Source organism: Gopherus evgoodei, chromosome 5 (assembly GCF_007399415.2).
Source record: "Gopherus evgoodei ecotype Sinaloan lineage chromosome 5, rGopEvg1_v1.p, whole genome shotgun sequence".
In the NCBI taxonomy this organism is placed as follows: domain Eukaryota; kingdom Metazoa; phylum Chordata; order Testudines; family Testudinidae; genus Gopherus; species Gopherus evgoodei.
In genome coordinates, this window is record NC_044326.1 from 18383274 (window position 1) to 18505169 (window position 121896).

Genomic DNA, 121896 nt, shown 5'->3' on the forward strand with positions numbered 1-121896 from the left:
TCAGGGTGTGGTTCATTTCCTGCTGGAGAGAGAATCCTGGACTTCTTCTGTAGTCAGGAAGTGCTGCACATCCCCAGGAAAGCTGTTTTTGCTGCATAACGGGTTTGCCTCCATGCTAGTCTTGAGTAGGTCCTTTTTTGAAGGAGTCGCCCACAAGTGTGCCCCTGGCCTAAGTCTTGCCAAGCCAAATGACAGAGATGAAAGGGTCTGTCCCACTGGGCTCGTGTAAGGGTCCACCCTCATGGAGTCAGTGACAGCTGAGCCTTGCTTTGTTTTCTCTTCAGTTCTCTGAATCAGTGGCCATCTCATGCAGGAGGTCACAAAGGGCACAGCCCCCAGGGTTGCTCCCCAGACAAGCCTGAGACCTTTCTGAACCAGGGCTTAAATTCAGCCAGAGCGGTCAGGAGCAGAACTCTGGTAAATATGTTTAAGCCTGAGGGGTAGAAGCCCCGATCTCCGGTGCCTTCCACAGAGGCTCCAGGAAATACTATGAGAATTTAAGCCCTGGTATGAACTATACACCATTCACCCTGTCAGTATTGCCAAGCCCCTGCTTTCAAAAACCAGGAGTCAGGCCCCAAAAATCGTGCAAGTTTAAACTAACCAACCATTAGGTTCTTTGTGTGTCTTCTGGTTTTCTGAGTCTTCGGCGTCCATGCTTCCAAGCTTTTCTCCTCCACACTATAGGCAAAAAATTTACCTTTTTAGAATGAAAGCTGAGATTCTCATGTAATCAGATGACTCCAAGAGCTAGGGCTTCAAAGAAAAAAACCCATCAAATAGGATGGCATTTACGATAAAATCATGAAACTTGGCACCACTGCAGCATTGAATGAAACCCTGTTACTTTATTTCCAGGCAGTAGGCCACCTCCCCATGTCACCTTTCAAATTTCATTTCATTTAATAAAATTGCTATTTTCCGATTAAATGTAAACAAAAGTGTGACTTGAATGTGGTTTTAGTGCCAAAGCCATATTCTCTTGAAACACGGAACCAATAATCATCCACTTATACTGTAATTTAGCAAAATTCTGTTGTGAAAATGGACATTTTTTTACAAAAGGCAAAAATAAGAATTTGAGGTTAATTGAATTACAAAGACACTTTGGTCTTAGTAGGCGCCTCTATCTCCCATTATGCTAGGCACTCTTCAAAACACATAGCGACATGCAGTCCTTATCCCAAAGAGCTTACAACCCGAACAGAGACAGATAGACAGATCGAAATGGAGTTGAAGCCGCTTGTCCACTTCACACAGCAAGTCAGTAACAGAGCCAGGTACAGAACCCACATTTGACTCCCAATACAGGGACCCGCTCACTAGAACCTCTTGCCTTTCAGTTCTGCAAATTTTTGCACATCCTTATGACTATTTCACGAAAACTCAACCCGAGCCTCTAAAGAATATGGATGACCAGATTAAGCTGTGTTTAAACCAGCTGTAATGCGTGTCCTGAAAGTTTACTCAATGGCAAATCTGTAGGCTAACTAGCTGTTTGCATCGGTCTTATTTTTCTTCAGGAACAAATTATTCTGCAGCCCAGAATGCCCAAGAACCAGTGATATCTAAACATGTTCCTCTTCTGAGGAAAATGTGATTGCTTAAAAGACAGGAATATACGAGCATAAACAAAACAGAAATTTTGGTTGTTAATTTTATACCCATATGCAACACAGGGTGTGCGTACTAGCATCCCTGAAGTTTTGGGACAAGATAATACTCAGGATTAAAATGTTACGGGCACGTTACTTCTTGCCAGATTCATAAACTTTGATTTCCAAGTCCCCACCCAGATATTCTGAAGTATGAAAATAAGCAGAACTGGTCTGGATAAAATAAATGCCCAGTAATATTAGAATTAAGCCATGTGGCAATTCTGAAATGTTTGGATTCATTTTTGCTTAACTTTGCATTTCCAGGTTGCAGCTAGGACCAATACTGAAGGATCAAGGAAATTGCAACTACTCTATTAGCAGCAATTCCTACCTTGTGTCTTGATATCAGGTAAATAAGATTCTCAAATAATTTGTCCGTTATTCACATAGTGCTGTATGCATGTTTTTCAAACACATAAGAAGCTACTCCCTGAGGAGCTAGAGTAACAGTATGCAGTGGGACAAAAAACATGGAAGATGGTTAAGGAAAGGAACATTAAACCAGCAGAAAGATGTGCACAAGAAAGAGCATTTTTCCCCCTTCACTAGATGTGGAAGTGGCCTTTATCTGAGCAGCAAGTGGCAGTGGAAACTGGTAAATTATGGTTTGAGGAAGAATTTAAAAGAGGAGAATCTTGTAGTCATGGTGTAGTCCATAGTCAGTTGCTACCCTGCTCATTCAGTAGACGTTCAGGGGAGCATCATAGTTAACAGCATTTTCCATCTTGTGAATGGCTCTGGTTTCATTGGTGTCTAGAGCAGAGGTGGGCAAACTATGGGAGACCCTTCTGCCCGACCGACCCTCCTGCCCAGCCCATGAGCTCCTGGCTCCTCCCCCGCTATTCCCCCTCCCACGCAGCCACGCCACCACACAGGCAGCGCTCTGGGCAGTGGGGTTGCCTGCTTCTGCTGAGCAGCGCATCTGGCTCTGGCCAGGTGGCACGGCTGCCAGACATGCTGCTCTGAGTGGCACGGTAAGGGGGCCAGATAAGGGGCAGGAGGTCCTGGGAGGCAGTCAGGGCACAGGGAGCAGGGGCGGTTGGACGGGACAGAGGTTCGGGGTGGTGGTCAGGGGACAGGGGGTTAGATAAGCAGTCCTGGGAAGAGGGGGCCTGTCGGGGGCAGGGGTGTGGGGGGTTGGATAGGGGAGGGAGTCTCGGGGCAGTTAGGGGTGGGGGGTCCCAGGAGGATGCAGGATGTGGGAGGGATCAGATAGTGGGTGGGGGCCAGGTTGTTTGGGGAGGCACAGCTTCCCCCTGGCCCTCCATACAGTTTTGCAACCACAATGTGGCCCTCGGGCCAAAAAAAGTTTGTTCATCCCTGGTATAGAATCTACTGCCAGTGGGGACAGAGATTTAAGAAACCAAACGAGATGAGTGCACAAGTTAATTATACAGTTTAATCATGTGAGGTATGGTATCCTCTCCATATGCATGTCTCACCTTCACTTGGGTGCATCAGCTCTGGCACCAAAGAGGAGACATGCTGAACTTCAACCTTTCAGCATCTCTATAGTATCTTCTCCAGAGCAACACCACCACACTGAGTGGCTGGGCAGGCAGACTAACCCTTGAGTCAGTGTTTCCTTGCGGACACCCCCAAACCATGTGAAATTATAATGACTCCCACAACTACAGCAGCTGGTTTGATTTTTCACAGTGTCACCATAACTTACCATTTACACACACATACACACTTACTGCCCAACCCGGTTCCCACTGAAGGCAACAGAAAGACTCCTGAACTTCAGTGAGAGTTGGATCAGGCCTGGAGACAGTAACTCCTCCCTTAAAGTCATGCAGGTTAACGTTGGTCCGTTGTCATATTGCTGATCAATTCGGGAATGTGCTCGTTTAAAGTTGTGCAATGCTTCCTTATAATATTGTTTGGCAGCCACCTGCTTTGTCCACTGCTTGCAGGAAGAGCAGCCCACTGCAGCTAGCTGGTGGGGGCTAGGAACCAGGGTGGACTGGCAGCCCCACTATCAGCTCCCTTAAGTTCCCTGTGCTGCAGCCACCCAGCAGGCTCTCAGTTGCCAGCAGTTCAGCTGTCCCTTCCCCCACTGCCACGCGCTGCTCCTGCCCTCTGCCTTGGAGTGGCTTTGGGGAGCCGCCTGCTTGCTGTGTGGGGGTGGGGGATAGCGGGGCTAAAGTCAGGGTATCCCTCTCCCCTCTACTTCTGCCCCCCCCCGCTTACCCCATCTCTATAGAGCGGGTGTGTGGGGGGACATGACAGGGCATATGACAGAGGGAGCTTGCTGGTCGCAGCTGCTGTCTCAACTTCCTGATCTACTTAAAAAGGCAATGAACTTAGAGTGGAGTCAGTGTACTTAAAGGGGCAGTGCACATCTCTCTCTCTCTCTCTCTCACACACACACACACACACACACACACAGTGTCTCTCTCTGTCTGCCATGCTGTCTTCCTTCCCTCCATTTGTGCTTCCTTGTAGAGTGTGAGGCTACATTAACAACAATGTGTTAACCCTTGAGGGCTCAGCTGTACTAGTTCATCATTTAGCAGCAAGGAATTCCCTGGGAAATATCCCAGCCTCTGACTTCACCATCTCAACTACGCTTCACAGTCATCGTCACTGTGTACAGTATTAAATTGTTTAAAACTTATACTGTGTGTGTGTGTGTGTATTATAAATCTATTTTTTTGTCTCGTGAAAAAAATTCCCTGGAACCTAACTTCCCGCCCCTCCCCCCCACCCCTTTACATTACTTCTTATGGGGAAATTGGATTTGCTTAACATTGTTTTGCTTAAAGTTACATTTTTCAGGAACATAACTAAAACATTAAGAGAGGAGTTACTGTATCACAATCCCTTTCACGGTTTTGAAACGGGGGGGGTTCCTTCTTCTTGAAGTCTCCTCTTGCCCACTGAAAATAAAACCAGCTTCCTTAACCATTCCTTACAGCTAAGGTTATTGAGACCAGCTTGAATTTTCTGAGTGGAGATGAATTTCTCTTGAGCAGCTCTTCCTCTGAACCCTTCAGCTTCAGTGTGCTGATCTGAGATGCAGCCCCTCATTAGATAATGGGAATGAATTGCACTTCCGCGGGAGGAATGAGAGATGGCTGCTTTTCCTACCACTCACCTTTTAATGGATAATTTGAATCATCCTAACCAGGCAGTGCCAAGTCATCAGTCCTTTGGGACTGTTTCCCTGATTCCCTCTGAATCTTCCTAACATTCTGGGGCTCAGCAAATTCTGCAATAGGATTTGAGAGAGTGTGTCAATGCTTGCCTGACTGCCATAGAGAGACACTACTACAGCCAAGTTAAACACAGTTAACCACTCCTACATGATAAGTGCCAGTGACACAAGACCTGTTTCTATTTATGGAGACTAATGGGAAGAACATATAATCTATTCAAAGGCAATGTTCTCCTGTCAGTTTCTCTGAAAATTCAAGTAGTTAACAGCTCATGACGCCTGTTGAATTTAGGGAACTGGATAGCTCAGGGGATTGGTAATGGAATAAAGGGATTTTATATGTCTAGATCATTGATTTGATGCAGCCCAGATGTCTCATAACTGTCAAGGATTATCATCTGATGGGTGTTTGGTGGCCTCATTTTGGCTCCTACCAGACAGGTGTCTATTTCCCTAGCTAGATAAATTCAGGTGCAAAATTTTTAACACCAAAGGGTAACTAGCCATTGGAGCAACTGATGTAGGGGCACAGTGGATCCTTCATCACTTGCTGCCTAAGAGATTCTATAGCTCCTACAGACATAATGGGCTTGATGTAGAAATTAATGAGCATTTAGAAAAGATGGATTAGCACAAGTCCATGGGGCCGGATATGCTGCATCCAAGGGTGCTAAAGTAGTTGGCGGATGTGATTGCAGAGTCATTGGCCAGTATCTTTGAAAACTCATGGTGATCGGGGGAGGTCCCAGATGACTGGAAAAAGGCTACTGTAGTGCCTATCTTTAAAAAAAGGAAGGAGGAGGACCCGGGGACCTACAGGCCAGTCAGCCTCACCTTAGTCCCTGGAAAAATCATGGAGCAGGTCATCAAGGAATCAATTCTGAAGCACTTACAGGAGAGGAAAGTGATCAGAAACAGTCAGCATGGATTCACCAAGAGCAAGTCATGCCTGACTAACCTAATTTCCTTCTATGTTGAGCTAACTGACTCTGCAGATGAGGGGAAAGCAGTGGATGTGTTATTCCTTGACTTGTACAAAGCTTTTGATATGGTCTCCCACAGTATTCTTGCCAGCAAGTTAAAGAAGTACGGGCTGGATGAACGGACTATAAGGTGGATAGAAAGCTGGTTAGATTGTTAGGCTCAAAAGGTAGCGATCAATGGTTCCATGTCTAATTGGCAGCCGGTATCAAGCTGAGTGACCCAAGGGTAGGTCCTGGCCGGTTTTGTTCAGTATCTTCATTAATGATCTGGAGGATGGCATGGACTGCACCCTCAGCAAGTTTGCAGATGACATGAAACTGGGAAACGCTGGAGGGTAAGGATAGCATACAGAGGAACCTAAACAAATCAGAGGATTGGACCAAAAGAAATCTGATGGAGGTTCAACACGGAAAAGTGCAGAGTCCTGCACTTAGGATGGAAAAATCCCATGCACTGCTACAGACTAGGAACCAAATGGCAAGGCAGCAGTCCTGCAGAAAAGGACATAGGGGTTACAGTGGACAAGAAGCTGGATATGAGTCGACAGTGTGCCCTTGTTGCCAAGAAAGCTAACGGCATTTTGCGCTGTCTAAGTAGGGGCATTGCCAGCAAATCGAGGGATGTGATCATTCCCCTCTATTCGACATTGGTGAGGCCTCATCTGGAGTACTGTGTCCAGTTTTGGGCCCCACACTACAAGAAGGATGTGGAAAAATTGTAAAGAGTCCAGCAGAGGGCAACAAAAATGATTAGGGGGCTGGAGCACATGACTTATGAGGAGAGGCTGAGGGAACTGGGATTGTTTTGTCTGCAGAAGAGAAGAATGAGCGGGGTTTGATAGCTGCTTTCAACTACCTGAAAGGGGGTTCCAAAGAGGATGGAGCTCAGCTGTTCTCAGTGGTGGCAGATGACAGAAAAAAGGAGTAATGGTCTCAAGTTACAGTGGGGGAGGTTTAGGTTGGATATTAGGAAAAACTTTTTCACTAGGAGGATGGTGAAGCACTGGAATGTGTTACCTAGGGAGGTGGTGGAATCTCCTTCCTCAGAGGTTTTTAAGGTCAGGCTTGACAAAGCCCTGCTGGGATGATTTAGTTGGAGATTGGTCCTGCTTTGAGCAGGGGGTTGGACTAGATGACCTCCTGAGGTCCCTTCCAATCCTGATATTATATGATTCTATGAGTAAGGTTCTTTGATCTGTGTTACACAGGCAGTCAAATTAGATGATCTAATGGTCCCTTCTAAACTTAATCTATGAATCCGAAAAAAACAATTCTGATATTCAGTGGCACCTTTCTTATCGATTTCAGCAGTCCAGCCTGACTGCAGGCATGGTGACCGAACTGCTCAGGCAATGCCAATAGCTCAGTGTTGAGTTGCATTGGTGGGGTAGAGTTTGGGAGCTTGCTGTCCCGCTGTCTATGTTCTACTGGCTCTGCAGGTCACATGGGTTAGGGCTACACTGCAGCAGGACACCTGCAGCTGGCCCGTGTCTGCTGACTCAGGCTCAGGGCTATAAAATTGCAGTGTAGACATACCCTAGGACAGTGGTTTTCAAACTGTGGGTCATGACCCAGAACTAAGGTTGGCTAGTCCCTACCTGCTCTGACACCACATTCCGCCCCGGAAGCGGCCAGTAGTAGGTCCAGTTCCTGGCCAATGGGACCTGGGGGAGCGGTGCCTGCAGGCAAGAGCCACAGGGAGCCACTTGTGCACTTCTGCCTAGGAGCAAGACCTGTGGATGGCTGCTTCCGGGGCACAGCGCAGTCTGTGGTGCCAGAACAGGCAGGAAGCCTGCTTCTACACCTCTGCTGCACCGCTGACCAGGAACTGCCCAAGGTAAGCCTGCACCCCAGTCCCATGCCCCAATCCCCTACCCTGAGCTCCCACAAATCCAGAGCCCCTTCCTGCACCCGAAACCCCTCATCACCAGCTCCACCCCAAAGCCTGCACCCCCAACCCAGAGCCCTTACCCCCTCCGGCACTCCAACCCTCTGCCACAGCCCTGAGACCCCCAAACCTAGAGGCCCTTCGTGTACCCCAAACCCCTCATCCCCAACTCCATTGGGTCGTGGGCATCAATAATTTTCTTCAACTGGGTTGCCAGAAAAAAACAAAAAAAAACAAAAACACTGATCTTTAGCCCCTTTTCACCTTTCTGTGAATGAGAATAGGGGGCATATCAGAGGCATTTCTGGAACTCAACCACATTTTGGTGATTTCAGGTTGCATAATGACTCTTAATGGTTACCAGCAGCACAGCTACCAGTAGAGGCTGGTCTAATTTATGCCAGGGACTGAACGGAGGATTGGGCAGCAGTTAGTCCCTTTTGCTCTCCCCCTTGGATTTCAGATTGCCCCAATGTGCTGGGAAGGGGGAAGTAAAGGTGATGGGAAGAGTCAAGACTCCCTTCATTCTCCACCTGCCTCCCCTGGAGGGAGAGTAGCAGCCCCACAGAGGCTACTCTGTCCCCAAATCCTGATGCAACCGACCAGGTAAGTAGCCTGCACCAGAAAGCAACTGGGCCTTTAATGCCACTTCCTTTCTGCATTCAGATGGGAGAGTAAGCCTGAATCTCCTCTGTAGGTTTTTCAAAGGCTATTAATAATGTTTACTATGGTCGTGCCTGAGGGTTATGAGGTTTCTATAGAACATTGTTTAATGCCTCTAAAACTAGGGGAAAGTTCCAACAGAAATTTCTCCTTAGTTTTAGGTCTTGTGTTTTTTTTAAAAATGAGAAGAGTTTACTTGTAATGGTTTGAGGGCTTCTGGTAAATCAAATCCTCTTCCTTGCTCATTCACAAGCCTGGAGTCTGTGGGTGTCTACAGGCAAAAGGTAAATCAAATTTAAAAAAAAAAAGTTCATTTCTCCTAACAGCCTCAAATATTTCATGCATGTTGTGCCATGTATTTCAGAAGCAAAGCCAAGCAAAATAGTGTCTTCCATACACACGAAGAAAATGTTTTCCAGAACTCAAAGCATTTCTGTCTTTGGCAGAGTAATTTTAATTACACACTATACATGCAAGAAGGAAAGCATGGAAATAAACTCCCTTGAGTGATTAAAGTAACGTTCTGGAGAAAGATGGGTCCAAACCAAAACCCAAGCTCAGGCAGGAGCTACCACAGTTATGGAGTTTGGCAGAAATACCTAGATTCGATTTAGACAGACTGTAGTTACAATCTAGGAATCTGTTTATCTAAACTTCATCCAGTACTTCCTGCACTGATCCCAGTAACTAGATTAGCTGGACAGCACGTGTCCCAATGTGGGGTTTCAAAGTTCGGAGTCAAGATTTCCCAAGATTCCGGAAGGCTGATGTTTGCTATTCAGATTCAAGCCACTGTTGAAATGGGCTCATCTGCAAACTCTGATCTGATTTGGGGTTCTGAATCCATAGTTTATATTTGAAAACCAACTCAGTGAAATTAATTTGAGAGAAAGATTTCAGCATTTAATATGAAATGAAGAACCCGTGAATATATTTCTGCTCCACGCTGTCACATCACGTTTTTCTTCCCTATAGTATGCTTGGGTCATCTTGACATCCAGCAGCAAGGTCTCAATATGAAACAAGCAGCTTTATGCTCTATGAATGATGAATGCATGACAGAAACTGAACTCCATGTGTGTACTCACTGTTCGGGAGAGTCGAACAAACAGCACGTTATGGCTCAATGCATTTATTCAAGGATCAGCCTAGCAGCCAAGAAAAGGTAACTTTATACACAGCATATCCTGAGAACAGAAGATTTCAAGAGGATAATTGCATCTGCTCATTCAGAAACACACCCAGATATTTGAAATCTAAGTCTAGGACTTAAGATAAAACCTGGAGCTGCTTATCTTTAGTTCTTTACTCATTTCACATCTGAGTGAAGTTTGCGCATCTGATGCCATGTACAATTAGGAAGACACTGTTAGAGGGGTGTGTGTGTGATGTGCACACACACACACACACACACACACACACACCCCTCTACCTCTCTCTCTCTGTTGTGATCCTTGCTTTAAGAAAAGCCTTGAAATATTTTTCCCGTTTTACCAATTTGTCTTTTATCACTTGGTAGGGTCTGGAATTCTTCCATTAACTTAGAGGTTGTAGCACAGGACTGGAAATAAGGTAGCTTGGGTTCCAATGACACCTCTGCCCAATTGTATAAATACATACTGCCAGGCAGAGTGGGTACTACAGAGAGTTGTCCTATTGACATCACTAGGACTACCTATGGTACTACTCATTTATAGGATCAAGCCCTCTGCAAGCCCAGGTAAGTCTCTTAACCAATGTATGCCTCAGTTCCCATCTGTAAAATGCGGAAAATACCTACCTTAGTAAAGTGTTTTGAAATCTTCAATAAAGTGCAACATATAAATGCAAATTACTAAGTTACTATTACAGCTGGTTCATTAAATAAAAGTCCTTCCCTGAAATGAACTTGTGAAAAATTTCATGCCTCTATTATTTTTTTATAATTTTTTTTAAAAATCAAACATATTATCAAAAATGCAATCAAAGTGGCTTTAAAAAAATTTGTTTATCAAAAACAAACAGAACTTGTCACGGGTACAGCCACTATACACATGGCAGTGAACAGCACAGGCATGTAGAAATAGAAGTAAATGAAAGGCTCAGACACAAAAAGAATTACACAGAGCAAGGGACGCACAGGTCAAGAAGAAGCAGTTCTACAAATACATTAGAGAGCAAGAGACAAAACTAAGGAAAAGGGAGGTCTGGTTCTTAACAGGGAAGAAGCGCTAGTAATGAAGGCTGAGGTGTTTAATGCCTATTTTGTTTCAGTCTTTACTAAAAAAGTTTAATTGTGACCAGATACCTAACACAATCAATATTAACAGGGAAAGGAACACAACCCAGGATAAGGAAATAGCAGGTTAAAGACTATTTAGATAAGTTTAATGTATTCAAGTCAGCAGGGCCTGATGAAATTCACTTGAACTAGCTGAAGCAATCTTGTGACTGTTAGCAATTATCTTCGAGAACTCAGGGAGGACAGGTGATCCATCCATCCCATCCCCTGTTGCCCATTCCTAGCATCTGGCAAAGTCCCAGAGGATAGGAGAAGGGCAACCATAGTACCTATCTTTAAAAAGGAAACAAGGAAGTCCCAGAAAATTATTGACCAGTCAACCTAACTTCATTATCTAGAAAGATAAATTATCAATAAATCAGTTTATAAGCACCTAGTGTACAACAGACCTGTAAAGCAATAGCCAGCATGGATGTGTCAAGAACACATTATGCCAAACTAACCAAATGTCCTTCCTTGACAGGGTTACTGGCCTAATAGATAGAGAGGAAGTAATAGATGTGATATATCTTGACTTTAGGAATGCTTTATGACAGTCCCACATGACATTCTAATAAGCAAACTAGTGAAATAAGACCTAGATGACGTTACTATACAGTAGGTGTATACGTGGTTGAAACTAACTACTCTTTGAGTGTGGTTTTATCAATGGTTCACTGTCAAACTGTGAGGAGGTATCTAGTAGGGTCCTGCAAGGGGTCCTGTACAATTCCATATTTTCATTAATTACTTGGATAGTGAAGTGGGGAGTATTAAATCTGCAGATGACACCAAACTAGGAGGGGTTGCCAGCACTTTGGAGGACGGGATTAGAATTCAAAATGATCCTGATAAATTGGAGATTTGATCTGAAATCAACAAGATCAAAAATTCAATAAAGATAAGAAATATTTTGCACTTAAGAAAGAAAAGTCAAATTCACAACTACAAAATGAGGAATAACTGGCTAGGTGGTAGGTACTGCTGAAAATGATCTGGAGGTCACAATGGATCACAAATTGAATACAAGTCAATGTGATGCGGTTTCAAACAGCCAGCAAATATTCTGGCATATATTAATAGAAGTGTCATATGTAAGACATAGGAGATAATTGTCCCACTAATGAGCACTGGTGATGCCTCAGCTGGAGAACTGTTTCCATTTCTGGGCACCACACTTAAAGAAAGATATGAACAAACTGGAGAGAGTTAAGAGGAGATCTACAAAAACAATAAAAGCTTTAGAAAACCTGGCCTATGAAGAAAGGTTAAAAAAAATGGGCATGTTTAGTCTTCAGGAAAGACAAATGAGCAGGAGCCTGATAATAGTCTTCAAATGCATCAAGGCCATTAGAAAGAGGATGGTGACAAATGGTTCTTTGTGTCCACTGAAGACAGGACAAGATGTCATCTGCTTAATCGGCAACAAGGGAGATTTAGGTTAGATATGAGGAAAAGCTTACTACACTATAAGGTTAGGTAAGCACTGGAATAGGATTCTAAGGGAGATCATGGAATCCCTGTCACTAGAGGTTTTTAAGAGCAGGTTAAAACAACCAACCAACCATCCATCAGCTATGGTTTAGATCAGTGGTTCTTAACCTGGGGTGCATGCACCCCCCTGGCAGTGTGAGATGCCCTTTCTGTGGGTCTGAGAAATGCCAGATTTTTTAGAAGGCAAAGCATCAAAAACACAAATTAAGCACAGGCACATAAAGTACAACTACTTTGTTTCATCAAACTTCTGTATTTATTAACATTATACATTTTTAAAGATTACTGTAATGTACAAACAAAATATATCTGACCTACTTCAATGATTTTTAGTAAGAGGTGTGAGTAAATATTTTGATTTTTTAGTAAGAGGGGCAAGAACATATTTTGAGAACTAAAGGGGTGCAGGCTGCAGTAAAGGTTAAGAACCACTGGTCTAGATATACTTGGTCTTGTCTCAACATAAGGGGCTGAACTAGTGAACCTCCTGTGGGTCCCTTCCAACCCTATGTTTCTATGATTCTATGGCTGCCACCTTAATTCTGCCCAGACAAGGATGCCAGTCTTTCAGCACCCCCTTTCCCAAACACCATGCCCAGATCAGCACCACCATAATCACACCATATTCCCACCCCGGTGTCTTTTCTGTGCAGTTTTGGGAACCACACTTCACATACATTTGGAAAAAAGAGATTTGAAACCAGTTTTATAGTGAGACTAATGAACGGGTCCTTTAATTAACTTCTCCATAATAAAAACTAATACATTGGACCAGAAATTACTTATCACCTTGAAAAATAATTTAACTTGTACCTCTCTCACTAAAACATATTAGATAATAGTGTAAATATCATGTAATGCTAAGTTATCTGACATCTTTATTGGTTAGAATGACAGATTCAAAACAAAGCCACTCCTTTAATTATGTTTATATAATGTAACTTTTGGCATAGAAAGTAATGCAACCCTTCAGCTATGCTTCACATTTGCTTGGGCAGCACATTATGAGATTGTTTATAATGCTTTTTCTTAAAGTTTCGAGGGAGTGACGACCTGCTACAGAGATGTGGTGTGCTATGCACAACAGCGCACAGGTGGGATTGAACCAACACTGTCCTTTTTGGAGTGGCTTTACTGCTATATGCACAATAGAAGCTTCACTGGAGGAAAAGGCCCCATAGCTGTTTAATTCTGCTGGCTCCAGAGACAGCGTTCTATATGTTGCATGAGTGTGTCTACAGGCAGAGCCCCTGGGACCATTTCATCCTGGAAGCATCACCACTGACTCCAAAAGACGGGCGAATGTGGCCCAGAACCAAAGAGAGGTATGAACTCCTCCCGCTAGTTGCAGTAAGGTTCTGAAGCCAAGCGATGACATTTTGATGCCATTACATAGGATCAGTTTACTCTTGAAACATTTACCAGAAACTTCCAAGTATTTAGGGCCTGTGGGCAGAGACTGGGATCGTAGCAGGAACTAGGGTAGAGTAGTATTTAAATCATTACATTCATGTAGCACACAGATCCCAAAACCAGGACTGGTGGCCTATTATGGTAGTAGCTGTACAAACACGTCTTCTGTCCCCAAAAGTTTACAAACATTCTAATTCTGACTCTGGCATCCCTGGGACCTGTAGCAGGGAATCTGGTGCAGAGTTTTCAATATAAGTGATCTGCACTGCAGCTAGGAAACCCATGATGTGGTTTTCGGAGCAGGATGACCATCTTTTCTCTTTCCATTGGCCAACACATGAGGCTGAGCAGTGGCTCAGGATGCTAGCCTTTGGAATATTGCACACTTGAATCAAACTAATTTAAGTTCTAGAAACAGCAGTAGGTTGAAATAAAGAAATCCTACATCATGAGATATTATAGCAAACACACCCATCTCCCCGCCTGAGGGAAGGGTGTTGATGCTTCAAGAAAATTGGCCTTCTGAAAATTAGAAAAAGAAAATAAGGAGTGGTTGTTTTGGGCTTTGTTTTTTGGGAGGATTTTTAAGACAATTCATTCTATTAACCCACTTAGAGCCTCAACCTACTCTACCAAGCTAGGTTTCCCTTAGGGTCTATAGTTGGTATTGCATCATGGCCAAACCAGTGGTTTAAAAAAAAAATGGGTAAACTTACATAACATCCATATTCCTTAACTGAAGTGAATAAACTTTGTTCATTCACGTTTACCCTTGATTACACTACTGATCTATGTACAAAGATGGAATCCCATAACTATACTCCACAGCCATGCCTGAGTTGCTTTACTGAAGCTATGAGTGAGCTTTTAAAAGCCATTGCCATTGTGTTACTTATAATTACTGTATCTAATGCTCAAGATAAGAACTGTCTATCCACAGCAAATTTTTAAAAAATGAACATGTATAAACCCTCATACTACAGCTAATGGAGATTCTTCTTTATCTCAGCAAGGGCCTGATCTTTGGAACCAAGGTCTTGAATCTATCAGGCAGCAGACACGCAGTTTCAACAGTGATGGTCTGTATGGAGCTATAGATTTGTTACATCACAAATGGGCACACACAGGCAGCTACACTTGTGTCTTTACAAGACAAGCAGAGTCCTCAAAACACAGCTTCTCTTTTCCCACAGTTCCTGGCTTTTATCCCCTCTTCCACTTTAGAATACAGAAAACAATTTTGAACATAATATATCCAGTGAAAGAAGATAAATCAATAGCTAACTACGCTTACAAAAGATACCAAGATATAGAAGCATAAAGGCTTTGGGTTTCAAAACCCTATTGACATTCTGTTGACCACACATCCTGCAAGTTACAATAGAAGCAAACACAAAAGGCTTTTCCTATTATTTATAGTAACATTTTGGAAAGGATATATATAATGCAGCACAGCAAACTACCTTTCATTCCTTCTACGCTAATAAAACAGCAAGTTTTCCTATCAGTTTCCTTAGTCCTAAAGAGTCCTTTCAGATTAAAACTTGTGTGTTATACCCCTAGCAAAACCAATGACAAACATTTTCATTGCAGATTGTTAAAGCATGTGGGCGTTTGATTTCAGCTATGAAAATACTTACCAGTTATTCAGAATGTTATTGGTTTAATTAGTGATTTAAGAAAGTGACATGTAATGATGAACGATACAAGAGCCCTAGAAAAGTCTCTCTGTCATTAGTCAGTCAAGTTAAGTCTATCTATAGAGTGAGACTGACCTTATGAAAACAGAACACAAGCTAGATTTACACTAAGCTATAGTCTGGACCTGTAATATATGCAATAAATTTAGAGAAACAAAAAAATTACTTATAGATTATTTTTACTACATGGCAACTGTTACCCCTGCTGCCTGAGAAGTTTTGGCTAATTACATGAGTAATATCGGACAAAGGTCTTGGTGTCTCTTACATTTAGAGCTGGGGAAAGTGTCCTTTAATGCAAACCTTAAATGAGGCACTTCATAAACATAGACCCAGAATCGACATCAGTCACATGAGAGGGGGGAAAAGGTCTTAGAAAACTGCCAGCTCAATGAGCCTCAAATCAGAACTTCGTGAAAGTCTGCATTTGCAACATGAGTTCCTCATGTTAGGCACTTACATCCATATCTGAGGCACCTTATTGGGTCTGCAAAAACCAAGGGACCTGACTCTTCCCCGCTATTCTCACAGCATTGGCTTATTTATGAGAAGTAACCTGCTTCACAAGCTTAAGTGATCAGACTGATTGGATTTTGCAGTTCAGAAGCCTAAGTGACCCTCACAAAGGCTGGCTTTTCAATAGCGGCTGAGAATCGTCTGTGGTAGTGATAGGTCTGAGGAGCTCTATCAGAGATGGTCTTATTGTCCTCCCCAGGCCAGTGCATCTCCCTGAGCTCTTTTCCCTCACTCTGGCACCCTTTCACATCTTTAGACTAGTGCAGTGGTTTGCGGACTAGCTGTGTGCTAAAGGCCCCTGGGCCACACGGCAGAGTCCAGGTTCCTGGCTGCCCCGCTGCCCGGCATGACAGGGGTCTGGGGTCCAGGGTTGCCTCCCAGCCCTGCAGGGTCAGGGGTTGGCAGCGGGCCCAGTGGGTTGGCTCCGCTTCTGGCCCCACTCTGTGGAGGGGTCTTTGGGTGGGAGGTGGTGAGGTGTCTTTGGGTGGGAGGTGTCTGTGGGGAAGAGGTTGGGGGGGCACATTGTGGGTCTTTACCTGTGGCCCAAGTAACACATTGTGGGCTGCATAAAATAGGTTGAGAACCCCTGGACTAGCCCATTGACACATTTTGAGCTGACAAGCATTTGTGGACTTTTGCATTCTGCCATGTACTCCAGGGTTGGGATTGAGCACACACACGCTGCTTGTCCCACAGCCCAAGAGAGGCAGCAGCCTCCAATCAGGTCCAGGCAGGTAGGCCCAAAAGAGGGACCTAAACCTGGGGTGAATCCTGAGCAGCAAGTGCAGAAAGGTAAGTCAATTCCACAGCAGCCAATGCAGTGAGGAACAGCAGCGGGAGGACAACTTGCACCAGTCTAGCTATAATCAGAAATGGAACACGTCCACACTGCCATGAATTGAATCTAGCTCTAACCAAAAATAGAGCTGCCCAAGTTAAACACCAGAGCAAATATATAGATTTAACTACAGCCATCTAACGTACACAAATGTTACATGTCCTCCTGTAATGGGATGTGTACCTAACACCGGCCCTAATGTGGGCCTTAGAGGCTGATTAATATACCTGGCAGCACTTAGAGAGAGAGTGAGAGAAAGCAGTCAGGCTTAACTGATGATGAAGCCCAGCTGGGGAGGGGCTGGGTTGTGATTATAAAGCCAGGAAGTTTGTGCCAGAAAAGGGCTGCAGGTAGAAAATTTGCAGTTGCTCTGGAAGATAGAAGGGGCAGGAAGCAGTCCAGACAGGCAACAAGGAGCCTGAGGGAGCAGACCTTGGCTGCCAGCTACAGGGTCTCTGGACTGGAACCTGGAATAGAGGGAGGGTCTGGTTTCTCCTACCAGCCATTAAGAAAAGTGGTGTGAATCCCGCTGAGATAAGGGGTGTAAGGACCACAGAGCCCAAAGACAGATGGAAACCTAGAGTAAGGTCATTACCTGGAATAAGGTCATTGAATTCAGATACCCTGGAAGGGGTGAACTAATACATAATCTGGCCAGAGGGCCAAGCTGCAGGGACAGAGACCACCACAGTGACGGAGCGACTGTCTGCAGGGAATGCCATGGGGGAAGATAGCTACTATACCATGTCTGGCCACAGAGAGGTGGAGCTCCTGCAGTGAGTGAATCCCATTATCCCACCTTTGCCCGATTCGCAGAGAATGAGGGTCTGTTACATCTCTCAATAGGAGAGGTGCCTCTTTAGCTGAAGCTGCAAGCACTCCTGCTCTTGTTTCTGAAGACTGGGCCAGTTCTAGGGGCAAGCGAGTAGGGCACTCACCCTGATCAGCAACTTCCAGAGGATGCTTTTTTTCCCTCTACTCAGATTGATCAGCTATTTTTACCCTTCTCTACTGATTGGGCAGCTGTGGTTTTGGGTGGGGGACAGAGGCTTTGGGGTTTGTGTCCAGCTGCTGGGAGGGGCAATGGTGGGCAAAAACAGTTTTTGTGCTCACTAGCAAAACAGCTAGGGCTGCTTCCTGTCTCAGGGTCCCCCGTTTACTCCATGGTGCCAGCCAAGATGGCAACTGCTGAAGACAAGCCAACTCCCACTAAAATAAGAATACTTCGTGCAACTTATGTGGGGATGGGCCACACTGAGTATAAAACACAGAGTTAAACACTCTTCTCCATATCAGTTGTTAGTATTTACCTCCTGGGCGGCCTGATTCGCAGTCTTGCATCCCATGCAGTTTGCAGATGTGTGTGTAACAGATCTTGGAAGCAAAGGGAAAACGTAATGCAGTTTTTAAAGTCAGCATAACTCTGAGCCAAGGAGAAGGAAGTGGAAACAAAAAATATGCAGGAGCATCAGATCATGGATTAAGCCCTCACTCCATGGCAAATCCAGCTCCAGCCCTACAGCAGGAGACTCACCCGGCAGCCAAATACATAGGCAAGAGAAGGGTGTGGAGAGGCCAAGCAGAGAGCACACCTATATGGGGTGGCGCGATGTGTGACTTGAAGATTCTTCCTACAACATCTCTCTGCAGCATCGGACAACTACGTGGGCCCAGTATGATGCTGGTGGAGAACAGCATTCAGTTTGGGACACTTCATTAAAGTGACCAATGAGCAAGTTGCCAGGAGTTCATAAAACCCTAATTAACTCTGTTTCAAGGTGCTAATAGAGCTGCACATTGGGAACAGCTGTTCTGCCACAGGGCTGCCGTGCTGGAGTATCACTGGAAACCTTTCTATCCCTCCAGTCTCTTTGGAAGCTCCTATTCCCCAGCACTCCCACTGCTATCCCCACAATACACTGAATATTTCGTTTAAATAGAAATGCAAAGAGGCTGGCGGGCTTGACATCCTGTCAAAAGAAAACGCAGAGAGGCACAGAAGGGTAACCTGGCTAAGAAGCAGCCACAAGCTACAGTTCTACAAACAGTAGCTGAGCGTAAACCCTAAGGCAGGGAGGACTCAGGTAGAGCAGTACAAGGGGTGTAACAAGCCTTCTGCCAGGTTGCCTCTTATACCTGGAATGGCCTTGCCAAACCCTTTCACAAAGTGCCCCACCCAGCATCTATTGAAGTAAAAAGGGACTCTCCATTACTCAGCAGGCTTTGGACTAGGAGCCAAGCTGCTCTTGCTTCATTAAAATCCCTCTTAAAAATCTCACCCATGAGAAAGAGGTGAACAGGAAGGGAATAACATGGGTCAGATACTCAGCTGGTGTAAACGGACATTGGTATCAATGAATCTCTCTCATCCACTGCCAGCAAGAACTCACTGATGTTAATGGAGCTATGCTTATTTACACTAGAGAGGATCAGGGTCAATCATCTTGTTGTAATCACTGAGATTAGATGCCTGCAAGTCACCAGGGCCTGATGAAATGCATCCTAGAATACTCAAGGAGTTAATAGAGGAGGTATCTGAGCCTCTAGCTATTATCTTTGGGAAATCATGGGAGACGGGGGAGATTCCAGAAGACTGGAAGGGGGCAAATATAGTGCCCATCTATAAAAAGGGAAATAAAAACAACCCAGGAAACTACAGACCAGTTAGTTTAACTTCTGTGCCAGGGAAGATAATGGAGCAGTTAATTAAAGAAATCATCTGCAAACATTTGGAAGGTGATAGGGAATAGCCAGCATGGATTTGTAAAGAACAAAATCATGTCAAACTAATCTGATAGCTTTCTTTGATAGGATAACGAGCTTTGTGGATAAGGGAGAAGCGGTGGATGTGATATACCTAGACTTTAGTAAGGCATTTGATACGGTCTCGCATGATATTCTTATAGATAAACTAGGAAAGTACAATTTAGATGGGGCTACTATAAGGTGGGTGCATAACTGGCTGGATAACCGTACTCAGAGAGTAGTTATTAATGGCTCCCAATCCTGCTGGAAAGGTATAACAAGTGGGGTTCCGCAGGGGTCTGTTTTGGGACCGGCTCTGTTCAATATCTTAATCAACGATTTAGATGTTGGCATAGAAAGTACGCTTATAAAGTTTGCAGACGATACCAAACTGGGAGGGATTGCAACTGCTTTGGAGGACAGGGTCAAAATTCAAAATGATCTGGACAAATTGGAGAAATGGTCTGAGGTAAACAGGATGAAGTTCAATAAAGATAAATGCAAAGTGCTCCACTTAGGAAGGAACAATCAGTTTCACACATACAGAATGGGAAGAGACTGTCTAGGAAGGAGTATGGCAGAAAGAGATCTAGGGGTCATAGTAGACCACAAGCTTAATATGAGTCAACGGTGTGATACTGTTGCAAAAAAAAGCAAATGTGATTCTGGGATGCATTAACAGGTGTGTTGTAAACAAGACACGAGAAGTCATTCTTCTGCTTTACTCTGCGCTGGTTAGGCCTCAACTGGAGTATTATGTCCAGTTCTGGGCACCGCATTTCAAGAAAGATGTGGAGAAATTGGAGAGGGTCCAGAGAAGAGCAACAAGAATGATTAAAGGTCTTGAGAACATGACCTATAAAGGAAGGCTGAAGGAATTGGGTTTGTTTAGTTTGGAAAAGAGAAGACTGAGGGGGGACCTGATAGCAGTTTTCAGGTATCTAAAAGGGTGTCATCAGGAGGAGGGAGAAAACTTGTTCTCCTTAGCCTCCAATGATAGAACAAGAAGCAATGGGCTTAAACTGCAGCAAGGGAGATTTAGGTTGGACATTAGGAAAAAGTTCCTAACTCTCAGGGTAGTTAAACACTGGAATAGATTGCCTAGGGAAGTTGTAGAATCTCCATCTCTGGAGATATTTAAGAGTAGGTTAGATAAATGTCTATCAGGGACAGTCTAGACAGTATTTGGTCCTGCCATGAGGGCAGGGGACTGGACTCTATGACCTTTCGAGGTCCCTTCCAGTCCTAGAGTCTATGAGATGCAGCTATGCCTTTGAGTCACTAGGTGACCTTATTAATGTCACCCTCCTCCCACTTTATGACTCTCATTTGTTGTGCCAAGTCTAATTTAGATGATGTGTTCAGCAGTAGAGACTGTCTTCACTTATGTTTGTGCCTGGCCACACCTTCAGCCCCTAGGAGAGAAGCGAGTAAACACAAGACGACAATGCTGGTGAAAAGAAATCAGACCGACAGCCATGTAGCGAGAAGCACAGGCTGTTGGGACAATCTCCCACCAATGTAAGCCCCATTAAAAGTCTGCAACTGGCATGAGCTCACACTGTGAGAGAGACAGTTTGCGGAGTTGTGTTTAGTGATGCAACAACAAATCCTGATATTAAAAATCTGTTGACTAGTGCATTCATCTAGTCTGAACTCCTGCCCAACCGAGGCCCCAGATCTTCACCCAGCCCTTCCTGCAGCAGAAAGAGCTCTTTGTCCTGTGAGGCAGCTGGTAACCGTATTTGGATATTTATCTACTGACAGGGTTGTGCACTAAATGCCTCTGTTATAGGATTGTGCAGAAATAAATACTTTGCAAATAAAAGTTGTTGGGCTTAGCCCCTATTTTCACCGCTGTTTTCCTTCCCGGCAACTCAAATTCATGTCTGTTTTCTCTCACTGTTCCTGGCTCACATGCCCTGAGGGTATGTCTACATCTACAATTTTGCAGCGCTGGTTGTTACAGCTGTATTAGTACAGCTGTATAGGGCCAGCGCTGCAGAGTGGTCACACTTACAGCAACCAGCGCTGCAAGTGGTGTTAGATGTGGCCACACTGCAGCACTGTTGGGCGGCTTCAAGGGGGGTTAGGGGAACACGAGAGCAAACCGCGGGGAAGGAGATCTGCTTCCCCGCGGTTTGCTCTCGCGTTCCCCTGAACCCCCCTGCAAACCGCGGGGAAGGAGACCTGCTTGATTACCAGAGAGGCTTCCTCTGGTATGCTGGGATACCTGTTTATTACACGTTGGTCAAGAAAAACGCTAGTGAGTGTTTACACCTGATGACCAGCACTGGATCACCAGCGCTGGATCCTCTACACCCGAGTGTCAACGGGTGTACGGCCAGCGCTGCAAACAGGGAGTTGCAGCGCTGGTGATGCCCTGCAGATGTGTACACCTTCAAAGTTGCAGCACTATAACTCTCTCACCCGCACTGCAACTTTGTGGTGTAGACAAGGCCTGAGATTCTGATGCACCCATCTCCTGGTAGTAATCACCTTGTAGCTGAAGCAGCTGCATTCACACCTGTGCTGGAAGCACTTTGAATTGCAGGCTTGCTGGTATGCATGCTAGGCGTGCTCAGCTTGATGAGCGTAGCAGCTATCAATGAGCCTGCAAACTAAACCTCTGAACTTCAGGGTCCAGCTTTCTGGAGAGAGGAGTTCTGGCATGCACCTGCCCGCAGCTGGAGTTAAAAATGGAGCACATCTCAATTGTTTCCATGTCTTCTCTTCTCATGGCTCCGTTCAGTCATTAAGATTATTTCCTACCAGTCTCGCTGAAACCTTGGCATAGGTGCCTCCTCTAGTATCCAAAATATCTGACTCAAAAAGGAGTATAGAATAGAGATACTGATAGTAAGCATGGTTTTCAGTCTCATTTATAATGTCACTGTTTTAATTTGCATCAGGGTAAAATTAAACAAAATTCATTAACTCAGCTGTACTCTGAGTTACTCAGCAGTATTATTATAACCCCTCCCCTCCTTCTCCCACATTTGGTCATAACACTCACCTGTGTCGTGGATGAAGCTGTGAGCTGATGCTTGCTAGTAAAGTATTTGCAAGATCAGATTCTATGAAAGAGTAGTAAGTGCTTGCAGGATCAAACTCTTATGCCCTGATCCCTCAAAAAAAATTGAATTTAAGTTCAAGCACAGCGGTAGTTTAATTGACTCGTGTGCACAAAGTTAAGCTTGTTTATAATTGCTTGTAACAGAGTTTTAATTGTAAACACTGGGGCAGGAATTATAGGCCAATTCTTTATTCTTCTCCCAGTGTCACTCCATTGATTCCGTTACACAGGCATACATTCTGTGCAGCCACATGAAAATGTTAGGCCCTGTATCTTTTTTTTGCTTTGAGATGGGTCTAGCTCACTGTTGGCCCAAGGAGTAATGAAGAACTGTAATTAAATTCCAGTTTTGTTCTTATTTTTGATCAGAAGAATCTTTCAACAAATATATTAAGACTGGGAGTAAAAGTATAAAGTAAAGGCGGCTGGAAAAGGTTTCCCCTCAGAAAATTTTAACTTTTAGGTGAAAAAACTGGAGTTGTTTAGTGGAGTTTGATACAAAGTCAAGAGTTTCCACTGGAAGCAGACATTTTCTGGGAAAGTTTTCATTTAGTCAAAAACACAGATCCTCCACCGAAACCCAGCTTTCCAACAGAAATTTTCAGTAGGGCTGCCAGAAGACAGTTTGTATGCATGTATTTACATGCCAAAATTGATGTTCTCAGCTCTGCTGAGAAGAATCTACCAGCTGACAACAAAATTTTACTATCTTCACCAGCTTTTTATGGCAAAAAAATGCAGTGATTGTTTTGATATTTCAGGAATGTCAGGACAAGAACTTGACCTCTTTCTGAATAATAAGGGCAGCTGCAGTTATACCAGCCAGGATAAATGTATAAGGGACAAAGATTTCAGGGCCTAAGCCAACCACAGGCTGCTTGGAGTTAAGAAGAAAATTCCTGGATAGCTTGCTAATTCCACAAGTGTGCTAGGCGGCAAGGTGTCCCACCTCTCCTTCCATCATCTGGTACTAACCACTGCTAGTGATAGAATACTGGAATTGATAGACCCCTAATCTATCACCCTCTCTATGGGTGTTTGGTCAAAACTGAGTCCTATCTTTTCTCTTATGAATCTCCAAATCTCAACAGGCTACTGAGTTGCCCTGTAGCAGTTTGTGGCAATGGTCTTCCTGGAAGAAAATTTTTTCTACAACTGCTAGTTCCCATATATTGAATTCTCAGTGAGCTTTAACTTCCAACCAAAGGTCCTCTAGCCTCCTTACCCCCAACTTCTTGTTCTGCAGGTCAGCAATTCTACCATGATGGTTTAACGCTATCATCACATTGCAACGTGAAGTCAATTCATGATGATGTTGCACCATCACTAGATACAAGCCCAAAATATAAAAATTCAGGTCAGGATCCAAGTCTGGGGAAAGTTTGAGTATTTTAAATAATTTCTTGTTCAGATACATTTCCAGATATCGGTAATGCCATTCTTTATGATAAAAGAGAGACCTAGTATTGTCTGAAATGAACATGAGCCTATAACCACTTTGCATAACTATGAAAATCAAGACTGTTCCCATGAATTTCAGCACAATGGTCTAGGCCTCGCATTTCCCACCTGGAAGAAAAGTCAGTTTTCACTGAGTAGAGAATACAGCTTTGTGGCTTCAACTCCAACTTTCAGATCAAATGGCAAAAATGTGGAAATATTAATTTTATTAATAGTTTCAGTGAAAATAAGAGTGCTTGTTCACACCATAGGCATTTCCTTTAACTTTTTCCTTCATTTCTTCAGTGGAAAGATAAGATACAGGCTGTTTCCTCTCCACTTCCCACCTTTAGAAGACTATCTTTAAATGATTATTCCAAATACCAGTTTTCCCATGAAGATAATACCCTTTATTGAATGTAAATTTTGAGTTAGGATGACCTTTCAGACAGATTTCAAGAGTATAAATGCCCTCTGAAAATAAAGTTTCCTCTAATAATGTGTGCATTGTTGTAGGAGTGGATGTATTGAAGGCTATCATGTATTGCAAAACCAGTAAAATTATTCATGACCTTTTACTGCAAACACTTGTGTGTGGGGACAAGAGTGTCTGTTGCACAAACAAGAAACTATGAAACACTGAAGTTGGGATATAAACCAACAAGGAAGTTTAACATTATTTCATTTAGAACATCACTTGTGCAGTTAAGTGCTGGAGGACAGACTGTACTTCACGTTATACATTGTTTCTAAATCTTACTGGATATAACAGGTGAGTTAAGGACAAACTCAGTGGTAGTATGAAAAGGCAGCCAGGCAATTCAATCTTCATTAATTTTATTTAGAGACATTTCAAGGGTGCACACCGCCATAGCATCTGGGCAACTTCACAGTTCCTTTTCCACACTATTCCTTTTATTTTTTTTTAAATTCACTTAATAGGTAGATTTAATTTTAAAAACAATTGAGAGACTAGATTTGTTGAATTTAGAGGATTAAGCAAAACACGTATTGAAGCAGCAACAATTTTTTTGAAAAGCTGGGGAGAACCGAGCAAGTTAGAAAGGCACACCTGGTTTCAATTTTTAACAAAAGGAAAGAAGAACGATCTTGGAAATATCGTAAGGTAACAACTTCGGTCATTAGTAAAATAATGGAACAAATACTAAGGTTGTGGTTGGGGGGTGGGGAAGAGAGAGAGAGAGAGAGAATGGGAATGGTTGCCCAGCCATTCTTATCTGTATTACAGTAAAGCTTAGAGACCCCACCCCAGACAAAACATCAATTGTGCTAGGTGTTGTGCTTTCATATAGAAAGATAGATCACCACCAAACTGGTAGCTTATATTCAGCTGATTATCCAATAAGTATGGCCTACATGTATACATCTAACATATACATATTGCTTACCTGCACCAGTTCAGAGCAACTTGAATCACTTGGTAAAGCAGTGACCTGTTCTCTTTATTATTCACCACTCCCTCAATTCATGTCATTCAAAAACTTTATTGGTGATTAATATTTTTATCTATGACCTGGAAGAAAACAAAATAAATAGCGTAGGACCAAGAATCCATCCCTGCAGGACCTCACTAGAAATTAACTCACTAAGTGACGATTCCCTAATAGCAATTACATTTTGAGATATATCAGCTAGCCAGCTTTAAATCCATTTAATGTGTTCCATGTTAATTTTATAGTGTTCAAGATTTTTGAATCAAGATGTTGTGGAGGCACCAAAACTCGAATGCCTTCCAGCAGTGGTTTTCAAACCTTTTTCCTGGCGACCCAGTTGAAGAAGATTCAGAGCTAGGGATGAGGGGTTCAAAGGGTGGGATGGGGGGGAAGAGATGGTCCAGGCAATGGAAAGACACAATGTGCAAAAATGTTCTCTCTATTGTGGTTTAGTCTACAGTATGAAAGCACTCAAGAAACCCTAATCTACAGGATAATGGAAGCAGATTTTCCAAGCAGCCACTTATGCCAGGCAAACTTGATTTAAAGAAGCATTGATCAAGTATCTCATGAGATTGTACTCACAGAAGTTGGTCATACAAATTGTTGGTAAAACAGAGAGCCAAAACAGAAATACCATTCTCTCCAGTTAGTAAAAATACTAAAGTAAGGGCAACAAAGAGGAAAATATATATAAAAATCCATTAAAATCTTTGCTCTGTAGTTCTAAAAAACCAACCAGATTTACTGTTTTAGGAACATATCCAGAACATGCATGCTCTATTTTAAATAGAGTGGATAAAGCAGTCAAATTTAAACCCTAAATACAAGGGGGTAATGCCAATCAAATAAAAAACAACAGTAAGTACTTTTCCACATTAATGCACTGCATAATTTATTAAATCTGGAATCAGCAGAAATCATGAACTTCTGTGTTGAGCATTAACTATGTGGGGCAACTGTTTTGAACTAGAATTTGAACTGAGGCAAAAGGAGAGGGAGTGAACCTGAAACTGAACTGTTGCTTTCATTTTGCACTATTAATTCTCTTTACAGCACACACCAGCATGCCAGATGCTCTGCAGTACAAATACGAGGACAAGGACCCTGTCACCAAGAGGTAACAGTGTAATTTTAGATGCGACACTGTACGTGGGTGTAACACAATAGGGAGGCAATGAGCAGAGGAAGAACAAGAGGTACCAGCAGGGTCTCACAATTACTTGTGGGACAGATCCTCAGACGGTGCAATGACAGACTCAGTGGAGCTATGCTGGTTTACACCAGTTGATGATGTGGTTCTAAAATTTAATTTACTTTATATGAATTATCCAAATTTCACAGTTAGGAAAAGCGAGACAGGTTAAGGTTGGAATTTTCAAAGGAGCTTAAGAGTTAAGCACATAAGGCCCATTGAATTAAATGGCTTGTCTAAAGTCACACAGCAAGTTAGTGCCAGAGCTAGAATTCCCATTCTAAGCCTTAAGCATAAGACCTTCCCTGTCTCCCACACTATTCAAATATATTAATAATACCTTTGTATAAAAAAATTGCAAGAGTCTTTAAAAATGCATTCTATAGACCCAAAGAGATCATATACTTGAATGTCTTGAAAATGGCATAAAACTACTCTTTATTAGAAAATATTTATGCATGCTAATGAGTAGGAATCAGTTACTTTTAGAACTATGGACTGGTGGTGGGAAGCCAACTTATAAACAGGAGATCTATTGTAAAAACTTGAGTTCCATGAAGTTTTGGTTGCTGGCTGTATCTGACAGCAATTAAAAGAGGGTAAAAAAACATTTAAGAAAAGATGTGAGCAACCAAACAAGTTTAAGTGAGATGTTAAGGGTTGGGAAGATAGCAGAATAAATGCAATTTTTGGGAATTTTTGCAAGATGTGTTGGCTTCTATGGTCTTATCTTTGATTTTTTTTTCCATATTTTGATACAGGTTATATGGGAAAAACCTGAGATCAGCAATGCACCTTGTGGGAGGCTGAAGTATTTACCCAGAGATTGGCCCAGCTCTGCAGAAATGATAGCAAATGCATAATTTCCCAACAGGAGTATGAAGAGCACTCCTGGCTTTATTACATTTTTACTGCAACTCAGCCAGAGACACTAGGTGGAAATATCTCCTCTGTGTTGCACATTCCTATGATAGAGAAAACTAAACTTGTAAGAGCTTAAGTTGTCAGTTTCTCTGATGTCCTTTATTCTGAAAGGCCATCCTCATTGTAGACCTGATTCAGGAAGGCAGTTGAACAATGAGTAGCTAAGCACTGGAGTAAGACTCCTCACCTGCTTAGAGTTATGCATGTGCTTAAGCAGCTTGATGAACTGAGGCTTTTTCCATGAGATTCTTTTACTCTCTGATAGGACTCACATTTACTTGTTTTAACCTTTACCTCTCCCTTTCCTACCCCTTCCTGTGTGTCAGTTATCAGCCCCTGGTTGTGTGCACTTCACATAGGCCCCAATCCTGCAAGTTAATCTGTGCAGGTGAGCTAGCAGTGACTTGCTGATCACTCCAATAGCACCACAGTATTTGGGGTTCCCTGGACTGTATTTTTTCACTCTAAGACCACCCTTCATTTTAGCAGGGAAGGACAATGCAGCCAGCCAGCCAATTAGATCTATCAGCCCTGACTCTCCTCCAGCTGCAGCCTAGAAGGTTAATTGATCCTTTAGAACCTACTCATGCTTTGTGGGGGTTGGACACCCCTGTCACAAATACATTTAAAACTAATAAAAAATCTACATTTTCCACAAAGTGCTCATTTAGTTTGTGTAACTCATTGCCACAGATTATCATTGAGGTTAAAAGGATCAGACATTGATGAAGATAATGAGAACATCCAGAATTAGTAAGGATTGGGGAAGGAAAAAATAAAAATCAAAAGGAAAATTTGGCTTAGGTAAGAAAAAGGAATTTCCCCTTTTCTGAAGTTGTTCAGATTATATTTCCCCAGGTTATTAAGGGAATTAGCTAACAAACACTGTACCACTTTAAAAAAAAAGAATCCATGAACTCAACACACTAGGAGACTGGAAAATTACAGATGTAAAAACAATAGTTTCCCATCTTTATGTGGCCTAGTAAAACAATGAATACATCACTTGGCAGATAGAAGGTAGCAGAACCTGGAACAACATCGCATTCAATGAAACTGAAAAGCAACATTGACCAATTTCACTCACCACTGGGGCCTGAGGATTAGCTCTTGCCTGGTCTGGCACCCCCTTCTGCTGGTTCCTCGCCCTGTGGCCCCTCTCTCACTCTGGGACTCAGGCTGTTCCCTCTTCATGACTCCAGCCAGATTGCTGTTTGGTCCTCCCCTCCCAGGAGTTCAGAGTCACCTGGGCAAGGTGTCCATATGTTGTAACAGGCACTTGTCTGATCCAAGTCCAGTGCCACTTTCCCAATGACTGGCAGGGGAACCCTGGCCCACCCACTACTCTGAGTTCCAGCCCAGGGACCCTATGCCTAGCAACCACAGCCCTCTCAATCTCATACCATGTTGCTTTTTCCTTGGACTCCTTCCTACCTCACATATCTATCTCCTGGAACACTGCTAATTTTACCAGCTAGAGCCTCCTCCACTCTCAGAAGCTACTTCACTCCTCTCAGCTTCTTGCCAGACTCTTGTAACCCAGGGCATACTCCCGAATGCCTCCTTATCCCTATCTAAACCCCCACTTCTCTCCAGGGAGTGACTGCTGAGCTTCTGCCTACAGACCCCTCTTGCACTCACCTTGCTAGCTTGATACAAGCATAGCCTGCCTCTGCCCAGCTGGGCACCATCAGTTAGATCTAGCAGCCCAGACTCTCCTCCAGCTGCAGCCTAGAAGGTTAATTGATCCTTTTTAACCTGCTCAGGCTTTGTGGGGGATGGACACCCCTATCACAAATATATTTAAAACTAATAAAAGAAATCCACAACATTTAGTGTGTGTAACTCATTGCCACAGAACATCATTGAGGTTAAAAGAATCAGACATTTATGTCAGTAATGAGAACATCCAGAACTAGTAAGGACTGGGGAAGGAAAAAATAAAAATCAAAGGCAACATTTCCAGAAGTGGTTAAGTGATGTAGGCCCCTAAGTCACTTTGAAAATGTTATGCCCAATGTTTCAGAAAGGGTATAAACCTTCCTGCTTCAGGATGTAAGCCAAGGGGGAGGGGCGGGGAGGGAGCTCGGAAGAAGCTGTCCCTATAAGCAGGTTATTTCATCACTGCCAGGTTTCTTGCACCTTCCTCTGAAATATTTGGTACTGGAGACTGTCAAACTATTAGACTAGTTGGACCACTAGTCCGATCCAGTATGGCATTCCTACATTACTAGTAAGTAGCACGATTTTGTAGAGAACAAATCCTGCCAGACAAACTAGACAGTTTGGGGCGGGGATGGGAGTGGGATGACAGAATTACAAAACTGTGGGGTGAGTGGCATGTACAGCAGCTGTAATAGATTTGGAACTTAGTAAAGGATTTGATACTGTCTCCTGAAATCTTACGCTCAAAAATAATTCAGTTTGGTTTGGGTAGGAAAACACTGTCAGGCAGATTGAAAATTGTCCCTGAAGACAGGGTAAAGCTAAATGGTAATGTGTCTCACTGAGGAAAGTGCCTAGTGGGGTACCGCAAGGATCTGGATTCAGTCTGCTTTTATTTAACTTCTTCATTGGTGATCTGGAAGAGGGAGCAAAGCCAGCTTTAATTATCAGAGGGGTAGCCGTGTTAGTCTGGATCTGTAAAAGCAGCAAAGAGTCCTGTGGCACCTAATAAACTAACAGACGTTTTGGAGCATGAGCTTTCGTGGGTGAATACAAAATTCACCCACGAAAGCTCATGCTCCAAAACGTCTGTTAGTCTATAAGGTGCCACAAGGCTCTTTGCTGCCAGCTTTAATGAAATTCACAGAGGAGGCTAAAGAGAAGGGAGTTGCAGATACCAGCTGCAACAGAAAATAATCCCAAAGGATTTGAAGAGATTAGAAACATTGGTAAAAAAAATATAAGATTCATCTTGGGAAAAAATGCAACCTAATATACTTGGAGGAAATAATCCAAGAGGGTGGACACAATGGAAAGGAGAACTCTAGAAGGCAGTAATGTTAAGAGAGGCCCTGGGGTGATTCCCATTCTGTCTCACTCAAACACAAGCCCAATAATAGCATTATTGGATCATGGCCACATACTAGCACAGAAAACCACTTGATCGTGCCAGTGGCTGCATTGGCTGGGTGTGTCTCCACATGTGCCAGCACAAGAGTTTTAAGGCTTGACTGAAATAGCGGTTGCATGAGAAGTTATTCCATAGTGCCTATTCCAGGATAAAACAACGAGGCGTCCTTGTGGCACTTTAGAGACTAACAAATTTATTTAGGCATAAGCTTTCGTGGGCTAGAACCCACTTCACTGGATTCATGAAGTGAAAAATACAGCAGCAGGTATAAATACATGAAAGGATGGGGGTTGCTTTACCAAGTGTGAGGTCAGTCTAACGAGATAAATCAATTAACAGCAGGATACCAAGGGAGAAAAAATAACTTTTGAAGTGGTAAGAGAGTGGCCCATTACAGACAGTGGACATCTTCTGTTCCAGGATCATGCCTTGTGTTGGAACTCTATTCCAAAACAAAAAGTCACTTTATTCTGGAAATATTCAGGCACTTCCAAAGAGGGGCATTATTCTTGAGCAAAGTCACTTTGATTCCGGAATAGAGTGTCCATAGCAGGAAGCTATTCCAGGATAGCTAATCCAGTCTGTTTCCCCATGTAGACACATTCTTAAATCAGGCCACTCTTGGTCCATCAGGTTAGCCAGTCCAGTAGGTCTGCTAACCTTATCGCAGCTGAAAATTGCTGAGCCACCAATTCCTGGTCCCATTTAAGTCCATGGGAATTTTGCCTTTTATTTCAGTGAACTACAATGTGAGTAGGGCTGGTTGAAAAGATTCTTCCTGAAAATGGCTTTAAAAAAAAATTAACTGAACATTTTCACTCTGGTTCAGATTTACTGTTACAGTTGAGAGGTTTTTATAAACCAAAAAACATTTTTTTGGTAAAAGTTTTTGATGTTTTTTTAAAGCTTTTAGTTTAGTTCAAGTGGGTAGGAGGTGGAGGAATAATTTTGGGAGGAAATATAGGGGGAAATGGGAAGTTTTTCAGAAAGTTTCCTTTGGAAAAGACAATTGTCAGCCAGCTCCAGCTTTAGTCCTCCTTTGCATCACGTAAGCCCATTTGTTGAAACAAAAGCCTTCTAAAGGTTGAGACAGCCACATCTCACAGAGAGAAGTAGTGAGGTTTCTCCGTAACTTCTGACTAATGCACTTAGTGTCAGAATGTATGTTTACACTGCTATCAGAGGTTCAAATTGCAGTTCGGGTAGGCATACCCATACCAGCTAGCATGGCTAAAACCAGCAGTGCAGCCACAGCACTGCAGGCTACACAAACCTATCCTGAACTCAGGTTACATACCTGCATTGCTAGCCTATACCATGGTTCACTGCTGTAACTGTATAAACACAGTTCTACCTGCATGCACACTATGGCTTTTACTAGCATAGCTAAGCAGGTTAAAAAGAAGGTGACAAAATATCATACCCCTAACTGACATAGTTCTGCCTATAAAAGCTTAGAGCAGGCCTCAGCTCTTGCAAAATGGAGATAGCACTTTGTTACCTCACAGAGGCGCTGTGAGGATAGATACATTAAATAAGTGTAAGGTGCTCACATAGCAAGGGGATGGGACATACATGTATCACAGATAGACTGACATCATCTGCTGGGAGCTGTATTGAATCAATCTCTGTATTCAGGGTGAACAGAGAGTACAAGTAATTGCCCCAGGAGCCTGATCTTAAGGCCTGTTCAACACTTAAACGTTTAACCAGCATAACTATGTTGATTTGGGGATAGTGTCTCTTAGCTATGCCAGTAAAAAGACCTAGTGTGGATAAACTATAACTGTGCTTGTACTGGGGTTGTGGGAACCAGAAGAAGATACACAGGTATAAGCACTTTTATAGTGATATATAGCCACGTCTACACTACAGGGTTTTTCAGGGATAGCTATACCAGTGTAACCCTTCTGCCCCTCTGAGTTGGCAGCAACAAGGGCCGGGTTCAGTATCCAGGGGTTCTGTTTCAATAACCCAATGCCAAACCAGCTCGAGCCCCCACCCAGTGACCTGGGAAAATCTTACACACACCCCTAGGCGCCTCAAAGAGGCAATGCTTCCCCTCTCGCAAGCACAGAGTCTCGGTGTAGCAGAAAAGGTTTAATACATGAGATAAACAACAAACACTAAATTGGGAAAAACACCTCAACTAGAGTTCATAGACCCAACCGTGAGCAAAGACCCACCCCAGGAAATTGGGCTGTGTCCTCTTTCCTGGGCTCTTGAGTCCAGCAACCCCCCAAATCACCCACAGTCCCAAAAGTCCCACAATCCCAAAAGTCTCTGTCCTGGGTCAGTGCAGCCCCCAAAGTTCGAGAGTTTAGCTGCAGAGGTCCCTCCCCCCAGCCTGGGTAGAAAGGGGCACCTTACGTGGTCCGGGGCCAACTGCCCTGCCTCTCCGTGGGTTCTGCTCCCACCTTCTCCACGAACTGCTCCGCTTTACCGGCCGCTCCACTCTGCTCCTCCAGCCGTCCTTACAAACTGCTCTGCTCCACCAGCTGTACTGTGAGCTGCTCCAGTTGTCCCTGCAAACTGCTCGGCTCAGTGCGCTCTGTGGGCCGCTCCACCCGTCTCACAGCTACTCCGCTCTGCCAGCCGCTCTGCTCCACCAGCTGTCCCGTGATCCGCTCCAGCCATCCACACAAACTGCTCCACTCCAGCCGTCCACACAAACTGCTCCACTCCACCAGCAGCTCTGTTCCACAGTATATCTTCAGGCTCCCCACTAGTTAGCACAGTACTCAGTGCTCTCAGCTCAATAATTTCAGCTCTTTAGTGATTCCAGCTCATAGTAGGGGAGCCCCCGTGCTAGTGCACCATTAGCCAAAGTGATTTCAGCTCAGTAACCTGTATCTAGATTCTTGAGGGAATAAAAAAAATCAACTCTGATATTCCACAGTGGAGAGAGGAGGGGGTGCAACTGGTGCTTCTGGCTCCACAAGGAGACTGCACCACCAGGCACAGATATCTGTCCCCAGCCTCTCTCAATTCTCTGGGTTTTGGAACCCATGTCCCTTGTCTAGCAAGTACCAGCCAACTGAGGGTGAGTCATTTGTCACCAAGCAGTCCCACCGCTCAGCAGTCTGGGATAGGGTAGGCGTACCTATGCAAATATACTCTCTGAAATTCTTTCCATCAGATGTCAGTGTAGAGCTTATCCTGACACTGCTTACACCAGTAAACGCTCCTAATGTAGACTGACAGGGCTGGTCTACACTATGGTGGGAAATCGATCTAAGATACGCAACTTCAGCTACGTGAATAACGTAGCTGAAGTCGAAGTATCTTAGATCGAATTACCTACCGTCCTCATGGAGCGGGATCGATGTCCGCAGCTCCCCATGTCAACTCCGCTACTGCCATTTGGGTTGGTGGAGTTCTGGGATCGATAGGAGCTTGTCCAGGGATCGATATATCGCGTCTAGATGAGACACGATATATCGATCCCTGAGAAATCGATTGCTACCCGCCAATACGGCCGGTAGTGAAGACGTAGCCAGAGATTTAGCATTACATCCCTCTCCCCTTCACTCCCCAAAGAAACAGAACCAATCCTATGACTTAGGTCAAATTTCAGATAGCAAGTACTCACAACAGGCTACTCACAAACAGTCTAGAGGCCAAGAATCAGTCACAAAAAAATAACCAGCAAGTTAGTTGAAGGGAAAAAAAATAAACTGGACAAGGACAATTCCCAGAACAAGAGGCTAAATTCATCAAATCTGTTCTTTGCTGCAGCTTATTCACTCAGTTCTAACCAGGTGTAGTGCCAGCTGGTACTCTGCTAACACCTGGAAAGCAGATCCTTAGAGTATCTCTTAAGCTTGTGTCCCTTGGAACTCTGGAATTTTAATCCACAATGTTACTTTTCAGTTTAGGAAGGAGAGATTACTTCCTCCTGGGCTTGGCATTTGAAAAGCATAATGCTTATGCATTATTCATAGAAAAGGGGGACGTTCAAATTCTATCTGGGGCCCAGCCACGAGATTACATCTTTTTTAGTGGTTTCCCCAACAGAAAGAGAATGCCATTCTGGCTGACAGTCTAGGAGAGGTTTTTCCCTCCCCCATCTGATACTAAGAAGCAATTTATTTTTAAAAGGAAATAATTATATATCTGCACTAGGTCTATAATACATTTGAACTCTCCTTCTGCATTTTCCTACAGGGAGATGACTTACTCTTACTTGGTTCCTGGAAAGAAATTTCCTCCCCTCATAAAACACCCCAAACTGTAAACCTTTCAGTGAACTCTATATTAAGGGTTTTTAAAGTTTTATTTTAGCAATCATAACAACAAACAACTTCCATTTTTATAGTGCCTTTCATCCCAAGGATTCCAAAGTGATTTACAAGCTTAAACTGATACACACAAGCTACATAGATGGATCATTTCCTCCTCCACATAAATGCGGCTGTCTCTAGGGTGAGACAGCAGCTTTCTAACAGCACACAGCAACTCTACACAAGACAGCTAGTGAGAGAAAGGGAAGAATACTATATTCTGCCCTTTAACTGAATAATCAGGTTGGCAGAATGCAACTACCAAAGTTAGAACTTGGCCAAAACACTGGTGCTTTAATTCCTCTAATCTTGCAGAATGGGCCACACAATTAATGACCAAAAGATGGTATCTGCAGCACCACCCTATCCTGTAATATTAGTCTGGGGCATTGGTTTACTACTGATCACCCGCACTCATTTCCTTCAGTACCTAGATGTTCCTTAGGGGTCTCCCACTGCATGCTGTAGGAAACGTTGTCAAGTGACTGAGGCAGTGGCATTATTCCCTCCAAGCCATAAATGAACTAGTGTTCTAGCCTGTTTTGCTGGGGAAGGAGATGATGTAAAATGGCGGTGTTGATCTCCTGTGAGAATTTAATACCTTGCTCAAGTGGAGGGGGAAGTGGTTACGGTGCAGGATTGGAACTTCGGGGGCTGGTTTCAGTGCCTGGCCTTGCCCCAGACTTCCTCTGTGACCTTAGGCAAGTCACTGCCTCTCCGTTTGCCTCACAGAGACCTGAGTAAGATGGAAAGTCCTGTTATATCTTTCTCCACTTTGTCTGTGTATAGGTTTCAACCTTGGTTGGCTGGGACCTCTGGGCATGAACGTAACACAAGTAATAAATATTAAGAGTAGAGATATTTACTCAGGTTGTAGTTTGAGCAGGACCCTGGCTTTGTCCACCCAAGTTTCCTTTGCAGTTTCAATTAAAAAAAGGTACTTTTTGGTTCCTACCTGTGGTGATGGCTAATGTTACTATGGGTGGGTATGACCACACTTGCAGCTGTACAGTGCTCCCGCGGCAGTGCTTTGAAGTGCAAGTGTGGTCACGGCACCAGCGCTGGGAGAGAGCTCTCCCAGCGCTGCAGGTACTCCACCTCCCCGTGGGGATTAGCTTGCAGCTCCCAGCGCTGGGGCACTGTTTACACTGGCACTTTGCAGTGCTGTAACTTGCTGTGCTCAGGAGGAGGGATAGCTCAGTGGTTTGAGCATTGGCCTGCTCAACCCAGGGTTGTGAGCTCAATCATCAAGAGGGCCACTTAGGGATCTGAGGCAAAAATCAGTACTTGGTCCTGCTAGTGAAGGCAGCAGGCTGGACTCAATGACCTTTCAAGGTCTCTTCCAGTTCTAGGAGATTGGTATTGTCATAAACAGATAGTTAAGGGTTAACAAACAGGGACCCCAAACACCTGACCAGAAGACAAGCTACTTTCAAATCTCTCAGGGAGGGAAGCCTTTGTTTGTGGGTTTTGGGTTTGGCTTTGTTCTCTCTGAGTCCTGGACAGGGCTAGAGGTGTAACCAGGTTTCTGCCAATCTCCCTGCTACAGTCTCTTATCTGTTCAGAATTGTAAGTAGAAAAGGCAGTCATAGTCTTTTAATTTGTTTTCTTTTTCATTTGCATATGTGTACTTGCTGGAAGTAGCTTAAATTGTGTTTCTGCTGGAGAAAGTTTCCTTCTATTGTTTATAAGTTGAAGGACCCTGTAACTTTTTACCATCTAAGTGCAGAGACAAGTTTTTATGTTTTTCTTCTTTTATTAAAGTTTCCTCTTTTTTAGAATCTAATTGATTTTTCTGGTTATCTTTTGTAAAACTCGAGAAGGGAGTCTGCACTCACCAGGGAATTGGTGGGAGAAAGGAACGGGGAGGAGGGAAGGGAAACCTGCTCTCAGCATTTATCTGTGTATCTCTCTCCGGGGAAGAAGGGAGAGGGGAGTGGTGATTCAAGGCGTTGAATCAGGCGATCTCCTAGTGTTCCCAGGGCTGGAAAAAGCTGGGAGGAAGAAAAGAGGGGGGAAGGGAAATGGTTTATTCCCCTTTGTTGTGAGACTCAGGGAATCTGAGTCTTGGGGGTCCCCAGGGAAGGGTTTGGGGAGACCAGAGTTTATCAGGTGCTCTAAATAAGTCCTGATTGGTGGCAGCCTAGCAAATCTAAGCTGGTAATTAAGCTTAGGGAATTTCATGCTAATACCCATATTTTGGATGCTAAGGTCCAGAATTGGGAATTATATTATGACAGGTATATCTCCAATTATTATTTACCCCTGAGCGAGAAAGTTGCAGTATTGTAAAGCACCAGTGTAGCCAAGGTCTATGTGCTGCTAAACAGCTATTATGTTTAACCCCCAGAGGGGGCAGCAGTTCAATGGTAGATGAAGTGAACTCTGAGTGTAGATTGTACACAAGTTTGTGACAGTTGTGCAGCTCTTTGCAACATTACAGAGAGAAATGTTTTATGCACATGTAAGATAATTCTCAGATTCAGAGAGTTTAGAGCCAGGAGGAGGAGTCCGCTCATCTAGTCTGATGTATAGATCACAGGCCATTAAATTTCTCCCAGTTAGCCCTGTACTGAACCTATCAGCTTGAGTCTGGCTAAAGCATAAACTTCCAGAAAGGCAGCTAGTCTTGATCTGAAGACATCAAAAGATGGAGAATCTACTACTTCCCTTGGTACTCTGCCCCAGTGGTTAGTCACCCTTCATTTCCATTTCCTTCACTGCATTTTACATATACATTCCAGAAGCGTATTCTGTAAATGAGCAACTGAGAATGAACTGTGATGTAATTCAGAGACTCTGTATTCTAAAGTTTGGCAGATATACCCAAAGTAACACTCCATAATCAAGGCCTTCATGGACTAGAAGCCTGAGGAGTTTGGATATGGACAACATAATTAATTATATGAGCCCATGCGGTAGATTTACCACCAGTTGTAGTCACTCCATTCTATATCAGTGTCCATATTAATGAGGGAATGTGTTTGTGAACCTAGAATAGCAGCTACACAAATAGGGAAGAACATAAAAATTAACCACGGATTGTTCCCTTGAGATCAGAGTTCTCCACCTGGTATGTTGAATTCCAAGCCTGCCTCTGCTCTCTCTTACTTCTGTAGTGTAAACACCCCATTAAGTGGATCCCAAACCACCTGCCTGAGCGAATCACATTCATCTCTCTCTAGGCCCAAACCCTTCATTTCCCCATTACAGCTGTTGAGGAGGCAGGAATTTACCCCCGAAGTAGAAACTGCACACGGATATAAACCAGTACTTATCTGGGGGAAGACGTACCCTCAGTTAGTACAAGGGATCATTGAGCTGTCACACAACTTCCTCTCTCTCCCGCAATAGCACAACCACCACCTAGATACGCAGGTTACACCCTCCAATCCAACCAAGAGCACCTTCTGTCCCATGCACAGACCACTAGTTCCCATCTCTGCTCACACTGCCCCAGCAAGTCCCAGTCTCTACTGAATCATCTGCCATCTGCCATCACCAGGAAGGTCAGGACTCCTGTGCAGAATCTGGATTCCTCCTTCAGCCTGGCCAGAGCTATGCCCCTGACAGGAGTCCCCAGGACAGTCCCTTGGCCCTGTGTTAAGGCTGTTGTTGAGCCTGCTACCTTCAGTGGCAGCAGCTACTACAGCAGTAAGGCCTGAGTACACCTGCCTTCCCTCTCCAGCCACACCCTACGTACACTGATTGGGCCAGAATCATTCCCATCCCCATCTGGGCAGATCTGAGCTTCTGGTCAGAGTAGCATCCTTCCCCTGCAATGGGGAGCAGGCTGGCAGCAGGGATTTGTGGTGGGATTTCCTCCCCTGAGCTCTAGGGCCAGCTCCCCACACTGATCATCCTCAAACCGGGGTTGGGCAGACCCTTTCATGCTGCTGCTAATTTGTGGAGTGGGGGCACTATGCTGCTAAAGGGCAAAGAAACAGCAGTTTTGGCTTACTGGAGCATGAGCAGATGACAGGAAGGAGATGGCAGCCTCCAGGGAAACACATGATATTATACAACAAAGGTTAGTCAGCTGGTATGCTGTGATGATGGAGTCTCATGGTGAGAAGTATTGTCTCATTGTTACATCAAGCTCCCTTGTCTGTTTACTGCATCCACCCATCATCTTTTCTCTTAGATTGTAAGCACTTCAGGGCAGGCACCACGTGTGTGTTCAGTGTTTATACCAGGACTAGCCCAACGGGGCCAATCCCATGGCTGGGGCCCTTAAGCACTACTGCAATACAAATCGTGACTAACTGCAGGCATGTGCAGTTTTATAGCATTTCTTAGCCCAAAGGCCATACAATCTATGTAAAGATCACTTCCCCCATCACTGAACTGCACCCGCCTCTGGAGTGGAACATGGCAGCAGTTTATCAGCCTATTGTAAAGCCCACATACATCAACAGAAAGATTCCCACTGACTTCACTGGGATTTGGATCAAGGCCTACTGCCACACAGCAATACTACATCAACATCTTTGTCTAGCAAATAAAAATTCCAAATATATAGTACAAAATATTGCAAAATGCTACTTTCTACCATTACAAAATTTAAGTATAGAAAACAAAAGTCATCTTTTATTCTTATAAGTTCAAGAACCACTGTTTCCTGCCACCCAAGTAGTTTAAATAAAATCCCTTAATAAGAAAGGTCATTTATAACTCACAAGACTAGGGTGACCAGATAGCAGTGTGAAAAATTGAGACAGGGGATGGGGAGTATTAGACACCTATATAAGAAAAAGCCCCGAATATTAGGACAATCCCTATAAAATCAGGACATCTGGTCACCCTACATAGGACCAATATGTACAGCGTCACATAACGTTGTCAATTCATAATGCTTTCATTCTGATATGAGTTTCATTATTCTATCAGTCATAGAATGAGCATAATTGTTTGAAGAAAAAAAAAAGTGAACTGCCCCCACAAAAGTGATGAGAACAGAGTCAATTACAGCACTTAAAAATAAATTTGTACTTGGTCATCGGTCAGAAAACATTCTGTTTGGACTTGATTAAGTCTTCCCAAGGGAAGAATTACTTTTTTGACGTGTGGTTCAATTCTCTATTTCTAATCAACTAGTTTAGCACCTTCGCATTTGACCCAACAGTCTATTAATTTTTTTTAAAGCCTTCCTCAATGGTACTTGGTAGTGGCTGTTTGCTATACAACAACAGCTTAAGTTGTCACCAATTCCATAGCAGTAGTTAAATTGGCTTTGCCCCTAAATAGCCTTTGAGATTGGGCATGCTAGGTTTATTACTCTACATTTTGTTTTAGCCAAGTGACCTCCCTCTTGTCATTTAAATCCTTCCGTAACATACTTCCTCTGCAAGCCCTTTCACCACCACCACCAGACTAAATTTTAAAAATATACATGACTCACTTAAAAGTCCAGTGAATTATATGTTTGACTGGACCCCTCGCGTCAGATTAAGGGTCCAATCCTGAAAATCCTGCCAAGAGAAGTACAGTGATGAACACTATACTGAGTAGTCAGGCTCTGATCCCTCAGAGTTATTTAGGGTCCGAACTCTCATTGAAATTCAGATCCTTTGAGGATCCAGTCCTAAATGAGTAATACATTTGTAAACGCCCTAAGGCTAGGACTGTATATAAACAGAGGAAGATATAGAGTTTCAAAGGCCAGAAGGGACCACTAGATCACCTAGTCTGACCACCTGTCTACCAGGACATGATTTCACCCAGTTACCCCTGTGCAGTGCCCAACAGCTTGGGTTAGACTAAAAGTATTTCAGTTCTTAAGAGACAGAACTGTGTGCCACAGGAAAAGAACTAGAGTAACCAATGTGCCACCAATGCCAGAGACTCCCGTGATGGCAGGGAAATGATTAGGTGGGATATGCCCACATGAGCCTAACAGGCAATCTATACTCCATACTAGGGTAACCCACGTTCCTCCCACAAAACCCCAGCCAAACCAACCTGGGGAAAAATTCCTGTGCCACCCCATATCTGGCAATCCATTAGATCCCAAGCATGCGAGCTGCACATCTAAGACAAAGGATTCTCTGTGCCATCTCAGAGTACTGGTCCACCCTGTCCAGTGCCTCATTTCCAACTCTGGCCAATCATGGATGGAAAAAATATATACAAAAGCCAGAATACATCTGGTCAGTGGTGGTGGGGACTCCTGCAGGCGAGCCCTGAAGTATGAGATTTGATTATAGTCATTGCCTTAATGCAGAGCTGCAAGCCTTAGGAGCATGTTGATAGCAATGCAGAGCTTCTTGTTCTTGCCACAGTCCGGGAGGGAAAAGAATGAACACAGAAATTCCCAAACTCCAACCATCCAGACAGATCACACCATATATACGAAGGCTGTAGAATATCTCCCAGAAGCTAGATTAAGGTATATCTTATAGAAAGACATCTAATCTCACTTTTAAAGATACCAAGCAACAGTCAATCCCACAACCTCCTTGGTAAACTGTTCCAATGTATAGTTACCTGTACCCCTAGGAAACTGCATCCTAGTTCAAAGCTGAATTTGTCTAACATCAACTTTCAGCCATTGGATCTTTGGGCTTTGGGCTTGGCTACACTCAAAACTCCAAAGCGCTGACACGGGAGCGCTCCCGAGGCAGCGCTTTGAAGTGCAAGTGTGGTCGCAGCAGCAGCGCTGGGAGAGAGCTCTCCCAGTGCCGCAGGTACTCCACTTCCCTGTGGGGATTAGCTTGCAGTGCTGGGAGCCACGCTCCCCACACTGGAGCAGTGTTTACACTGGCGCTTTGCGGCGCTGTAACTTGCTGCGCTCAGGGGTGTGTTTTTTTTCCCATGCCCCTGAGCGAGAAAGTTGCAGCGCTGTAAAGCGTCAGTGTAGCCAAGGCCTTTGTCAGCAAGACTGAAAAGCCCCTGTAAGCAGTTCCACTCGCTGCCACAACATCCTCTGGCATCAGGTCAGGGCTTCTTCTCCTTTAGTGCCCCCCTTTGTCCATCCTTCTGGAGTCTGCACCTTCCATGGCCCAGCCCTTTGGCTGTCACATCTAGTCCAGACCCCACTTGGAGTAACAGTCCAAATACCCCAACAAGAGATCCTTTCACCCTATCAGGAGACCCTCAACCCAACCCTGAGTTCTACCGTCCTTGTATTAGGGCTTTTACAACCCTTCCTTGGGGCTGGTCGGGGAACCCAGAGCAACCCTCTGCTCTGGATTCCAGCCCAGGGAGCCAGTCTTAAGCAGGTAGATCTGCTCCTCTGCACATGCTGCTGCTGCTGCTGCTGCTGCTGCTGCTGCTTCCCTCAGCCACCTCCAACCTCTAAGCCCTTGGGCTGTTTCCCAGTAGCCTATAACTAGTACAGCCTCTCCTCCTGGTCTCAAGCCTCTTAACTCCTTGTTCCTCCCATAGACAACCAATCAATCCACAGGAATGCCTCACAAGGCCTTAGCCCTTTTCCAAAGATTGTTCAGGGATTAACTCCATCCCAGCATTCCCTCACTCACACACTGACCCTCTCTCTGGATACACAGCCAGTTACTAATGATAATTGAGCCACTGGATCAGGATCAGCTGGGGGATAGCTACCACCTCACAGGCAAGGCTGAGGCCAACTCCCCTTAAAGGGCCAATCAGACTTACTACAGCCCCCAATATGACAGGTTTTCAATGTGTAAGCAGGGGCAATGGCTTCTTCCCAAAAGGGGCGGGGGCGGGGGGAGGGATGGCAGGTATGAGGCCCTAACTCCCTGGCCAAGCCAGAAGCCATAGCAAGGCAGCCTGGGCCCTTCCACTTTAGGTGGGGTGGCCTGAGAGCAGCCCCCAGCCTGTGTCCACACCCTCAGAACCCCTGGCCCAGGGCAGGTGAAGTGTCCACAGCTACCTGGGCTCCCAGGGCCACTCTTACCTGGTCTAGGCTCCAGCTTATGGCCTGGCTAGGGGGGCTGGGGCTTCAGGGGGAAGAGGAGAGGCAGGGGACCAAACCCATGGCAAAAAGTGGATGGGCCAGGCCACTTTCAAACATGGGAGGGCCATTGGCCCTTGATCCCCCCTGTTCCAACACCCTGTAAGTACCAATACCCAGTGATCAAGTCACCTCTCACTTTTCTCTTTGAGAAGGTGACTACGTTTAGCTCCTTAAGTTTCACATCACTAGGTTTGTTTTCCAACCCCTAGATGATTTTTCTGACTCTTCTTCACATTCTCTCCAGTATTTCTACACCCTTTTGGAAGTGTGGACACCAGAATGGGACCCAGCATTCTAGCAATGGTCTTAACAATGCTGTATACAGAAGCAAGATCACTCTGTACTTTCAGTACAACCAAGGATTACATCAGTCTTTTTTGCCACAGCACCGTGCTGAGAGAGTTACCTATAAAGACCTGAGTCCTTCTATAAGTCACTGGTTTTCCAAGGCAGTCTCCCATCCTGTTGATATAGCCTGCATTCTTGGTTTCCAGGTGTTTTACCTTGCATTGGCTGTATTAAAAAGCATTTTGTTGGACTGTGACTATTTAACCAGGTGACTCAGATCACTCTAACAGGAAACTACTCTTCTCCTTACTTACTGCCCTGCCAATCAATCTCATCAGCAACCTTTACCAGCAAAGATTTTATATCATCGTTGATAAAAATGTTAAACACTGGATTGGGATCCCATCAGAAACAGCCCCACTAATTTCTATCTCCCCATTAATAACTACATGTTGAGATCTGTCAGTGAGCCAGTTTTTAATCCATCTAATATGTGCCTTGTTAATTCTATGTAATGCAAGTTTTTAAATCAAAATGTCCTGTGGTACTATGTCAAATGCCTTGGAGAAATCCAAATATACTAATGTACATAGTTGGCTTTAGCAATCAGTGAAGTAATCGTTTAAAAAAAAACAACAGGATTGTTTGACGAGACCTACCTACCGTGAAACTATGCTGAGTGGCATTAACTATATTTTTAGCCTTTCTGGCTAAAAAATTACCTGTACCTTTATTTTGCCCACAATCAACATCAGGCTAAGAGGCTGATAATTCCCAGGGCCATCCTTTTTATAATTTTAAAATATGGGAACTACACTGGCAGTCTGCCAATCCTTTGGAATTTCCAAAGTTTTCCCAGATTTGCTACAACTAACAGTGGTTTAGAGAGTTCCTCAGCTAGCTCCTTTATGACTCTTCTGTGTAAGTTCTCCAGGCCTGTTGATCTGAAAATGTTTAATTTAAGCAGATGCTGCCTCACATTCTCCTGTGTTACGAATGGCAAAACTTTCTATTCCATCCACGTGGGAGGAGGATACAGCACCCTGCTTCGTTCCAAATGCAGAACAGAAATATCTATTGAACGTTTCTGCCTTTTCAGCATCACTACTTCCAATTTATGCAGGGCTGAGCAGTCAGCTCAAGTATTATTTGCACGCAATCGTGTGGCAGGCACTGCCGAGACTGGAAAGACATGGCCTAAAATTTTCATAAGTGTTTAATAATTTGTGAGTATCTAATTTAAGCAACCTTACAGGGGCTTGATTTTTTCAAAAAGGGCTGAGCACCCACCCACTGAAAATCAGAACCCTTTAAAGGGGTCAAACTGGGTGCCTAAAATTGAGGCATCCAAAAATCACTAGTCACTTTGGAAAATCTTGGCCATGAACCCTGCTCTGAAGAGTATATAAGATGTGACAAACAAAAGGGAGGAACTTAAAGTGAAGCTGGGTTACCCCACTAAGGTCAGATGGGATAGTGTAGCTCAGGCCTGCACAATTGGAAAGTAGTGATGGCCATATTACTGCAAAGAAAATAGCTGAGGGCCAAACGCCCCCAGCATTGGCTAGCCCCCCAAAATACTCCCCCACAGCATGACCTGCCCCGTGGAAACAAACCCTCCTTCCCCAGTGCTGCCCCACCGAAACAGCAGTATTGAACCTTGGTAATATGTTATAGCGGGCCCCTAAGGTAGTATAATTAAGATAAAAGAAAAATGTCTGTTTGCTAGAAGTAGAATAAGATCTTCCCCTAACTTTGTAATCAATTGCTCTGTTGAATGAATGAGGAAGGCATAGAAGGCAGGCACCGCCAGACAGCTGCAACCCTTGGAGAGGGAATGGGAGCCAGACCAGATCAGTAGAACAGGTCAGCCACTGACTCCTTGCTCACCTCCTCAGCCCTCCACCCCCCCAGCTCACCTCCTCAACCCCCACCGCCTGCCCACCTCTTCAGCCCCCTTCCCTCACCTGCCGCTTGCCTACTCACCCCCCAGGGGCCGCAGTGAGCCCACCTATTCACCCCCCCACGGGCTGCACAGTGAGCCCACGTGGGCCGCATGTTGTGTAGGCCTAGTACAGCTCTTGATGGCTACATTAAACAGTAAGTGAACACTTCTCACAGGCACTATGGAAGTAAGTACATCTTAGGAAGAATCATGTTGGTGAGCAGGGAATGGGAGGGAGTTCTACACATAGGGGGAAATATGGAAAAAGAGTTATCGAAATGGGAGGAGGACGACACCAATGGGACATTGAGCCAGTAGCATCCTTGATGGAACAGAAAGGGAGATGGGAAACATGAGAGGAGCCAGGGAGGCATGGGACACTGAACACAAAGCTACATGTTTGGACTGGATATGTGTGGTGAAGGGAAGATAGGGGTGGCATCAAATGAGGGGAACATACTCCAACTGGGCAGGTGGGGAAGATGACTTCAGCAGCTGTGTTTTAGGTAGACTGAAGGATGGCAAATACAAGTAAAGGGGATGTTTAGAGAGCATGCGGTAGCAATAATGAAGGCAAGCACTGAGAAGGGCCTGGGCAAGTAGGTGGGCAGTTAGACAGGTCAGAAGGATCAGATTTCTGGTGATGTGGAGGAAGAAATAGCAGGAAGGGAGTAAATATCAAAGTGTAGTAGCAGCCTAGGGGTTTTGTGCTTTGAGCACATTTAACTTCTTGATGTCTTTATTCTTTGCAGTGACTGTTCCGAGAGTCTATTTTCAGTGGAGTAATATGATGTTATGCCCACTTACACTTCATTTGCATTACACTCCTGGCACTAGAGCACAAATAGGCAGATACTAAGTGGTCATGGAGCGCCATCTAGTGAAAATACACGTTTTATCTGACTTTACACACTCACTAGTGGGTAGTACTCATAGGTTGAGGACGGGACACAGAATCTATATTTTAAATCTAGACAGAGCAATTTTTCTGATCATTCTTGGGTCACAGCTGGTCATGGGTTTTTAAGCAGATTCCCTCTTGACACGAATGAGTTCTGCTTAAGAGCTGACAGCAAACATGCACCCTTGCATGGATGGATTTATACAGCACTGGCAGTGCTCCATTTTCACGTGGCCCAGCATTTAGGGCAGGGGAGTGAGTTCCATTCCTGGCTCTGCTCAGACTCACTGTGTAAGCCACGATGTGTCACTTCACCTTAGCTTATTCTTCTGTAAAAGGCAGATAATGACTCTCACCTGCCTACGGGGGAAAGCTCTGTTAATTGATTGCTTTAAAAAGGCTTTAAGGGCTTGATCCTACTCTACTGAAGTCAAAGGAACTTTCACTATTGACTGCAATGGGAACAGGTCAAGCTTCTGATAAAACAGGCTGCGTTCATTTACCTCCCTCAATATAGTTCTCTTTGTACACACAAAACAAACCAGCATAGTACTTTGATTACAGTGCTATGCAATATAAAGTCAAATTAGGGGAAGAAAGATGGTCATGTGGTAAAGCCACTGACTTAGGACTCAAGGACAAAACCCAGCTCTCCTGTCTCTGCCACCGATTCCTTCTGACCATGGACCATTCAACCTCTGTGCATCAGTTCCCCATCTATACAATGGGGACTATACTTGCTTAGCTCACAGGGAGGTTTGAGGATTAATGGAGGGGAAGTGCTCAGATTATTTATTTAGATTTCATGCCAAAATAAAAAAAAAGTTCCCATTGCAGAGCATTCAGTCAAAGCTCTAGCAATCCTTGATAAGAGATTTAGGTCGTGATTTTTAAAACTGACCACCAATTTTGGGTACCAAAATTGAGACATCTTAAAAGGTCGGATTTTCAGAATGGGTCCTCTGCACGTGCTGGAAAAAAATGTCAGGAGCCTTTAAAATGTCTCAAGTTAAGCACCCAAAATTAAGCACCATGTCACTAGGGACTCTTTAAAAAATCCTGGCCTTCAAAAACACTCCTATTGGAGTTACAAAATTTGGGATAACAATTTCAAAAGCACCTAAGTGACTTAGGAGTCAACATCTCAGTGAAAGTCAATGGAATTTAAGCATGTAGGAAGCTATGGGACTTAGGCCTTTAGGAGTTACAAGCCTAAGTCATTTAGCACTTCTGAAAGTTTTACTCATAAATAATAAGAATAATCCCATTCAAATTCTTGATTTGTGTAACAAATGTCACTAGGTATTTGCCCAGTGGCAGACACTGAATTATGCTGACCTTTGATATTGGACCCCACCACTTACATCAATTATAACACAGAACCCCTTCCTTGTTTCCTTACATCAAAAGTGCAAAACTCTCCGATTTCTTTAGGCTTCTTGGGCATGTGTCCAACAGCTGCTGTGCCCAATCTTTGAAACAAAATATGTTCTGGGGTTCTGTTCAATCTATTGGCGCTAGAGTTTAGGATGAGTGCTCATCCTTAACTTCCCAGGCCAGGATCCAACTTCAATAGAGCTGTGCATCTTACAACCCCAACGGAGTCAGCCTTGAAAGCACTGTGAAGTCAGCATGCTGAGACCTGGCATGAAATGGAATGTAGTTTTGATGGGGTTCTGAGGAAACCACTCCTTAAGGGATTTACTGCAACATAATCTTTGCTGGTGGGATTGGAGCTGGTAACTAAGTCAGGACAAAAAGGGCAGGTAGCACACAGACCCACTACCAACAAATTCTGATAAGTAAGAAAGTAAAGGGAATTATCTTGCTCCCTGGCTATTTACGGACAATACAAGCCTGACCAAGCAAAGGTCCTGAATTCCAGGCTCTCCAGGCTAGTATATGCCCCTGAAATACATAGTGAAGCCAACCTAAGCCCCAGCGTAGACAGCGTTAGGTCAACAAAAATATTCTTCTATCACCTCCCAGAGAGGTGGATTTACTACAGCAAAGGAAGAACCCCCTTCTATAGCTGTAGTATGTTTCTACACTACAGTGGCACACCTGCAGCACTGTGGATGAACCACTGTAGAGTTTCTAGTGTGGATGTACTTAGAGTTCATGCCCAGAGGCTGAAACTGGTTCCAAGGCAGCAGTGTGCCTCTCCCTCTTTGGCTAGTGCACAGAGAAGCACTGAAACATTCTGCAGGCAAGAGCATCCAGCCTATTCAGCCTTTGAGGACAGTGGGAAGAAGTATCAAAACAAGGAGAGCAAAAAAAAAAAAAAAAAAAAAATCAACCCCCAAAAAATAAAATAGGGATCTTAGAAAAATTCTCCCTTTCTCCAAAAAGAGGAAATCTCTACTGTCTAGGACAAAGAACAGATTACCTCCTAATATTTCATTGTGCCTTACCTTTGTTTTGGGTGTAATACAGTGATCTAAGCATACAACTGGGAGCCAGGAGCTCTTGAGCTCTATATTCAGCTATGAACCATGACTCCCTTCCATTACATTGGACAGACAGAATTACATCACGTTAGAGCGAGGTTAGGAATGAAGTATTTCAGAGGCCAGTCTGAACGGCCCTTGCAATGTACATTCAGATACAGAAGTATTTTTGCAGCTGAACACAATCTTTTTGTGGGATATTTTCTTTACTATTTTCAAATGTCATTGGGGGGTACGAAAATAGAACATAGTTGTTTGTTTCAACAGCAAGTGTAAACATCCTCCTCCATACTATGTTGCTATCCAGTTATCTATATCTATGTAGGCAGCTAATATAATTACTTGATACCTTTTTTGATGAGATTTAGTTTGGTTGATAAAGGTAGTAGTGTTGACACAATATACTTAGAATTATTTAAGGCATTTGACTTGGTACCATGTGAATTTTGATTTAAAATATACTAGATCAATTTTTAAATGAACATGGTACACATTAAATGGATTAAAAACCAGCTAATTGATAGGTCTCAAAATGTAATGGTAAACAGGGAATCATCGTCAAGCAGTTGCGTTTCCAGTGCGGACCCACAAGAATCGGTTCTTGACCCTATGCCATTTAACATCATCATCAATGTCTGGGAGAAAACATAAAATCACCACTGACAAAGTTAGCAGATGACACAAATAGGTGGAGTGGTAAATAAAGAAGAGAATACAGTATTTGGCACTAGTGCAACTGCTGCTGGAATACTGTGTCCAGGACTGGTGCTCACAAGTCAAGAAATTGACTTATTTCTCTGCACCTCAGCTTCCCATCTGTAAAACTGGGATACTTCCTTTGTCTTGTCTACTTGAATTAAAGATTCTCCAAAGAAGATATTCCATCTGTCTGTACGGTGCCTCGTACAACATTTCAGTGATTTTGGCTGGGGCCTCTAGTTGCTACTGAGATACAAAGGACAAGGAACAGTACTTAATGATTTCTATGGTTAGGAAATCCTGGTTTACACTTCCTATACACTATATATCACACACGTGTGAGAGTGATCTCAGTTTTTTTTTTATGTTTTTCTAAACTGAAAGGAGTAGGAGGATGTTTGTAGTAGGTTTCTAATCCTCGTGTACTCTATATTCATTTTTGCGTATTCCTGATATAAAGATTTCTCTGAAGTTTAAATATCCTTCACAGGCAAAATTCTTCTGTGACTAATTATCATGTAAAAGTTTACATGCACCAAATCTACCGTGGTTTTCAAGTATTGATTTCTCTCTTCTTGCTGGCACAAAAGACTTCTGCTATGCAAGAGAGGGGAAGAGGCAAAACTGATTTAGACCCATCTAGTACTTCTCTTCACGTATATTGGCTGACCAACCCCTTCATGAATTGTTGACTTGTATCTTAGTAAAGGCTCCCAGCAATTCAAGACGTAAGGTCACTTGCTCAGGTTGGTACAATCTGTGTGGTTTTTCTCTTTTGTCTTAATCCAGCGTGGCAGCATTCAAAGAGATGTCCTAATTTTTATTACTCAGATTTTCAGACTGTTGCTTAGTCAGGACCATCCCTCAAAATCTCTGACTTGAGAAGACCTTCTGTGAGGAGTTAAGTCAACCCTTGAGAACAATCTTTTCAAATATTTTGCTGGTACTTCAATATCGAAATAAGAACTGAGTATTTGCAGCCAGTTGAGGCAGAGAAAGTCTGTGCTGCTTTTCAACTCAGACTTTGAAATGTTGAAGTTTCCACATTTAATCAGGTGATATATCCTGGAGAGGTATGAAAAACAACAACACCTCTTCCCCTCCCTCATCCAAATATATTTGATTAAGTAATAGAAGTAAGTTTCACTTTGACTTCTCAGTAACATGCCTTTACACGGTAGCATTAGACTTGAGACACCATCTGAGATCACTTAGGGACTATTAAATCCTTTCTAATCAATGCCTCCTGGTTCCTTGAGGGTTTTCAGCACTTTGTCTATGTGAAGTCCATAATCATTAGTCAATGTGAAGCTGGGCCCAGTCTCATTGTGACTATATGGAAGAAGGAACTTACTTCCTGAAGTAAAATTGCAGTGGGATCTTCACAAAGAGTTACTTTTGACTACTGAAGCTAGTTTGTGTTTCACTATTGTATATTAACACACAACATAAAAAATTCCCTCCAATAAAAACTAACAGGAGACTCCAGAACCAGCATTACCTTCCAGCTATATACACAAGTGAGCTAACAGAATGCACACACAAAAATTAGGCCAATTACATCCCTTGATGTATGGAAAAACACAAAGGTGTATCCAGAAAACACTTTACATTTCTCTTATATCTGTAAATGAGATTTGTTTTAAATATAAAGTACTATCTCATTTAAGTTGTATTTCCTACAGATGAGTGCATATCTTTCAGTAAAGACACTGATGGATCCAGAGTTCAATGTATTTTGAGGGTATTAAAAACACTTATTGTTATAATTAAGTCCTCCTCCACAAACTAAATTATAATTAAATGAAACGTTACAAAAAAAGCCAAAGGTGTAACTGATAATTTGGCTCAAGAACTGTTTCATTAAAGATAAAAGCTAATCCTTAACCCACCTCATCTTATGTATTTAGGTATTTTAAAACTATCTGCTGTCTGGAGACTCCTTTATCTGTCATCTGTTGTAATACTTTGACACTTAGGCCCCAGTTCAGCAAGGCACTTTTACATTGTAAGATCTTTAGGGAAAGGTCCATCTCTCTGTTGTATTCAGTGGTGCCTTGCAGAATGGGGGCCTGGTGCATTACTGGAGGTCCGATGTGCTACTTCAATACAAATAACAAACGTTAAGAGGAATACAAGAAGTCCCACTGATTTGAATGAGGCTACTAATATGCTTAAAATTAAGGATGTACTTAAGTACCATTCTGAATTGGGGCTCTAACTGCCCTCCCCCGCCTCAATGTTTGCAAACTACCAGAAGAGTTGGTAAATTGACAATAAATCATAACAGCTCTTTCATACAAAAAAAGCATTTATTCTGTTATTTATTGGATATACTGTAGACTTCACAAGTTTGCCATGCTAAGTCTTTATTACACTCATAGTATTAAAGAGATTACACACAATATTTCATATTACTGCTCTCTCTTCTCTTTTTTTCAAATAATACTTCCTGCCCACCTAACATTGCCAAGGAGATTCATTTCAATTTGGAACAATTTTTGACAGTCAAGTCATCAGTGTTTGGTGACAGTCATTTAGCTTTTAACTACTGAATAGTGGAGCTAGAAAAGAATGGCTGAATCCTGCTCACCTTACTTAGGCAATTAGTCCCCCTCAAAATCCATGGGACTTTTGCATGAGTAAGGAAAAACCAGTTACTTATCTTTTGTAACTGATGTTCTTCAAGACGTGTTGCTCATGTCCATTCCATGTTGGGTGTGCGCGCGCCATCTGCACTGTTGCTGGAGATTTTCCCCTCCCAGTAGTATCTGTAGGACCGGCTCTAGCACTCTCTGGAGGCCTGTACTCATGTGCCAGTATAAAGGGGCGCTGCCGGCCCTGTGCCCCTCTAGTTCCTTCTTGCTGTCAACTCTGATGGTGGGACAGAAGGGCGGGTCTTGGAATAGACATGAGCAACACATCTCAAAAAACAGTTATGAAAGATAGGTAGTTGTTTTTTGAGTGCTTGCTCATGTCCATTCCATTTTAGGTGACTCGCAAGCAGTGTCCTTCGCAGTGGTCTAGGAATTCACTGGTGCATGGATTGCAGCACAGCTCTCCTGAAACTGGCGTTGAGGCCTGAGGTGTTTTCTCAAGGCTGCCAGTGTACAGAGGCCCAGGGACTATAACATAGCTCTGGAGTCTTTAAGGCCATACAGCTTTACATCCATCTGGTCCGAGAACAGTGAGGACCCTTTTAATGGAAGGTCCTGCTCCAACTGCTGCACCTCCTGCAACAGCCCCAAAGACTGCAGCCATGAACCGCGCCTCATAGTGACTGCCAACGCCATCAACTTGGCTGCCGAGTCTGCTGCATCTAAGGCAGCTTGGAGGGAGGTTCTGGCCACCATCTTTCTTTCCAAGATGGTTGCGAATTCCTGCCACATGTCTTGGGCCAGGGAGTCTTTAAATCGGGGCAAGGAGTCCCAACACCAAAATCATATCGCCCAGCAGTACCTGCTGGTTCGTGATGTGGAGTTGGAGGCTTACAGTAGAATAAACCTTTCTACCAAAATGGTCTAAGCGCTTTGCCTCTTTATTCTTTGGGGTAGCACTGGTCTGGCCTGGCCCTGCCTATCTCCCTCATTGGCTGTGGCGACCACCAGAGAGCCCGTGGGTGGGTGGGAGGGAGTACATGTATTCAAACCATTTTGCCGGCACGTAATAATTCTTTTCTGTCCTTGTAGATGTTAGGGGCAGAGATGAGGGAGTCTGCCAAAGCACCTTTACCAGTTTAAGTACCCCTGATGCATAGGCAGCACCATCTTGGCAGGAGTTGTAGACACCAGAACATCAAAAATGGGGTCTGTTGATTGAGCTCTTCTGCCTTCCAGGCCCAGGTTGGCAGCCATCCTCTTGAGGAGCCCCTGGTGGGCTCAAAGGTCATCAGGAAGCATGGAGAAGGGGCCAGGTCTTCAGCCTCCCCTGGGTCCTTCTCAACTGTGGCTGCCGTGGGGGTTTTGGTACCATAGTCTGATTCTGGTACCAACTGAGACAGGGTTGTAGCCCATTGCTCAGAGGTCACCACAGATGAGATGGGTGAAAACTGTCCCAGTACCGCCGGGATTCTAGTACTGCCACTGGACTGGCCACTGCCCTGGAGGCCATGGGCCCGTCAATGGACCGGCACCAACATCGGCCTGGTGTGCTGGGTGATGGTGCCTCTTCCGTGAGGGTGCTGACTCCCTCTCTGAGTCAGTCAAGGATTCCTCATACAAAGACCAGAAGGGCAAGGACTCAGTACTGATGAACGACTATGGGTCGCTGGTGTCTGGTGCCAGGACTCCTGTGTCCAGTGCTGGACCTCAGATGACCAGTGCCAACTAGCCAGAGACCGGTGTCGGATCTCTGGTGACCAATGCCTGGGATCAGGCAATTGGCACCTTTACTGGGGCAACTGGCATCTAGGCAATGGCAACTGGTGACAGCCTGCTGGAGACCAGCATCTTGATGCCAGCGACCTGCTGGGAAATGAGATCAGTGATGGGCTGGGGACCACCATCGGGGGCCAGCACAGGCTTCCCCCACGATGCAGCTGTCTTAAGTGGCTCCTCAATGGCAGGCTGATGGTCCTTCGGTGTGGGAGAAACCGGTAGGGCCATTAGATCCCTGGCAGCCTGAAAGACTTCCGCATGGAAGGTTCCTCAGGTGTGCTGTGCCTCTGCTAGTCCCAGGAGTATGGGGTATGTCCTTGGTGGGAATGGGTAACATGGGCAATGTAGCCTCCATAACCATACACCCGTAAGTGGATGGTGAGTGGCCTGAAGCAGGTCACATCTCACTCCCCAGGTTCTCCTTGGATCACGGAGGAGTACCCTCTTTTGGCACACTTCCTGCGCCACTTTCCCAGTACCGGAGATGTACATCAGTGCCAAGAGGGTCCCTCTGCTCGATACAGAGTCCAATTGACTTAGCTCAGAGGCTGGTGTAAGCATGTCTTCCACAAGCAGGGCTTTCAACCTGATACCCCTGTCTTTTTGAGTGCAGGATCTGAAACTCTGACAGACCCTACACTTATCTTTCACATGAGACTCCCCCAGGCACTTTTAAACAGCTGGAGTGGGGATCACTCATGGGCATGGGTTTAGTGCATGCAGCACATGGCTTGAAACCTGGGGACTGGGCATGCTCTGTCTTGGGAACAACATCCCTTAAGGGGACTAACAACTATTTACAATAACGTAACAAAAGAAAAACAAAACCAAAACCAAACAAACAAAACCCACCACACCACCAAACACCCACTGGTAGAGAGGACTTGCTAAAGCAAGAGAGAAGACTGTTCCAGCAACTGTTATGGGAGCAAGAGGGAACTGGATGGGTGCAGGGCCAGCAGCACCCCTTATACCGGCGAATGAGCGTGGGCCTCCAACAGGTGCTCGAGCCGGCCCTATGGATACCACCGGGGGAAAAAATCTCCGGCAGCAGTGCATGCAGCGCGCACACACTTAATATGGAATGGACATGAGCAAGCACTCGAAAAACCCAGTATTTTAGACCTTAGTACTTTATCTGCCCTCTTTCATCCTGTATTTGTAATCCTGGATCCGCCATTTATTAGACCTGCGGCTGATAAGTCATCTAAGCAGCAATAAATAAAAGAGTCAAGTCATATAAAAAGAAAAAACATCTCTGGTGTAAAAATATTACAAGTTTATTAAAACTGAAGACATTACACATTTTAATAAACTTCCCCCAAAAACCTTTATATTGTACTATGGCAAATATAGGACCAGTACACTCAGAGCACAGATAGCAAGTAACCTTTTAGACAGTGTTATAACATGGGCTGAGCTCCTTAAACTGCAACAACAAATCTCAAAAAGTAGAACTAACTATGGACTTCTTTAAAATTAAAAATATACTGAATAATTTGAAATAAATCTCAAGTTCAAAGTAAACAAATTCTTTAAAAATACATACTAAAATATCTAAAAGCTTAAGCCACTAGCAGCACATATGTTTAGATATATATAAATTACATGCAGTATTCCAAACTGCATAAATCAGAAGAGCCAGTCCCGTTCACAAAGTCTACCATTTAAGGCAAAGAGATCCATGCCTGCACACAGCCCCAATGAAATCGGCACAGCTCTGTACTGAGGCATGGGTCTGCCCACACATTTCTCTTTGCAGGATGGAAGGCCCTAGCTATACATTCTGAGCAAAGATATTTGAAAAGCATTTATATATCAAGACCCAAGTTTAATGTTCTGTGTTTCTCCTACATGAATGCAGCTTCCTGCACACTTCAGGAATTAGTGATGTCGTCATTTATTCTTACATGAAAAACAACGAATCTCAAACTCAGGTCTTGGGAAACAAAAAGCTTTCAGACCACTGGTCTGTAAATGAAGGTTATTCATGTATCCTGTTAGCATTTAAGATCTTGGTTGTTTTTTTCCCAAATCCTTTTTTAAGATATTAGTTCAAGTTTATAGAGCTTTATGAATTTCTTTATTGTATTTTGGTAGGGTGTAATGTACACATCAAACAAATGAGGTAAAAAAAAAAAAAACCCTGCCTTTTTCAGGTCTGATCCAATTCCTACTGAACTCAATGGAAAAACTCCCATTACCTTCACTAAAATTTGGATGTGGCACTCAAACAGAAAAACAGTTAATATTAGTATCTTTTAAAGATGACAAGTGCTCCATAAAATTAACCTTCTGGTACCTAGCTGGCAGACAGATTTACTTATACAGCACAAACAACAGCATGTGATTGCTGATGAAGAGCTGAGTGAAAGTGGGCATCTGAAAAAACATGAGCTGGAAAGAACTGTTTAATTGATGAAATATGACTAAGTTACAAAAGTAGCTAATTATGTCATAGGCAGAAGGTAAAGGGACACACTACTTTGCTCTATTTCAGTAACTCTGTTGCCAAACTGGAATTTTTTTGGTAAGCCACAAGTAAAGATTCATATGTAATTTTTTCCCTAAATTGTTTATCATATCAGATCTTTACCTGAACTTGAAACAATGTGATAATGTTATTGCTTGCCTAACTATAATTCTGAAGAATCAGCTTGTGTAACTCATAAGCTCATTCAAATATCATACAACCTTTCAATAAATTTAAACAAAATATTTAAATTTTTATTTAAAATATTTAGACCTACTGATTAAATAGTTCTATGAGTAAGTTCTATGATCAGCTACTGTACATCTGAAAACCATCCATCCCTCCTGAAGTATTTTAACTTTGATTTATTTATTCTTTTGGTCTAGATAAAAAGCAGTAAAGCTCTTGATTTGAAGCCCAATACTGCCAAACCCCCACGCCCATTAACCTGTGCAGTTTTAAAAACTTCCATAAAACTAATCAAGGAAGGGTTTTGGATTTGGGGCCCTTGGTGATTAACAGAAGCCTGCCAAATATTTTTGAGACCCACAGAACATGCAATAAGTCTAGCTAGTCATGGGTTTGCCCACTTACTATATAAAATGGCAGAAAACGTGTGCTATTATGAATTCTAGGCCACATATCTTGGATTTGCAATATTTTTCAAAATAAATTAACACATTTAGCTATTGCTGATTTATACATGATTTATTTAAAACTCTTTAGATGACAGGGGAAACTAACGCTGGTTATTGAAAGCAGTGCTTTTAAATTAACTGATTCAAGTATCTCAATATATCATTTTTCAGGTGAGTCCAAGAGCAAAAACTTTTAGCCATAAATGTATCAGAATGCATTTAATAAGGATGGTGTTTAAAAAACATCCATCACTACTTTAGATCTCCTTTCTCGTTCACTCTACCTAATATTTCAAATCAACAAAAGACACAACAAAAAACTTACCAGGGACAAATGTGTCTCAATGCCTTGACAAATACAGCCCATGGTATGAAATACTGAGCAAGTTTTTGCCTTAAAGCTTATAGTCAAATTATAAATACACATCTTGAAAATGACTTCATGCCAGAATCTATACCTTACCCTTACTTTCAGGAAAGCAGATATGCCCATCCATTTAAAAAATACAGTAAAAGAATCGCAAAGATCATATTACTTTGTAATTTCAACCTGTCCACAGGTGGAAATCAGTTTACTCAATAAGATGCAATTATAGTGCTTCTCAGGAGGATCAGTCACATTACCCATTGTAGGCATCTTTCTTTACAAACTGTATAGTTTACAAACTGTAAAGTGTTCTACTGCTGTGAACTGAACATTTTTACTCTGCTTCTAAAATTAGCTAACAAACTGTACATTACCATAGCAAAATGTACAAGAAACAATTCAATAAATATAATGGTCCACCATGCAAGCCATGAGAATGCCCAAACTATATGTTGTTCCACTAACTTGAAGGAATTTCTATTAACATTTTGGTTTTCAGTGCAGTTGTAGCCATATCAGTCCCATCTCTCTATAAATATTTTTGTCATTCTAATTCAGATTTAACACAAAAAACCCCAAAGAATTACAATGAAATGTGTTTGGGAGTCAGAACTTTTGAGACAGTACATAATTTTTACTATAGCAAAAAACGTATAGACTCCATTCTCTTCCATGTACAGCATTCTACAGCATGTTTAACATGCATTAATCTGATAATTACAAAAATTTGAGACTATGAACTACTGGATGCAAAATGAAAAGAATACTGGTGAAAGTCATAATATTAGTATTCATTGGCAAATGAAATCTGAAATTTAAGAAACAAGGGGAAATTCAGACTGCTCAGAAAATAAATTAATATACTAAAATTGTCAGTATTTGTGTTTTACATCTTCATTTAAAAAAAAAAGACATGGTATAGTAAATCCAGATCCATTAGTTGCTAATATTTAATTTATTACTTAATTAGAGAAGAAACTAAATAAAAGAACCAGTTAACCAGAAAGCAAACCATGTACTTAAAACGTTGTTTATACCAGATATTTGGTAACACTGCAGTAAGCAAGGCCATGAGATGAACAGATTTACTAACGTTTTCTGACTGTCACGTGGTTAGTGATTTCATACCTGAGATGAAAAATCCAGAGGTAAAAACGCCTGTTATGTTGTATACAGGATTCAGGTAGATAAGAACAAACATTTTTTTATAACTGCAAGTTTTAAAAATATATGTAAAAATACCAGCATTGACATTTTCCCCTTCTAATTACTTTAGCTATTTCAATATGCACTCTCCCACTTATGTGTCAGAACACATTTTGGAAGTATGTTAAAGGTTCCTATTTCCCCAATACTTTAATAATTCATATGGAATTATGAGAACTGTCTTAGAAGTAACCACTCCCACTTTTCAATCACAATAAGCTTAAGGCACCCATAAAAATCATTCTTCATTGGAGGTTTCAGTTCCACTGAATTTTCCCTTCATAAAAAAGCGACAGATAAAACAGTTGATTTAACACATGAGATCAGAGTATGTGACATTCTGTATTAGCAAAGCAACAGTTTAGTGGATATGAAGCTCAGAAAAATTAAATAATCTAAACACTTATTATTGATGCCACAGCCCCTTCAGTAGTGTTTCAAGTGATAATGAAATATTTTGAAGAAAGGAAACATTTATAAGAAACTATGCAAAAAGCTCAAGGAGGAAGCAGAACAACAATGTTGGACCTTGTTTAACGGTTGCTGATCAGATGTTTACATGATGCAAGGAAATAAATGACATTCACACACATTATTCCATGATAGATATACTATTTATACAAATGTTTTGGAAACTAGCAAGTTTAGTGATTCTCTACACCATAGTGATGACTGCAAATACGTGATTCCACAGCAAAGAACACGTTCTTAAAGAATCATATTGTTTTCATCTGCATGAATGATGGTAAAAATCGCTTGATAATAGAAATTATTTGATTCCATATTCCACAAAACATATCTTTGATTTGCCACTGGCAAACTCATTTAGCACATAAAGTGCTAACATTTTTCATCATCACAGAAGCTCAACTGAGATAGATAGCTATATATACACACACACACGCTTTAGTACACAGGAAGGTAAGCTGTATTGGTTACACTGGACTTTACTTCAGATTCTGAAGTTTAATTCTTCACTTCCACAGCTTCCTTCTCAACCTTTTCTTTCACCTTCTCTTTTTCTTCCAGTTTCTCTTCTTTTTGAAGCAGTGCCATAATCTCAGCAACCTGACTTGTTGAGATATCAATGTCTTCTTTGTCAATTAATTCTACCACCTAAATAAGGAAATCCACAAAAACATTAATTTTCACATAGGTAAAGTATTCTGACACCCTTAATCTAATTAGGAGAGAAATAGCTATCTCTCATAGGTCTAAGCAAAATAGAGTTAATATACAGAGATATACCTATCTTGCAGAACTGGAAGGGACCCTGAAAGATCATTGAGTCCAGCCTCCTGCCTTCACGAGCAGGACCAAGTACTGATTTTGCCCCAGATCTTTAAGTAGCCTCCTCAAGGACCAAACTCACAACCCTGGGTTTAGCAGGCCAATGCTTAAACCACTGAGCTATCCCTCCCCCATTATTCTGTTGGTTGTTTGTGATCATATACTATAATCCAGTTTCGCAATATTATTAAAAATTATTAAAATCCTGTGGCTTTTTGATGACACATTTAAAGTGGCTGAAGATTTAAGCTCAGTTCCTAATGAACTGTCCTCATCAAGTTCTTTTTGCTATGGACATGCACGCAAACATTAAGGGCCAGAGTCACAAAAACTTGTCCCTCAGGTGTTTAAGCTACAACTAATTGCCCTCTCTACATTACGTAAACCTAGAGTGAATCTGACCCTTTGAGCAGCGGTGTCAAGCATCTAGGCTGCTTTGTATAACTATGTGGCCAGGACATATGACATACATATTCTGAATTTTCCTTTTTTTAAAATATTAGTAGGCCTTCCTGATTGTGAAGAAAGCCTTCCAAACATGAACTGAGTGTAAACCTCATGCAGTGGTGTCTTCCTTAGGCTACAGGCAGCCTAAAAAGATGATTCAGGTTTGAAATCTTCCGTCACCCGTTATCTTATTGAGATATTAGCTCAAATTCCAATAATGACAACATTTAAAATCTGCATGAAATATTTCACTGCTGTTCATTTTAGTGGCTGGAACTGAAGGACACAGGGAAATGGGAACTGAAAGTTGCTGGAGAAAAGGAAATTAAGATAGAAGAACAGGAGGAAGGGGCAGGAAGAGAAACAAAAAGCAGAAACACTGGTTTATCTAAAGCTGACATTTCCCCCCCCTGCCCCCTCCACACTGAATGATGCTCGATGCAGCAAAAAAGTATTAAGCAAATAATACAAAACGTTCATAACTAAGGACCTGATTTACAATTGTGTTATTAGCTGTAAACCAGTGGAATCAAACTGGTGTGAACCTGTAATGCAGTGATAAAGCAGACGCAATATTCATTAGTACAAAAGGCCACTTTCTGCACTTGTTCTTAGTGCAAACCTCCAAATGAAGGAAAGTGGGAAATCTGCCGTGGACTGAAGATAATACATACTCCTACATTTATACCCTGGCCCACAGACCGTAAGTTAAAGTCAGCTTTTGTCTGCTAAATGAGTTTAATACCTCTGCTTTATGTGAAAGGCTTTTACCAAAATTTAAAAACAGGTTATATTCTACATGAGTTGAGAGTGATCACCACTGTAAAATCAACATTTACCAACAGCTAAAATACAGTTGTCTCAAACAGACTCAAATAATGATGGTGTCTCAAATACTAACATATCTGTCACAAATGTGTTTTAAGACACTTAACATCTTCCTCGAGTAAAATCAAAGAGCATTACCAAGTTTAAAAGAATATTAGGTTTTAAAATAAATTACTAATTAAAAAAATTTTAATCACCTGAAAGCATGAGGAAAATAATGTGACAACAGCACTTTAAAAAACTCACTAGTTTGATTTTTAAAAGAAAAACCAAACAGAAAAATAGCTCATTCTAGGATCTGTAGTTTTTCTGAAGTAGATTTTTAAAAAATAAAATTCGACATATTAAAAAAAAAAAATCACTATTATCATAGATAAACACTATTAATAAACATACAATCCTAAAGCCTGGGCAAACCAAATGCAGAGCAAAAAAACAAATTCAATTAAAAAAAATAAAAGAAGTTTCAATCTTTTTGAAGACAAAGGAAGAAAGTTAATTATCCTTGTATAAAATACTATAAAACTCCATAATGATTATTTTAGTCCAGAGATTTAAGGACAACTTCATCTCTTCTATAACTACCAAAGTCTGTGAAGGAAATGGAATTACATCAGGAAAGGATTCAGCTTTTAGTTTTATTTGACTTGATAAATATAGCTCAATGCAATAACAGCTCAGAGCCACCGTGAAGGAATTAAAAAAAAATAATAATAAAATACAAGGCCTTTTACTAAAGAGGAAAAATGAAAAAATGTGATTCAGTAGGACAAATATTGTATTTTCCAGTCTGCTCTTACTCTATTCACTGTTATTGTCACTTGTGTAAAGGAGAAAAATGACTTTCAAATTAACCAATCTAAAAGTTTAACATGGGTTTCAGTACATCCCCAGAGCTGCTTCCACTTCACTGAAGTAACAAAAGGAGAACAGCAGGGGAGAGCCTGGAAAACTGTGGGAAGGGAGAAAAAAAATGGAACATGACAGCTAGAAGGAGAGGAAATGGATAGTATTTACAGTGCAACCCAGAATATCCAAAGTGCACTAACCAGGAAGCAGGCATGATGCACATCTAAAAGAAAACGGGGAGGGGGGGGGAGGAGGGTGTTTAGATTATCGGGGTCCCTGAAATTCTGTTACTACACAACTCCTAAACTCCACAGAATTAAAGCTTCAAAACTGACGAGATTCTGTAGCTCAGAGACCAACAGCTCCCTTCTCAGGACGACTGATGGCCTGGTGTACTTTAGGCTTAAGAATGCAGAGCACAATGAAACATCTCTCTTACATGTTTGTATGGTTTAGTATTCTAGATACAGTAGGGAAGAATTTTGGCTAATACCAGTCTTACTGTTTGTAGTCATTAAAAATCCCACTGCACTTTTCTTCAGAGAAGGGAACAAATTCTGCCCCCTCTCCCAGCTGCCTCCTCAAATACTATTTTAAACCGCATTTTCATATGCAAAAGCATGGTGCATAAACTCAGTTAGTTAATTTATAAATATCTAGCATAAAGGCTTTAATTTAAAACAAACAAACAAACAAACAAAAAGCTGTCCAGTTGGCTGGATAGTAGGATAGATGGGGAGTGCCACCAAAAGGCATCCCAGATTATATGCTCATCTGTGGAGGGAAGGGTAAGAGCTACAGATGTGGTTTTTACTAGGAAAGAGAACCTTTTGGTTTAGGGATGAAGAGGTGAATGTTGGATATGGGAGCAAATCATGAATACATCCCCCAAACTAGTGGTAAAAAAAGTCTCCATTAATTTAGCAATGGGTAGTATGTATTAAAAACACAAAACATAAAAGACTGATCTATCAGTTAGATATTCTAAATCAAAATAAAGATTTGGGCAAAGAAAACAATATGAAATTAAGTGAAAATTGCAAAATGTAGCCTAACTCAACATTTCTGTAAGTGTGTAATACCTGTTTTATTTTATTAAACTGCTCTGCAGACTCACCTTGGCAACATCATCTATATCAATCTTGCCATCCTGGTTTTCATCTAATGCCTCAGCAATCCTATTCAGTTTGTTCTCTGGAAACTTCTGGATTTGTTTCATCACACTAATAAGCTCGTTGATACTGATGAGATTCTCCCTAAAGGGGAAACACAATCTGTATACAGCAAACAGTTACTACAAAGAAGTAAAGAAGGAAGAGAAAAGGATATTAAAGACATGTAATGGTATTTTATATTGAACAAAAGGTTTATAGCCTGATCAAGAACTGAAAACAAAAAAGCAAAAGTGAATTATTTATCACTTATGAGTTCTTTAGGTAGGTCTTTATCCTCCAGACATACTCACTCTTATGATTTCCACAAATACAAGAAGCCACTGATAACTGAAATATAATTTGGTAAAGTTTGTGTGCTCCTCAGCACCTAAAGACCTTTGTCCTATTCATATAGGGGACACTACCCTGCCTCAGCCATCCTGCTGGACTAAAGAGGTTGGTCTACAGAAAATAGAGAGCGGAAAGCATGCAAGAGAACCCACTTGAACAAATCCTGGGAAGACAAGAATTGAGGAATCTGTTCTTGAAACAGCATACACATACATGCCCTGTTGGATTTAATTTCCTCACACATGGAAGGAACAAACCCTTCCACAAAATGTAAAGACTGAACTCCACACTACTCCTAAGCAGATTTCAGAAACTGTCTCACTGCTTCTGAAGTCTGCCTAGTGGTAACATGTTGCTTTGATATCTACCCTTTGTAGGTTAAAGCCTCTGCTTGCCCTCATGAAGTGGTCTACACTAGGGCTGTCAAACAATTAAAAAAATTAATCGCATGATTAAAAAAATTGCACAATTAACCGCACTGTTAAACAATAATAGTATATACCATTTATATAAATATTTTGGATGTTTTCTACATTTTCAAATATATTGATTTCAATTAAACATACAAAGTGTACAGTGCTCACTTTATATTTTATTTTTGTACTGTAAAAACAAAAGAAATAGTATTTTTCAATTCACCTAATACAAGTACTATAGTGCAATCTCTTTATCATGGATGTTGAACTTACAAATGTAGAATTATGTACAAAAAAAACTTGCATTCAAAAATAAAACAAATGGTAAACAGTAGAGCCTGCAAGTCCATTCAGTCCTGTTTCTTTTTCAGCCAATTGCCCAGACAAACAAGTTTGTTTACATTTGCAGGCGATAATGCTGCCTGCTTCTTGTTCACAGTGTCACCTGAAAGTGAGAACAGGCATTCACATGGCACTGTTGTAGCTGGCATTGCAAGGTATTTATATGCCAGATGCACTAAAGATTCATGTGTCCCTTCATGCTTCAACCACCATTCCAGAGGTCATCCATGCTAATGACGGGTTCTGCTCAATAACAATCCAAAGCAGTGTGGACCGACGTATGTATTTTCATCATCTGAGTCAGATGCCACCGGCAGGAGGAGGATTTTCTTTTTTGGTAGTTCGGGTTTTGTAGTTTCTGCATCGGAGTGTTGCTCTTTTAAGACTTGTGAAGCATGCTTCATACATCTTCCCTCTTAGATTTTGGAAGGCACTTCAGATTCTTAAAATCCTTGTGTCAGGTGCTGTAGTTATCTTTAGAAATCTCACACTGGTATCTTCTTTATGTTTTGTCAAATCTGCAGCAAAAGTTTTCTTAAAATGAACAACATGTGCTGAGTCATCATCCGAGACTGCTATAACATGAAATATATGGCAGATTGCATGTAAAACAGAGTCAAGAGACATACAATTCTCCCTCAAGGAGGTCAGTCAGAAATTTAATAAACGTATTATTTTTTTAACGAGCATCATCAGCATGGAAGCATGTCCTCTGAAATGGTGGCTGAAGCATGAAGGGACATATGAATGTCTAGCATATCTGCCACATAAATACCTTGCAAAGCCGGCTACCAAATTCCCATGTGAACGCCTGTTCTAACTTTCTGGTGACATTGTAAATAAGAAGTGGGCAGCATTATCTCCCGTAAATGTAAACAAACTTGTTTGTCTTAGCGATTGGCTGAACAAGAAGTAGGACTGAGTGGACTTGTAGGTTCTAAAGTTTTGCAGTGTTTTGTTTTTAAATGCAGTTATGTAACAAACAAAACATCTACATTTGTAAGTTATACTTTCACAATAAAGAGATTTCACTACAGTACTTGTATGAGGTGAATTGAAAAAAATACTGTTTCTTTTGTTTCTCATTTTTACAATGCAAGTATTTGTAAGCAAAAATAATGTGAGCACTGTACACTTAATATTCTGTGTTGTAATTGAAATCAACACATTTGAAAATATAGAAAAACATCCAAAAATATTTAATAAATTTAAATTGGTATTCTATTGTTTAACAGTGAGATTAAAACTATTATTAATCGTGATTTTTTTTTAGTTAAATCGCATGAATTAACTGTGATTAATTGACAGCCCTAGTTTACACCTTCCAACCCAGGTCACACAGAGAAACAGAAGATGATAAAACCAACAATCCTTTTAATAAGGGTTATTTATTAGTATGGTTTTAACTCCATATCCCTAACGTCAGGTTTTTGGACACAGACTGATTTTTCAGAAGGGGGAGGATGTTTCTCTGGACCATCCTTAAAAATTCCTGGACTTTTGCTGATGCCATGACAATCCTGAGGCTATGGAGGTCATTGCAGTGAACAGACTCAAATGGTAAAAGTCACTTGAATTGAAAGGAACGGGAGGCCACAAACATTTATCCATGTATAAAGCTTCATCAGTTTTCCTTAAGCCACTTTTAAACACGATGCATCTGGCAATCATTATGTGAGGCATAAAACCCATAAGTAAACAAACATTTCCTTCCAATAACTTGGAAATTCAGCTAAGACAAAAAACAGAATATTAACCCAAGAACCAGAAAAAGGGAGACTGACTATTCCAAAGCCTGACCAACAGTAAGGAAATATATACACTTATACACTGCATAAATTAAGGCACGAGTAGGGGGGGGTCTCGCTTGGAAGTTTAAAGATATACTGGGTTACCGAGCTTACATTAAAACTCAAATACACAGTGGTAATTGCCCACGGTAATGGTCATAAATGACGGTAAACCCATTTACACACAAAGAGCATATATACAGTGCTCCAACATTTATCCAAGTAATCACTTAATTTCCACTGACAAAGGAGCAAGAATGTTGTAGGTTTACCAGGTTCAGAAATACCTCAAGGACCATTCTTGCCTCCTGCCAAGCCTGTTAAGTACTGCCAATACAATTCATGTCAACACATAGAAATTTCATCCCATCTGAGCCAATATTCGCTCCTTTTTATTGATGGCTATCATTCTATTATCTCACATCCAGTGTAGGAAGCCTTTTCCCAATGGAGCCAACACTCGCTTCTTGTAAACCAACCAGCAAGGGGAATGCTGAAGAGCAACCATTCAAAATATCAGGTTAAGAAAAGATATACAAATCTTCCAAGAACATGCAAAAGAATCCTTTACACATAGGGCCCCGATCCAATTCCCACTGAAGTCAACAGTGATCTTCCATCCATTTCGGCTGAATCTGGATCAAGCCGATAATGGGTAATAATTCCAAGCAATATGTCTGTAACAAAAACTAGCACAATGGGACTTCTGCGCTCCTGTAACAAAGCTGACTATATAGTAAAAACAGTTTAATTGTTTAGACTACACATTTTTATAAGAAATATTAGATGAACCACAAAGTTTGGCAAACTATTCACTGATTTCCTACATTCCTCCAAGATAAGAAACCTTTGCATATAATGAATGGTTTTATAGAAGTGTACAATTACACAGCAAGCCCTGATTAAAATATATAGGCCATACTTTGTCAGCTAAGACTGGTCACCAGCTGGTTTTCCCCTACAACTACCTTTAATCATGTTTGTCTTAATCTTACAATAGAACTTGAAATAATTTACATTAAGCTATGAATTGAGTGAAGACTTAATAAAAAGGGGAATACTCATCCCTATTTAGGCTATAAACTGTTTGAGGGCACAGACTCTCTTTTATATTTCTACACCAAGCAGCAGAATGAGGCCCCAATTTTGATTTTGCAGCCTGGCTGCAATAGTAATCTGAGAGAGCTGTGATGCTCCTTAGTTTTGAAGGTGGGGGAGGGGCAGGAAGCAAGACTCCCACTGAAATCAGAACTGCATGAGGTTTGAATTTTGTAGCATACCTGCATGTAGCGAGGTGATCACCCCGCTCCTGCCCAGAGGGGTAAAAGCAGTCTTGGAGAGGGCTTGGGCTGAGAGAAAAACCTAGGCTGACTGGGAAAGTAGCCTCAGCTGGGGCCACGCCCCAAATCAGGCCACAGCTGGCCCTATAAAGGGGCTGCTAGGCTGGCGCTAAGTAAGTCTTTCTCTAGCTGTTGAGAGGGAAGGGCCTGGCTGCAAGGTTCAGAGAAGGCTAGAGGAGCTGGGAGCTCCAGCCTGGAAAACCTCCAGGCTGCAAGCCTTGCTAAAGGCCAGAAAAGGTACTGGGGTTGTAGAGAGTAGCCCAGAAGTAAGCAAAGGCAGCAGGTCCAAACCCTCCTTGCTGATGACAAGTGGCAATTATACTGCAGTCCACCCCAGTGAGTGGGGGCTAGATAGTGATGAGCAGTAGCCCAAGACTGAGACAACGTGGGGATAGGGGAGTGGAGGGTTCCCCAGAGAGGGGAGACCCAGCAAGACTGTGGGGTAGTGCAGGGGGCAGAACCCTGAGAGAAAGGGCACTGGGGTCCAGGAGCGACATGGGGCCAGTGGCAAGGCGAGACACCGGCCTGCAGAGGGCGCTCTGGAGGCTGGCGAACTAATTCCCAGGACGACTAGCAGGAGGCGCCGCTGGGAGAGTCGCTGCCCTGCTACACTGCATAAACAAACCTTTATGGAATTTATTTGGAAATCAGAAAGTGTGCCAAGATAAAAATGTTGTGTATTCTGCTCAAATGTAACTAAGGCCTGCAGAACCTTTACTACTAGTGTCAAGCACAGGAAGGCAAGGTCCCAAAGAACCCATCCTGACTCTCAAAGCTCAGACTAAATTTGCAGGACTGGGAGTTTGGAGATCAACCCATCTTTTTATTGGGTATTAACCAGATTTGAGATGGAGATCACTGAGACACTGAGATTGAAGCGGACAATGTCATTTTTGCAGTCACTACCATGCAGACTGATGGCGGTGAATGAGTGTTTTGAAAAGGAAGTGTGGTGCCATCACTCACTTACCCAATAGGTGGACTAGCACCACTGTCCAACTGTCCATCCACCACCTTTTGGTCTGTCTCTAATTCATTAATAATTTTGCCAATTCGTCCAATCATTCGGTTCACCCTTTTGGTCAACTGCTTGCTTGCTTTAGACTCTTCCACTACATCCTCTTGTCCTGTTTTAGATAGCTCCTTAATCTCTTGCAAATCCTAGAGGAGATGTTCAAGCAAAAAGCATTCATGAGAAGATAAATTTGCAACAACAATTATAGCAATGTCTAACAGAAAAGCCGGAGTCATATGCAAATCAAAAAGGTTGCAGCAGGAGAGGAAGCAGTTATTGCTATTGTCAGACACATGGGAACAGTGAAATTTAGAGGCTAAAAATGAAGGTTAATTTTAGACATTAAATTAATGTTGTGGCTAGTTCTACATGTCTCTTACATAGTCCTAAATCCTCAACCGTTCCCCTCCTCCCAATTAAAAGCCTTTTCATCCATCCTAGGATTTCAACCTCACATCCTTCCAGTGTCGTACAATTGGATCAAGACTTCTTTCAGATAGCACCACCACCACTTTACAGATTGGAGAAATTGTTCCCTATTGATTCTAAGAGACACTCCATTCCCCTCCCATATCATACTGCCTCTCCAGCACAGTCAGCCCAGTGAGCATGGAGTAAAGACCAGAGGCCAGATCCTCAGCTGATGTAAACTATCATCATTCCAATGACTTCAGCTGAACTTTAACAACTTACTCAAGCTGAGGATCTGACAGTCCTGCATGACAACATACCACACAATAACTGAGCAAGTAGGCCTCTCCAACAATTTCCAATTTGGGTTATCTCAGCACACAAAAATTATAATCGTTTAAGGTTAGTTTTTCTAAGAATATGTATGGACAGAGCAATCATATAAAAACAGTCCTTCTCCACCCCATTCTTTACCTCACTATATTCCTGAACATCATCCTTTAGCTCCTCAAGCTCCTCCTTTTCTTTTGTTAACAATTTCTTCTTTTCCTTCAGTTTGGTGCAAGCATCACTCAGCATGTCAATCTCCTCCTTGGTTATTTCCTCACCCTAAAAAGTGAAATATCCAAATGAGCATAGGACACATTTGTGGTTTCTTCCAGGAAAAAAAATTGATTCAATGCGAGTTTGTATTCTTTTAGGTTTCAGAGAAGGTGGCTTGATATTTTGAGATTGGTGCATGGATGTTTTTGAAAAGTGAATTAAAGATAGTTTTTGTTACTATAATTGTCTCTTCACCCCTCTGGCAATTTCTGTGATTTTCACAGCCATATTTTCCTACCGTTTAAAAGAAGTATTTCTCCCCTACCTGTTGTTGTGTGAAAGAACAAAAACAGAGGAAATGACTGACAAAAGAAATAATGAAACTGGCTGTATGAAAAGTTCAGAAATGCACATATCAATTGAAAAAAAGTTAAATTTATAGTAATCTTTGGTAATACTTGTAAAATTAGCAGGTAACACATTTCAAGACAGTTGTCTGACTTATAAACTGGTGTCTTTTTAAACACATAACACTCAAAAGTAAAAAAACTTAGTTTTCAACTATCCCAAAACGAGAACACCAGAAGCTAGACTCAAAAAATGGCTCATCACAAACAAACAGAACTAAGAAAGGCTAGTAATCTCTTTAGCTGGAGCCAGGAAATTAAAATAAAGACAAAGACATAAGCAAACATATTTGCATTAATCCATAACAAAAAAAACTGTATAAATACATTTTAGCCTACAAACATAGCACAGACTGTAAAATGCTATTTGTGACATTTAGCTCTAATTCCTGTTCCACTTCATCACCTATCCTTCCCCAGATCAATGATAAATGAACACTGAACACAGACCATAATGTACTCTTCCAATAATTAAATGATAACTCTGACCCTTCTTGGTGAATATATATGCTGAACAGTGGCATGAGGAATTGACATTTTCTCCACAAAATCTCCAAGAAGATCAGGCTAGAAGCTTTGCTTTTTTGTCAGATCACCATAGCTGCAATTCCCAACTTAACAAACAGTACTTAAAGAAAAAAGAAAAAAAAAAAAGCCAACCATCATCCATTAATATATCAAAGTCTCTTTTACTGGTCCATTTAACATCTTATTCCATTTCTGACAGTGAAATATGCTTCTTTATTAACTGTGTGTGTTTATTTTGGAAAAGTCATGTTTGCACAAGGTATTGAAAATTTTCAGTATTCCACAAATCAAGTATGCTAGTGTACATTCACATTGTTTAGACATCAACCAGCACCAGGTTTTCAATGCTTGTGTAACTGATTTTACACCTCATTTACTGCATGAATCACATCAAAGAGTGTTTCTCTCTCTCACACACACACACTCTCTCTCTCTCTCTCTACAAATAACCAGAGATCAGTTCACGAACAGTGAGAACCTTCTTCGTGTCAGACTCTTAATTTATAGGTACCGTCAATCTCCCTACACATTTTCAATGTAGTTTCTAAAATTTATAACATCATAAAAAAAAAGTTTCAGACCTAAGACAAAAAGACAGTTGATTAGCACAAACTCATCCATATATGTTCTATTTTATAGGTTAAAGCAGTCAGCTTAAAAGAAGCCACTAAGTTGTTTCAGAAAGTATCTAACACACTACTTTTTTTCCCCTACCAAAAAATTGTCTGGAAAGGGCTTTGACCAAATGTGCCAACTCTTTTTGGGTTTCTACACCAGATTTAGTTCTCAAATTATTTTCATCATCATCTTCACGATCTTTTCCCACTCCAGAAACGAATCTTGGTCTCCCTTGGACAGATAATTCGTTTCTGCCACAAATTTACTGATACTTACATGTAATATTTTTGCACAATTTCTTCTTTGCTTCCATTTCAGAAAGATATCTCAGAGCATTTAAACTCTTCACACGTGGGGAAAAAAGGGTATCATTTAAAATATATGGGTTACCTTGAAGCCTCTTCTAAGGAAAAAAAAACCCTTCTTCATATCACAGACAAGATTGTTGGAACCGGGCATTATATTAGTTGCCCAGTATCACCCCTTTCCAAGGTCACAGTGACCTTCTATGGTATAGTAAGCAGTATTGTTCAGAGTATTCCAGATGAGGTTGAATCAGTACCTTTTAACTGACTATATAATTTCTTCGTATTAATAGCAGGATAACTCCAACAATCTTACTTATTTTCATTTAACTAAGGCAGTGATGATTACCTAACAAGGCAATCTGATATTTAAAATATTAAAGTTAGCAGTGATGCTGATCTGTAGGAGCACTAGTGTTCAGAGAAATCTGATCACCACATCTCCTGAACAACAGTAAATTTTAAAATAAATTAACAAAAAAGAACTAAGAGAAATTCAAATATAAGTTAAACTTAAGGTGCGTGACTAAGTGGGAAAAGCCCATATACATTTTACTCCAGAAAACACTTCCACAAACAGTAGAAAACCCAAACTGAGCATTATAAAATATTTGATTTTCTACAGCAACACACAAACTATTAAATTTTGAACATTAGAAATGTAAAGCATGTTCCTAACCTTAATACATAGGTACCACTGCCACTTTTCAAACTTTGCAGCATGGAAAAAAACAGTAACTAGTAATGTAAGTTGTTTGAATGAACACTAATTTAATGCAAATAATATATGAAGCAGATGCTCTATGCTAGTCTAAACTGAATTACAAAAAGCACACAAACATGCACAAAAACCTACTACTGTGAATAATTTAGTTCTCAAAATGTTAATCATCAGACAAGCTAAAAAATGTAAAACATTATTCAGAGAACTGCTCATGAAGAATTCCTCAAAACAACAAGTATTGGGGGGGGGACAGGAAGAGTAAGAGTACAAACTATAGAGAATACATAGTCTAGAAAGTGACATTTGTATTGCTTTTAGGGAAAAAGTTTATAGAATGAAGCAAAGAGCAATGTCACATTTTCAAACAAGATTTTCTACAGGGCAAATCTGACAAACACTGAACAAGATAAAAAAAGGATAAACTAGTCACGTGTCTGTTCTGGGTGCCATTTTCCCTACAACTCCTTTAAAAAAATTATAAATAAAATAACTATTACAACCCCCAAAACCTAGAATGTAATCTTTTTAGAGAGTTCTCTGAAATGAAAGTACCGTGTTCGCCATTTTGTTCTAGGATAGTGAGATTAGTCTAGTGTGCTGAATCAGTGTCCTAGCATGTCAGTTTTCAAGATCACAGTACAGCTGACACTGATGGGGTCCACAAAAAACCCTCTGTAGTATATTTCCAATATTTTCAGATTATAATAAATGTAATAAACAACATATAGCATTGTTATTCATGATGGAGAAGGTCCTATTTTCCTCTTTATGAATTCAGTTCTGTCCACAAACAGTTTGGGTTTTCTGAAGCTTGTAAAATTCTTCTCTTAACATAATATATGTATATTAGGCCCAAGATCCAGCAAAGCACTTCTACCTATGCTTGTGTCCTGTGCATGTTTGCGGACAGTGAACCAACCATCATCTAACTCCCACATCCGTCATTTTATATCACTATACTTCAGCTATTCAAATCCTGTGTTAAGTAGCTAAACAATAAAATGGACATCCTGAAAATCTTTTCCCTTCACCTTGACAATTCCTTTGACACAAACAGGCGAACTGATCACAAGTAGCATCAGGAGGGCACACTTACTCAAGTTAAAAGATTTTGCTATAATTGATTCTTTGTCAAGGAATGCAATGATGAGACTCATCTCTTTGGAAAACTGAGCTGTTAAAGTAAAAAGGAAAAGCTTATAAAAATGGGAAAATACCAAGTATGGTCAAACAATGTTGGACACACACCACACACACCTCACATTCAGTTCTCCAGGGACATTTTTTAAATTAAGGGATCCACAAATGGAGTCCAAAGTAGCAATTTAGAAGAAGCTAAGCTAGACACCAAGATTTAAGAGCGGAGAGAGGGACACTTCGAAAAGATTCTGGCAAATTCCAATAAGTCTTGGGTGAATTTCAATAGAGTTGATTTGGACAAGCTCCCTAAATCACTAGACCATCACCTAAATGAAAAGTGGTAAGTTCAATAATCGCACTGAATCCTGCCAACAGAAGCTGCTTGCCCCACCTGAAAGCAGAAGTGAGTTTATAATGATTCCAGTATTCTTCCTTTTAGCTTACAACACTGTTTGACAGCTGTGTAAAGCTAGTAACATTTTAAAGTGCTCTATTTTTCCTGCAGGCTGTAAGGAAACCTGACTGGGTCAAAACTTAGCTCACAGATAATTCCTGTATTAATGAGTTTGTTGTACATGTAAAAGATTCCAGCACAAAATATTAGAATAATTACACCATGATAGAGACAAGGGGCCATATTCTTGCTCTCAGCTACTCAGTCTACACAGAAAACACACCAAAAACATAATTGAGTTCCTCAAGATATACATACATCACTGTAACAAAGACGTCTCCTAAACCACCATCCTAATTCTAGAAGTTAGGCCTTCCATCTTCTGACTATGTTCTTCAAGAAAGAAACCCATTTTTATCTTGTTTTGTAAACTGCCATACATACACTCCTGCCCAATGGTATTATATAAACAATAAGCAGTAAAAATGGAAGTGCAGTGGTCTAAAACTCCTAAAGCCACTGCAAACAACCTCAGAACTAGGTTTATCAGCTGCACAAAACGGAAACGTTTTAAGATTGTGGACAGGCTTAGCAGTTCTCTTTGTCCTAGGCCTTGCATGCAGGCAATCTAAGGGTTTGGGGCTAGAAGGATTTCTTTTCAGGAGGTAAGACAGCTAAAATAAGCAAGTCTGCTAAGATTTTCCTCAAACACTGAACTGTGTTGAGGAAATTCAGTTGCCTCTAAAGACAGTGGTATTTTTATACTGGATCAGCTTACACTTTTCAAACATTGTGTTTAAAACCGGCCTTTAATACCAAAATTTACCTTAATGCCTTCTAAAACTGGTGCTGTATCTTTGAAGGTCTCTGAATGCAGTGTCAAATCCACACTAGCCAGTTCATGTTCGGAATCCACTGCTATCTGGCTTTTCTTTACATGTACAGCAGCTGCTTCAAGATCCACTGCAGACTCCATCTCTTTCTGAATTTCAAAACCACATTCAAAAAGACATTCATTAATATAAAACAGCATCATGTTTCTCTGTTTTCACAATCATCTGCTCAATTAAATACAGGTTCCAAGACACTACAAAAGCAGTATGAACATCTCTGACAGTTACAAATTGACCAACTTCAATTACAATGTCTACGCCCATTTCATGAAAATATTAATAAAATTATACTTAAGATATGGCTTGATTCAACAATAACATTCAGTTTCCATAGACAAGTAGGCCAAACGGTGTTATATCAAGTATATTCAAATTTTTTAATGTTAAATATTAGCAAATCCAACTGCAAAGAATATTTTAGGTAGAAAAATTTGGAAACTCTTTAAAGAAACAAAAATATCTCCTGTTGCCTCTAAGTAACAGAGCCAAACATAACAGATGGAAATGACATTTTAGGTCATCTAGTCAATCCCCTGAATTGCAGGATTGTTCTCTATATTTCTTCTCCCTCTGCCTCCCAAAGATGCCTCACATCTTTCAAATGTGCATTTTGACGACTTTTTGATTACAGATAAAACCCAGAATAGATGCACTGTAAATCCCAAAAGAAATTTCTCAACAGCTGGAAGTTGCACTTACGCTTGCTGCAACCTGAAGGATTTCTTTGGCTTTCTCAGCAGCTTCAGACATTCTTTCCATCTCTTTTTCTTGATTTTCTTTTCTAATGGCTGCTTCTTCCTGAAGGGTTGCTTCCAGCTTAGCTTTATTATCTACTTTTTCGCCCTCGACTTCTGCTGCTTTGACTTGAGCCTCTTTGGCCTAAACAGATTTGGAAGGATGACACATGAACAAACTTCTACATTTTGAATTATGTAGCTCAGAGGTCTTAACAGTTCAGTGAACACACTGTCAAACAAATAAAAAAAAAATATACTACTAGTGCAGTCCACAGAGAGAATTCTGTTTATTTTGAGAAACCTAAAGAGCCTTTCTACTTTGATATTGTTAAAGCTTTTCATTCTCATTGTGCAAGTCATTCCTTTCTCCAGTCCCCTATATGAAACTTTTTCAGAACAAAATTGTAAACAAGTTTTGAAAACCCACTTCCTCAAAACAGACAAGTTTGGCAGAGCATATTTTTAGGTTAACTTTTATCCCAGTAACCTCCTGCAACATGGTAGACCATACACAAAGGAAGATGCAGTCCCTGCACTGAAGAACTTACAATCCAAGTCAAAAGCAACATCAGAAGGGTGAGGAAGAGGGATTACACTCTGAATAGACACAATAGGAATATAAATTAAAGCTAATTTTGACTATTAACTACACTGGTCTGCCCCTCGCCCCTATCCATCTGAAATTTTGCCTATTTCTTGTGGTATCATGGAACAAAGGAGTCTTTTAGAAGGGATTGAAAGGACATCCTGGTAAAATCGGGACTGTCCCGATATTTAGGTGTTTGTTCCGCATCCCGACTGATCTTTGGTTCAGACGCAATTTGTCCTGATATTTCATTCTGCCAGCAGCACTCTGCTTCCCCCCCTCACCCTCGCTGCTCCGCCCATTGTGTCCCGATGTTTTCTCCCTCTTATCTGGTCACCCTAGGAGGAAGGCAGTTCCATGCGCAGGGGACAGTGCAGAAGCAACACAAAGATGGTTGTGGGACACACCGATGGTTAAGACTAGCATTGCTAAAACAGTGGGAACAAAGTAGTAAAAGCTGCAACTGAACAAATATTTCTGTAATCACATCGTTGAAACAGCACCGACAAGTCTGTTAAAAAGAAATACGTAGTCTTTAAATAAATACTGTATCATTCTTTACCAATTGACTTAAAACCTTTAATAGGTTAATTTTATAAAAATTAAGCTATCAATCAGGGAAAAAAGGTAGATGAATGTGAATTTGTACAAGAACTATGCGGTGTTTAGGTAATTGTGTTTGGAAAGATATGGCTGCCTTAAAGATGTAATAGTCAGCTGACAGAATGATAGCTACCATTGTCAGCATACCCTGGAAATGAAATGGCTTTAATATTACAGGCAGTCCTCGGACTTATGACACAATTGGTTCCTGAAAATTGCGTCGCAAGTTGAAATGTTGTAACTTGGAACCGCAATCCACTCTATTGCGGGACTGAGCGTCGTAAAGTCAAAACCAATGGTCGTAAGTCGAATCAGGGCATCAATTCAGAAATGTCGCAAGTGCCATTCATCTTAAGGTGAACGTGGTAAAGTCAAGGACAGCCTGTACTTTCAAATGAGAACTCTTCTACTGAAAGAGACAGTATGAGACAGATATGGCTTTCAATATCTGTGACCCCCCCCAGGCAACTGAATTGAAAATTGTGACTGGAGCAATTACTATAGTGGGGACAGGGACACTGTAGAACAGCTGATGAAGGATTGTTAAGGTTCACACAGGTCTACACTAGCACTACAGTGACAAAGTAGGTTGACTTTGGTCCTATGTCATTTGGGGAGGCGATATTATTGTGTCAATGTAATGGGGTGCCTATGGCAGTGGGTGACAAATTGAGGTGTGGATATATGCAAAACTAAGTTCATAACAGGACTTAGGTCAACACAACTTGGTAGTGTAGATCAGACTTTAGTAAATACCTATCTCAAAGCCTGGGGACTTTTAAGATCTTGTTTATGGAACAAACAGTCACCATGAGGAGTATAGAGCAAGAGAAAATACTGAGAAGATAATTAAAATGAAACCAAAACACAACTTTCAGGGATTTGGGATAAGGTTACTTTATTCTCCAAATCTGGTGAAGATTAAAACTTTGTGTCTCAAGAAGTCTGTGAGAAAAAGCTACTCCCAAGATACTTGTCAGAAAGCTTAATTATAACTGAGCCAAGTAATGATGATTCCAAAGAGAAATTAGTGTGTTTTGAGAATCATGCTGATCTCCCATGACTAATTGTTAATGTAAGATTTCAGATACAGCATGCTCTTAAAATGCTTCACTAATAAAGAGTTGGCCAGACTCCCTCCCGCTCTACAAAGCAGAAGAACAGTCAAATTTTAGTTTCTCCTGCTTACTCCAGGACTTTGGACATCAGAGATATTTCAGTTTGGCTCACCCAATACGTTGCTCTTAATGGAAGAAGAAAGAGGAGACAGCCAGGCTGCCTCTTATTTATTTTCAACTGGTGACCAGCAGAGAAACTTGAAATTTGCAGACAGAGAAATTTATACTTTGCCCAACTGTGTGTTGCACAGAAGCTTGCAGGAGTCAGAGGGTCACAATCTGCATAACTCAGACTGCAGCCACCCTCACTGTAACCATCTTTAACACGGCAGTGGAGCCTGCAAAGGCTACATACCTTAAGATCTTTATCTTGCTCACTATGTTCTTTACCTCATACTACAATGTAGTACTGCAAGCTTAGACCTATGGTTTTTTGCCTGCCATGTCTGTGGATTAAAGATGAATGTGCAGTAGGATACATTTGACTTGAGGGTTATTCTTTGGTCAGCCCTTCAGTACATGCCACCTTTTTCTGTGTGCTTTTAAGGTGCCTCAGAGCCTCCAGTTAAGGACAGTTAGGCCTTCCCCAGCACTATGCATAATAAAAAAGTCTTCCAACTGCTGCCTAGTCACTCCGACCTCCAGTAGTGCATACAAAATTTTCAAATGCTGTAGCTGTTTTTGATCAGCCAGTCATCCAGGTAAGCAAACTAATACATTGTTCATCGAAGTACGTCACAGTGGCTACACTTTTTACACAGGGACAATACAAAGCTAACACTAATAATATGATCAGTACTTAAATATACTCACAGAATGCCAGTTTTCAGAAAAACTAGTTTTTGTTGAAAGATAGTGTACTGGTTATATAAAGTAATACATACCACACTCTCTGGTAGTGTCTGGAGTGTTGTTTTGAGCTGATCAGCTGGTGAAAGTGTATCTGGAAGATACATGGCTCTGGATAAAATAAGCAATGAAGTGGGGATTTGTTGGTCCAGGTGCAGCTCTAGCCACTGTAATTCAACACAGATATAGATATATAGTTACATTTTAATCACACAGAAAAATAGGAATTCCATAGCAAACTCAAAGTTACCACTTATTTTCTAGATACAGTATAAAATAACACACACAAAAAAGTGTAAATTATATTTTAATTTTTACTAATGTTACTAATGTATTCCAAACAGAACTGAGATCTTAAGATGAAAGCAGCTATGTACAATAAATGCCAGAGCTGCGTTCTCTTAAACAAAAGGTACACACGGGATCAAAAAGCGACACAAGGTGGATCAGGTGTACATCAACTTTAGAACTATTTGTCTTAGACCCAAGTCACAATATATGAAAGCTCTATAATTTGAGTCTGATTAATGTATATAAACTTTATACCTCAGAAAATAGTAACAGGTTCAGTAAAGGCCAATACCCATATTGCTCATTTATATAATATGCCTACACAGAATAGTATTACTATTTTATGATTAAACAAGTCCAGTAAGATCACTTCAGTACATGTACCTGTTTAAGTTGTTCCTTTAGTCGTTCTTCTGTTACGCCAAGAGCTCTCATACCTCTTGCTCTACATGCTGCCTGCAGTTCTTTAACAGTCAGACTGTCAACTCCTTCCTCTGCAATCAGCTATACAAGATGTAAAATAAACACCTCTCATGTAATGAAAATGTAAAAATGTTAACAGGAAAACAATAAGCACATAGATGTTTAGAATGACCACTAGGGGCTGCTGTGATGATAAAAAATAGAGAGCCGCAATGTTTGGAACAAGAGATAGACAACAACATAAATGTTGCACGTTTCAAGCAGAATTAATTATTTTAAAAGTTCCAGAACTGCAGTGGGTTTTGGGGTTTTCTTGCTAAATATTTTAAATCACTTCTATGACATGAAGTTTACACTTAAACAAAAATATTTTCCCTTTCATTCTAACTGAGCTATTCCTGTTGTCATGAATGGTTCATGACAACAGTTCAGTTACAAGCACAGAACAATGGGGGAAACGTACATAACGTACATAAATCAAAATATTAAAATGGTATTGTGAATGTAAAGGAAATAATCTAGTGTTAATTTACATATAACTGAACTTTCCAGATGGGTAGTTCTATCAAATCCATGCTTACCCCTTACCTTCATGGATCCCTATTGGACAGATTTTAAGAACTGGAGAGGTAGGTTAATGAGCCGTAGTTATAGGAGATGATTCAGAACTGTACTGCCTGTATCAGTGAATTTATTAATCAGAAAACTGTACTATTTTTCACTGCCTAATATTTATCTGTCTCTAGAAGTCCTCCATAAAGCAGGACTTGCCTTCCCAAAACTTCCATAATTGAAAAGTAAGTTTTCCTTCAAAACACGAGTGGCTTTTCAGAACAAATCAAAGCTACTGGATTTTGGCACTTATGAAAAGTGTTCAATTAACAACATTGTTTGTGCAGGTATACACTATGCAAGCTTCTCCAAAACAGATTTGTCAATGTAATCAGACCTAATATATTCATAATTAACATGAAACATTTCAGTTCTAGCCCTCCTGAACAGAGAGATTACCAGTCATGGTAAAGCGTGTAGTGAGGACGATGAGTGCAAATGGCCAGCAAAAGACAACAAAATCATCAAGTCTATCTTTCTGTGACCACATCAAAAAATTTAAGGTTAGTGCACTAACCAAATGTTTCCAGCCCCAGTGCTATACTTTTTTTGCCTTATTTTTTAAAGGGCCAGCAGTTCTTTCCTAAACTGAGGAAGCTCACCTAATTTTAAGGCTTCATTCTTTTTGTTGAAGTATACAATTAGCATTAATAAAACTTTGAGACAAAAATAAGTAGATGCTTAGAAACAAAACATTTGCATATTTCAGCAACACTTGATAAGATTAGATTTTTATTCATAAATGTTGGTAAATGTCGATTTCACCACACACACAAACCAATATTTCCATCAATAATAATTTTTTTAATGTACCGATAGGCAAAGAAAGAAATATACTGCTTACAACTTATTAAAGTTTCATTAAGGATATTTACTATGTATGTTTTGACATGATGTTGACATTTTATGTTTACGATTATTAAAGTTATTACTTTTTGAATCTCAAAAGTCATTAAATAATGACTGTCTTCCTCTCCTATAATTTCCTATAACTGTGAAATTTTAGATCTACAAAAAAATTTTAAAAAGCTTTAAAATAAAATTTTTATATTCATATTTTTGATGGATATTATCAATCAAATTCTGCCAAGCTTAATTATAGCATTGGAATTATTTATTTATTTTTTTTAAATCAAAGCATGACTAAAATGACTTACTTTGTCATCTGCTTTCATGGACCTCAACCTCATGATCAGCTGGAAGCGCAGAAAGTTATTTGTCCCGATTGACTGAAGTTCCAACAGTTTACAGAGAGCCACCAGCTGAGGCCTAGTAAGATTGTCCAGCGTAAGCTCATCTTCAAACAGTTTAGAGAACCGTAAGATCTCCTCATTACTAGGTCTTTCACCAGTCTCTCGGATCTAAGAAAATGCAAAAAAATTATCTCAAAACAAGTTTAATGGATAAATATAGCTTTCAGCAATAAGTACTGTACAGTTCTTAACTAAAAATTTTGTTCCAATTCCAATTATTCATAATGTTTTCACATTAGTGTAATTAGTGTGTATTCAGACACAGGGTCTTTTGTCTTTCACAGCAAATAAAAGGTTGTCAACAGAACAGTCTGCATTGTGTAATCTGAATGGGTTGGTATACAAATAAATCAGTGTTCTGATACAGTACTGCACTGATTATCTAGGAATACATAAGCATATTTACTAGTTTTACTAGATGTAGCTATATCATCTTGAGTGGTGACCTAAACAGATCCAAGCCTAATCAGGACTTGAACATGACATCTTTGAGAAAAACCCTGTGCTATAGGAAGTGGTGATAACAGCTTCTCTCTTCCATTAGGTATGCAGCCAATATAAAAGAATGCTAAGGAGCGCTGAGCTGTTGGAGGTACAACAGAAATCTTCAGCTGTGATTATTAAAGAGACAACAGCATTTTCTGCTCGCCGGTATCCTTGTCAAATGCTAATTTCAGTAAATTAATCTAAAATTCTTCTTACAGTTGCAAATGGATATATTACATTTCACTTCCTGTCCTTACCTAGTCTGTAATATTGCTATATACTGTTACCATGTTCTATAGCAGAAGAGTCTGTACTTCCAAGTGACACTATTCCTGTGTACTAACAGTAATTTGAAAACCACATGGAATCCTTCTGGATGAAAATGCACTGTCTATTAAATGATTAACATCACACTTACAACTATATACTATAATGCCTATTGGCAGCTGAAAGCCATTAATTTGGAAACTGGAATAGTTAGTTATTCAGAGAAACAAGAGAATTTCTCTTTTTTTTTTGTTTTTCCTCAAACTTGCTCCAAGATCACAACATGCCATGGCTGGAAGATTCATCTTCATACAAGTTGCACTTTTTTTAAAATTTAAAAAAGTTATACATCATCCATTGTTTAATGCACTACCAGTGATATGGAATTCAAAGACCCTTACGGGTTAATGATTCCATTTTATTTAGAACCCTGAGCATTCCATCAGAGTACTTAATTAAGTCTGAACAAAAATAGCTAAATCTTTAGAGGTTTCTGAAATGTATTTTTTTCTGACACTGATTTTTAAATTTCTCTTAGACATTAAAAGCTGGTAAGCCTGAAATTAGCTGTGCAAGCTTGACTTAGAGCAGGGGCGGGAAAGCTTTTTGGCCCGAGGACTGCATCAGCTTTCGTAAATTGTATGGAGGGCCGGCCTCCACCTCTTATCTACACCTCCCCCGAACTCCTGCCCCATCCAACTTTGCCCCCCCATTCCCTAACGGCCCCCCGGGACCCCTACCCCATCCACACACACCCCTACTCCCTGTCCCGACTGCCCCCAGACCCCTACCGCCCCATTCAACCCCTCCTCTCATTCCTGACGGCCCCCCAGGACCCCTGCCCCTTCTCCCTGTCCCCTGAACCCCTTCCCGACTGCCCCCTGCCGCCCCATCCAAGTCCCGCTCCTTTCTGACTGTCCCCTGGGACCCCTGCCCCCATTCAACCCCGTTTCCCCACCCCCTGACCACCACCCCAAACTCCCTCTGCCCCCTTACCACGCTGCCTGGAGCATCGGTGGCTGGCGATGCTACAGCCGCACCGCCCGGCTGGAGCCAGGCCACTCTGCTGCTATCGCTGCCGCCGCCACTATGCAGCACAGAGTACTGGGTCAGGCTGGGCTCTGCAGATGCGCTGCCCCAGCAGCTCACAGCCCTGCCACCCAGAGCATTGCGCTGGCGGCAGAGCGAGCGAGCTGAGGCTGCTGGGGAGGGGCCGGGGGCTAGCCTCCTGGGCCAGGAACTCGGGGGCAGGGCAGGACGGTCCTGCAGGCTGGATGTGACCCACAGGCTATAGTTTGCCCACTCCTGACTTAGAGTATTGGGAATTCTACTCTGCCTGATGACTATTATTTGAGCTAGCATCTCCTGTATATTCAGACACCTAAACAAAACCTGCACTATGAAGTTTTGTCACTGGATCATCCAGATGGAAATCTGGGAATGTGTTCATCCTCTGAGAGGCTGATAGTTTTACAATCATCAGATGAACTTTTATTAACTAGAGAACACAGAAATTTGGGAGGTAAGAAAGGTTATGACTGCATCAACCTCGAGTGTCCCTACGTTGAAGAGGCTACAAATTGGAGAGAGGGAGGTAAAAGAAGATGCATTTTACAATTTAAGAGTGCCCTTCTGCTCTGCTACATTAGCTTCAGAAGAAATTAGGAACACTGATCCACTACAGTAGCCTGCAAAAAGGGATCTTTATAAGAGGAGTATTTTCTCTTCTGTTTTAGTTTGAATTTCACCAGTTTTTATGATCATCATATCTGTCACAGGCAAAGAAAAAAAAACTATAGCCTGATGCTTCCAAAATCTGTTGAGGGTGCAAAACTAGCTTTCTCAGTTCACAAATGCATTAAAAGATTTAGGAACTCCCAAACCCACATCATGTCGGGCTTTAATCAATGGCACTGAGAAAGATAAGTATATCACTAACAAAGCACCTAAAATATCTGGATTAAAAAATAAAAAAAGAAGAAGAAAAAGGGAAGCAGTCTAGACTTTTATTATTCTGGTATCTGCACTGTATGATGTAAGGAAAGTGAATGTGATATAAAGTTTGTCTCATATTGCAAATGATTAAACTGTAGTTGTGACAACACGTGTGTACACGCACACGCACACACACACACACACACACACACACACACACACACAGAGAAGGCAAACCTTGAAAAATTCTCTTACCCATCATCATAGGGAAGTAAGAAAATATCCTTAGTGAATATGGGGACCTATGTCATCAACTTCTGAATAAGTTAACCATATTTTAAATTGCTATTAGCTTTTTCGGTTGCAACATTAACCTTCTCACTATGAATCAATGCAATGGTATTCTTCCTGTATCTGCAGACAAAATTCCAGTACCTCTGCTGCTAATGCTCACTTAATGTCCAAGGTGTGTAGTGTCGCTTCATGTTGATTGGTATGTGGCTTTGGGAAGAAGCAGGGAAGGTGGCTAGGTTGATTCAAATGGAACGAGGACAGCACCTTGGGTAAGAGCTTTGGGTGGATGCATAATGTGACCTTGTTCTTATGAAAAATTGTGTATGGGGGGGTATGCCATGAGAGCCCCTATTTCTCCTACTTGTCAGGCAGAAATACTACGAGAAATACTGTTTTCATGGCCTCAAACAGTGGTCTGGTGAGACAGCGCAAGGTGAGGTTGGGATCCTGTACATGAGGGTAAAAGTGCAAAAGGCCTTTAAAGGACTCTCTTCACAAGCAGATGGGTGAATATGGAACAGCCATCTATTTTGGGCTGGAATGCTGGGATGGCAGAGAAGTGTGTACGAACGGAGCTTGAAGACAGTCTAGAGCTTAAAAAGGTCAGGCCTCTAATCTAGAATGAGTGGTAACAGGGTGTTCATTGCTGAGACATGATTGGCTGTGTACAAGGATCTCAATTTTTCCCATTTTTGGAAGTAAGTACGGCAAGTTATGCCACATCTGCTATTTAAGAGAACCTCTCTCTTGCTGCCTCTCAACAGGTCATTTCTGAATCCCAAAACCAGGAAGGAGCTATGCCTTCAGATAAAAGGATGATTCGGCCCGCATCCTGAGAGAAGAGGTACGGAATCAATTGCAGGGTACTCAGAGAACATACTGTCATTTACAGGAATTAAGAATACCAAATTCGTCGTGGCCATGTTGGGACTACGAGGATGAGTCTGGCTCATTCCACCTGTACTTTATGAAGTACCTTGAACAATAGTGGAGCATCCCATATAATAAGAAAAGCATCTTCCAGAGACCCATGACCTAGACCCACTCATGAGAAGACTTGAGAGCATTTGGCATTCTCTGCTGTGACAAAAATATATTTATGTGGGGAAATCCCCAGTGGCTGTATATGTGCTGAAGGACTCATCTCTAGTTCCCACTCGTGGTCTGGTGAGAATCGTCTGCTAGAGGAGTCCACCATGGTGTTCTGGTGTCCAGGAAGATATGCGGCCGAAATTTTGATGTCCTATTGAATACACCAGTTCCACTATTTCAGAGCTTCCAAGCATAGGGAGTGGGATCATATTCCGCCTTGTCTGTTGATGTAGAACATGCAGGCGATATTGCTGGTCATTACTGTTATGGTCCGATGTCTAATCTGGGGTAGGAAATGTTGGCACCCATTGCAAACCACTCGCAGTTCTAAAAGGTTGATGTGCACGGAGGATTCTGTGGGAGACTACATTCCCTGCATTGTGTTGGTCTTAAGGCATGCTCCTCAACCACTTAGGGAGGCGCTGGTTGTTAGAATCAGGGACTGTGCTGATTGGAGAAAAGGGACCCCATACAGACATTTTGGAGTTGTGTCCACCAGTGCAGTGAGTCCTTGATCTTGACAGGCATGGATAAGAGTTTGTGAAGACCGTTTCTGTGAGGTAGATACACCACACACAGTCATGCCGGCAGACAGTGTGTGTGCAACCTGGCCACAAACGTGGCTGCTACCATATGATCAACTAGTTGGAAGTACATCCTGGTTCTCACAGTGGCTACAAAGTTGACTGTTGTAGAAAATCCATGAGCTGGAAAGCAGGCTCTGGCCTGTATCACATTCAGATGTTCCCCAATAAACTCCAGATGTTGTACCAGTGAGTGTCAATTTTTGTATGTTTACTTGAAGGCCGATGTTCAGGAAAAGATGCATCAACTTTTATATGGTGTGAACTGCAAAAGAGCCTTGAGGAGACAGTAGTCCAAGTATAGGAATATTGCCATGCCTTGTTTGCATAAGTAGGCTGCCACAAGGACTCTGGAGAATATTCGAGGGGCTGTAGAGAGGTCAAAGGGTAGTACCCTGTATTGGTAATGATGGGTACCCAGGATGAATCTGAGGAATTGTCTGTGAGCAGGGTATATAGTGCTGTGAAAAGATGCATCTTGGATGTTGAGGACCGAGAACCAGTACCCCTGTTCCAGCACTGGGATAATGATTGATAGTGTGATCATTTTAAAGCATTGCAGTTCGATAAACTTGTTGAGGTTTCGTAAGTCTAGATTGGTCCCCACCTGCTGAATTTCTGTTAGATCACAAAATAGTGGGAATAAAAACCTCTCTCTCTATGTTGGGATGGGACCAGTTCTATGGCTCCCAGTTGCAGAAGGTGATTCATTTCTTCTCACAGAAGGCGTTTGTGAGTAGGGTCCCTGAAGAGCGACTTGGAGAGGGCTGGGAGGGAGGTACAGGAATGAAATGGAGTATCCTTTGTTGATTATTTCTTTGTTGATGGTTTGCCGCCATGATGGAAAAAGAGGGCTAAACGATGGCCAAACCAGCAAGGTGTTAAAGATGGTTGCAGCAACTGGAAGTGGGGAGGGGGAAGGCTTCTTGGGGCCTCAATCAAACCTTCAAAATTGTTGTTTAGATGAAGATGCATGAGAAGTAGCCCCCTGAAGCAGCGTTTGTCTGCACTTTGGAGGGGATCTCTGCCATCTTTGTTGTGTGCCATACTGACAATGAGGAGTGAAAGGTGGAGGTTGGGATCTTGGGGTATGCCGATATTTCCCCGATGTCTCATCGGCACTGATGTATATGTGCTGAGAGAGTGGAGTCACTCTATAATCCTTTGGAGAATGTAGGGATTCATCAGTACGCTCAGCAAATACACCTCTACCTTGATACAACACTGTTCTTGGGAGCCAAAAAAATCTTACCACGTTATAGATGAAACCATGTTATACTGAACTTGCTTTGATCCACCAGAGTGCGCAGCCCCGCCACGCCGCAGCACTGCTTTACCATGTTATATCCAAATTTTTGTTATATCAGGTGGCATTATATCAAGGTAGCGATGTAGTTTGGAACTCTCAAAGGGTAGATCCTCAACCATGGTCTGTACCTCTTTAGGGAATCCGGACAGGTGAAGCCATGATTCTTGTCTCATTACCACGGCTGTTGCAAATGGAGTAGGCAGCCGTATCTGTGGAATCCAGGGAGGCTTGTAGCGCTATATAGGTGAGAAGGTGTCCTCCAGGCACAAGTGCCTGGAACTGCTCTTTCTTTTCATCTGATCTGGCAAATGTTGACAGAATTCCTGTATTTTAGAATACAGTAGAACCTCAAAAGATACTAACACCAGAGTTACGGACTGATCGGTCAACCAGATACCACGTGAAACTGGAAATAACCAATCAGGCAGCAGCAGGGATCAAATATATATATAAAAAAGAGCAAATACTGTACTGTGCCTGCATTGCATCTTAAAGGTAGGCACATCTGGGCTGCCTGTCCCCACCGCACCCCCATATGTGGAGTAGCCACTTTTAGCTAAAAGTGGAAGATGCTGGAGCTGCCAGCCCAAAGCAGCCAGAGCCAGCAGAGCAGGAGCAGTACTGGGGTCTGTGCCACTTTCACCCCACCCCAGCTGGGCGTGAGACAAGCTTGCAAACTCAGTCCAAGACAGGGAAAGAAGCTGCCTGGAAGGAAACTTCCAGAGCTGAGGAGGGAGCTCAGCTGCTGCTGAAGCCTGGCCTGGCATGTCAGCTGCTGGATCTGGAGCCTGAACTATGCTTTGTTCAGAGTTACGAACATTTCAGTGTTACGGACAACCTCCATTCCCAAGGTGTTCATAACTCTGAGGTTCTACTGTAGTTCATATGATTGTATTTGGCCATAAGAGCCTCATAATTGGCGATATGGAACTGGAGTGCCGCAGAATAATATACTTGTGACCGAACAAGTCTACTCGCTTCCAGTCCCAGGGGTGGTATTGGTGTCCCTTCTGATGTACTGCACTGATGACCAGGGAGTTTGGAGTAGGATGGGAAAAAAGAAATTTTAAAATCCTTAGTGGGAACATAGCATTTTTTGTCAATTCGCCTGCGGCTGGCGGGATGGATGTTGGGGTCTGCCAGAGCACCTTGGTAGTACTCAAGAGGGCCTCATTAATAGGGAGGACTATCTTTGTCCATGTGGAGGCGTGTAGGATATTGAGCACCTTGTGTTGTTGCTCTTTGACTTCTCCAGCAGGATCGAGAGAGATGCTGTGATTCTGTGGAATAGTTCTTGAAAGTGTCGGAAACTGTCTGCAGACATAGGAGGTGGTAGCATGATGGCCTCATCAGGGAAGAGGAGGAGAAGCGGAGCTTCCTTCTGCTGTTCTTACATCATTACTGAGTTAACATCAGGTGGTTGAGAGATGGATGAGGATGGCGATCATGCGTGTTTCTGGCTCTGCTCTTTGGGCAGTTTGGCTGTGCCCTGTACATAGCCCCTGGGACCCAGTAGAGCCAATGTGAAAGAACTGGCATGTGGGTTGCATCTACGGACATCCGTACCAGGGTCTTGGTTCGGTTCTAGGTTCCAGATAATACAAATGAGCAGCCAGTTGTCTGTGGTGTGTTCTGGATATGTGGGTAGAACAGAGTATTCTTCATTCTCTTCCTTGCTGGGAACTGCACCATCCTCTTTCTCAGTGGTGAAGTGGAGTAGTGTTGTGACTACAGGGAAGATCATGGGCTATAGAGAGCTCTCTAAAGAAAAGTAGAGACTCAGGCATATTAAAGATGACCAGGTCCATTGGATATCTGAACAGCTGTGGAGCAGACAGAAGCATCATCAGCACCAGTGGTTGTTTGGAAAGTGAAGGAGCTATTGGTGCTGAGGGCAGAGTGCATTCCCTCGAGCGGCCAATAGATGGTGTAGATGGCTTATTTGGTGCCAAGATCTTGCCTGGTGCGGAGGATTTGGTTAGTACCAAAACAGTTGCCTGGGACAAAACACCTGAAGTTGTCTTGGATGAGGCACTCGGTACCGTTCTGGAAACTCTTGCACTGTGCTGCTCAGTCCTGAGAGACAGGATCTCTGCCTGTGGTGCTGCCCAATTAGGGTTCTTGGACTTCTGTTTAGCTCCAATGCCAGAGATGCCTAGATGGTCACGGAAGCTAAGTCTCACCCCTGATGATGTTGAGGCTACTGTCCTTGCAAAGGAATGGCTTCTCACAGGTGGTTCCTCAGCAGGCGATGTAGTTGTCTGTTTCTTCCTGTTAAGAATGTTTTCCTGTCTTCGATGGCCATGGCAAGCAGGGGTCCGATGATGACTAAGTCAAGGGTAAGAGCGATGCCAGAAAGGCATCAGGGTGAGGGTCCGAAGCTGGCCATAGAGAATTCTGCATGAGGAGAATATTTAGTCTGAGTTCATAGTCCTTCTGGGCCCAAGTGGTCAAGCTGGTGCAGTGGGTGCACTTCTGTGCGATGTGGACCTCACTGAGGCAGCAGATACACTGTGAGTCACTGTCACTCTTGGGAAAGGCCTCTTGACAAGAGAGGAACCTCCTGTACCTGGGGGATCCCAGAATAGTCCTGAGGGGAAGAGCTCCCAATTGGGGAGGACAGAAAACAGGGAAAGCATAAGGTAATGGGAAGGGCGGAGTAAATTAAAAGATTTTCTTGGGGGAGGTGCAGGGGGAATTAACAGAAAATGGTTAATCACTACTAATGTAAGGTAAGTTAAGGAGAGAGTCTCTGAAGGTTGAGGTAGAAGGGCTCTGCTCTGGATTCTGTCCCAGACCAAAGGTGGTTGGACCGGACAGAACATATATACACCTGGTCTACACTACGCGTTTAAACTGATTTTAGCAGCGTTAAACTGATTTAACCCTGCACCCGTCCACACAACGAGGCCCTTTATATCGATATAAAGGGCTCTTTAAACCGGTTTCTGTACTCCTCCTCGATGAGAGGAGAAGCGCTGAAATCGGTATTACCATATCAGATTAGGGTTAGTGTGGGTGCAAACTGACGGTATTGGCCTCTGGGCGGTATCCCACAGTGCACCATTGTGACTGCTCTGGACAGCAATCTGAACTTGAATGCACTGGCCAGGTAAACAGGAAAAGCCCCGCGAACTTTTGAATTTCGTTTCCTGTTTGCCCAGCCTGGAGCTCTGATCAGCACGGGTGGCCATGCAGTCCCAAATCCAAAAAGAGCTCCAGCATGGGCCGTATGGGAGATACTGGATCTGATCGCTGTATGGGGAGACAAATCTGTTCTATCACAGCTCCGTTACAGAAGACAAAATGAGAAAGCATTTGAAAAAAATCTCCAGGCTATGATAGACAGAGGCCACAGCATAGTGCTGTGTGACAAGCGTAACGGAAAGCAAAGAATCAGATGGATTCTCATGGAGGGAGGGAGTGGGGACTGAGGACTCCAGCTATCCCACAGTCCCCGCAGTCTCTGAAAAGCGTTTGCATTCTTGGCTGAGCTCCCAATGCCTGTAGGGTCAAACACATTGTCCAGGGTGGTTCAGGGTATATGTCATCAATTTACGCCCCCTTCCCCCCCGTGAAAGAAAAGGGAAAAAAATCATTTCTTGACTTTTTTATATGTCACCCTATGTCTACTGCATGCTGCTGGTAGACGCGGTGCTGCGGCAATGAACAGCAGCATCCTCTCCCCTCCCCTCCCCGGTGGCAGACGGTACAATATGACTGCTATTCATGGTCATCATCAGCCCGTGAGTGCTCCTGGCTTGCCTCAGGTGAGGTCGGCCGGGGGCGCCTGGGTAAAAATAGGAATGATTCCCGGTAGATGGTACAGAACGGCTGGTAACAGTCCTCATCATAGCAACTGGGGGCTGAGTTCCATCAGCCCCCACCCCCCACTTTCATGTCTAAAGAAAAGATTCTGTACTGCCTGGACTATCATAGCAGCGGGATCCTGGGCTCCTCTCCTCCGCACCGTTTAATGTCCTGCCTGGACTATCACAGCAGCTGGAGGCTGCCTCTCCCTCATTTTATCTCACTAATAAGTCAGTGTTTCTTATTCCTGCATTCTTTATTACTTCATCACACAAACGGGGGACACTGCCACGGTAGCCCAGAAAGGTTGGGGGAGAAGGGAATCAACGGGTGGGGTTGTTGCAGGGACACCCCCGTGAATGGCATGCAGCTCATCATTTCTGCAGGATCTGACATGGAGCAGCTGTGCTCTCTGGTTCTCTGATACACTGGTTCTTTAGTACACTTGCCCCATATTCTAGGCAGGACCGACTATTTTCAGATAAACCATAAAGGAGGGATTGACTCAGGGAGTCATTCCCATTTTTGTCTTTGCGCCCCCGACCGACCTCAGCTAAGGCCAGCCAGGAGCACCCATGACAGCAGCAGATGGTACAGAATGACTGATAACCGTCATCTCATCGCCAATTTACAATGGCACAGCAGATGGTACAGAACGACTAGTAACCGTCTCTGCTACCTTGCAATAGCAAATGAATGCTGCTGTGTAGCACTGTTAGCGGCATCCAGTACACATATGGTGACAGTGACAAAGGCAAAACGGGCTCCATGGTTGCCATGCTATGGCATCTGTCAGGGCAATCCAGGGGAAAAAGGGCGCGAAATGATTGTCTGCCATTGCTTTCATGGAGGAAGGAATGAGTGACGACATTTACCCAGAATCACCTGCGACACTCTTTTTGCACCATTATGCATTGGGATCTCAATCCAGAATTCCAATGGGCGGATGAGACTGTGGGAACTATAAGATAGCTACTCAGTGCAACGCTCCGGAAATCAACGCTAGCCTCGGTACGTGGACGCACACCACCGAATTAATGTGCTTAGTGTGGCCACGTGCACTGGACTTTATACAATCTGTTTTACAAAACCAGTTTATGTAAAATCGGAATAATCCCGTAGTGTAGACATACCCATAGATGCCACCCATGGATTGAGACAGGAAGGAGCACATGTGGAGCCTAATGAGCACTGCTATGGAAGATCTCCGATCCCAGGCGCAGAAGGCACTGCGCACCTACAGTGGAGCGCTCATAGGGATACTACTCAAAGAAGTAGCAGCCCTTCTGTTCTATCCTCTAATTTTTTTCCTTCCTGATCTCTCACCCCACTCTATGACAGTCAGAATGCTCTGGCAGAAGCAAAGAGTATCAGACTTTCACCCTTGCAGCAGTCAAGAGGCTGTGGTTGAGAAAGGAAAGGAAAAAAGGCAAAGCTCCTCCCTCCTTGCAGCTAAAGGATCTACAAATTTAACATAAACCTTCATCCCAGAGGCTGTGGACGATAGAGCACCCAAGCAAGGTCTAGGGACAGAATCCCAGAAGAAATTGCTGCATGTACATATACCCTCAACCAAAGTTAGCATGACAGAGGAGCTGAAGTTTCTCAGAATGCAGCCCCTAGACTTCACTGGTGGGAGCTCCCCTTCACCCCCTATCTTTCACACCTACAGGTTTAGTCTTTCACTTTCAGCCAGGGCCCAAAACATTCCTAGGTGAAAGGAATTGATGAAACATCCTAGGCTACAGAGAGCATTAGAACCAAAATAATTTTAAGTATAGGTTTGTTTGTTTGTTTAATTTTTGCATTTCTCTGAGATAGGATAACAGAAAAAAAGTCACTTTCGCTTTTGTTTATACTCCATTTCTAATCAGTGTCCCTGGAAGCCTCTTGTAGGTTGCAAACATTAAGGGGAATGATAATCCAAGACAGTTCCTGCCCCCTTTTTTTTTAAATCAAAGAAACATTTCTATTGACATTAGGTATTATAAAGCTTTAAATTCCAAGGCAAATTTGATCAGACAATGTCCCTTTAGAATGATGTGGCACATCATAAACGAACCAAGTAGTGCCAAAAAATATATAGCATGTTTTATCCTTAAAAATGCAAGTGCCGCACCTCTGCTTCCAATTATAACCTGAGTGTTCCATTAGTACAGAGGTGTGTATAGGTGCAAGATATTGTGTTATTAATTTTAATTGGAATACCAACAGGAAGAGAAAAGTTTAAAATTTATAGAACCAATCTAAAATATCTTTGCTATGCATTTATCTTTTACTAGCACTTCATTAAATTACTTTAATAATACTGTTAAATAATGCTTCCCTTCCCCGCATTAATCCTCCTACAAATCAATAATGTACATGAAAATGGTAAGATCTGTTAGATAAAAGTGCATGTGTTTCCTTAAATCACAGAGGCAGTGCAGTTTAGCACACAGAGCTTGGAGATGGAAACCAGTAACTCCAGAGATCTAATTGCAGCTCTGCATTCAATCTTTTGCAGGGCCTTAACAAGTCACTTAATCTTTCTGAGTCTTGTATCCCCCCTGCACCCTGATGTGCAAAGCAGGAATTCTTCCTTAACTCATGGGTGTTGCAATGATAGTGCTTGTACAGTAGTTTTATAGTGTAAAACACATATGCCTGGTCTATACTGGGGAGAGGAAGCAAGGGAAGAATCGACCTAAGATACGCAACTTCAGCTACAAGAATAGCGTAGCTGAAGTTGACGTATCTTAGGTCAACTTACCTTGCATCCTCATGGTGCGGGGTCGACTGCCACCGCTCCCCTGTCGACTCCGCTTCCGCCTCTTGCTGCGGTGGAGTACAGGACTCAACAGCTGAGCGATTGGGGATCAATTTATCGCATCTACATTAAATGTGACAAATCGATCCCCGATAGATTGACCACTACCTGCCGATCCGGTGTATTTTCTACACCGGCAAGACCCCAAGTAGGCAGTTATGCTGGCAAAAAAAAAATAAATAAAATAAAATAAAAATAAGCTATACTAGCAAAAGCATTTTTATTTCATTCAGGGAATCAGCATAAGCTATACTAGCAAAAGCACTTACGCCAGCATATAGCTATACTGACAAACCTTTTCTAGAGTTGACTACAACTAAGTAGGTCTGCACTGATTTCTCTGCTACCTCAAACTTTACAAGTCTATCTGGCTACAATTATGTAATTTCTAGCTAGTTGACTAGAACAGAATTTACATTTTTCTCTCACTTTTCATATTCCACGTTCCAGTGCTAGCTACTGTGTATAGCAATATGGAAGCTACTATGCATTCAACATTAGAATCAGTTTCATTAACACAGGGAATAAACCATAAGGTAGAGGAGATGTTTTTGAGAATTAAAACGGAAATGCATTGGATAAAGTGAAAGTGCCACCTAGAATACCAAAGTGAGATCTCAGCACAATAAATTGTAATTAAAAGAGCAAATCTTATGCGCACCTTTTGTTCAGCATACGTCACACGCTATTCACTTAAGCCCAACATAAAGAGTAAAGATAGGTGACCATGGTATAAGCAGCAACAGATTATGCCACAAGCTTAGTTTTCTTCTTCACCACTGTCTATTGCTTAGTAAGATAAAAATATCAAGATATTTACCTTTTTATGTGAACGGAGTATAAGGTTATATTTTTACCTTTTGAAAGAAGGTAGAAAAATCTTTAGTAACATTTCCTTTGGCTGCTTTATTTTTCAAGGCCATCTCCTCAATAGTGTCTTGAAGAAATTTTGCCACTTCAAGTTTCACTCTCAATTCTTTCTTCAATCTCTCCTCCTATAAAAATACAAGAGCATGTTTGCTTTAAGATGTCCTTTCCAGAATTATACGCACCGAGATTCCCTTCCCTCTACTTGTAAACCTCTCTCTGTATGAGGCTCCAGAGGTTTTTCCAATACCAGAGTATGTTAGATGTAATTACATCACAGCATTTGATCAGTTGCCATTTATTTTCCATTTATAACCTGTTTACGAAGGACTGACTAGACAAAAGGGAGTGGGGAAGAGTGGCACAGTCAAAAATGGCATTACCTGTTTCTGAGTCACTAACTAGGAAATAATTATCTTGAATTCTATGGATTGATGATCTAACAGATAATCACAAGATGGAGTACTAGTTGGTGTCTGCCACAGACCATCAAATTACAAGAGCGAACAGGATGACCAGCTCCTTAAGTATTTATGTTATCCGGGGGATCTTTTATCTGAATGACAAACTGGACATCTCAGGCTGCCTATACTAAAATGTTCTTGACATTTCTAAAAGTTATAGATGACTCAAAGAGGGTTGCATCCAACACAGAGGAATCTGAATTTTATATTAGCCCTCATCTTGGCAGATAAAGATGAATTGTTCACAGAATTAAAAGTTAGCAGTTGTTTAGCAAAAAAAGTGCTCTTAACTTGATTATTTTGTTTGCACATAACAAAAGTAAAGTCCCAACCAGTAAAATGTATACTTGGCATTTTCAAAGCAACAATTTCACAAAGCTGAAAATTATGAGTCAGATCAACTGGGAGAAAATTTGAACAGAAAAATGTGAATGATAATTGGAATATCCATTTAAGAGACTTACAATGCTCAATTTATTTAGCTATCAAAGAGATGGTTAAGAAGTGACTTCATCATAATGTGTAAGTACCTACATAGAGAACAGGAATCTGATAGAGGGGTCTTCCGTCTAGCAGAAAAAGGTAGAGCAAGAGCCACCTGCTAGAAACTGAAGCTAAACACTCCAGCTAGAAATAAAAGGCATTTTATTTTTTTAATAGTGAGGTTAATTAACCACTGGAACAACCTATGGAGGGGTGGATTCTCAATCACTGGACATTTTAAAATCAAGATTGGATGTTTTTAAAAGATATACTTTAGTTTAATTACAGATGTTAGGCCTGAAACAGGAATTAGTTCAGGGAAGTCTGTGACCTGGATTATGTAGGAGGTCAGACTAGACCACAAAGATCTCTTTCTGGCCTTAAAATCTCTCAATTTTATGTCATGTTAGTGCTATGTAAGTTATGTGCATAATTCAGTCTGAATTTAATAAAGTGAAGATTTATTCAGTGGAACAAGCCAACCTACTCTCCTCTGCATATGATACTTAGGTAAGAGCCACCACTCCTTAGTGTTGCAACTCTTTCCATTAAAAAATGATTTTTCTCCTACATCCTGAAAAAAAAGGAAAGATCCACATCTTTCCTTCACCATCGTGGAGGTATGCAGAAGAGGAGGTGGCCTTTAACCATGAATTTCAATACAGTTCAAGGCTGCATTTTCTTACAAGTTAAATTTTAATTTTGATTGCCTGGCTTTTAAGTGGATAGTTATTAAAAAAAATAAGAATTTTCACCCTTATATTACTGATATTTACTCTTAAGCTTACCTACATCTTTAAATAGGGTTGTCTATGAATACGATTTTATCAACTTCTGACATAACAAAAAGTTTTGTAAATTGTTAAAACCGAATCCAATGCCTAAGGCACTGAGCACACTTTCACTAGAACTATGTTAGAACTTTAAAAGTATGATTCTGGCTAACAATATCCCAGCCAGGTTAAATAGGAATAAACTATGAAAAACTGTTTTGTTAAACAGTTAGCAATTTGTAACCCAGGAAAACGATAGCACCCTGCTATCAAGAAACAAAACATGGCTTTTGCTTATGAAGTTGCAACAAGGAGCAAGTTAAAATTTCAAGTATAGTTTAGTTCTTGTTAAATATTTGACTGACTGTAAATCTACGCTGTGGTTACCTTCTTAGATTTTGTCTCAAATGTTGAAGGAAGCATACTAGGGAACAGCTTAAGGGCTACTGGAAGCAGAAACTCCATGAACGGAACAACAACGAAGACTAGGAAAGGAACCAGGCGAAAGAGATCAGCACATATCCGAAGGAACTGGAAGAAAAATGAGAGGCATTAATAGACAAGAACAAAAATTTTACACAGCAACATTAAAAACAAAACAATGCTTAATATAGACATCTATATTACAATTTAAACCAGCAAATACATGTGTTCTATGAAGATATTTCCAATTCTCAGGAATTAAAGGATATGATGAGTTGAGTTGCTCCAAATCACGACCCGCACAAGGTTCTAGCGATCTCCCCACAGAAATCAGGGTGAGGCTGTAACCGACAGAACGGGGGCAAGGCAAATGCTCTGGCCCCAACAGCAGAAGGTGTGGGGCCCAGGAGGTGAGCAGATGTGAGATGGAGGAGCGGGACAGAGTTCTGACTGCAGCACACACTCACCCAAACAGAGCGGCTATCACCCAGCCCTCGGGCTCCAGCTCAGCTCTTTATTCACGCAGCAGTGGGCTGCAATATATGGCAATAGGCTGCCTGGGATTCTGGGAATTGTACTCCCCAGCTTGCTCAGACAGAGGAGGCAAACTATAACTCCCAGAAAGGAATACAACAGTTTGCTCCTCCATAGTGAATGAAGTGCCTTTGTACCAAGGGGCGTTGTACTTTAACTAGTGGGCGGCAACAACGAGCACTGAGAGGAGCATAGCTGTCGCTGCAGTCTGCATTAGAGCTGTGGCGGCTGCGCAGGTGTGTTTGAGTTCCCCACTTGGAGGGCGGCGCTGCACACAAGGGCCCAGGATTGTAGCCTCCTTCCCCAGAGCGAGGATGGAGATATGGCAGAGCAGGCGGTCTCTGTAGCGCGTGGGTGGGGTGTGGGGCGGAGATTTTTGTGTGCGATGCACGGTGACCTGTGGAGCTAGTGTTGAGCCCTGCAAATCCACCAATATCCACTTTATATCAGCAGATGCAGATATTTGCAGACCATTTTGCGGATCGTGGAATGGATACAAATATTTTATCTGCACAGGGCTCTAACTATGTGAAATAACTGGTACCATGAGAGTAACCAACTTGACCTAGCTGCCAGTCCTGTCCAACATTGCCCTGACATCAGACAACAAGCCTTAAGGTGCAAGACAAGCTACAACTACTCCAGTTTAAAGATCTGTTTATTCCACCAGTATATTGTCTTATTTCAAGGCACCCTGTTTGAACAATTCCTTTAAAAACAACCTCAGTGTCACCTCCAGATTGCATACTAGATCCAAGAACACGCTCCCAGCACAGCCAATGCCTATCTTTGGATAGATCCAACAGTATGGCATCTGTGGGCAAAGCTCAAATGCTTCAACACAGTGGCATCAGATGTGTTGCAAATAAGTGACACTCTTTGATCAATGGACATGCTCAATGCCCTTCTGTCAGCTGCTGAATGGTTAAGACATTTAGACTAACGTGCTTGACTTAAATATCTATATAAATGCAATCACAATAAAAGGTTTCTTTTTTTTCCTGTAAGTTACCACACACTTGAGTTCAGTGCCAGTGTTTCCACAAGACTGAAAATGGGTGAAAGTATTTCCAAAGCACATAATGAGTCTCACTGTGTCTCAACAGGATTGTTAAATCTCTCACTTAAACCCTAGAAAGCACCTAAACACAGGAGATGGTGATTGTTGGTCCTCAAAGCAGCTTAAATGTCCCTTTTTATTCATTTCTATTTCTGCTCCTGCTCCTCTGCTTAGACGTATGATGTACTGGAGACTAAATAACCAAGAGCAAATGAAGTTGTTTTTCCTCACCTCGTAATAATTTTGATATATATTTAATTTAATTGTAATGTGCACAACTGTTCTAAACAAAATCACAGCTTTTCTGGAGCGGAAAGAAATGAAGTGTAATCCTCCAGATCAGGCAGATGCCTTCATGCCCGAATCTTGAACTACCCGAAAAGAGTATGCCCCCCCAACTTATTACTTTCAGAGCATTACATAGTATATGTACATACAAGTCCTTTGAGCACTAGTTGCATACTTGTTAATTTAAATTACATTAGCGAGTGAAAGCTTTTGCTTTGGCCCTTATGTTGATAGGCTTGTACCTGTTTTATCACGTAAGCCAAGGGTAGTCAATAGGTGGACCGCAGGCCAAATCTGGACCACCAGGATCTGCAAAATCTTTGTATTTACTTATTATTGTTACTGCAGTGTGAAAAATGTTTCTCTGGACTCTGGAACTTAACTAGACCTTGAGCAAGAAATATACCTTGATGACAAATAACTGACTACCGCCGATGCAAGCAATCCAGGTACTTGGCAATGTAGGTCAGTTTCTAAATCTACAATTAAAGATCAAAGGCCAGCTCTACACCACGGACTTCACTGATAACTACAGCTATGCTGGTCAGTGTGACAAGGTATGATCTCTGACCAGAATAGCTGTGCTAGCAAATGTCCCCAATGCAGATACTGGGAAAACCTACACCAGCTGTTTTGCTGGGGATGGAGGAGTAGGGTGTCTTGGAACAAGCTATAGAGCTACAGTGCAGTTTTGCTGGTATAATCTGCATCCACACTAGGAGTGCTTTGCTGATGTAGTATACCATTATACTATACTTGAAAAATTTCTCCTAGACCTGACTGAAATTTCAACTGTAAGATACTTTTGGAAGCAGCACGTGCTCAGCAACACTTACAAGTTAGGCTATTTTTATTCAGGAGCCAGAACATTTTAAACATCCAAATTTGAAAGTTTGGATCCACTGTTTGCAGGCTCAAAAGAGACTTATTCATTCCAAAAATGGAAAGTTAATGAACACTGCAGAGATTTAAAAGTTCAGTGTAAGTAAATGAAAACACTAGAGAGAACTGAAATTCAGATAAGGTACATATGGAATTATTTCCTTCATTCTCTTAAAAAGAACGCAAAACTCAAATTTTATGCTTATAAATCATTAAAATTTCTATGTACATATACAAATACAGTACCAGAGGGATAGCTGTGTTAGTCTGGATCTGCAAAAGCCACAAAGAGTCCTGTGGCACCATATAGACTAACAGACGTATTGGAGCATGAGCTTTCGTGGGTAAATATCCTCTTCGTCGGATGAATCTATGTTTCTTTAAGGTGAAATCCAAAACTTCCTATCATAAGTCCAAGTATAATGGAGAATTACAGCCTAACTACACCTCTACCCCAATATAACGTCATCCGATATAACACGGTAAATCAGCGCTTCGGGGAAGCGGGGCTGCGCGATCTAGCAGATCAAATCAAGTAAGATATAACGCGGTTTCACCTATAACATGATAAGATTTTTTGGCTCCCAAGGACAGTGTTATATCGAGGTTGAAGTGTATGTGGCATCAGAACACAAGAACCCCTTACAGCCACTCTGTAGCCCCTCCTGTAACCTACACACAGCTATAGCCACCAACATTTACTCTCTCTCCAATCCAACAAGGTTTCTGGCCAGCAGATTCATGCCACTAATTAATACATGGCTGGAGACTCAATGGCTCTGACCCCAATCTACACTCTCTGCAAAGAACAGCACCAGAGAGCTTGGTTTCATGACACCCAGCACTACAATCGCTGTGCAGCTTCTCTGCTTCTCCCACACAGCAGAACTTGTGCCAGCTATACTGTGGTTTGGCCCAACTGATCTCCATACGATTAAGTTCCCTAGCCTCTACAAAAGCAGGATTCTGACAGTGATTTTTTTGGTTGTACACAAGCAACAATTTGATTTCCCGAGCCGTGTTACTATTGCTCTTAATGTGGTCAGGTTACTTGGATATCTGTTCATAATTGCTTCCAGAGAGGAAGGAAAGGGGAGGCAGAAATATAACTCATTTGTCAGTTGGTGTGAAGATAAGATTTCACCAGAGATTATCAAAAGATTTAAGATTTTAGGTTTCAAAAAATGTTTACTTTAAAAATAAATAAAAAAATTAATCCAACAGTGAGTTTTGTATGATCTAGCAGCGAGGATTTTGAAACCTGTTTGACCAATCTGAAATTTTATACTATTCAGAATCACACTAGATTAAGATAAATGCATTAAAGGGGTTGAATAAATTTTAAAGAAAGGATGTGAAAAAAAAGAGTTGATTGTCCTTTGGTTCTAATCTTATGATAACTGGTCATCCAGAAATTAACTATTTTGCTGAAATGTGGTAATCTAACCATCTAATGTACCACAAAGCCTATTTCTAGTTGACATTCCTTCATTGTCTCTAGCTCCATATAATGAAAAAACAAAGTTGTATTTTAAAACTGCAATAAGTGCCTTTTTGTAAATCAAGCCTTTTCTACACTGAAGGTTTTTACACCGTGTTGCTATCCAACTACTCCTCCTGGGGGAATTCTGTGTCACTTGCACATGCACAGAATTTGTGGCCCCCGCAGATTCCTTTGCTTCCCTGCAGAAAAAGGACTTCTGACGGGGAAGCAAACGGAAGCCACAAGAACGGTCATGCACCTCCCTCCCTGGTCAGTTTGGGCACCCAGAGCAGCTGGTAGAAACGTAAATCAGTACTGGGGAGAGGAGGGGGGGTGGGGAGTCATGTGAGAGAGAGAGAGAGAGACACACACACACACACACACACACACACACACACACACACACACTGAGCCTCTTGCTTGCTATTGCAGCACACTCAGTGTGGAGGGGAAGGGCTTTGGGGGTGTTTCTGAAGAGGTAGTGTGGGACAGGCTCTGTTCCTTTAGGCAGAGCAGAATGTAGCAGCCTGCCTGCTTGGTGAATTGTTCCACTGTTCTTCGTGAATTCCCCAACGAGTATAAAACAGGTGTAAACATTTTAAGGCTCCTTTACATTGTTAGAGTGGTGTAAAGGAGTCTTCTTGTAAAGGACAGTATAACCTTATAAATGCTTATGGTATTTTAGTGATTAGAACTGGTCTAAATTTTTGGAATGAAAAAAAAATTTCCTATCAAAATGTGCTCCATGAACTCTTTGCTACTGACCTTTTTGGAGATGGCCAGTATTCAGTATAAGTTACAAGTGAGTCCCCAGCCCTCACTTGCTCTTCAATTGCCTATGATGTAACACTGACCATATGGCTGCATATACTTGTTGACTAATAACTAGAAGTAAAGGGTCAATACTAGCTACATTACTATTGGAGGGGGATTGGTGATTTCCTCCAACGCTCCCCGCTCCCATTCTCCATCCACTGTATTGTAGTTTTAATTATTTTGGTAATTTATTTAAACCAGCTTGATTATCTTGCCTTATTTTGACTTAAAATTCTGCATATTTTCTAATACTGTGCACAGAATTTTTTTGTTTTGGTACAGTTCCCCCAGGAATAAACTACAAACACACTGTGCCAGTGTGAAAAAGTAACTTAGAACAGTACCAAAAAAAACTGTGTGAAACAAGGCCTTTTATGTTAGAGAAGTACACTTTAGATCAGGGGTAGGTAACCTATGGCATGCGTGCCGCCTAATGGCGCTCACACTGCCCGGGTCCTGGCCACCAGTTGGGGGGCTCTGCATTTTAATTTAATTTTAAAATGAAGCTTCTTAAACATTTTTAAAAACTTAGTTATTTTACATACAATAGTTTAGTTACATATTACAGACTTACAGAACGAGACCTTCTAAAAATGTTAAAAAAAAGTTTTACTGACACGCAAAACCTTAAAATACAGTGAATAAATGAAGACTTGGCACACCACTTCTGAAAGGTTGCCGACCCCTGCTTTAGTTGAAAGCTTAGACAAGGAAAAAACCTAGCAATGCAGCAAATCACCAACCCATGGCAAGCAGCACAGTTCAATCACTGCTAGACAACAGCACTTAGGAACAACATATCCTCAGTCAGATCCTGTGCAAGCTACCTAAAGACAAGACCAGTCTTTCAACAGCAGTGCTTCCAGCTTTCTGTCCCAGTTTGCACATTTTAACACGTTAGAAGCAGTGTGGTGTTGTGAATAGAATACAGAATTTAAGATTGCTGAGTTCTAGCTCTGCCATGTTAACTGAAGTTACAACTTTTGTCACTCAGTATCTGTGAAACAGAGATAATGACAATACCCAACTTTGTGAAGTTTTAGATATACAGATAGAAACAGTGTGTGTGCACCAACATTATGCATATGCAAACTATCACAATATAGAATTTATTTTTATTAATCTAGCAAAGATGGATTATACCATGGATTTAAAACATTTTAGTATACTCATCAAGAGCCTGATTTTTAGAGCTCTGAGTGGATACAAAATGTGTATCCGCATCTGATCTATGATCCAAACATGGTCCGCAGATATTAAGTGGATATCTGCAGATCTGCAGGGCTCTACTGATTTTTTTAAAACTAGCTACAAAAAAGCATGTAATTACGGCAGCTACATGTGAAAATGAGCATATTTTCATATTTTGCACAAGATTACCAAACGTGCAATGTGGTCATGACAGTGTGTGCAGTTTAGACAAACAAAACTCTGAATATAGCCAGCTGTGTTTTATTCTTGCTTTAAGAATAAACTAATTTCCCCCCCCCAAGACTTATTAGTATTTTCTCAAGCCCCCTCTGCCTTCCTCCTTTGCCCAAAAACTCCTCAACTATTTGCTGTCAACTAAACTGCTATAAGAAGTGTTCCACTCACTAACTCTGTCAATGCAGGCTGATAAAGGGAAAATTAATAGAAGTTAATTAGTAACTTTAGGCAGCTTACTCTGGGCATGCTAAAGAATATGTCTGTATCACTCAACAGGGGTCTTTTAATTATGCCAGTTTTCAAACAGTTAATTTTGTTTTTACAGCTTTTCAACCTTTGCATGTGAAAGTAACTGAAGCCCTACTTTCTTCCCCAACAGTCTTAATATATTGAATTTTTAAAAAGGCTTTTAATTTTCTTTCTGAAAGGTTTCCTTTTTCCAGGAATTGAAAGCCACTATCAAGACAGTTTTATTTCATTTGATTTTTTTTTTAAAAGACTAAAAAATACTGCTATCCTGATAGCAGAGCATTCCAAGTTCTCCTTCAGGAGTAATACACTCCTCCGCTGTTCATTATTTTTATACAATGCTAGCCATAAGCCACCAATGTGAGAACCAGTATAAAAGTTAGGAAGATCTATTTCTAGAGTTCTTTCACTTTTTGGACTCAGTGCTAGTGTGTCACGGTTTTTAATAAATGTAATACCTCTATTTTGCAATCTTAGTTAAAACATCAATGTATCACATTAATCAAAATCAGTACCAACATTTTAATCTGCTTTTTCTTTGTATAGCAATAAATACAAAAAGCTTGTGTGAACAGCTTTTCTAGAGGTGCTTCACCTTTGCTACTCCTGGAGAGATAAGAAAATGAGAGCCTGTAGGAAGTAATGGCATGCGCACACTTGCAAGGGGAAAGGGAAAGAGGAAAAAAAGACATTGAAAGCAGATTGCAATTATTTGCCACCTGCTAAAAGAAAAAAGGACACCCCAGCCTACCTCTGTGGCAGCCAAGTGACATAAAATAAATTTCTCTTAAAAAAAAAAAAAAATTTTAGTTCCACGGGGGAGCAAAATCACGAGGAAGATGGTACATAATGACTAATTACATACAAAACATTATAACCCGCCAACCAGAATGTGCAATTATTTTTGCTTGACACCTGCTTGGACCATTACTGGGCAACAAAATGTTACAACAGACGTCTTGGGGTCAGCCTGAGGTCTGAAAAGCCGGATTCTATAACCTAGACAGTCAATGTACAATGTGCAGGTCCATAATTTCATGTAATTATGGTACCAAATTCAGCAATTTGTATATTTTTAATACCTTTGTTCTCCAATGTTGCCACAAAGAACATCTCTTTCTCAAACATAACTCCAGCTACCAAGATAATTCTCTATTTTTACCTCCATTCAAGCCCTCCTCATATATTCTCCTATTTGTTTTGGGGGAAAACATCTCGCTAAAGATTCAGAAGCACCAACATAAATTGAAATCCAATTTATTGATATGAAAATAAAAGCAGTGTTCAAATTAAAATGATAGCTTAGAAGTTTTCAAAATGCGCTTTCAATTAAAATGTATGATTTATTTTCTTTGAAGATTTAGCATCACAAGTGATTAATGCTTGCCTCTGTAGACCATCCATCCCCTCATTTAAACATTTCTGAAATACTAATAGAAAATTACAGTTAAAGTATAAAATAAATTTCTACTTCAAAGCAAGTTGTGTAATTCATTACTGGATGAAAGTTACAACCTTGCAGAAGGTCCCTTAAAAGGTGCTGCATAATTGGAGCATGGACCCACCATTTGTGCAGGCACTCTGCACTATAGTGAATTTCACTCTAGTAGGCATTTAAGGGCTAACCTTAAGAAGTACCGAGCAGCTTCAGAGCTGTGCCCTTAATTCTCTACGAAAAATTTGTATGCAATTCAACAGTGTGGTAAATCATGCAAACTAGGTAACCGTTTAAATTACAAAACTTCAGAGGCATCATCTCCTCAATCTAGTTGATTTCAAAAAATGAGTTAAAGTAGTAGATATCAGATGTACCCGGAGCTGCAGCCCCTTTCTGCCTACCAATTTTTATTATTTACACTTACCTATTTTAAAAAAAGCTTTTCACTCTTGTTGTAGGAAAGACTCACATACAAATAGACAAAACTGACTAACTAGACTATGCAAAGGAGATAATGACAGAACATTCACAATGTGGCCTAGCAGACAGGGCAGTAGACTGGGACTCAGGAGACTTGGGTTCCATCTCTGTTTCTGACCCAGGTTTCTGGGTGACCTTGGGCAAGTCACCTCCCCTTTTGAGTTTCCCCATCTGTAAAGTGGGGATAATAATACTGAATTCCTTTGGAAAGTGCTTTCAGATCTACAGATGAAAAGCACTGTATAAGAGCTAGGTATTATTATACTGGAATTAAATGAACTGAAAGATTTTTCTTTTCTAATCTTTTCTGGTTGTAGTAATCTTACCAGTTTTTTGTGCCGAAAGCAGGCAAAACTTTAAGCTGCTGAACTCATCCCTTTAAAGACTTTTTAAATATTCTTTTAGTACAAGTTGAAGACCCTTGGTCAATGTAATACATAAATCTTTGGTTCAGGGTTTTATGGGAAACTTTTTAAAACTAAAGAAATACCTCATTGTCAACCAGTAATTCACAAAACCACTACTGCCTCTCACTGAACACATGATCCTTACAAACAGGATCAGTTTTCCTTTGAGAAACTTTCACAACTTCTTGAAAACATCTCACATAAAGATATTCCAATTTAACACCTATAAACCTTCATAGATTTGTACATGTAAAGCCAAAAACTGAAAAGAAATAATTCCTCTTGGATTTCTAACACATATCCAATACTTTAATACATGACTTACCTATATGTGCCAATAGCCTAAAAAATAAATTTCAGATATTTCTTGAGTTGAAACACACAATGTCAAGACTACTTAGCTGCTTCATTGAGCTGACAAAATATTTGAAAGGACAATGTACCAAATATGCTCTCAGTCTACTTGCCTCCCCTGTGTCCGATACAGTATAAACACTGCCCTCTTGTAGGTGCTCTATTGTTATAAAGAGACAGCTTTGATTTTTTTTTTATTGTTTTTTAAACTTAATGCACTTTTTACTTTGAAGAAAACCAAAACAAGATCATCTAAGGACATTCAATGCATTATTTGACAAAATTTTTCTGTGTGTCTGAGAATGTATTACTTTATGTTCTCGGTCACACAATATAACAACTACAATTTAGTTAAATCATTTCCTTTTAGAAGAACCTGTCCATTTTCAGTCCTTGTACTAAAAATAGTTTTAAGAAAATAAATCAAAGCTACAAGCCTGGTTTAAATTCAGAGTTGAGAACATGCCTTCAAATCCAAGCACAATGGGAAACATTCTTAACATCAACCTCTAAATTGAGTTAAGATTTATTCTGGTTTGAATCATAGCTCACACAAGTGGTTCCAAGTGTTTTCAAATTAGTCTAATTTGTTTGTACACAAATAAAATATTCATTTTTCCATTTTACACTCAGAGCATCCACTATAATAGCTCAAATAACTTTCAAACATGATTTCTGGTAAGCAATTGGTCCACGGTATTGCATAATTATTTTTTGTACATAAAAAACCTGAAAAATTATATTTTGACAGTTGACTAGTAAAAGATGTCCCATTTGTCAGAAGAAATGTTTACTGCATGTTGCATAAGTGCATTAAAAAAACTGGTGTAATAAAAAAAAAAAAAAAGCAACCACCTATTGAATAGAACAGCTGCAGCATCTGTATGCATGTTCATTTTTTGTATACGATACAGTACTTTTCCCCTACATTGTTCCTTTGTATAGGAGATCTTGTCATTATTTAGTTATAATCTTCAATAAATAGGTTTCGCAAAAAGGGATAGTCAATAGAAAAATAAATCACTAAATGTTGATAGTGTTCATATTGTGGCAAATTGATAAACCGCAGACATGCTGCTGTGGAAAAAATGTAAAATTATCATTTAGTTTTAATCTCGAAACAATGCATTAAATGTGGGTGACTGTCCAATTATTTAATGGAACAATAAGAAAGCACAAATACAATTATTTTGCCTAGTTAACAGTCATAACTCTGAAGTGTCTATAGCTTGGTCTCTGATCCTAAGTCACACAACTTTGATCAAAAGTAAGGGCTTGTCTACACTACAGCTGCTAGTTGATTTAAACTACGCAATCTGAGTTACGTGAACAGCATAACAATTAGACGCAACTTAGATAGACTTACCATGGGGTCCACATTATGCTATGTCGACGGGAGACACCCTCCCACCCACACTGCTACTCTGCCTCAGTGAGAGGCGGAGTACAGAAAATCGATGGGAGAGCATTTTCCCATCAGTTGGGCGTGTCTTCACTAGACCCACTAAATCAATGCCACTGCATCAATTGCAGCTGTGCTGAGTTAGCTCCATAGTGAAGGCCAGTCCTATGTTTGGGAGAGTCAATAAAATAAAGTAATAGACACATAAATATAGATACTGTGAGCGTTATTCATAACACATAAAGTCTTTTTTTTTTCAATTGGCTGCATCAGATACTGGGTAAAAGTTCCCTTAACTAGGGATGCTAGAGGTAACCTTATTGATTCTAAATACAAAGGAAGAAAAAAAAAAAAAAAGACAGGGAACCTACTCAATTTAACCCAGGCAAGGAGTCTAATCACTCAATAGTATATAGAGCAGACTACATGCACTCATTACCTGTCTCCTTTCCCGGCGAGACAAAACGTTGCCATGAAGTATTCGCCAGAGCATTCTTGCAGCAATTTTTGTGTCAATCCATAACAATCGAAAGCCATGATAATAGTGCTTCACCTCATCCACAATCTTTTGTCCAAGAGATTTTTTAACAACCTCTACTGTTGGACTATATACAGGGCCTCCTTCTTCCATCTTCTTGTTTTTATCCTTTAAAGACTTCAGTGACTTTTCCACCACAGAGTCATCATTACGTGGAAGTGAAGAATGCCACCATCGTACTGGAAGGTATTGGGGCCCCAAAATGCCCAAACTTGCAAGCTGAGTCCATGAGCCAGGAGAGCTCACAACTTTGAAGTACATTTGTTGAGGTCCTTTAGTCCAACAACTGTACTGCTCTTTCTTGGAGTAAATGTAAACTGAGTGGACACTAGTGCAATATTTGAAGCGTACATTCCTTTAAGAAAGAAAGAAAAAGGCATTTAAGAGATCCAACAATATGTGCTAAAGGAGAAAGTTCTACTATATGTTTAAAATCACAATTATGAAGATCAAAAGGTATAAGTCACTATCACTTGAAAACAGTGATTATATACACAACGTCATAACTTACGAACAAGTTCTTTTCCTGTAAACTACTTTCAAGGGAGGAAAAAAAACTGCTGTTTCAAATTTTCAAAAAAAAGAGAAAAATAGTGACCAGAAGTGCTTTCCATTTAGAAAGCTAAGTGCAGAAGTAAAACTAGAAATCACTGAGAAGTAACTTATCTAAAGCATTTCAGATCACCTATACTATGTGGAAGGAACACAAAGTACAAGCTGCTAGGATAAAGGGGGAGAAAGGAAATCAGTATCAGACAAACCTACTTAAAAAGTTTACCCCTTTATCATCTCTTTACCTCTAACCTTCTTTCTCCAGCAAATACTTGGTCTGCTGAAACTGCAAACTCAATCTTATCAATGGTCTGTATAGGACAACAGACTCCTATTTCATTAACCCCTTCTGATCCCTTTCTAAAAGGGGAATTAAATGTATTCTGAAAATGAACATAAAGGCATTGCTCCAAAAGTGCTCATTACATGTACAAAATTAGAACCACTCCCTAAATGCAATCAGGTTTGTACTTTAGCATTTTTCTTACCATCTAGAAACTGAAGTATTAAATGTAACAATTAATTTAACTGCAGTTAATTCTGTATTAACTGAAATTCAAGCATGAAGTCACTTCTGCTAAATTATAGGACTGAAATAGCTTTTATTTTTCCCAGCTTAAATTTTCAGGGCTGGCAGCTAGAAAGAACTTTTCTTTCTACTTATAAAGCAAGCAAATTTGATATTAATCAATGAGACATGAACTGGGATCCCAGCAGTGTTTTTTGTTAAGTGTAGAACTGTACTTTAACTTGATATGTTATGAACTATAGTTGATGATGGAATCCCCAAAAGGCAGCTGAAAACAGGGCCACTCGGGGGGAGGGTGGGTGAAGAGAAAGTGGGGCAATTTGCCCCAGGCCCTGCAAGCCCTGGCCCAGCAGCAGTCCGGGTCTTCAGCAGCATTTCAGTGGCGGGGGGGTGGGAGGGGGAAGAGGGGAGAGAGGGCTTTCAGTGCTGCCGAAGACATAGAGCGACTAAAGGGCTCCCTGCTGCCGAAGACCCGGAGCGCCGCCGGGTGAGTACAAGCGCAGCAGCTCCCCCGCTTTGCCCCAGGCCCCCTGAATCCTCTGGGCAGCCCTGGTTGATAACCATCATAGCTCAAGATAGCAGGTCATAACAAAAGTATGCTGTGAAGGTGCCTAGGATATGGTATTCTCCAAGAAAGTTATTCAAGACTACCCCTGCCCATTAACATATGAAAATGTTTTCAAAATTGCTTAGTATAACCATGGTCCTACACTACGATTTAATTAATATTATATTATGGAAGTGTTATTTGCAGTTTTCTACAGTTAAGGCTGAGCCGAGTTTTGCACTTAAAGCAGCGATTCAGCCACTTCGTTACTCATGAAGAATAATATCCTCCCAAAGATAACACCACTTACTCTGAATATAGAACGAGCTTTCTGAAAATTTACAATTAAATCTATTAGTTCATCAGTTAGTTTTTAAAATGGGTCCTTTAAGACTTGTGTCAAACCATACTTTTGTCCTTAACGATCACAGTAACAAAACAAACCCTTCAAACTTTCCATAGATATCAGTTACTTTTAATTATAACGCACAGGCTACATTTGCAGATTTGTTTTGAAGTGGGAGGTGGGAAGAAGAGTTTAATGGTAACCTTTTGGTACTATTCTTTGTAACTGAAAGTTCCTGTACAGAAAAGATAAATTTGGGTCTAATGAGGGATAGAAACTAAACAGCAATAAAATGATATGTTCTACGCTCCTGGGGGAATTCTGTGCCACTGCACAATGCAGAATATGTGTAGAATTAATGTTCTGTGCAAAATTTCATTTTTCGCTGCAGAACTGGTGCTGCGAAGATGCCTGCCACCACTAGGGGCTGCTGCTGGCCCCCTCACCCCACCAGAGCCCAGCTGCAGGACACTTCCCCACCCCCAGCCCAGACACCTGCACCCCCTACTCCCCAGGTGTCTGAGACCGGAGGGGCAGAGTCTTCCTCCAAAGTGTGCCCAGCTGGCATGTGTGACACACCCAGACTGAGGCACCCAACAAAAGCATAACAGAGAAACAGGAACTGGGTTGTAATAGGGGTTCCTTTAACTCTCTGCTCCTGTGGGAATTTTTTTATGTGTCTGTATTGTTACAGACATATTTGTTGACAGGTATTTTGAAATATATTACCAAAATTATTTAAAATTCTGCATATGAGTTTCAAATATTATGCTCAGAATTTTTAATTTTTGGGTGCAGAATTCCCACAGGAGTAGTTCTAACACAGATTATACATTTGTTGATATAGGAAGAGAGTAAAACAAAATGGTCTATTTTCTATGTGGAAGCTGGCTTATAGTGAGTTGTCCAAAGGATCTGTACTATGTCTGATGTTAATGTATGTATTTATGGTCTAGTATAGGAAGAGAAAAGCCGAACAAGTAAAATATGCTGATGACTAAATTTAATCACGTTAAGAAAGGACCTAAAAAAACTGGGCAACATGATAGAAGATGACATTTGAAGTAGAAAAGTGCAAGATAATACACATTTAAAGGAACATTTGCTCTATTAATTGATATTTGACAGATTCTAAATTAAGCACTCAGACATCAGTATTATTTTGGACAGTTAATGGAGATATCTTATCTGTGCCCAGGAGTGGTCAAAAAATGAGCAAATTTAAACACCATTATCTAGATAGTATTTAAGGTGAGGGTTACAGTGTAAAATTATGGGCACCATATCTCAAAAAAGTATAGCAGAAATACATGTGGTCCAGAAAAGGACAAAGAAAATAGAGGTATAGAAAAGACCCCCATACAATGGGAAATTAAATGTTAGGTCTACATTTGTAGAACACTTGGAAGTTAGGAGGTGCATGTGTTTCCTTCAAGCCCTACATCCAAAAAGCCAAACTTATAATACCCAACTCGCCTCTCTTTGTGGAAACTCTATTTAGCTGGGAGAAGAAAGGATCAGAGAGGCACTGCAGAGACAATACAATTTAAAAAAAAATAAAAATAAAAATAACCCCCCCCCCCCCCCAAGAACTACTGTTTGTAAATAAACTCCTTTTTCTCTTTCAGGACATGGTTTCACAGCCCCACGGCTAGCAAGTTTCTCATGACGACCTCCCACTGACCAGCAGGAACTATGAACCCCACAGATTCAGTGATGTCTAGGAAGGAGTATGGCAGAAAGATCTAGGGGTCATAGTGGACCACAAGCTTAATATGAGTCAATAGTGTGATACTGTTGCAAAAAAAGCAAACGTGATTCTGGGATGCATTAACAGGTGTGTTGTAAACAAGACACGAGAAGTCATTCTTCCGCTTTACTCTGCGCTGGTTAGGCCTCAACTGGAGTATTGTGTCCAGTTCTGGGCACCGCATTTCAAGAAAGATGTGGAGAAATTCGAGAAGGTCCAGAGAAGAGCAACAAGAATGATTAAAGGTCTTGAGAACATGACCTATGAAGGAAGGCTGAAGGAATTGGGTTTGTTTAGTTTGGAAAAGAGAAGACTGAGAGGGGACATGATAGCAGTTTTCAGGTATCTAAAAGGGTGTCATCAGGAGGAGGGAGAAAACTTGTTCACCTTAGCCTCCAGTGATAGAACAAGAAGCAATGGGCTTAAACTGCAGCAAGGGAGATTTAGGTTGGACATTAGGAAAAAGTTCCTAACTGTCAGGGTAGTTAAACACTGGAATAGATTGCCTAGGGAAGCTGTGGAATCTCCATCTCTGGAGATATTTAAGAGTAGGTTAGATAAATGTCTTTTAGGGATGGTCTAGACAATATTTGGTCCTGCCATGAGGGCAGGGGACTGGACTCGATGACCTCTCGAGGTCCCTTCCAGTCCTAGAGTCTATGAGTCTATGGTATAGGTTTATTCAGAACTCTAGCTTCTATAATATATAGGATGCATCCATATTGTGCCAGAGCTTCGGAGCAAATACACTGCAGAAAATTTCACTTGACCGTGTCCAACTGATCATGCGGATGGTCAGAGTTCACACCAGTGACTCTTCTAAGACCCCCCAACAGACACTCCACAAAACCCTTCAAAGGGTGAGATTTGTGGAAATGTTGATCAACCAGTCAAGCCGCCACCCTAAAGTTAGCGTCCTGTCTAGGTTTGTTGATGTAATCCTTGACAGAATACCACTTCCCTTCTGTGTGATCAAGCACTGGCATCATCCAAAAGACTGATATTGTGAATTGGTGGAATGCAGTTGAATACTTCCTTAAGGGCCACCATTTACAAAATAACCACCTTCAGTTTGGTATTTACCATCTGATTTCAGCACCGAGGAAGACTTTGTGCCAATGCTACTCATGATTAAGGTTAAGATTTAGTCAAGAGTTCTTTTATTTAAAGTGATAGACAGGTCACAGACGCTAAACAAAAATTCATGGCCAGTGACCTGTCCATGACTTTTACTATAAATACCCCTGACTAAACCTTAGCTGATACTATGGTTCCGCTCTGGGGGGCTGCCGGGGCTGATAAATGGCCCCTGCTCCGGTGGCAGTGGCTGACTGCCTCTGGGGCTGCTGGTGCTCCAGTGGTCCCCCAGGCTAGCTGCCCAGGAATCAGCCACACTGGCCGCTGCAGAAATCACGGAGGTCACAGAAAGTCATGGAATCCATGACTTCTGCAACCTCTGTGACAGACTCGCAGCCTTACTCATGATTGGGAAGAGTAATGTTATTTTTAAACAGGAGAAGCTCTCCTAAACTTGTGCATTACAAGAGTCAAGTCTTTTCATCCTTCTGGTCCTTTTCGGGAGAGGTGTTGCAGGTATCACAGCTGTTGGCAAAATATTTTTTTCGGAACACTTCAAATCTTTTCCTATACAAATCTACCATCTTGGGCAACACCCAAAAAACCCCATATAAAAGTAAAACTTGAGTATAATACACCTAATAAAATTACTTATGAGCTGGTTACAATTATTTACCTAAATGATAGAGACAGGAAGACCCTGGCTTTATGACAGCGCACGCGCATGCGTGCGTGTCCTTCCACTGATAGCCACCTTCCTGAAGAATTTGACCTACATTTTGAGCAGGTAACTATAGCTTCCTAAAGGTGTCAAGGACAGACCCAGGGCGGCTTATTTTAATGCTTTATACTCCCAGAACACAAGACACATCCACTAGGACTGTGTTCCAATTAAAGGGGTCTACCCCGAGACAATGGCTTTACTACAGATAGGAGTGGGTTGGAGTGAACTGGATTTTCCCAGTTTGGATCCAGGGGCCTGGAATTTCCAAGCCAACCACCTGTTAGGAGTTCTGCAGCTGACTGGCTGGTTACTTGACAGAAGGGGCAGATATCTTATCTACGGGAAAGGACGGCTCTAGCCTCCCTCACTCTCACTAGCTGTCCATTCCCAGACAACAAAAGGACTACAGAAGAGGGCCCACCCATCCAACATTTTCAGAGGCTTAGGACTCACAGGAAGGGGTGTGCACAGACTTAGGGGACACAGTGTATAGGCTTTGTTGTTTTTCCTAATGATATGTAACTCTTATATGCACTAAGAGCAAAAGTTATTGTGGCCAAGAAACTCCTGTGCAAAGCCTGTGTTCCTTGCATTACATATCACATGGTCCCTGAGGGGTTAAACTATAAATCAGAGAGGTAGAACTTTGGGGAGCCTCTAAGTGACTGGGGAGATTTGGGAGGACTCAGCATTGGTTTCTGGGCCTAAGGCAGTTGGCTCGTGGAGTCCCACATCAGACGGGTGCAAGACAGGAGGTCTTCACCAAGGAGTGTGCCTTAGAAGCCCCAAGTTATGAACAGTGACTGGATTCTGCCCAGACCCAGGAGGCCTGGGAAGTGCACAGGATCCAAAGGTTGACTGCAATAACAACCATTAGTTTGAAGGATTCAGCCAGGACCATAACACAGAGTACATACAGCCTTGGCCTATTGAATGTGGAACTAAAGTGAACTGTGCCGGCCGCCTATCAATAGGGCCCTAACAAATTCACAGTCCATTTTGGTCGATTTCAAGGTCACAGAATTTTAAAAATCATGATTTCAGCTATTTTAATCTGAAATTTCACAGCGTTGTAGGTGTAGGGATTCTGACCCAAAAAGGAGGGGGGGGGAGAAGAGAAGAGGGTTGCAGTTCTGCTACCTTTACTTCTATGCTGCTGCTGCTGGCAGCGCTGCCTCCAGAGCTGGGCAGTTGGAGATTGGCAGCTGCTGACCAGGAACCCAGCTCTGAAGGCAGAACTGTCACCAGAAGCAGCGCAGAAGTAAGGATGGCATGGTATGGCATTGCCACCCTTTCTTCTGTGCTGCTGCCTGCAGAACTTGGTCATCAGTCAGCACCTGCCACTGTCTGGCCACCCAGCTCTGAAGATATTGCCACCCTTACTTCTGCACTATCACAAGCTCCCTAAAATAACCTTGCAACACCCCCCCGCAACTCCCTTTTGGATCAGGGCCACCAATTTGAGAAATGCTGGTCTCCCCCATTAAATCTGCATAGTATAGGGTAAAAGCACACAAAAGACCAGATTTCATAACCGTGACGCATTTTTCAGGGCTGTGAATTTGGTAGGGCCCTATCAACTACTGCTCAAAATGGATTGAGACCAACATTTACATATGTGTATGCGATAGTAGAGTTTGGACCAGCAGTGTTATGAAGGAGAGTTTTCACTTCCAGTGGCATCACTTGCATTTGATTATCAGAAATGAATTCACTTTTTACTGCTTTCACAAAAGCAGTGTTTGTTTACTGCATTGGCATAAGACTAGAAAGATAGATTGGGTGAAAAACAAAACGTGTCACATATTCCTACTCCCAAAAGGGACATAATAGGCATATGACTAAGGTACTACTCTTGGGCCTTGGTTTGTGGCTCTATAATATGGGTTGTGGCTAGTAATTTTGTGTCTTGTCCAGAAGACTGGTAACTATGTTCCGTTATGATGTATTAAAGCTTTTAGGATAGTTTGGCAGAGTTTTAAAAGACTAGAAAAATAATTGTGTCATGTTTACGCTTACTTACGTATGGCTTATCAACCTTAGAGACACACAACTGAGACAAGTACGGTCTCCCAAGTTACCTGAAAAAGAAAAAAAAAAAACAACAAATAATTCACAAACAGATTGAAATTTAGGAAGACAATTCACCCATAACATTAATAATGAACTAAATTATTTTAAAAGGCCAATTGTTACTTTAGAAATGAACGTTGTCAGGTATAGCACTTTAGGCCAAAATGTAGGTTTAAAGGTTTTACAAAACTATTAATTTTTCTTCATTTTAACTTTTAGAAGTATGTCTAGATCTGAAGAGTCCCTTCTGATGTGCAACTTTAGCCCTGAAGCAATGTGCAATGCATGAGAACTAGCCAGCTCTAGGCCAACAGAAAGGAAAAAAGAAGGTTCGTGATCTTTGTTACCAGGGCATTATACTTATATGAATGATTTTTAATCGAGATATTTGCAAAGAGAATATCTGCATCTTAAAGTACTTGGCACTGCCCCCTTAGGAAACCTTAACCAGGATTACCTGTTTAGGAAGCAAGAAATTTCCCCTACTGTAAAACCAGTAACAAGAATGATAGGGTTACTTTTAAAAATTTATACACCCTAAAAACGGCTTCAGATACAGAAAAACTTACATACTATGTCTTTGTTTTTAAAATTCAAGTGAAAGATGTCTCTCATGAAAAAAGTAACTCCAAAAGTGTAAGCCTGTGGTGCTTAAAGGCTTGATCTTTACTAGAAGAATACTTAAGATTCTAAGAAGTACTTAAACTACTTAATGACAGGTTTCAGAGCAGCAGCCGTGTTAGTCTGTTAGTCTCTAAGGTGCCACAAGTACTCTTGTTCTTTAAACTACTTACTTGCTGAATGAACAAGATGAATTAAGATTAAATTGGATTTCTGTCATGAAACAATGGGTTAACAAGAGAGGTACATTCCAGCTGAAAGAGCACATGAAACAATAATAAGACAAATCAGCAGGGAGGAAGAACTTGGTCAGAAAACTGAGACTGATAATTGAGAATCATTTAATAACTTACTAGATACCCAAGAAGCTATAACCCCACAATCGAGGAAGAAGGGTGTGCTGGTTTAAAGAGCAAGTGAAGGCAGCTGTAAAAAATAAATATATAACCAAATAAAAGAAAGAGAGGCTAAAATAGGGAAAGTAGTAGTTAAAAATTACTTAGACAACTTAGAGGTCTTCAAGTTACCAGAGTTTGACGAAATACATCCTAGAATACTCAAGAAGCTGACTGAGAAGATAACTGAGCCATTAGCAATTATCTTAGAAAAGTCATGGACGACAGGAGAGATTCCAGAGGACTGCAAAAGGGCAAATATAGTGTCAATATATAAAAAGGAAAATACGGGCAAATCGAGGAATTATAAACTAGTCAGCTTAACATCAGTACCCAGAGACATAATGGAACAAATAATTAAGCAATCAATTTGCAAACACCTAGAAGATAAGGTGATAAGTAACAGCATGGATTTGTCAAGAACAAATCATGTCAAATCAACCTAATAGCTTTCTTTGACAGGGTAACAGCCTTGTGGATGGCGGCAGGGGGTAGATGTGGTAATATCTTGACTTTAATAAGGCTTAGGCAATGTCTACACTTGCCATTTAAAGAGGGAAAGTCCCTTTTTTGTGCAAAAACCATCTACACTTGCCAACTATTTTTTGTGGAGCATCCTGGGTCCCTGCACAGCCTCCTCTCCCCAAACACTGATCAACTCCAGTAGCTCAGTGTTAGAGGGCTTTCCCTCCACCTTCCCACTTCCTTGGTTCTTGCCACACAGAAAGTAAGCAGCAAAAGATCAGAAGTCCTAAGTGCAGACAATGCAATGTTTATCGGGGTTAGTTTCCAAGCAAGCATATTCTAAAGCCCTTCGCACCAGTCAGGCTTATCTCTATATGCCGAAAAAGCCTGTTCCCCAGTGTTCCGTTCCCAGCTCCGATGCCGTAGAGCGTTTACCCCGTATCCTTCTTCCCAGCTCTGACACCGCAAAGCCTGCCTGCGTCTCTGTTCCCCTTTTAAATCAGCTGGTCCAGATAACTTTCAGCTAAGAGTTTTAAAAGACCTGGCAGAGGAGCTTGCTGAACCATTAACATGGATTCTGAATAAGTCTTGGAGCACTTGGAAAGACAAGAAGAAAATGAATGCTCTGCCAGTTTTGAAAAAGGATAAACAGGATGACCTGGGTAATTATAGGCTTGTCAGCCTGACATCAATCCCAGGATGCTGATACAGGACTTGATTAATAAAGAACTAAAGGAGGGTAATGTAATTAGTGCAATTCAACATGCGTTTATGGAAAACAGACCTGTCAAACTAAGTTTTTTTAAATGAGTTTACAATTTTGGTTGACAAAGGGAACAGTGCTGATATAAATATACTTATAGGCTTCTCTAAGGCATTTGACTTGGCATCACACATTTTGATTAAAAAACTAGAATATAAAATTAATATGGCATACATTAGATGGATTGAAAACTGGCTAACTAATAGGCCTCAAAATGTAACTGTGAACATGGAATCATCATCAAGTGAGTGTGTTTCCAGTGAAAACCGGCAGGGATCAGTTTGTGCCCACATGCGATTTAACAACATGACCTAGAATATAAAATCACCACTGAAAGCTTGCAGATGGCACAAAAAATGAGCAAATGGTAAATAAAGAGGACAGGTCATTGATTCAGAGTGATCTGGATTACTTCGTAAACTAGGCATAAACAAACAAAATGCATTTCAATACAGCTAAATGGAAATGTATACATCTAGGAACAATGAATACAGATGAGGGACTCTACACTGGAAAGCAGTGACTCTGAAAAAGATTTGGGGAGCCTAGTGGATAATTAGCTGACCAGGAGCTCACAATGTGATGCTGTGGCCAATGAGATCCTTCCATGCATAAACAGAGGAATACTGAGTAGGAGTAGGCAGGTTATTTTACCTCTGATTGGCACTGACATCATAATAGTATGTCCAAGGCTGGTGCCTACAACTCAAGAAAGAGGTTGATATATTAGAGAGTGTTCAGAGAAGAGCCATGAAAATGATTAAGGATTAGCACACCTGTTTTACAGTGATAAACTCAGGCAGCTCAAGCTTAACAAAGAGAAGATAAAGGAGTGACTTGATTACAGCCTATAATAATCTACATGGGGGATAAATATTTACTAATGGGTTCTTCAAACAAACAGAGTAAGATATAACACGACCCAAAGGCTGGAAGCTGAAGCGAGACAGTCATACTGGAAGTAAGATGCAATTTTTTTTTTTTCTTTTTTAACAGTGAGAGTAATTAACCATTGGAACAATTTACCAAGGCTCATAGTAGACTCTCCATCACTAACAATTTTAAACCAAGACTGGATGTTTCTCTAAAAGATCTGCTCTAGGATTTATTTTGAGGAACTTCTATGGACTGTGTTATTATATAGGAGGTCAGACTAGATGATCACAATGGCCTCTTCTTGGCCTTAATCTATGAGTGTACATGGCACCTACAGAATACTTGAAGAGTTTTTAAATTATGCCAAACTGTGTTATTAAAGCACTTTTTACATCAAAACTCATCCACCATGAAATATTCTAACCAGTTACCACTGTGAGAAAATATTGTTATGCCATAAATGCTAGCAGTATGCCCATTTACCCTTTTGTAATTTAGGGTACAGATGAAATATATTCCCTATATTCTGAAGATTTAGAATGCTGTTGGCAGAAGGACTGGATGGCACAAAGTAATGGTAATAAAATTCAACCTTTGGTCCATGTCAACAAGTTCAAATTCAGCCCAAATCTATCTTAGTTTTTATATCACGCCCTTTACTTCAATATCTGAGCAAAGACCAGTAACTATAAGAGATCAATATATCAGATGGCTGTTGTTTGCCAGTATGCCACATTACAGAAAGCATCCATCACAAGTGGAAACTTTACTGGCAACTTCAGCAATGGTCATGAATTGAATTGGCAAAGCCATTTAACCTTCATTCACAGTGACTGATTTCTCCAGCTCAAGGTTGAAGGTAATTGGTAAAGCACTGCAAGAAAGTTTGAACTGCTGTTATATGTCCTGTGGCTAGAATACTGAAGCTTTCACAGCGATCAAGCTAACCCTTTTCACAAATACTAAAGCCAAATCTTTTTTTTGAAGTTAAAAGCAACTAACCCACAGGTGGGCAAACTATGGGCCACATCCGACCCATCAAGCCTTTTAGTCCGGCCCTCGAGCTCCCACCAGGGAGCAGAATCAGAGGCTTGCCCCACTCCAGCGCTGCAGCCGGGGAGTGGGGTCAGGGGCTTGCCACATTGCTCCCGGAAGCAGCGGAATGTCTGACCTCCAGCTCCTACATGTAGGGGCAACCAGGGAGCTCCACTCTACATGCTACCCCCACCCCAAGTGCCATTCCTCGCAGCTCCCATTGGCTGGGACCCACAGTCAATGGGTGCTGCAGGGGCCGGTGCCGTGCCTCCACGTAGGAGCCAGAGGGTAGGCATGCCATTGTTTCTGGGAGCTGCGGGAGTGGTGCCTGGGGCCTTGTCTCCGCACAGGGGGGACATGCTGCTGCTTCCAGCAGCTGCTTGAAGTAAGTGTCGCCTGGAGCCTGCACCCAAGTCCCCCGCCCCAACTCCCTGCCTCAGCCCAGAGCCCCCACCCAGCCCGGACCACCCTTCTGCACCCCCAAAGCGCTCATCTCCAGAGTCCATACACCCAGCTGGAGCCTTCACCACCCCCCAACACCCCAGCCTGGAGCTCCCTCCCACACCCTGAACTTCTCATTTCTGGCCCCACCCCAGTGCCCGCACACCCAGCCAGAGCCCTCACCCCCTCCTGCACCCAACCACCAATTTTGTGAGCATTCATAGCCTGCCATACAATTTTTACATTCATATGTAGCCCTCAGGCCAAAAAGTTTGCCCATTCCTAAACTAACCTGCCACAAGTTATTGACTATTTTACAAAAATGTGGATTCCTCATTTGGGAAACCTCAGTCTGTTGCCAAATTCTTAGAACAAATTAAGCACATCAGATTTCATTGTACTCAATTTCAAGATTGGTTAGCCACTTGCAAGAAGTCAGTTAGGTTTTTATTTACTCTTGGGATGTGTAGCTTAGATAGATAACCCACTTTATTTGAAAAAAGAACACTTGGAAAACTAAAGCCAATGACACCTTAACTCAAAGGCCAAATAAAGCTGATGACAATGTAGAGCATCAGAGGGTAGCCGTGTTAGTCTGGATCTGTAAAAGCAGCAAAGAATCCTGTGGCACCTTATAGACTAACAGACGTTTTGGAGCATGAGCTTTCGTGGGTGAATACCCACTTCCATGACATGCATCTGAGGAAGTGGGTATTCACCCACGAAAGCTCATGCTCCAAAACGTCTGTTAGTCTATAAGGTGCCACAGGATTCTTTGCTGCTAGTGTAGAGCATGAACTACATAGTTTATACACAGGAAAAACTTCTGGGAGGTTCCAGCCACAAGATAAAGCAAAGCACCGATGACTTGTCAGCCCAGGAGCACCGCCAACAAATCACTTCTACATCATAGCCCAAGGCTTCAGCTAACAGAAATAAAGGAGCCAGGGGCACAGGAGACGCCTCCCCGGGCCACTGACATGGGCTCTCCGGCGCTAGAGATGAAGGCGGCAGGATGAGATCACCGAGCGCGGGCCCCCCACACGCCTCGCCCACGTGAGCTCAAGGTTGCTCTGACACCCGGTGATCTTTGGAAGCCGGGAAAGGAGGCGGCCTCGCACCGCGCACGCTCCCCCGCCCGCCTGCCGGTCGGTCACTGTCCCCTGAACCGTCAGGCCCGTAGCCGGCTCCGCCAGGCCCCGCGCCCCCCTGCGCTGGAAGTGCGGGCGCACTGTAGGGAGGCCGCCAGGGCCTAGGCCGGGGACTCGGGAGCCGGCGGCGCGGGTCCCCCAGATCCGGCGCCCAGCGCTGCTGCGCCTGCCCGGCCCCGAGCCGAGCCTTACCCCACTTGGGCTCCCTGCGCAGCGGCCTGGGCAGGCAGGAGACCCGCCGGCTGCAGCTCCTCAGTAACATGGACGCCATCTTCTCTCTCTCGCCGGCGGCTGAGGTGACGCTAAGGGTAACGGCAGATTCCCGGCCTGGCCATGTCCCTGAACCCTGCTGCGCCTCAACACGGAAACAGAAGCGCCGCCTGTGGGGTGACCGACCGCCGGCAATATTTGCATAGACCCGCCCCCTGCTGCTCCCATTGGACTAGGGATCCCAGTGTCGCATTGCAAGTCGGGAACTCAAGGGCAACTCGGAAATGAATGGCGAGCGCTGCAAGCTGGGAGCTGTAGTTTTAGGCCATGTCTACATCTAAAATTTTGCAGCGCTGGTTGTTACAGCTGTATTAGTACAGCTGTATAGGGCCAGCGCTGCAGAGTGGCCACACTTACAGCAACCAGCGCTGCAAGTGGTGTTAGATGTGGCCACACTGCAGCGCTGTTGGGCGGCTTCAAGGGGGGGTTCGGGGAACGCGAGAGCAGCTTCGCCGTGGTTTGCTCTCGCGTTCCCCGAACCCCTCTGCAAACCGCAGGGAAGGAGACCAGCTTGCTCGGGGTTCAGGGAACGAGAGAGCAAACCGGGAAAGGAGACCAGCTTCGCCGCGGTTTGCTCTCGCGTTCCCCGATCCACCCTGCAAACCGCAGGGAAGGAGACCTGCTTGCTCGGGGTTCGGGGAACGCGAGAGCAAACCGGGGAAGGAGACCAGCTTCGCCGCGGTTTGCTCTCGCGTTCCCGAACCCCTCTGCAAACCGCAGGGAAGGAGACCTGCTTGTTCGGGGTTCCGGGAACGAGAGAGCAAACCGGGAAAGGAGACCAGCTTCGCCGCGGTTTGCTCTCGCGTTCCCCGAACCACCCTGCAAACCGCAGGGAAGGAGACCTGCTTGCTCGGGGTTCGGGGAACGCGAGAGCAAACCGGGAAAGGAGACCAGCTTCGCCACGGTTTGCTCTCGCGTTCCCGAACCCCCCTGCATACCGCAGTGAAGGAGACCTGCTTGCTCGGGGAACGGGAGAGCAAACCGCGGCGAAGCTGGTCTCCTTTCCCGGTTTGCT

At 41.9% G+C, this 121896-nt stretch overlaps 1 protein-coding gene across 2 annotated transcripts; it reads right to left on the bottom strand.

Annotated features, from left to right (window-relative positions):
• Positions 1-54632: 54632 nt before the first annotated feature.
• Positions 54633-121038, bottom strand: LETM1 (leucine zipper and EF-hand containing transmembrane protein 1). 2 transcript variants are annotated; one of them, XM_030563240.1, is made up of 14 exons: positions 120804-121038; positions 114815-114872; positions 107168-107621; positions 95872-96015; positions 93755-93892; positions 80216-80419; positions 78408-78527; positions 77768-77899; positions 74539-74718; positions 73773-73928; positions 68762-68896; positions 67832-68022; positions 62586-62742; positions 54633-59170 (listed from the first exon to the last, which is right to left on the bottom strand). In XM_030563240.1, the coding sequence occupies exons 1-14, from the start codon at positions 120880-120882 to the stop codon at positions 59021-59023; spliced, it is 2298 nt and encodes a 765-aa protein (XP_030419100.1). In that variant the 5' UTR covers positions 120883-121038; the 3' UTR covers positions 54633-59020. The 2 variants fall into 2 exon arrangements, with proteins under 2 accessions (XP_030419100.1, XP_030419101.1); XM_030563241.1 differs by having other exon boundaries at positions 62586-62724; positions 120804-121037.
• Between the last annotated feature and the right edge of the window lie 858 nt (positions 121039-121896).

What these genes read in the sequence shown, in the direction of transcription:
- LETM1 (XM_030563240.1), bottom strand. Translation starts at nt 120,882, where the DNA reads ATGGCGTCCATGTTACTGAGGAGCTGCAGCCGGCGGGTCTCCTGCCTG. An exon ending in CTCGCCGGGAAAGGAGACAG is followed by an intron (nt 96,016 to 107,167) that starts GTAATGAGTGCA and finishes TTTTTCTTCCAG; the next exon opens with TTCCTTCGGATATGTGCTGA. An exon ending in TCCTTCAGGTTGCAGCAAGC is followed by an intron (nt 73,929 to 74,538) that starts GTAAGTGCAACT and finishes TTTGAAATTCAG; the next exon opens with AAAGAGATGGAGTCTGCAGT.